This window comes from Staurois parvus, unplaced genomic scaffold, assembly GCF_062004578.1.
Source record: "Staurois parvus isolate SC_StPar_1 unplaced genomic scaffold, SC_StPar_1.0 ptg000553l, whole genome shotgun sequence".
Classification (NCBI taxonomy): Eukaryota; Metazoa; Chordata; class Amphibia; order Anura; family Ranidae; genus Staurois; species Staurois parvus.
In genome coordinates, this window is record NW_028318349.1 from 311,814 (window position 1) to 455,992 (window position 144,179).

At 40.5% G+C, this 144,179-nt stretch overlaps 2 protein-coding genes, 1 long non-coding RNA gene and 1 pseudogene across 7 annotated transcripts in view; 3 read left to right on the forward strand and 1 right to left on the reverse strand.

Annotated features, from left to right (window-relative positions):
- Nucleotides 1-23,871: 23,871 nt before the first annotated feature.
- Nucleotides 23,872-109,486, forward strand: COCH (cochlin). The gene is made up of 12 exons (XM_089691177.1): nt 23,872-24,009; nt 28,457-28,510; nt 33,871-33,915; nt 68,775-68,931; nt 72,283-72,416; nt 82,863-82,916; nt 84,834-84,878; nt 85,188-85,335; nt 85,453-85,556; nt 95,090-95,316; nt 96,569-97,085; nt 108,912-109,486. Exons 2-12 carry the CDS (start codon nt 28,477-28,479, stop codon nt 109,085-109,087), a joined length of 1,641 nt encoding a protein of 546 aa, XP_089547303.1. The 5' UTR covers nt 23,872-24,009; nt 28,457-28,476; the 3' UTR covers nt 109,088-109,486.
- On the forward strand, nt 76,325-78,763 carry LOC149450983 (uncharacterized; annotated as a pseudogene).
- A 10,409-nt stretch (nt 109,487-119,895) lies between the features above and the next one.
- LOC149450984 (uncharacterized) lies at nt 119,896-141,745 on the forward strand. Of its 2 annotated transcripts, XR_016315174.1 has the most exons (3): nt 119,896-119,996; nt 141,270-141,357; nt 141,437-141,745. It is a non-coding gene; the product is annotated as an uncharacterized LOC149450984 (long non-coding RNA). The 2 variants fall into 2 exon arrangements; XR_016315173.1 differs by lacking the exon at nt 119,896-119,996 and having other exon boundaries at nt 141,087-141,357.
- STRN3 (striatin 3) overlaps nt 130,570-144,179 on the reverse strand; it is a 113,941-nt gene continuing 100,331 nt past the window's right edge. For all 4 annotated transcript variants that reach the window (XM_089691179.1, XM_089691178.1, XM_089691181.1 and 1 more), the window contains one exon: nt 130,570-132,625. In XM_089691179.1, coding sequence (XP_089547305.1) covers nt 132,456-132,625 — 170 coding nt within the window. In that variant the 3' untranslated portion in view covers nt 130,570-132,455. The remainder of the gene's footprint in view (nt 132,626-144,179) is intronic.

Here is a 144,179-nt window from a genome sequence, read left to right on the forward strand (position 1 = left end):
GAGAGAGAAAGGAAGAACAGGGAGAGAAAAGAGATGGCCAGAGGGCCAGAAGCCAGAAGGGAGGAGGGGGACAAGGACTCGGGAGCAACGGGACTGCCCGTAAAAGTAGGCTGAAGCTGGCTTGAAGGAGAGTGGGAAAGGCATACGTGAGCCACAGTTCCCAGATTTTGAGAAACTTAGCCTGAGAGTAATTTCGGATACTAGACATTTCTTCGTTGAGCATCAGTGCAGTCAAACGGTCCCTCATCCCCCTAAAAAGGGACAGACATTTTTTTCCAGGCTTGGGCCTGGTCGCTGACAGAAAAAGGTAGGGCATGAGTTTCTGCTGATGAGCAAACAAACCCGGTATGGGGCAGCGTAATAAGGCAAACTTGGCCTCTCTACATATACGTAGGTGGAACAAAGTGAAGAGAAGGCCAAATACGCGGGACCAAAACCAAGTCAATTTAGGGCATGTCCACCACGTATGCAAAACATCATACCCCCTACTTTTTGTAAAACAAAAACATTTAATGCCCCCTCCCCATTACAAACAATACCAGTTCAGTCTACAATTACAGTGGTTAGAAGGCCTGCACACATCCAGACACAGCTCATGTATCTGTCAAAATGGGTTTGTGAGCTTTTCTTAAAGAGATGCATTCACCAACCTAAAAACATTGTAGGTAAATACACATACAGATCAAGTATCTTAACTGCTCACTATCAGTGCTTTTCTGTTCCAGACATTTTTTTTCTTTACTTGCCTCTCAACTTACCAGAACATTTGACTTCTCCAGAAAGGTTGATTCTCTAGCACAGCACTCTCTTTCCTTACATGTCACTTACTTTTCTGTAAGTGTCCAATTACTGTGTGTGCTGGCACCACTCCTCTAACTTTAGGTCCCCTAAATTTTTATGTAGCTGCCAGGGGAGGAACAAAGGGTTATGTGTCACATGAGTGACAAGTCTGAGTCTCTGGGGCTACTAACATCACATCCAAGAAGGGAAACTTTGTGGAATTTTTATGGCTTTTGGATATTTCCTGAAGGAGAGCTTTTAAGGCTGGTTCATATCAGATGTGGTGGGACTGCACTGGGCAGCTATTCCAGTGCAGTCCCACCACATGGACAAGGCAAAAAGACTTGCCTCCTATGTGCCCTGTTCACACCACGGCATTGCGGTGGTGGGGGGGCACAGTGCACTGATATAAAGTACTACATGCAGTACCTTTTATCAGACCAACGTGGTGAGAGGCAATCCACTGCCTCATACCACATGGCCATCAACTGAACTTTTTGAGATTAATTATTACATCCCAATAGAGTTTGTTTAAAAAAAAAAAACATAAAGAGAACAGTGCGATCCACCAAGCCCAGTGCATCATCGTACTTAGCTGATCCAGATCTCACTGCACACCAGTAGCTGCACTGCAATGCCGCAGTTGGTGTGAACCAGCCCTTACAGGTAAATACATCTAAAAATACATTAACCTCCCTAGCGGTATGATTATTTCAGATTTTTGGTGCTGAAAGCGGTACCATTATTTTGCATGGAAATATGTTGTTTTTCTATTGTAGGCTGTAATTTTTAGAAATAAGTCACTGAAATCTGTCCGAACCAGAGTCTAGTAAACATTCCGGATATGATAAAACTTGAAACCCGAAATCATAAAGTATAATTTAATAAATAATCATAAAAAATAATAATATAATAAATTTAATTCAATAATATAATCAAACCAAAAACACTGAAATTTGAAATATAGCGCCAAGTTCGCAAAGTCGCAGAATTGTTTTCAGTGTCTGATGACGAATTTCCCCACAAATCATTATCACTCAATTCTGCAAGTAGTTCTGATTTACTATCGCTGTTCTCTAGCTGGTCTAAAACCGATTTTGACCTAAAGGGCTGCTTTTTGGACGCCATGGACTTTTCTAAGTTTCCAGGCAGAAAGAACAGTCAAAATGCAGGCAGGGAACAGGACAAAGCAGTAGGGACAAAATGTATGTGAAATGCTTTGAAACAGCAATGTTTTACTATGTAATAATCGTTTTTAAAAAAATGTCATTTTTTTAAATTTTCAAATTTGCTGCCGATTCCGGCGCCCGTACGTCCTGGCGTCACAGGAACAGGAACACGGAAGCCGGATGCCGGCATCGGCCGGAGGAGATGGCCGGGGACGCTGCAGGGGACACATCGCGAGAGCGAAGGACAAGGTAAGCGCTGCAGTGAATCCCTGAGCAACGCCGCATGGTAAGCCCGAGTGTAGCTAGGGGTTATCGCTTTTGGTACTGAAATTTTACCCCGAGCTACACTCGGGAATACCGCCAGGGAGGTTAAGTGCACACTATGCAGTTCTAGAGTCCAGTGGCAGTGTCCTTTACACCCCTGCATCTGACGTTTTGCATTGCACGTGGTGATGTGAGGCTTGGATGCAGCTGCTCGGCCATGGAAACCCATTCCATGAAGCTCTCTATGCACTGTTGTTGTGCTAATCCGAAGGCAACACAAAGTTTGGAGGTCTTTAGCTATTGACTCTGCAGACAGTTGGTGACTTCTGCGCACTGTGCGCTTCAGCATGCGCTGACCCCGCTCTGTAATCTTACCTGGCCTACCACTTCATGGCTGAGTTGCTGTTGTTCCCAGTTGCTTCCACTTTGTTATAATATCACTAACAGTTGACCGTGGAATATTTAGTAGGAAGGAAATTTCATGCATGGACTTATTGCACAGGTGGCAACCACGGCACAACGCTTGAATTCACTGAGCTCCTGAAAGCGACCCATGCTTTCACAAATGTTTGTAGAAGCAGTCTGCATGCTTATGTGCTTGATTTTTTACACCTGTGGCCATGGAGGTGATTGAAACACCTGAATCCAATGATTTGGAGGGGCGACCCAATACTTATGGCAATATGGTGTATATATATATATATATACAGTACCTTATGGGAACATATTGTTAAAGTAAATTTCTTAAAACATGTTGAACTGTCCTAAATGCATTATTTTGCTTATAGCCTGAGAAACACATACTTCACTTCTCCCAAAACAAATACTTGAAAATCCATACAAAAATATCTTAATCACTAATACACTTCAAACTTTCCTACACATTTTATTGAAATCCCCAAAGAGTAGTTCTTACTTGAAAAGCTGCAGATGCACACTGGCTCTCAGCAGCGCAACGTGTTTCACCTTCCATAATGGTGGCCATACACATAGCACTAGGATCAAACAATTCTTTACAGAATTGAATAATAAGATAGAATCTATGAATTATCAAAGACACATACTGTGTCGTCCATCTATTTCATTGAATTCTGATCAATCTGGAAGATAAATCCAATTGTAAGAAAATAGGTAGATTGATATGATCATTACAGGGTCTATGTATAAAATTTTCACTTTGTGAATGTCTCAACATTCTCATGAAAGTCATGAATGTTATTTGTAATGTCTGTGAAATGTCGGTTTCCATTGCCTTTCACAGGGTGGATGTAATATTCCTAACATTCATTTATAAGAGAAATAAAAAGCCTTAAAAAAATTTGACCAATAGAGAAAATAACCTAACACTATAGGCTAAGAACATTCAAAAATTAAGAAAAATAAATAAATAAAGAAAACTAATTTATTACATTTTTGTGTTTAGGTTTAATATAATTTTAAAGCCTAACAGAAATCACAGACATAGTTATTCTAATACACAGACATTGTAATAGCACACTCTAAAAATAACAAATTTCCCAGCATACATAACAACTGGCCACTTTAAAAAACAAATTACACTAACATTTTGAAATAAAACTAAAATAAAATATTTAAAAATATATGTGAAAGCCGCACTACCTCTTCAAGGTCCAACAGTATAGTGCAGCTCTAATTCTAATCTATGACCGCCTCCATATTGGAGCATATGTAAAGCAATGGATACATTAACAGTAGGTATGCCTAAAGGCAGCCCATTACACCTTAAAGGTGCAGGGAAACACTAGAAGCCCAACAAAATAAAATGGCATCTGAAGGCTAGCAATCTTAGCAATCTTCATTTTCATAGTTTTGCTTACACTTCCTTTTATAGCAGCTGCACTGTTTTTAAATATGAATGCAGAGTCCAATAGACACCAGAGTAAGACCATTCTACTTGGTGAACTTGGTAGAATGACCTAGTCAAGACCTACTACAAGTTTCCACGAGGACCCTTGTGATGAGGGATGAAGCTATTACTCATCAATTGGTGAAAGGAGCGCCCAAGTAGGAGGACAGAAAGCAGATTTCTACAAAGAGAAATAGATATTTGAAGATATTTCCAAGTGAACATTAATTAAAAATCATACCACGCACTCGTACAGGACTAAAAAGAGTATACAAATGTTTTAAACTTCATTTGGGCTTTGAGATGCAAGTATTCTGCTCTTCTCACTGCTGTAACCAGTCCAGGGTCCAGCTGTGTTTATGGCCTGCTGCATTCCAGTTTAGTATTGCAATGATGCAAAGAATAATGGCCACCATGGGTATAAGTGCCAAACTTATGATGGTGGCTTGTATTTTTTCCTATACCTTTTCTTGTTTTTAAATTGAAAATGTAGGTGTATTGGCAGAACTTCTGACTCAGAACTGATCTTGGACCTGAGATGAGAAAAAAACCAGGTAAACTTTGCTTTTGGCTTAAAACAGGGCTGGTAATGTTAGAGATCCACAGAAGCAACTAACCAACAGACACTTTCAGAGAAAGATATCCTTGCCAATATGTCCAGGACTGGCATAGACTACCAAGTGCAGGAGGGGAGATATTTATATTATGTGATAAGGTAACAATGAAATAGAAAAACATATCTTCAACCTTTCTGTAGGGTCCCAATACGTACAACAGAAGCATGAGTCTCCTAATGCGGGACAATGGGAGATAACTGTTGTAATTGTTGTGATAATGATATGCTTCTGTCCTGGAAGTAAATTAAATCTATTAACATTTGTCATACGTTCTTCATGTATATTATAACAAACACAGGGGATTTACCATGATGAATGAAAGGGGGGGTGGAGGGTGGACAAGCAATTATTAGAAATAGACGGATGGTCAGATCTAAGAGTCCATGAATAAATCAGAGCAGAGCTATTCCCTGAATAACATCAGGAGATAATTTTCTACTTTAACTCCCCAAAAAAACATCCGCTGAGAAAGAAAGATCTCAGATCAAACACATGCTGAGATGCAATATATTTATTTATAAGGATGAGACTACAGAAATAAGCACAAGGATGCAACAGAAAAGACCAAATTTTAATCCCTTGTATATGAAAATGTTCTATACATTGTTCTGCTATGTAAAATAGGCCACACTGCTGTGGAAACATCGAGAGCTGTAAATTGAAGCCATCTGTTGCTATTATATCTATTGGGTGGAAAGAACTTAGGGGTGAGGGGGTGGCGGAGATATTTGAACATTTTTATATATCAATAATGGTGCAGGTGATGACATCAGGACAATTCTTTTATAAAACAAATCTTTCATAATCCTAAGAAATTATAAAAAATATACATGCACTGAAGGTGACACTATTACAATGTACTCTGGCTGTATTGGATGTTTGGGAGCATCTATAAAGTAGGCGAACATTCATTGACTTTCAACTCTTACAAGTGCTAGTGTGTAACAAAATGTTGCCAACAGACATATTTATATGTCACTTCATAGCTTTGCTGTGTTTTTTAGAGCAAAATATACCGAATTATATGTAAAAGGACAATGCGTAATGGCTTAATTTCTCAAAGTGGTTCCTTCTGGTTCCTGGCATCTGGGTACAGCAGGATTTTGGAACAAGATGACTTGCGGCTTCCGGTACAAGAGGCTGTGAGTAATTGGTCACAATTACTCACAATAACCAATCGGATTATAGCTATTATTTTTCTGGTATTTCTTAGAAAAATAAAACGGACACCTAAATGGTTGCTTTGGACAAAAAAAAACATTCATCCCTTTCCTCCAAAGAAAAAAGCCTTGCAATCTCTGCTCTATCCACCACTGCTCTCTGTTGGGGTGGCATTTATACACAGACGCTCATCATTGTTGCTGTACACATAGCACAGGTGCACAGTAGCAAAGAAAAGACATTTATTTATAATGATATGTCTATAGTGGTTTCTCTGAAATGGAAAGCGATTCTAGGAAACCCTCTTGGGTATGTATCCTTATTAAATTGTTTTCTTAGCATTTATGTTAGCTCTGGTTTTGTTTTACAGATTGTAGTTTTGAGATGGCAATAATGTTATGTTTCATTAAATATTCTACTTGTTTCCTCTGCAAGTTTCATAAGAATTTAAATAACTCTCTAAGGATAAGTCTTGACTTGTTGAAGAACTTCTATAAATTGGTCCCCTGGATGGTCTCTCTGTCATTCTTCTTGGCTCACTCAGCAAAGCAAATTTCAGTTCATTGGGGCGGAGTAGGACTGTTTCTATTTCTGTTTTCCTATTATAAAATGACTGCAAACTGCAAAGCCAATATACAAGCACCCGGCCCTGTGCAGCCTGATGACAAGTATAGTTAGTGCAGGTAAAAATCATAGCAGCCAATTTCAAAGCAAACTGTGCTCATTTTCTTTTGCAGTATTCTTCTACATCAATAGGGTAAAGGATACAACAGGCAAGTCAAAATAGTTTTTTTGGGCTACATGTGACCCTTTTACTCCCTCTTTGCAGCCCTTAATGGTTTAAGATAAAATAAATAAATAAACAAATGCACCCTAGTTGTCCTTCAGTTAGGATACATTTTCAGAAAAGTTGCACTTCCTTACATAATTTTGCAGCTAAAAACTTAAAAAAGAACTCTGTGCAAATTTTTTATTTTCCCATTCAGTGGTGCTGTGCGCACAGTGCATGGTTTAACTGCTCGTTTTGTCCAAGGAAAAGCTACACTTACCCAATCCTTTGATCCCCTGGAAAACAGTGCTCCCCCACATCCAGTGGTGGACTGTTCCTGCCATTCTAACATCTGGAGCCGGTCTAAGGGTGTGATGATGGATGGCAGTCCATTGACAAGACTGCTAGCATTTTGGCTCTTTTTTCAGTATTACATATTGTAAAGTGTAATCTTTAATGTTAAGCTTCCAAGTGGTAAAATCTTCTGGAATTTAGTAGGTGCAGCTCTTAGCAGGCATAATGTGGCCCCCTCAAAGATTTAGTTCTTTATGCTTGGATCACTGTTTCATCTGATTTTAATATGCCTGGGGTAAAGGAAGCAAAATTTGTCATTGTGAACACTAAAAAAATGTAAAACTAAATCCAAAAAGTTATTTTTATGGGACTCATACCCCAAGCTTCCTAATAATCCATATAGCTAAATCTTAAACACTGAGGCTTTTTGGGTTTAGACAATAGTCATATGCAGTGCATTGGTAGCAACACTGAGTTTGCCCATGTTTGAATATTGCTATAGTTGTGTTTACAGTGACCCTGTCACCAATTTAAATATTGCATAAAATCACAGAATAATCAAGTATTTAAATGATTAATAGTGTTTTTTTCTTTCCATAAATTATTTTTTATTCACTTGCAATGAATGTGCTTTAAAAATCTAACTTCTCCAGGAGAGTCAATTCTATGGCTAGATCAGGATTTGTTATACAGTAAGCAAGTGTCAGGGTCAGTGTTAGAGTCAGTGTCAGGTTTAGGTTTAAAGGCTTCTTTCAAATGGGACAGACTCCATCAAGTGGATGCGCCTGGTCAGCGGGGGGATCTCTCCACTGATCTGAGCAAGCAGATGACAGGTCCGCAGGGGCGGACAGACCATTTGGAAACTCGGGCACTGCCCGAGGGCCCGGGGTCAGTAGGGGGCCCCATGAGATGCCCCTGGTACCTTTTTCTTTGGCTTTTTTGAGTTTGGGCAAAGACACAGGGGCCCCATGATCCTCTATTGCCCGGGGGCCCCATGAGTTGTCAGTCCACCCCTGCAGGTCCGTGTCTGCTCCGCTTTGCAGAGCAGACACAGCCTGCTGTTTTCTTTGGGGCAGTCAGATGGAAACAGACCTCCTGTCCATTTCCATTCGATTGTCATCCAATCCGCCGGACTGATGGGGAAAGGATCCCCATCTTACTGTTTTTAGTGGACAGGATCGGATTTCAGTGGGTGTCAGCGGACACATGTCCATTTACACCCACTGCTCCATGGAGAGTTATGCATGGTCCAATTGTCAGTTTTTCAGGCGGACCCGATCGGACCATCAGTGTGAAAGGATCCTTAAGGTCAGGGTTAGTGTGTTTTAGGTAGGATGAAGTAAGCAAAACATGCATTATTGTTTCTGGGCCATATGAATACAAGCAACAAACATTTTACACAAATGTGGTATTGCTGTGATCACTAGGAGTAGGATAAGATAATTTATTTGGGTTTTTATTTGATGAAGGGTTATGGCAAAGTAAAAAAAATATATACAGCTAATTAATTTTTTTTATATATATATTTTGGGACAGTTTTTTATTTAAAAAAGTCAGGAGATAACCATTAACATTTGCCAGCAAATGAAGCAATAATTTTTCCTGAGCAAGGTATAATTCACCAGGATACATTAAGTTGTTGCAAAGATATGTACAGATTTACTAATACATGCCTAGTTGCAAGAACTAGTTTCAGGTGTTAATATTTGTTTGGACCTTCTTCTATAAGGGGCTAAAATTGGTAATTAAATGCAGACTCCTAAACAGGATACAGCAATACATTTCATATTCACACCACAGATAATATTTCAGTGTGGACTACCCTTTCCCCACCAATGCTAAGATTTACAAATATCTCAGATTTCTACAAAGTTGTTATAATAATTCACAAATGGGTGGTAGTAGATCCTTGATGAGTTTCATAAATATTCTGAGATCTGCCTCATAGTCAGAAGTCGCTGGTAAAGTATCTGGAGATAGCATCAAACATTGCATTAGGCATCCATCTTTGAGGGAAAAACCTCCAACATTCAACATTAAGATACTATTTTTGCCATAAGTACTTACATATGATGCTATGTGACAGCAAGGTTGCATGACCAAGGGGAGACTGCAGGGGATAAGAAAATTGCAGAACAATTCCGTCCAACCAAACTGTAATCCTATAATATAGACAATATAGCCTAGTCAAAATATGCCCCAACCTTACATATACTACTTATAAAGTCTAAATAACCCATTGAAATGAAGGTTTTTTAGACTTGAGGGTATCACAGGGATAGTATATGTCTCCGATTGGGACAGAAAAGGCAACAAAAGCACATTTATTCAGTAGACTGAGGAGGGGTTGGAACATCTGTAAAATTTTTCTTCTCTCTGTGTCTTCAGTTTCAGTGTTACCTGCACCATCTTTATTTCTCATCCTGACGCCACCAGAACAGGAAATGAGTAGAAATCTCATCAACACAACCAGCAATAAAAGATTGACCCTGACCCATTTAATTGAAAAATAAAATGATTTTGGCTGGATTTGGGATTTAAGAACTTTTGGTTTGAGCGGGGTCTTAATTGTTAAGGGCTCATTGTAATGGTTAGGAAAAATGGAAGATTGATACTTTCCAAAATGGTGGCCACCTACAGAAGATTTACATGAAAAACTACCAGTGCCAGGCTCCTGATGCTAAGAAGAAAGGTATTGATGGTCGCTAGTCTGTCTTGTGTGAAATCTGCATTTGCTAATGCTTAGTTTAGAGGCGAAGACCAAGTGTAAAACATAAAATGTAATTTTTCATGCTCTTTGCTATAGAGGTTTTGCTAAAGTTGATTTTTCTTCTTTGCATATTTCTGGTTACATAAAAAATTGGTACATTAGTTAAATAATGGTATACAAAAAACTTAGATTAAATATGAGAAGTTAAATAATTATCCATTGTTATACAGTGTACAGTTCTGCATTAAAACAGACTTACTTTCACTGAGTCCCAGACCAAACGTACTTCGCAGTGCTATCATATTCTAAAGCCACAGCATCAGGATAGGGGAAAATGGAAATCTCTTCACTGTAGGAGAAGTGTGCTGCACGTCAGGTTGCCAAAGTAAGGAAAATGATAAAATTGTATTAGTATCAAAGCAGAGTGAGAAAACGTTTTAGACAAATAAACATGACTTAGTCATGGAAGCCCTGAAAAGGGAAGATTAAATTATTTACTATAGCAACTATTTTTGTGCTATGTTATATGTGCAAATTCTTGTAGGACAGAATAAAAATTCAGAAGTGATGTCATGTAATGTAATGTATTTGTATTGTATTTTTGGATGAAAACTGTACTAGTTAAATGAAAAATTGTATGATCTGGTATCGTACGAGAAAGATTTTTGTGCTTGTCCCTTCAAATATTTTTGGATGAAAGGTTCAAGATACCCTTTTACCCAGGTACTACTAAAGAATTAGAATATTATGGCTGCAATGGTTAACTCAAATGACCCCACCTTCCCTGAAACACCCTTATATACAGTGCACAGCATAAATTAGTACACCCCTTTTGAAAAGTCAGATTTTAATATCTCAATGAACACAAGAACAATTTCCAAAATTTGGCCAAAACTAAGCTTTATAGAACATTTGTTTAGCTTATTACATGAAAGTAAGGTTATTAATATAACGTAGGTTACAAAATCTTCAGTTTTACTCAAATTAGTTGATGCAAAAATGAATACACCCCACAACAAAAGCTATTACATTTAGTATTTTGTATGACCTCCATGATTTGTAAGGATAGCACCTAATCTTCTAGGTATGGAATGAATATCTTTTTCCATTCTTCAAGAACAACCTCTTTTAGAGCCTGGATGGAGAGTGATGCTCAACTTGTCTCTTCAGAATTCCCCATAGGTGTTCGATTAGGTTCAGATCAGGAGACATACTTGGTCACTGAATCACTTTCACCCTTTTCTTCTTCAGAAATGCAACAATGGCCTTAGATGTGTGTTTTCGATCATTGTCATGTTGAATGACCAAGGGCACGGAGTGATGGTAGCATCTTCTCTTTCAATACAGAGCAGTACATCTGTGAATTCATGATACCATCAATGAAATGCAGCTCCCCGACATCAGCAGCACTTATGCAGAGCTACAAAAGGACACCATGTTTCACTGTAGGCACTATGCATTTTTCTTTGTACTTCTCACCTTTACGACATCATACAGTTTTGAAGCCATCAGTTCCAAGAACATGTATCTCGGTCTCATCACTCCAGACTACAGAGTCCAAGTAGTCTACTTCTTTTTCAGCATGGGCTCTGGCCAAATTCTAGGCAGGCATGGGCTTTAGGAGATGCTTCCTTTGTGGACAACATCCATGCATGCTATTCTTCTGCAGTGTACACCGTATTGTATCATAGGAAACAATCACCCCAGTTTGGCTTTCTACTTCTTTTGCTAACTGCAGTGAACTTGCATGGTGATTTTCTTCAACCCTTCTAATCAGAAGACGCTCCTGTTTTTGGTGTTAACTTCTGTGGATGGCCTGGACATCTCTATGAGATAGTTCAATCTTTGTTAAAATTTTTTATCACTTTTGTTACAGTATTCTGACTGATAAGTAAAGCTTTGCTGATCTTCTTGTAACCTTCACCTTTCTTGTGTAAAGAAATTATTTCCTTTCTCAGACCTTGTGACATTTCTCTTCCATGTGATGCCATTGCTGACAGCATGACATGGGAATGGGTTTTCTTTAAGTAATGTGCTTTTAAAATCAACGGTCTGCTGGACACCTGTTTAATAAATAATTAGACTCGCCTGTGGTTGAATTCTTGTTAATTAGGATTTTGTTGTCTAAAATGTAGCTTTGCTTCTAAGACTTTCATTGTACATTACACATTTCAGTGTATTCTTTTTTGCAACATGGTCTTGAATGAATTTGTTAGAAAAAATACTTTTTTTGTGTGTGCAAATTAACAAATCTGGTTTGCAATCAATGGCCCACATTTGTGGCAGTATTTTGTAGTATAGTGTCCCATAGAAAATGTTCATTCTGAAAGGAAAGTAAAGGTTTTCTGACAAATCTGTTGGGGTGTACTCAATTATGCTGGGCACTGTAAGTCCCAAAAAAGCAAAGGAGCTTTTGCATGATCCTACCTTCCTTTGTGTGTTTCAGCACCCTATAATTTAAAATACATATAAAATTCAACAAGACAGTGAGAACCCCTCATAATCACCACAGCTGTTGTGTAAGACACCAATATCAACGATCTCACAAGAGATATAAGGAATTGTCATTTGGTTTTACTCGCCAGCATCTACAAAAAACGAAAATGTTTTAGGTGAATTGACCCTTTACAACTTTGCCTCGTTCTGCTGTTACATAGTAATTACACTGAGAAAGCACCTGTTTCTACAGCTTCCTATGTAAGAGGGGGTATAGACATTATAAACAGTGCTGATTCTCCTCAGTGCTGCTATGATGGTGAGGTCTACATTGAATGACAAGCCAACAGCTTCTTGACTGCAAGGATTAGCAACTTTTCACAATCTCCTTCCTAACTAACTGCTACTGCACACAAGCAAGAACATGGTTAAACATGGAGGACATAACATGGGCAGGGGGCACAGTGCAGCTATCGGGGGATATCCATATTATGGAAGTTCATTTCATATAAAATTATGAAATTGAAGTTAAAACAATGGTCTAATAATAATATAAGTTTCAACTATGAATCCTTCATTTTGTGATACACAGTCATTTTTCCCCACCCCGTAGAAACTCTCCTGTACACAGTCAAGCCAAGAGGCTTCTTGTGGGCTGGTTCACACCTTATTCACACAGCAACACGGTCCGCATTCCTGTGCGATTCAGTATGGTGCAATTTTGAGCCCAGTTGAATGGTTTGAAATCGCACTGGATGACACAAAAATTACAGCATGCTCTTATTTTGAAAAATGCACTGCACCAAATCGTATGATACTGCAGTACCATACAATCTGGTGCAGGCAACCACACTGTGTTTGTGATCTGTGTATAGAGTGTCATTAAGAATATATTGACACCTGCAGCAGATTTCACACCCAGTGCGTTTTGAATGCAGTATGGGAAACGCGAATGGAACATGCCTTTGCTGCACCAAGTTCTGGTGTGAACCAGCCCTTAGACAGGGCAGTCTACCATTTTGTTTCTGAGATCAATGCAGTCTTTACAACCGTAGTAAATAAAATATTAATATTTATAAAATATTATTTAAATAAAAGCATTTGGACACCTATGCTTTAGTTGTATTGGGCCTTCTAAATTGTTAAATGATACATATACATTTTATTAGGGAAATATGGTGTATTTCTCCTAATGCTTTTCTTTTATGAAAACTTCAAAAACCTTTCTTTGAATATACAGTTGGACACTATTTATAATGACAGTAGAGAATGACCAATGTGCTTTAGACCCAGTAACCTTTAAGAGGCACCATGCCTGCAAGAGTTTAGTGTAGTAACACTTTTTAGTGAGTCCATGCCAGCCAGGAACTAAGTTTCTATTCTTGATGGCCCATTTTTATTTTAAAAAAAACAAAAGTTCTACAGAAATAAAGGTTACCCTTGCACGGGTTTCCACCATCACTTCAAAACATGAAAAAAAATGATAATCACCCTGCTGGTATATGGCAAGACCCAGATACAAGATCAGAGAATTCTTCCCCCCAAAGCTCTTTGAAGCCTAGGAACTCCAGATCCTGATCCAGGAGTTACAAAATCCAGAGAAAGCTGTGAAATCAACTTTCCCTGCTTTGCACAGACACTCTGGAGCCCTTCATTCTGCATTTGTGAGAAACTGTGTCATTTTGTACCATTTTTACACAGTGGAAAAGCATCACACGGTCACAGTACACAAGGGTTGACTAGGTTAGAAGCCATTAAACTTACTAGAATGTTTTTAGGGTGAGAATAAAAGTGCAAGCATCTGAAAAATCCACCTCAAGCAAAAAGAAACATACAACCTCCAGAAAGACTTATTGATAGAAATAAAACCTTAGTATCCCAGTACTGAAAGGCTTCATTATAGCCCTGTTTCCCTGCTGATCACAAATATTACCTTTTTTTACTTTCAAATGTCAGAAGAGTGAGGTTGACTAAAAATATTGTGTAGCATGGTCTCAAAATGTTATGTAACGCCCTCCAGGTTAGTCAGATAGCAGTTTGTTGTTTTATTCTTCTAGACAGAGGGTGAGTAGCAGCCTGGAATGAGTCAGCCTGTGAGTGAAGCAGGAGTTCACCTCAGGACAGGCTAGGGAGGTTCTGAAGGTCAGAGCTTCTGGAGCCCTCCCACCTCTCCATAAAAATGAGAGCTTTCTGGAGCAGGGATGGAGAAGGGGATGAAGCTATAATCTGCATACTTGAGGGACTTTGGCCAATCCCCTAGCAGGAGGCTGGGCATGGTGACCGTTAAGTATTGCAGAGCCTTGGAGAAAGGGGGCAGTGAGTCTCGGGTAGAAGAGCGAGTGAGAGGCTGGAGTATGGAGCCTGGAAGTTGGCCCAGGGAAGAGGCCTACCTGCAGGCAGATGCTGGAGAAGAGGATCTCCATTGTACCACCGTCTCCAAGGGAGGATATCTTGAGCAGCAGGGAAGGAGCCAGCCCAGCAAAAGGCCTGAAGGCAGCCACTAATCCATTAAGTTATCTGGAGAGGACAGGAGAGTACTCTTACATGCCCTGGGCCGGATAAGGGGAGAGGGAAGTTAGGTGGAGAATCCATCTAGCTTCTCATCCAATGCTGCTGTGCTAAATTGGCAGTTTCTGGGCCCCCTTGCCCAAGGCATGCCTTTAGGCAGCTGGGTAAAAAGAAGAATTTATCTGGGGTCTGAATAGGTCCAGCAGAGAGCTGGAATGCTCCACATCTGTATACAGTTGATAAGGAGTTTATCCCCAAGTTTGCAGTTTCCTTGTGCATCCCATATACCCCCCAACCCCATCCAAGTTCTAAACCCCTTAATAAAATCACAAATACAAGCTCAAGGAGTGCAAAGTGTAGAAGAAAAAGCTTGTTGCCTGGCTGTGCAGAGCTTTAGGGCATCCGAAACTCAATGACTCTGAAGGGGTTAGTGCTATAGTTCCATATGGTAAATGTATGGCACAGCAATTTGTTTAACCGCTTTATTCCCATATAACACTCCTTAATGCCCAGACTGAATTTTGCAGCTTTGACATGTGTTAGTAAAACTGTATATATGATTGCAGATACTTTGTGTATCCAGATTAATTATACCTTGTTTTTATTTTCAGGGCAAATTGGGCTATCTTCTGACTTTTTTTTTATTATAAAAGGAAAACTGGCCCAAAATAGAACAAAAAAAAATAATTTTTCAATTTAGCTGTATATTTCCATAACTTACCACCAAACAACAACTCAAAATAAATTCCCCTGTTCCTGGCGATTGCAGTGGCGATTACCACATAAACATATAATATTTGTTGTATGTACCCATAAAACACACTGACACTAACTGATATCAATTTTAAAAAATGCCTTTTTTACCCCACCCAAAAGATACTGACTCTGACCTTTGACCTCAACCATTGCTCCTGACCTTTGATCCTTACCTTCACCCTGACACTGGCCTAGATCAAACCTTGATCTAGCTATTTGTTTATTTCTTCTTTTTTTTCCACACACGTTTGTGTGTTTATATTTTTCTCCCCTGGCAAGGGAGAAAAATACGGTGCATCTTTTTCTCCATTCAGAGGAGAAAAAACAACCCAGGGGTGGGCTGCAAAGAGACTGATCACTATGATAGTCAATCAGAGGCTATTACAGCGATCAGGTGATTGGGAAACAGAACTCCTGGTTCCAGACTGTTAGTAGGAGACCCAGGGCTCTCATTGAGAGCCTGGCCCCTGTGCTCTGAGTGCACGATAAAGCATGCTCCCTGCACAAAAAGGAACACACACTGTATGTTCAGTGCCCAGGTATAAAGCCCACCACCTGGATGGCAAATATATGTGTTCCTGTGCTATAAAGAGATTAATTAAAAAAAGAGATTGGTGTAATTTAGTTGCTTATTGCGTGAATTTGTGTAAGTATCCTGATACAAGTAAAAGGTCAGTCTAACCAAAATAATATTACATTTTTTTTGCCAGATTCTGGAAAATTAAACTTTCTAACAGTTTCTCTTAGAGTGTCTCTGTCCTCAGTCATTAAAAGAGGGTCCTCCTTTCCCTGATAAGTGTTAAGAATTTTTTTATAGTGTACATATTGCTATAGGATTACCCTGCTAAATGTACCTTTTGTCTTGAATTGCATTATGAAAAGTAACTGACCGTTTTCTGTGCCTTTAGACTCATAGCTGTAAATCTGCAGTGTAGGACTCTAAGGCATTGTGCCATGATTGCTAGTCTCACTAAATTTGGAGTGAGATATGGTGATGTCTTTGCTTTGCGCTTCTCCTTGCTGGAGTGAATGCTATACTGTTAAAAACTCCCTGTCTCTGCTTCTTCCCTTCTGTAAATTTATCATTTCTACACATCTCCTGTTGCTGCTTGATTTTTCTTCCATCAGCTATCAGACCAGTCATCAGTAGATCAAATTGTATGCTAAATAAATGGTAGAAGAGACACACAAATATTCTGGTTTACAAGCATTGTACAGCCACAAATTCCCTGTTTTGCACTGGGTGTAGTATTAGATCATGTTCAGTTAACACAAAAAATGTATTCTTCCATGATGGCCACTTCCACACAGACATAGGCAATAATGAAAAAAAAAAAGATGCAGGGAAACCACGGGTAACTTAAGTGTCTTAAAGAGTTTGCAACCCAGATGAAAGTACGGTACCTTCACTGCTATATTAGGACAAAGTTTGCAACGGGGTGAAAGTACTATCATCCAGGTTGCATTAGGCATTCACAACTCTGGACGTATTTTGCCAGTTTCTCCCCAGTTTGCTCAAAGTCAGAATTGTTTAGTCTTTTCCATTGCTGCATGCTATCTCGCCTTTTGCTAGTTTTCCATAAGTGATAGTCTTTCCATCTGTACTGTGACCGGATGTCCAATGAGAATGGAATTACCCGGTTACATGCCCTAATCATGTTGCTTCTTTGTAAGTATAATTTATGGTTGTTTTATTTATTAAAAGGTGTTTTTTCTGCATTATCCAATGCACTCTGGTTTGTTTCACAGCTATGGAATATGTATTTTAGCTTCAGAACATACAGTGCCTTGAAAAAGTATTCATACCCCTTGAAATTTTCCACATTTTGTCATGTATGTATTATATGTGATAGACTAACACGAAGTGGCACATAATTGTGAAGTGGAAGGAAACTGATAAATGGTTTTCAAAATGTTTTACAAATAAATATCTGAAAAGTGTGGCGACCATTTGCATTCAGCCCCCTTTACTCTGATACCCCTAACTAACATCTAGTGGAACCAATTGCCTTCAGAAGTCGCCTAATTAGTAACCTCTGTGTAATTTAATCTCAGTATAAATATAGCTGTTCTGTGAAGCCCTCAGAGGTTTGTTAGAGAACATTAATGAACAAACAGCATAATGAAGGCCAAGGAACACACCAGACAGGTCATGGATAAATTTGTGGAGAAGTTTAAAGCAGGTTTAGGTTATAAAAAAATATCCTAAGCTTTGAACATCTCACGTGGCACTGTTCAATTCATCATCCAAAAATGGAAGGAGTATGGCACAACTGCAAACCTACCAAGACAAGGTCGTCCACCTAAACTGACCAGCCAGGCCAAGGAGAGCATTAATCAGAGAAGCAGCCAAGAGGCCCATGGTAACTCTGGAAGATCTGCAGAGATCCACAACTCAGGTGGGAGAATCTGTCCACAGAACAACTATTAGTCGTGCACTCCACAAATCTGGTCTTTATGGAAGAATGGCAAGAAGAAAGCGATTGTTGAAAGAAAGCCATAAGAAGCCCTGTTTGCAGTTTACAAGAAGCCATGGGGGGACACAACAAACATGTGGAAGAAGGTGCTCTGGTCAGATGAGACCAAAATTGAACTGTGTGGTGGAAAACTAACGCTGCACATAACCCTGAACATACAATCCCCACTGTGAAACATGGTGGCGGCAGCATCATGTTGTAGGGCTACTTTTTTTCAGCAGAGACAGGGAAGCTGGTCAGAGTTGATGGGAAGATGGATGGAGCCAAATACAGGGCAATCGTAGAAGAAAACCTTTTAGAATCTGCAAAAGACTTGAGACTGGGGTCTGAGTTTCACCTTCCAGCAGGACAACGACCCTAACCTTACAGCCAGAGCTACAATGGAATGGTTTAGATCAAAGCATATTCATGTGTTAGAATGGCCCAGTCAACATCCAGACCTAAATCCAATTGAGAATCTGTGGCAAGACTTGAAAGCTGCTGTTCCATCCAATCTGACAGAGCTTGAGCTATTTTGCAAAGAATAGGCAAAAATTTCACTCTCTAGATGTGCAAAGCTGGTAGAGACATCCCCAAAAAGACTTGCAGCTGTAATTGCAGCGAAAGGCGGTTCTACAAAGTATTGACTCAGGGGGGCTGAATACAAATGCTTGCTACACTTTTCAGATATTTATTTGTAAAAAATTTTGAAAAGCATTTATCATTTCCACTTCACAATTATGTGTGACTTTGTGTTGATCTTTTGGTTTGGTTATAACATGAAAAAAGGAAGTTTTTGGTTGTAACATGTGGAAACTATCAAGGGGTATGAATACTTGTTCAAGGCACTGTATAGAGATACACTGTGGTTTACCTAAAACAAAAATTTAATTTTCTCTGTTTTTAAGTCTATTTGTTAGCATTTTTAGTAGCACAAACTATATAGGGTAAAACTGCATTGAATGTACACAACATTCATTAAAAGCCTGTAAAAACTATAATTAAAAAAATCCCCAGTGATCTTTTCATGGACAGGTTTGGTTTGACCCAAGCATACTCACTGGGTAAACCAGTAGTTCTGAGCCTTCGCATCACATAAACCTACAGGATCAATAAAAAATAAATACATACAACCAAATGTACATAGGAAACTAACACTTTGACTAAGCCTACCTTGAAGAATTACTTCATTTTAAAAGTTCCAAACAATACAGCAACAAGCAACTGTTGAAAATATAAACATTTGGTCAGGATTTTGTACTAGTGTAAAGAGGGTGGGGGTCACAAGTGTTGATTTACTAAAACTGGAGAGTGCAAAATCTGGTGCAGCTCCGCACAGAAACCAATCAGCATGTAACTTCAGCTTGTTCAATTAAGTTTTGACAATAAAACCTGGAAGCTGATTGGCTTCTCTGCAGAGCTGCACCAGATTTTGCACTCTCCAGTTTTAGTAAATCAACCCCAGAGTGTAGCAGTCAGGATACTGCAATGTACAACATAGTGTACAACTGCAGGAGTAAGGAATATTGTAGCATAGGGCCCCTTACATTGCTGTTTAGTAGAAATACCAAATGTCCCTGTGTCAGTTGTGGGCAAAAATGGCATTCAGTCAGTGAGGGGAGAGTGAGCGATACCCTAAAATCAGTGGTCACTGGAAGGAAAAAATGCCCATTGTTGGTGGTCAGGGGATGAAAAGATGCCTGATGTAATGGGAGGAAAATGGCCATTGCCATTGGTCAGTAGAAGGCAAAAATGCTTGGAGACAGTTGTCATTTGGAGGAAACAAAATGGCTGGTGTTAGTTTCTGGGACAGTAGGAATGTCTTGCACAATCCAGGACTGTTGTGAGGTATGCATGGTCTAATTTATGCAAGAATACAGCCTGCTCCTCTGTGTACACAGCCCACTTGTCTAGACACACAGTTTACTTCCACAAGAACACAGTCTAATTTCCCCAGGGACAAAGCTTAATTTCTTCGGGCACAAGCCTACTAGACCTGGGCGCCAGTTCAGAGACCTCTAAACAGTTAAGCCTAGTTGACACTACTGCGCTGTGATTTTGATCCAATTTTATGTGTGCTTATATAGTGCGACTTGCTTGTGACTTGATGTGAATTTTAAGTGATTTAGATGCAACTTTAATACAACTTTCATGTCTTGCTGTCTATATGTTTTGCTCTCTGTACTGAGGCTGTGAAAGTGTTCCAGTCCTCACAGTATATGTGGACAATCTCCAGCCAGGCTCTGCACAGCTTGATGTGGTTCTTGTAGTTAGAGTTCCAGATCATAAATCAGTGCCTGCTCAGGAACAAGGCGTATGATCTCCTCATTATCAAGAACATCTCTCCTGCATCTTCCCTCCAGTCCTGCAGTTTGAAAAGCATATTTGACTGGGAGGAGCAAGGATAGGCTTAGAGTTGAGGGAGCAAGGATGTACCGGGGATATTGCTTATTTTATTGAATATATTATGGGTACATAACAAAAGTACATAGAAAAATATCAAAAATGTACAACTGCCTTCCAACAGCTTTGGATCTACATATGCAATTCAATAGTACATTCACAATGGAGAAAAAAAATATCCATGGGGATCAAAGATTATAGAAAAAAAGTTGACTATAATAGCAGCAAAGTGCTTTATGTAAGGTTCTGAATAGTAAACAGATAAAGATTTGATGATATCCTGTTTGACAACGAATGGATGGTAGGCACAATAAGTTCCAACAAAAATAGATAGAATAAAAAAATTAAACAGGCAGCAACAAACAAATCGAAGAAGCAAAAAAAAGAAGGTAGAGGGGGCAATGAGAAAAGTGAAAAAAGGAAAGAGTAAGGGTAGGGATGGAGGGGAGGGTACCCATCTCTTTCATGACCCCACTGTGAACACTAGTCTAGGTGCAAGTCATATCCCGGCACTCCTGAGAGCTATGAATAGTGTTTATCCAATCTATCAGGCCACCAACAGGTCCTCCAGATCCTTAGTAGTATCTAATTTTAGCGCCCATTCATGAATGATTGCAATCTCCAATCATTGGATCTCCAATGGCAAAGGTTGACAGCTCTAGCAGCTGTCAAAAAATGATGGAGGACATCTTGTTTGGCCAAATTGATAGAGCTGGGTATCATGGATAAATGAAGGACTGGAGAGCTAGGCGATATGTGAGTACATGTTGCTTTGTGATGGGTAGTTAGTATAGTCCTCCAGAATCCTTTAATGGGGGGGGGGGGGGGGCATGTGGCCCTAGTATGGGTCATAGTACCCACTGATCTGTGACATCTCAAGCAAACATTTGGGAGACACAAGTAGATATGATGAAGGAGATACGAGCATTGATACAAACAAGAAAGAATTTAAAATTTGTATAAAAAAGAAATAGGAATTCTTAATTAAATAAATCATTGAAGCTCCTTCTGTTGCATATTATGAGCCTAACACTCATCGAAATTTGTGGGTACATGGTGTGTTACTTTTATTTTATTTTACTTGGTGTGATAGGTGATGCACTAGGCTAGTGCTCCTTTTTTGCATTTTGTATAAATGTTTTCTTATTTGCTTAAACTATTAAGCTGAAGTTTAGCATTTTTTTAAATACAGCCTTAAGCACATTAGTTATGTGTAATGGTTTGTATCCCATTACCTGACACATCTGCTTCTGTTAAACATCTTCCCTGCTCTCCCTACAGCTGCTGAATACTGCCTGTGCAGCCAGGGGCGGACTGACAACTCATGGGGCCCCGGGCAATAGGGGATCATGGGGCCCCTGTGTCCTTGCCCACACTCATAAAAGCCTATAAAAAAGGTACCAGGGGCATTTCATGGGGCCCCCTACTGACCCCAGGCCCTCGGGCAGTGCCCGAGTGCTCGAATGGTCAGTCCGCCCCTGTGTGCAGCTATATTTCGGCTAGTGAGAGTTACCAGCAGACGCAGCTACTAAGAAAAGTTCCTCCACTCACCCGTTCTTTCCTGCCTTCTCTGCCATTTACAGAACTTCTACTATTATTGCCCCACAATGCATTGCATTCTTTGAATAGAGATGAAGCAGATGAATGGCAGGATCTCCCCTTACCATTCACAGAAAGTGTTGATGAATGGTGGAGAGGGCAGAAGGGGGTAGGCGAGCGGCACAACTTTTCTCACTTAACAGTTACAACACCAGAAGACAGCAGCCTAGGAGAGTCTCTGGTGATTCTGAAGCAGGCACAGCAGGGAAGAATTTTAATAAAAGCAACTGCCTGAGGTAATGGGATGTACACCATTATAAATGATTAATGTGTATGGTGGTGTATCCAACAAAAAGTACTAAACTTCAGCTTTAATCTTAAAATTAAATCCCTTTATTCCCCATGTAATGGAGATGATGAGGTAAAGACATGTTTAAAGTCTAGCTGTGGTAACAACCAACATGACTTCCACTATAGATTAATACACGAGTGAACATAGACACCACAGGATCCAAGCTGCAAAGGCAGCAATATGGAGGTACACATACCCATGATGTGCCGCAATGTTTTGCATCGCAACATGGCAAAAATAATCCTCCCTGTTGCAATCGTCATGCAGTAACACCCACCAAATGCAACCCATTCAGATTAATGGGACTGCACAGCAGGTGCTTCACAATCATGGCATGGAGGCCATTTAGGGGTTAAAACAGGTGGTGACATAATGGATCCACACCACCTGTTAAACACCTTCTGAGAAGTGATCCGCCATGGTTTGCTCTTTTGAGGACTACTGTGTGTAAACAAGCCCATACAGCCACCTCATGTATGAACTTGTGAGCAGCAATACATTCCATTTTTGTTGAGTTTGGATACATTTTAAAGTGGCTGTAAAGGCTCAAGGTTTGTTACCTTCCTTTTATGCATGAAGGTAAAAATCCTTCTGTGTGCAGCAGCCCCCCAATACTTACCTGAGCCCCATCACAATCCAGCAATGTGCACAAGAGCAGCGGTTCCCTGGGAATTCTCCCTCCTTATTGGCTGAGCCATTGGCTCCTGCCAATCACAGCCAGTGAACCAATGAGGAGAGAGCAGGGGTCAGGCTGAGTCACGCTCTGTGTGTGAATGGATACGGAAAGCAGTGGCTCATCAGTGAGCACGCTTGGGTGCCCCCATAACAAGCTGCTTGCTCTGGGGGCAATCAGCAAGAGGGAGGGGCCAGGAGCACAAGCAGGGGGCCCAAGAAGAAGAGGACTGGGGCTGCTCTGTGCAAAACCACTGCACAGAGCAGGTAAGTATAACATGTTTGTTATTTTTTTAAAAATGCCTTTAATATCACTTTAAGTCTATTTTCAGACCTATCTTGCTATCAAAGGCACAACGTTTTTTTCTAAATTGGATAAACAACAAGAAGTAAGGTGTGATTTTTAATGTCAATATAATAAATTAAGGTGTCTTTGATAAATGTCTTATTCATACTTGAATTGGAGGTGGGAACATTTTTTTTATCAAATGTAGATGTTTCTGTTACCACTGTAAATATAATTGGAGGATTCCTTAATAATAATGATTTCATTTACAATTTAATATTTTTGTACTTAAAGCAAATTATTTCTAATGGTAACTCAAAATATACAATATATCCATTTTCATACACATTCTATATAAACATAAAAACATTATTTATTATTTGACTGTTTTAAACCAAAAAGGTTTTAAACCATGTTTCTGGAGAGGGTGTTATTGTTGTGGTTAACCTTATTACAATGATTTAAATAATACCATTTAAATTTAAAAACATAAAATAAAATTAACATTAAATTAATTGAAAAAAAAACATTCACAAAAAAAAAATTAATTGAGTACACCTCTCTATGAACCCGAAATGACGTCTTATTCATGCTTTTATTATGCTTCATTAAAATATTGCACTAATATCAAGGCATTACTATTTCTGTATGATTATGTAGATATATACAGTTCACTCTACTTGAATTGTAAATGCAGGATTTCTAAGTTATAGCGGCCAGGTTTCAGGCCAGACCACACTTTGGGATGAGGCTTTATAAATGATTTTAGGGGGATGCTCTGCACCTTCCTCACCTCCGCCCCATTATAATGCCTCCTCCTTCCCAGCCCTCCTCACTGTGGTCCTGATGTTCTTATAAGTAGCACATTTACAGAACACATACTACACATTAAAAGAAGAGACAGATCAGAGCAGACAGTGTATACTCTATACAGACCCTATACAGACATCAGCCGCAGTGAGTAACACAGGTGAGTGCCTTGCATGAAGCTTACTATGGTGCAGAGCTCACTTAAATAAAGGTAACATAAGGACAGAACCCACTTTGTGTCTCTGTGGACACTACAGTTAAATCTTTTTTTTTTTTTTTTTTTGTAGGGAATGAAAATCTGTATGTCATTTACTGAATTGGTCATAGTATTGTGTGGCATTATTATTCTGTCCTGTATTTATTTATTGCGTTCTGCTCAACAATATGTTACGCTTGTAATATCCAGGAGCTCAGGTGCATGTGAGTTCATGTGCCCAGGTTTACAATATGAGCTCAGGTCATATATTTTCAATATTCCCATTCCCAATATCGGCAGGTTTACTGTAAGTGTATGGTTGCTGGGTATAGGAATGTGTCAAACAAAAAGGAATGAGTTGGGATGGCAAGCATGTGATACTAAATGCTGAAATGGAACATATTATATTCTTGCTAGAATGTAAGATTTATAGAAGTGTATCTTGTAAGACTATTAGTGGTTGCATATGCTAATACCTGTCATGTAGATTTATATATCGGGGGAGAGTGTTAGTGGGTGGAAGAAATATTTCTGCAGAAATAGTGACTATAAGCATGACAATGTTATTTATGTGACAATATTAGAAGGAATGCAGTGTGATGCAGCTTATTCTTGTAGCTATATAGTGTTGTGTGGGGACTTACCTGGTTGGCTGCATGGACTGTGTCTGACTACCGCAGGTGCTGACTGCCTCTTTACATATAGTATTGTGTGGGGACTTACCTGGTTGGCTGCATGGACTGTCTCTGACTACCGCAGGTGCTGACTGCCTCTTTACATATAGTATTGTGTGGGGACTTACCTGGTTGGCTGCATGGACTGTCTCTGACTACCGCAGGTGCTGACTGCCTCTTTACATATAGTATTGTGTGGGGACTTACTTGGTTGGGTTATGGACTGCCTCTGATTACCGCAGGTTCTGACTGCCTCTTTACATATAGTATTGTGTGGGGACTTACCTGATTGGGTGCATGGACTATCTCTGACTACTGCAGGTTCTGACTGCCTCTTTACATATAGTATTGTGTGGGGACTTACCTGGTTGGCTGCATGGAATGTCTCTGACTATCGCAGGTGCTGACTGCCTCTTTACATATAGTATTGTGTGGGGACTTACCTGGTTGGGTGCATGGACTGTCTCTGACTACTGTAGGTTCTTACTGCCTCTTTAGATATAGTATTGTGTGGGGACTTACCTGTTTGGGTTATGGACTGTCTCTGATTACCGCAGGTTCTGACTGCCTCTTTACATATAGTATTGTGTGGGGACTTACCTGGTTGGCTGCATGGACTATCTCTGACTACTGCAGGTTCTGACTGCCTCTTTACATATAGTATTGTGTGGGGACTTACCTGTTTGGGTTATGGACTGTCTCTGATTACCGCAGGTTCTGACTGCCTCTTTACATATAGTATTGTGTGGGGACTTACCTGGTTGGCTGCATGGAATGTCTCTGACTATCGCAGGTGCTGACTGCCTCTTTACATATAGTATTGTGTGGGGACTTACCTGTTTGGGTTATGGACTGTCTCTGATTACCGCAGGTGCTGACTGCCTCTTTACATATAGTATTGTGTGGGGACTTACCTGGTTGGCTGCATGGACTGTCTCTGACTACCGCAGGTGCTGACTGCCTCTTTACATATAGTATTGTGTGGGGACTTACCTGGTTGGGTTATGGACTGCCTCTGATTACCGCAGGTTCTGACTGCCTCTTTACATATAGTATTGTGTGGGGACTTACCTGATTGGGTGCATGGACTATCTCTGACTACTGCAGGTTCTGACTGCCTCTTTAGATATAGTATTGTGTGGGGACTTACCTGGTTGGCTGCATGGAATGTCTCTGACTATCGCAGGTGCTGACTGCCTCTTTACATATAGTATTGTGTGGGGACTTACCTGGTTGGATGCATGGACTGTCTCTGACTACCGCAGGTGCTGACTGCCTCTTTACATATAGTATTGTGTGGGGACTTACCTGGTTGGATGCATGGACTGTCTCTGACTACCGCAGGTGCTGACTGCCTCTTTACATATAGTATTGTGTGGGGACTTACCTGGTTGGGTGCATGGACTGTCTCTGACTACCGCAGGTGCTGACTGCCTCTTTACATATAGTATTGTGTGGGGACTTACCTGTTTGGGTGCATGGACTGTCTCTGACTACTGCAGGTGCTGACTGCCTCTTTACATATAGTATTGTGTGGGGACTTACCTGGTTGGGTGCATGGACTGTCTGTGACTACCGCAGGTGCTGACTGCCTCTTTACATATAGTATTGTGTGGGGACTTACCTGTTTGGGTGCATGGACTGTCTGTGACTACCGCAGGTTCTGACTGTCTCTTTACATATAGTATTGTGTGGAGATTTATCTGGTTGCATGCTTAGACTATCTCTGACAATCTCTGGTGCTGGCCATCTTTGCACATACAGTATATGTAGATATAAAATTGTGTTGCATGTCTAGCAGTATAGGATGAGTAAATATGAAATAAGATATACATATAAGATATAGGTGTAGAATATTTATGATAAACCAAGGTGTGTTCTCCTAGACAAAAGTAATGAGTGTCTGGTATAAATGGATATAGATAACATACATATTTAAGGCATAGTTACTAGGAATACAAATGTATGTCTCGTATTATCTAATATGAATAGTATTAGGTTCATGATATTAGCGGGAATACAGACCCCAGTATTGGTGTGGTATTAGTGGCTACAGATAAGATTCTATTAAGCGAGTAATTAGATTAATTTTTTCATAAATTGAAAAGCCAATTGAAAAAGTCATATAGCAAATGATATTTATAAATGGGATTCATTTCTGACTTAAATTTTTGGCTGTGAACTGCAGTGATGTGATGTTTGGATTTTACTTTTTGCTGCTATTCATGGCTGAAACTTAAAAAAAAAACAGCTGCATGAATCAGATCTACACCTTATGCTATATGGAGTATGAAAAGAAAGTTAATAAAAAGCGTGCATGTCAAAATCTGCGCAGATACTTGATATATTCAAATATTAACTGCTTTTTGTGGAAAATGATAGATAGATAGATAGATAGATAGATAGATAGATAGATAGATAGATAGATAGATAGATAGATAGATACTATTTCAAGTTGTAGAGATAAGAAACATGTTAATTCTGCATTTACTATAATTTTTGGGTATAAAGTGAATTGTGCTTTTGACATTATCCGCATGGAAGAAAAATATATTTGAAATATATTTCACAAATATTCTTCACAAATATATTGCCATATATTTGAAATGCTACAATTTTGGCCATATTCAATATATTTCAAAATATATTGAAATAAATATATATATATATATATATATATATATATATATATATATATATATATATATATACATGCATGTTGAAAAGCGTTTTTATTACAAAATATATAAAAAATATTTTTATAAATACATTTCAAATATGCTGTATGTTTTTAAAAATACATCTACATTTTTGGAATGCATTTACAAATATATGTATAAATATATGGTAAACTAATTTTTTATATGTTAAAAAAAATCTGAAGGATATATTTAAAAATTATTTTTAAATATATTCTTCAGATTTTTTTTAACATATAAAAAAGTCATTTTAACATATATGTTTCCATATATTTTTAAATGCATTCCAAAAATGTAGATTTGTATTTTTAAAGACATATAGTATATTTGAAATGTATTTTTAAAAATATTTTTCATACATTTTGCAATAAAAATGCGTTTCAACATGCAGAATATATATATATATATATATATTTATTTCAATATATTTTTATATATAATGAATATGGCCAAATTGTAGCATTTCAAATATATGGCAATATATTTGGGAAGAATATTTTTACAATATATTTCAAATATATTTTTCTTCCATATGGGTACCTAAAATTCCTACTCTGTTATGTAACAAGATGCTGCATAACAACAACTGTACAGTATTTTGACAGTTTCAATACAATTATCAGAGTGGTCTTTACTATCTGCAAAAAAAAAGAAAAACTACATACCAGTTTGAACTGCAGGGTGAACTTTTCTAATATTTTTCTGTGTTCTAAATGTATCATATATAGAACAAGTTTGTTTGTTTGTTGCTTGCATGTAAATGAAGTTGAAAATCACCCAGGGAAAATATTTCTGCAGGTGGTCTTAATACTATATATACTGTCAATAATGTTCTGTTTGAACAAATCATACACAGTACAGTTGTACTAACTGGATTGGAGATCCCCTGGATTTATGTCATTACAAAATTAACATCTAATTTTCACATATATTTTTGCATTGTAATTTTCTTACATTTCTTTTCATTACATTAATAAGTTTCATTTTACTGCTTACAAAAATATTAACCTTTTATTGTATAATCCTGTGTTCCTGCAGGTTATATCCACTGTTACACAATGCTTTCACTCCACGCTATATTTGTGATTTTAGGTAAGTTCATTTGAGATATATATTATACATATGGTAAGTACAGTTACAGTTAAGAGATTCTGTTCTATGCCATGTCCATGTTATAAAAGCCACCTAAAATGCAAGGTCCGCTGTTTGTTTGCTCCCTCTACCTTGCTGAACCACTGATAAAAAGCCCAATAAATTTTGTAAGGGTAAAAAAGTTAACTAGTATACACACCCTGTTCCCAGCACTTAGGCGAGAGTGATGTCATCTACCCTTTGACAAAATCTGGGGAATATATAGAACGACAACTTTCACTGAGAAGACACTCCCAGCATGGCGCTGAAGTGCTTTGACACATAATTTGGAGTGCTCAGTATTCCCCAGGATCTCTTTGGAGGATGATGAAATTTTTCAGGGATTGTCTAAAAGCAAACCGAGTTGCATGTGGTTTTCAAATCTTAAAACGTGCATCCAACCAAAATTTCTTTTGGTTTCGGATGGAGTGGGGAAGAGTTCAAATTTCTGTTAGGTTTTTATATGTGCCTGTGATCCCACTGGGGAGTAATTCTCTATAGGACAGGGAGACCCCCAGCAGAATAAAAACATCATCAGATGTTCTAACCTTTCACTACCCTACTAAATATGTGTTTTGTTTTTGTCCTCCTTAAATAAATGTTTCATGATTTGAGTGTATATTTTGTCAATAGGGACATGAATAAAATAAAAATCCATTATATATTCTAACTATTCCCTGCTCTATCCAAATCTAAGTAAAATAGTTTTTACTGGAAATGGGTTTTAATGGTAAAAAATAAAAGTTTAAAACACTGGCTTCAAACATTATTGAACAAAAAAATACAAAAGAGCCAGTTAATTAAATTAGGATCTACTAATACTGTTTGCAGTAGTAATGACTGAATTGAAAAGCTGCAAATAAAAATCTCAAGTGAATAGCTAAATGTGTGGTTCTTGGTTCTTCTTGAACTGGGCTGGCAACTGGGCCATTTATTTAAGTGCAAGTGGTATAGCTTGGCTATTCCTACCTGAAATTAATACAGGAAAATGCACCCCTGGGTAATTTATTTATTATAAGTGAGTTAGAAAGAAGAAACCAGGAGGAAAATTGATAGCTCAGAAGAGAAATCAGGTTATTATGACCTGAGATCCACAAAACAATGCTCCCTTTACAGCCCTTACAAGAATGCTTACAAAATGCTTAGAGAAGTATGCTTATTGGAACACTAAACCCGTGAAAATAAAATAATAGAACATGAAAGGTCAAGAAGAATGTTCTCTGTTCATTTTCAAAACTAGCATATTTAAAATGGCAGATCTTTCACCAGTAGGCAAGAAAAAAAGAACCACTTCATGTTCAGGTGAAAGACTGATGAGGATAAGTATGATTGAAGTGATTCTTACAAATATTAAAAATCAAAATATTGGACATCATCAGAAGCATCTTAGTATCGGACTATCACCATAGATAGAGGAACCCCATGAAAACATTTAAGAGCAGTGGTATATAAATAAGGACCTAATTTAAAAAGAGTTTTTTTCTCAGGTACTGCTCTTAAAGAGGAGTTATACTGTAGCTGCTGAATTTTAATATTAGGGTATCAAGTGGTGTCCTCATCCGAGATGATCCTTTAATCAGCTATCGGGTGCTAGAGCTGCCATCTTGAATAAGGGGAACTGGCAGTGAAGCCTTGCAGCTAACCAACTGGTTTCCTACAGCACATGCGCCCTGTGCTTTCTGAATGGGCTGCAGACTTCTGGGACCTGTGAAGTGTCCTAGAAAGCTACAGGTGAAGGGAGGGCTGAACATCTGGGCCAGTTCGCAAATGCGAACTGAGCCGGAAGTGGGAGTGCGTACCTGTCAAAACCAGACAAGCGGAGCTTCCTCTTTTGGGTGGAACTTTGCTTTAAGAAGGTTCCAGTTTTAGGATTTTTTTTCCAAACTGCCACTTGTCTTTACTAACATATTAAGAAAGACATACCTTTCACTAGTAGGCAACTAAAAAGAATTACTTCATGTTTAGATGGAATACTAATCAGGATAAGTATGGTTGAAGTGATTCTTACAACCTTTAAAAATTAAAATATTGTCCATCATTACAAGTGTCATAATAAAAATTAGACCCAACAATATCACCATGGATAGAGGAACCCCATGAAGACATTCAAGAACAGTAGTATATTAGAAAGGACTTAACCAAAAGAAGATTTTTTCCCAGGTACTGCTCTTAAGAAGGTTCCAGATTTAGGATTTTTAAGAAATAATGTTTGAATAATGTGGATATTATGTTACAGTGAACACAAGAGGCAACACCCTCATCAAACCCATGGAAGGAAATGTAAAATGTTCAGTTACAGGAAGAGTATGTTCTATATTTCTGTCCAATATGCAAAGAAAAATTCTTCCTCTAGTTCCAATACAGTATATTAGGAGCTCCCAGTGGACATTGTAATTGCTAATGAGCAACCCATTGGCCTTCTATTACTTTGAAAGTGAGGGCAATGTTCTAAATGGTGATAATCTTCATATTCTTGTCAATGTTTACAGCTCAGGATGCTGTTGCAAAAACAGTAAGTAACCTAAAACTGTCTAGATCAAATGAGTCTACTCAAAAGCTTTGTACATGCTGTACTGAGGATGCCAAACCAGGCTTCATAATACGTTTCCTTTCTCACACCATGGACTTGAATAATAAGGCCTTTCAAGAGAAATTGATTTACATAAGTAAACACTGTCTCTATTTTCTCCTTAAGAATGGCACTCTTTAGAGGATAAAGATCACACTGCTGTGCAGATGAGTACTATTTGATAACCTTGAGAACAGACTGTATGTACTAATACATCTGTGACGGACCGCCGTTCAGCAAACATCTGGAAACAAAGAATGTTCCCTTTTGGAATTATCCTACAGGGAGGCTTTATGCTTTATTGGGATATCTAACAATTATGTATCTTCATGTGTAAAAAAAGATGCCCCTAAAAAGGCAAAATATACAAGAGGTACAGACTTTAGAAGATGTATTTATTAACCACTTTCCCTCCAGAAAATTGACCCCCCCCCCCCCACTACCTGACCAGGCCATTATTTTTGCGATAGGGTGCTACATTACTTTAACTGACAATTGCACAGTCCTGCAACACTGTACCCAAATGTCTTTTTTTTCCACAAATAGAGATTTCTTGTGGTGGTATTTGATCACCTCTGTGGGTTTTACTTTTAATAAAAAAAGTAATAAAACTTTTAATAACTTTTAACAAATAAAGACCAACAATTTTGAAAAAAAAACAATCTTTCTTTTTTTCTACTTTAAAACACATTGAATAAAAAAAAAATGTCTTTATAAATTTAGGACAAAATGTATTCTGCTACATATTTTTTGGTAAAAAAATCCCAATAAGCGTATATTGATTAGTTTGCGCAAAAGTTATGGCATCTACAAACTATGGGACATATACTGGAATTTTTTTTTTTTTTTTTTATGCTAGCAATTGCGGCGATCAGCGACATATCAGGACTGCGATATTGCTACAGAGATTTTTACACTAACTGATATTGGAACCAGTGACACTAATACAGTGATCAGTGCTGAAAATATACACTATACTGTAATAATGACACTGGTTGGTAAGGGGTTAACATCTAGGGTGATCAAAGGGTTAAGTGTGTGCCTAGCTATGTGCTTGCTGTACACTAGATGACCCTGGTACAAGCTCTGCTCTGACACACAATTCATCACTTTCCCCAATCACAACAGAACAGAGCCTATGTAAACATAGGCACAGCTCTGTTCTTCTTCTCTGCCCAACGATCTGCGGGTGCCGGCGAAGATCTGTTCGCTGGGACTCGCAGATGGGCTTCTGCTGTGACAGTTCACATCAGAAGCAATCCGCCAGTGGTGTGCCCCGTGAGGCTGAAGTGCAAAATCAGGTGTATATATACGTGATTTTGCACAGGAGAGCCACCCTTCAGCAGTAAAACTGCTATAGGGTGGAGTTAAAGCAGTTAAAGAGAATGTTTCCTGAGCTTAGTGGCCCAGAACATCTGGAGGCCACAAAAAAAAGAAGTTTTAGGAGACACTGATTTGGCCACCAGATGTTCTGGGCCACTAAGCTCAGGAAACATCCTCTTTAACAGCTTTAACTCCGCCCTATAGCAGTTTTACTGCTGCAAGGTGGCTCTCCTGTGCAAAATCACGTGTGTGTGTGTGTGTATATATATATATATATATATATATATATATATATACGTGATTTTGCACTTCAGCCTCACGGGGCACACCACCGGTGGTGCAAAATCACGTGCATATATACGTGATTTTGCACTTCAGCCTCACGGGGCACACCATCGGCGGATCGCTTTTGCTGTGAACTGTCACAGCAGAAGCCCATCTGTGAGTCCCGGCGAACAGATCTTTGCCGGTGGTGCGCCCCATGAGGCTGAAGTGCAAAATCACGTATATATAAGTGATTTTGCACAGGAGCCACCCTTCAGCAGTAAAACTGCTATAGGGCGGAGTTAAAGCAGGTACAGAGGATGTTTCCTGAGCTTAATGGCCCAGAACATCTGGTGGCCACAAAAAAAAATAAGTTTTAGGAGACACTGATTTGTAACCGAATGAAGTGTATATTACATAATATTAAAAAAAAGCTAATTTTTTTTCCACATAAAACAAAGGAAAAATTTTAAATTCAGTTACCAACCATTACAGCAATAGAAAGCTGACATAAGTTGCAGGAAAAAGATGCAACATCTTAGAACACTTCTGCATTTCTTAATAAAGTCAGAATAAACAATGAATAAAGTCTTGTTTATAAAATAATACACACATAAAAAAGAAAATTAATATAAATGGTTTAAAAATCAAGTGAACCTTGAGGTTGCTGGGATTTAGGCAATCAATGAATCAATCAATGAATCAGGTGCTGCAGTCAGTTTTAGATTGGGTTGAGCTTTTCTGACATACAAATAATCATACAACTGTAGTCATCTGCTCTTCACAGCAAAATTCTGATGAAGTGCAATGTGATACAATCAAAAGAGATTCAGAGAACCTCTGAAGAATATTTATTGAAGCTCATAAGACTGACAGGGGTGGTAAAATGATTTCTAAAGGCCTGGTTATTCTACGAGATAAAAAAGAATATAAGGTAAGCTTCAAAGACAGATCAGAGATGATTAAATGTAGAAGTCCTAAAGAACAATAGTAGTGTCTGTTTTTGAATGTTCTGACTGGTCATCCAGACACTCATAATAATCTATTTCTCTCTTCACACCTTGATGATTATCATAATTTGAATTAGTACCGGGACAATTGAAAGATACATTTTTATTATCAAGTGTATTATTTTTAATTGGGCAAATCTGTCTTCTTTTCCCAGGAATTATTGTACAGTCAGCATCAGGAGATCCTGGGGCTGGAGAATGTGAGTGAGTCAAGCATATTATCCTTGTTTGCCAAAATGTTATTGTATTAGCCTATTGTAAAATACTGTGCAGACCCCAACCCTAACCAAAACCATAACTGAGCTGCTGTGTAGTATAAAAAATGGACCTAGGTATACTCTCCTAGCTCACTTACCTAACTTTATATAAATCAGCAAAAAAGTGCCACATATATAAATCTAAAGGGATCTAAGGGACGGAGAAGTGTAGATGTGTATCCAAGATATGCTTTGTAGCAGGGCTGCTGCTAGAAACCACGGGGCCCCATGCAGCCAACCTGACAGGGCCCCCTCCCCCCCAAAAACACAGTTTACTATGCTTTAGTTATGAATGAACACAGTGAGTGATCAGTACTGATCACTCATTGCGTTCATTCAGGAAAGGAAGGGGCTGGTAAATGTGACATATTTACTGGACGCTTCCCCCACTGTCCATCCTGAAGGATCCAAATGTGGGCTTGCAGCTAGTAGTGGGAAGGAGAAGAGGGAAACCGGAAGCACTGAGGGGGTGGGGGCACACAGGGGGGCTTGGGCAGCGGGGAGAAACATATGGTGCACAGGGTGGGGTTTGGTTGCGGGGGGGATATATGGAACCAGAGCACATGTATGGTTCTCTCTGCAGCAGCTAAAAACCAGTAGGAGGGAGAAGAGGAGAAGCCAGCTTTCTGCTGCAGAGAGGGGATTGGTTTCAGTAATAGCCCCAATGCCAGAGCCATCGCCCTCCCTGCCCACATCCGATTCACTCAGCTGTCTTGGACCCATACAAGAGGACTGGTGGTACCCCCTTATCCACAGCCCTGCTTGGTAGTAAAAACATTTACTTTTTTTTTTTTTAGATAAAAGTCACATGTATCTGGTGAGTTCACCTAGTCCATCGGCACGTTAAGGTGGAATAGCACTGGGAGTTAGCAACAAGATTGATATTCGTTAGAGCAAAAACATGATTAGCATGAGATACTACAGATGAACTTTTTGCACAATCATTGGACTGCACGTTAGCACTTTATTATACACATTTACTTCAATATTGGTTGGACCTTTGATGGACCTTTGATGGACACTTCTATGTGGTTGTGTTTATTGATGGACATGTTCGTTGGTTTACACTATTACCTGATTATGCACATTACTATATGTATTGTAGATTGTGTTTTTGCACATTATTTTTAATATTTTGTATGATATATTGATTGTTTCTATATACTGACTTTTTTTATATATGACACTTAGGGATACTTATTTGTTGATGATAATGGAGTAGAAGGATTTTGAACACATAGTGCCTTACACTAGGAGAAAATTATAAAACACTGCAGATGAAGTCCAAGATAATGAAAGAGAGTGGTTTCTTTATTCTGAGATGTACCTTGTAAAAACCAAAGCATGTTATCTTCACACAGAACAGATAAAACTGAGTTCAAGTCATCATTTCTATGTGAATTTCTGTTCATTCAATAAAAATTCCACACACAGCACTTTTCTGTGTGTGTTGTTCTCTGTTGGGATTTTGTAATGGGAAAGACTAAATCATATAGAAAGAATCCCATAATGAACTGAAATTGGATTTACCAGCAGTCCCTGTTATTTTCAACTAACAAATACACATAGTCCTGTGTGAAAGACTGTTAGATAGATAAAAGTTAGACAAACATGAGATCAGGTCTTGATAAGTACTTTGTGATTTCAAAAAGTAATGCCATTAGCCACGCCAAGAGGTTTACTAAGTCCAGCTGCAGCTCACCTCGAAGATTAATGATTCCTTCCACGTATTTATCTATGTCTGGCTAATATGAATAATATTAACAATTTCAGCTTCTGGAGACATTAATAGGAATGAAAATGTTCAGTTTGTTGCATTAAAAGCAAAAGCTGTAACAGACATCCTCAGCAGTCGTGAATGAATACATCTTGGCATTTTTAAGCATAGTTCTATGTGTTTCATGGCCTGCAGATGTCAAAGAGCTTGAGTGGCTCTGGGCTGTTAGGCACCAGAAAATGTAACTTTGCAGAATATGAGGTTTCCATGAAGATCTTTTAAAAGCAGACATATTTTTTACAGTCACAATGACTCAACTGCGTAATAAAGATAAAAAGCATTTTTTTTTCAGCATACAAGAAAACTCTTCTGAACTATTTACTTTAAAGGGCACCTGTCATCAGAAACCTCACATAACATCAATGTTTGATCTAGCCAGGTCTAGAATTATAGAAGGATTACATATTGTAGATAAAAGTCTAGCACAGAAAAATATTTCCATCTCTTATGTAACTGATCTGTTACAACGTTAATGCTGAACTGTGAGCAAACAACTAGTTACACAGAGTGAATATATATCTGGGATCTGTCAAAGCATTTGTATTTCTGTCCATCCATTCCAGAGATATACACAGCTCAGCCACACAGCATAGCCTTTCTGACAGGTCAAGAGAGTTGTTTTTTCCCTGTTGTTCTTCAAACAAGGTCTGCTTGTTTAGTAATGGCCACCTATGCTTGCTAAAACACTTCACTAAATTGGGAAAAACCTTTGAAAGTCCAAGTAGTCCAAATCTTTTGAGATAATGCTCCAACACAGAGCTGGACGATGTTCCTGCAAGATTTGGGCTACTCAGTTTAATAAAGGAACTTAGAGAAGGATGGTGACGTCATCTTTGCCTGGGTTCTGTGGGCAGTGTAGTGTATGGAGCAGTGTGGAGCAGCATGTTATCAAGGAGGAGGAGGCCCTTACTAAATAAGGAGACCTTTCAATTTAAATGTAAGGTCCACTCTAAGGTCCTACAGGTTTTGTTCGTCCCCCCCCCCCCCCCCCCCCGCCTGTGACTGGACAACAAAAGGAGACACCACAGAGTTATTATACTCATCAGCATGTTTGTTGTAAACACATTAGTGCTGCTTCTCTCTCTTCATTTGAGCTCAGCTATAAAGGAATTAAAGGAGGTTGACACAAAGGTCAAATTCAGATGCTTGCACTTGAGAAATAGATGTAATGCTGTATTAATGAGCTTCAATAAACTTTAGCACATCTTGTGGGTTTTAAATGTTATCTGTGACCCTACTTTACCCTCTGTGGTTGTAAGCATGGTTTAGAGGGGTGGGGGTTTCATGTAAGATCAGCCCCCTACCCCCTGCAACCATTATATCTCCATGCTTTAGCAGCACCTGGGTAGCAGGGGATCTTAAGCGTCTGCTAAGTGGGAGTTTAAAAATTAGCATCCTGTTGTATTTAAATATTTGGTGTCTCAACCCTGATGGGCCCAAGCTCGTAAGAGGGATTCCCTTCCAGGGAATCTTGTCCAAAGTGTGTATCACTTAAGATGGCCATAGATGGGTAGAAAATCACTTAAACATTTGTTTGCATTCGAATGAGTATGCAACTGGGTCATCATTGATTTGTTTTTCCGCCACTTGATGACATATTGTCATTCGTTTACAACATAAAAGGTAAAATTTTGTTTTATCAATTTCACATGCTCATACGCAGTAAACTTTTTCATGCTATTCCCGATTGATTCCACTACTCGTGCTTCGAAAATTGTTTGTTGGCACTGCAAAATTCTGACATGCCAGTTTGTTTTTTTGCCATAAATCTGCATTTTGAAATTAGCCCACTAACATTTAGCAAGTCGAACAATCTAGCATTTCAAATGATTTTTCAAACTACTTTTTTCCCCATTTATGGCCCGCTTTACATACTCTTGAATGCAGTTTTCAATGCTTTACTTGAATTTGGTAGGTAGAGCTGGAGAACCAAAGAGGTGGAATATTCAAAACTCACACAGGGCTCCTACAACAACTTGGTTAGCAGTCAATAGGTGAGTCATAGTATTCAGAACCACCATGCAGAATTTCTTCTGGTGGACATAGCCACACAAAGCAAGAAGCTGAGGTGTTACTCTGTTCCAGTGATGAATCTAGGAACAAATATCTTGTTGGACCTACATGGCCTGCCTCCATGATGAGCTTCTTTCTCCCTATGAAGGATGATTGATAGAAGACTCAGAAGGGGAGGAAAACAAAAATGACACTCTCTTGCCAAAAGGCTAACTGTGCCTTTATTTTCTGGTACTGGGCATGCTATACACCCAGAATCCAGGGAGGAGGTGGAGTGGCACTCCAAGCATGAATCCTCCTCCTTCTCCTCCTCCTGTCTCCCAGGCTCAAAGTAACTTGAAGTCATCAACAGCACCCTGTTCTGCCACCTCCCCTATAGCTATTCCAACCATTACTCCTCCAAATGGTACAGAGGAGTTGGCTGAATTATTTGAGAACAGTATCAGCCACTTTCTGCAACAGGATGCACAACAATTCATTGAATCTGAGGTTGGAGAGGACAGCAATGGGATCATAGAGGGAGGTGAAAACAGGCAGGGAGAACCAATTGACACAGATGTTCCTGTAACAAGAGGGATGAAAGTCTTTTAAGGGGTATCCAGGGTTTACATTCTGGCTCTTCCAGCAAGGAAGAGGGTGAATATAGTGCTATGCCTAGTAGTTGTATCCTTTGCTGATTCTGCCAACTTCACCCTGCCATCTCCAGCTGTAGCAATCAGTATTCAAGCCCCAGTTGCTGAAACAGGTGTAGAAGTATTCCCCCAGCCAACCTTATGCTCAGCAACTCAATGCTGGCTTTACAACTCTAGTCATTCCAGCTGGTGGATTTAGCTCCCTTCCATGAATCTGCAACCTGCACTGTACCGCAGTGCTAGGTTCTTGGCTATCATTTCTTCTCCTATAAAACCATCCCTCCCTACATCATCATGTGCAAGGTAATATTTCAATGTCGCTGGACCATGCAGTCAGCTGACGGATACACCAGACCACAAAGAGTTGGTCCAGAAAGTATGTGCAGGGATGGTTTATATCTTTTACAGCCTCCTGTGTAACTCTGCTGGCAACCAGGAAGGATGTAAGATGGAGTTGGTTGTGCTACCCTATGTCCTTAAAGCTTGAGATGGTGACAATGCAATCACCTCCATCTCCTCCTCAATGCCCTCTTTGGGTAAGTCATCCTCTGATCCACCAGTACCTTGCAAGCATTCAAGAGGCTATAAAACTGCTCAGGCAAAATCATGCCATGCAGTATTGCATCTGGTACTCCTGGGGGACTACAGTTACACTCGGGTACAAATTCTGTCAGCTCTGCAGGTTCAAGCTCAGAGGTTCTTCATTACATGCCATCTTGTACCAGGAAAGATTCTGTGACAACCCCAGACTGCTGTCTGCCTGTAGGCACGGAACAATCACACATGCCTGGCACCCATCCTCAACTTAGTGGTGCAGTGCTTCCTGGATAGATACCCTGCCTTACAGGAGCCATTTTAGGCAGTCATACCCAGCCTTTGTGTAGCTAGGTGAAATTCAGTTGGAACTCCATTTGACTGCACACCAGCTGTAAAGTGACATGCCCACCTGATGAAACTGAACATTAGTCATGCTGCAGTGGCTGCACATGCTTCAGCAGACCTTTAATGAATACCTGTGTGATATGGCATGAGGGCAAGATCAAAGGAACTCAGGTTCTTCAGAACACATGGAACCTCTTATCACCAATTGAAGAGGCAACCAGAATGGTGAGCTGTGACAATGCGGGCATGGCAATGCGGTACAATTCATGTAGTCTTCCTGTTGGAGCAGACACTGCATGGAATTATAGATGGGCCACTGAAGGCACAGCAGCAGAAGGAAGAGAAGAACTTCCAGGTGTCTCAGGGCTCCCTATATCCAGACACCATCCCTGTGAGGGCTCAGCAGATACAGGAGGACTATTAAGACAAGGAGGAGTATGTTTGCTGTGGTGGCATTTAATTGAAAGACATAGCGCACGCTTTCAGGGATGAGTTTCATCCCTCACAAACACCTGGAATTGTACATGGCTGGGGGGCATCTTCATCAAACTTGAGGACTGGGGTTCCTTGGTCATTGGTAGCTTGTGGGTTCGTTCATGCTCCAGAGCCTGTGAAGGACACTAGGATTCATGACATCAAGGAGAGGGACCAATACTGCTTGGCAACTCTCCTGGATCCTTGTTACAAGGGGAAAGTCACAGAGTTCATACTACCCTCACAGAGGAAAAAAAGATGAAACATCTGGAGGACAACCTGCAGAGGAACCTCTTCACCTCTTTTTCAGGGCCTGGAATTATATTGTTTTGCAGACAATGTGGCTTGGAGCCTGCTGTAGTTTAAAGAAGAAGCAGTAGTGAGGGTGGCTGTCTAAATTTCTCTACCCAGTGCCCACAGCTGTCTGCTGCCAGCAGCTATCAGTAGCAACTGCATCATATGGTGAAGGAATACATGGGGTCAAGATATTGACACCCTTCCACAGACTATCCCCTTTACATTGGTGTAACAAGAATGGACCACTCGCAGAGATTTAATAGTTTACAATCAAGCTGCTGGGCTTCCCTGCAGTCAGCATAGTTTCTATACATACATACATACAGTATATTGCTGCATTGTGATAGAAAAAAAGAGTCCAAGTTTTTGGCCAGGTAACGTCCTATGCTCTGCACTATTATTTCATAGAGTTTTAGCATTGCTAGCATTCCAAACTCAATTTTTTGGCAGCTGTTTCACCATTGCAAAGAATTACATTTTGTTGGCCAGGTATCATCCTGTGCTCTACAGACATGCATTATGTTGTAAGATTACAGTGTATTTGCCCCACTAACACCCCAAACCCAATTTTCCTACAGCTGTGTAGTGCAACCACGTAGGAGCCACTAGTTTGATAAGCTATCTGAAACTGGTTTCTTTCCCAATTGATTTAATTGCCACCTCTACCAATCTTACACAGCCCCTTCAATAAGGTTAACAACACTAGAACAAACTGACACTATGGGGGGATTTACTAAAGTTGGTGCATTCAGAAGCTGGTGCATCTGTGCATGGTAGCCAATTAGCTTCTAACTTTAGCTTGTTCAATCAACCTTTGGCAATAAAACCTGGAAGCTGATTGTTTTTTCTGAGTTGCATCAGCACTCCCCAGTTTTAGTAAATAACCACTTATGTATATTAGAAAATGGACTGGTCCAATAGAAGCAAGGTAATACAGTGACCAAAATGTAACCATACTGTGTCTATACAGAGTGATTATATGCCAAAAGTGCATACAGAAATCAGCACTAGATGTAACTGGGCCCAGATTTCACCGTACACCCCGACTATACTGAAAAGAGGCACAGTGAACGCTTAGAGAGAGCTGCTACTTATAGGTCAACCAACCTAGTAAAGATGTGCAGAGAAATAGTGAAGCACTACAAAATAACAAAAAATCAACCAAAATTGATATGTAAATGAGCAATAAGTAAGTAATACTATATAGAACTCTTCACCAAAGGAGTAAAATTAAAGTGCTAGTGCAATACAATGCAGCAAATAATGGAATAATAAAGTGCTCATGTAAATGAAAATAACTAGACAAAAACATATATAACTATGGCATTCTAAAGAAATTAAAGTGAGACTAGTGCTAATATAACAGTCCAGAAAGTCCACAGAGGTAAAAAGATCTCCACTGTAGGTGTAGTTCAGCTAGATAGATTCCAATACACGAGACGATCTTCAATGTGATTCCTCCACCAATATGCACTCGCCGACAAGATAAAGTGTATGCAGCCTAAAAGCAATCAAGCAGTCTGGGCTTCCCCGGTCACTCCTCAATCCGGACCAAATCGCTAGGCCAAACGTCCCTAATGGGAGAATGCAGTCCTAAGATGCTGTGTCTGCATTAGATTTCCTTTTTAAGTCTAAGAGCATTTCCAGAAAGTTCAGAAATACCTGTTGATCAGTACTTATATTTGGCGGCTAAATTAGATTTAATTGAGATTTAATCTCCTAGATTGTAAGCTTGAAAGAGCAGGGCCCTCGATCCCCTCATGTTTTGCATTGTATTGGTATTGTTCTGTCACATGTTCTGTCCCCCTTTATAATGTACAGCGCTGAGCGAACTATTGGCGCTTTATAAATACTGTATAATAATAATAATAATAATAATTGTTCAGGCTGAAAACAGGTTCAGCAAATTCAGGAAACAACTGTTCATCGTGTCCTTGACACTTCCTGTGAGCTAAAGGAAGTCAGGCAGTTGATTCCATGCATCTTCTATCTTCATGCACACACCAATACCCTGTATATATACCCTGACCAACAAAAATTATAACAGAGTCACCAAGTGCAAAAGGCCAGTTTGACAATGGGTAGTAAAAACCTCCAGAGACTACACTGCCTCCAGAACCCCGGCGTGACCCCGCTACAGTGATTTGAAAAAGTATTCATACCCATTGCAATTTTCCATATTTTGTCATGTTACAACCAAAAATGTAAATGTATTTTATTGAGATTTTATGTAAAAGACCAACACAAAGTGGCACATAATTGTGAAGTGGAAGTAAATGATAAATGGTTTTCAACATTTTTTTACAAATAAATCTGTGAAAAGTGTGGTGTGCATTTGTATTCAGCCCCCCGAGTCAAAACTTCGTAGAACCACCTTTTGCTGCTGCAAGTCCTTTTGGATATGTCTCTACTAGCTTTGCACATCTAGAGAGGGACATTTTTGCCCATTCTTCTTTGCAGAATAGCTCAAGCTCTGTCAGATTGGACAGAGAGCATCTGAACAGCAATTTTCAAGTCTTGCCACAGATTCTCAATTGGATTTAGGTCTGGACTTGGACTGGGCCATTCTAACATGAATATGCTTTGATTTAAACCATTCCATTGTAGTTCTGGCTGTATGTTTAGGGTTGTTTCTCTGCTGGAAGGTGAACCTCTGCCCCAGTCTCAAGTCTTTTGCATACTCCAACAGATTTTCTTCTAAGATTGCCCTGTATTTGGCTCCATCCATCTTCCCATCAACTCTGACCAACTTCCCTTTCCCTGCTGAAGAAAAGCATCCCCACAATATAATGCTGCCACCACCATGATTCACAGTGGGGAAGGAATGTTCAGGGTGATGTGCAGTGTTAGTTTTCCACCACACATAGTGTTTTGCTTTTAGGCCAAAAAGTTCAATTTTGGTCTCATCTGACCAGAGCACCTTCTTCCACATGTTTGTTGTGTCCCCCACGTGGCTTCTTTCAAAATGCAAATGGGTCTTCTTAGTCTGTCAGTTTAGGTGGACGGCCATGTCTTGGTAGTTTTGCAGTTGTGCCATACTCTTTCCATTTTTGGATGATGGATTGACCAGTGCTCCGTGAGATGTTCAATGCTTGGGTTATTTTTTATAACCTAATCCTGCTTTAAACTTCTCCACAACTTTATCCCTGGCCTGTCTGATGTGTTCCATGGCCTTCATGATGCTGTTTGTTCACTAATTTATTTATTTATTTATTTATTTATTTATCGAGTTTATATAGCGCCAAAGGGTTTGCTCAGCGCTGTACAATAGAGGGGGGACAATACATGAAACAGTACAGTAACTAATATTCTTTAACAAACCTCTGAGGGCTTCACAGAACAGCTGTATTTATACTGAGATTAAATTGGCAAGGTCTATATAGATTGCTGTGAGACAGAATGGGGCAGTCTTAGGATGGTTAATTCTGCCGAATTTTGTTGGGGCCCTTACAGTGGTGCACAGCTGGAAATGGCTGGTGGCTTCCGTCTGCTTTCAATTCAAAAGAATAAATTATAGGGGAGGTGTTAATGAAGTTAGTCTGCAGAAGAACTTAACCATAGCAAGAAATGGAATAGGTTAAAAAAGTAGAGGTAATTCTATGTCAATGGGGCAATCCTTGATGGATACTATGAAAGTGTTCTATGGTAGACTAAACAGGCATGGCAATGCCCAGAGAGCAGGAGGATGAGGCTGTGTTGAGCTAAAGTTTCCATTCCTGTTGTACAGTGTAAGGAATGAGTTAATAACCCTCTCACCAATCCAGTGATTCAGTGCTTCAGCAGTGGACGTCGGTGGCAGAAGGGCCCCTCATAGGTTGATGGCTTGAACTCCAAAGAACCTGCTCTGGAATACTGGGGATCCAGCAAAGATGCACTGCGACACTGTGAATGCAGAATATGAAATGCGAACCTGCACTGGAACACTGTGGATACAGAATATGGCCAATGAACCCGCATGGAACACTGTAGCCACTGCTGCTTAGGTTGCACTGGTGGGCAAGTTCCTGGATGGCACATCACTCTATCCTGGACGTCTGTTCTCTTCCTCATTTCTGGCGCCAAGAGCCCTGGATTCTCCCTGAGCAGTTCACTAAGAATGTCTCCACTGCTTCCTGGGAATTGTAGTTTTTCCAGCTGTGGAGTAGTGCTGCCTGTGCATAGTGGAACTACACCTCCCACAATCCTTGTCTTAACAGTGTCTCCTCCTCCACATTCTAATGTCATCCAATCAATGGAGTGCATACTGTGCTAATGGAAACATAGTGAATGGGCATGCCAGGACTTGTTGTCCCACCACAGTAATCTGCAAAGTTGACCTTTCTTTTTACAATAAATTGGCCCATGTGCCAGCACCTGGCTACAGCTGTTTCAAAGTTTCAAAGAATTTATACGTTTTGGGCAAGTAACATTCTGTGCTCTGCAAGAATATTTGTATTGCTTTACAATATGCTGGCACCAATAAAACTCAAAACATAATTTTTAGGCCGCTAATTCCCAAAGATAATTATATTTAAATATTTTTTGTCTGGGTAGCTACTGTACTGTTTTGACCATTAATGTTTGCATTTCATTATGGTGCATTGTTCAAAAAAATGGACAACAGTTTATGTTTTTGCATTATTCTACTCAGTTTGGAAATTTTGTTAGTTTTCATGCAGGCTATATCATCCTGTTTGTATAGATCTTTTGACCATACTACAGTACACTGCCACAATTCAGAATTATTTTGGATACATATGCTCTTTTAGGTGGTGTTGTTCAACAGGCATTCTTTAAATAGAAGCTGAAATATTACTCTCTACTTCCAAAATGTTATCATATTTGAAAGGATGATATTTTGTGCATTAAAATCTTTAAATCTATAAAATATATTAGATGTGTAATTTTATTTTTCTTCATGCTCCTGAAATTCCCTTCACTATAAAAGATTTGATTCCCTGCTTAACATCTATTCAATTTATAATATTTTCAGTTTATATATTTTTGCCTGATAAATGCCTATTAACAGCCTGCCTCCCAGATCACATCCTATTAAGTTGAATGAGATTCTGTGCCTCAAATGTATACAATGTTTATAAAGTGTTTGTAAAGTTTGATTTAATATTTCTGGTTGTGTTCAAACTAACTTTAGCTTCACAAGCACAGGAAAAGAACTATGAATTTAAGATTAAAAGGTATCGCTGCCCGACCATGCTACAGGTGAAACTCAAAGAATTAGAATATCGTGCAAAAGTTCATTTATTTCAGTAATGCAACTTAAAAGGTGAAATTAATGCATGAGATAGACTCATTACATGCAAAGCAAGATAGTTCAAGCCGTGATTTGTCATAATTGTGATGATTATGGCTTACAGCTGATGAAAACCCCAAATCCACAATCTCAGAAAATTAGAATATTACATGCAATCAATAAAACAAGGATTGTACATAGAACAATATCGGACCTTTGAAAAGTATAAGCATGCATATGTACTCAGTACTTGGTTTGGGCCCCTTTTGCAGCAATTACTGCCTCAATGCTGCGTGGCATGGAAGCTATCAGCCTGCGGCACTGCTGAGGTGTTATGGAAGACCAAGATGCTTCAATAGCGGCCTTCAGCTCTTCTGCATTGTTCGGTCTCATGTCTCTCATCTTTCTCTTGGCAATGCCCCATAGATTCTCTATGGGGTTCAGGTCAGGTGAGTTTGCTGGCCAATCAAGCACAGTAATCCCACGGTCATTGAACCAGATTTTGGTGCTTTTGGCAGTGTGGGCAGGTGCCAAGCCCTGCTGGAAAATGAAGTCAGCATCCCTATAAAACTCGTCTGTGGAAGGAAGCATGAAGTGCTCCAAAATCTCCTGGTAGACCCTGGACTTAATGAAGCACAGTGGATCAACATCAGCAGAGGACATGGCTCCCCAAATCAGCACAGACTTTGGACCACTGAGCAACAGACCAGGTCTGTTTTTCTTTAGCCCAGGTAAGACGCTTCTGACGTTGTTTGTTGTTCAGGAGCGGCTTGACAAGAGGAATACGACATTTAAACCCCATGTCCAGGATCCGTCTGTGTGTGGTGGCTCTTGATGCACTGACTCCAGCCTCAGTCCACTCCTTGTGAAAGTCCCCAACACATTTGAATAGCCTTTTCCTGACAATCCTCTCCAGGCTGCGGTCATCCCTGCTGCTTGTGCACCTTTTTCTTCCACACTTTTACCTTCCACATAACTTTCTATTAATGTACTTTGATACAGCACTTTGGAACATCCAACTTCTTTTGCAATTACCTTTTGAGGCTTTCCCTCCTTATGGAGGGTGTCAATGATGGTTTTCTGCACAACTGTCAGGTCAGCAGTCTTTTCCATGATTGTGATTCCTACTGAACCAGACTGAGAGACCATTTAAAGGCTCAGGATCCCTTTGCAGGTGTTATGGCCTAATTAGCTGATTAGAGTGGGACACTTTGAGCCTAGAATATTGCACCTTTTCACAACATTCTAATTTTCTGAGATTGTGGATTTGGGGTTTTCATGAGCTGTAAGTCATAATCATCACAATTATGACAAATCACGGCTTGAACTATCTTGCTTTGCATGTAATGAGTCTATCTCATATATTAGTTTAACCTTATAAGTTGCATTACTGAAATAAATTAACTTTTTCAAAATATTCAAATTTTTTGTTTCACCTGTATATAAGATCATTCAATCTATACCAGACCAATGTTAGAGAAGTGGAGAGCCAGGTGGTACACATCTCCATCTATGGTGGTCTTCCTCTAAACTCAAACTTCACTGGGCAGCTATGTTTGAGCTAAGCCGTCTAACTACGGGTAAGTCATGGAGACACAAGAAGTTACTCTCTTTTCCATGATCCCTGGATCAATTAAAAACACATTAAAAGGGGAATTTTTAGATTCCTGCTTATGGCAGGCAGTGCTTTGATCCACAGACATTCAAAGTCCCCCACGATACCTACTATACGGGAATGGGTTACAGAATTAAACTATATCATGGACATGGAGGAACTATTCCATATGACCAATGAAAATGTCTCTAAATTTAAGGACTTGTGGTGTCCATGGATAGAATTTGTGGTGTCTATAGATACCGGCACTTGTGGTGTCCATAGATACCAGCACGTATTTCCTGGGAATATGTTGGGTTGATCCCTCTCCCCCATCGGACACCCTTCCCCCATCGGACATCCCCGTCTCCAGTCTTCTTTCGCCTCCATTCCCTATTTCTCTATTTTCTTCCTAATCTCTTCCATATTCCCCCATATTTCCTTGAAAATTAAGCCCTGACGGTAACTTTATATCAAACACAACTTTTGTTGGTGTCTTATTCCCACGAAATCTCGCTTTCCCTTTAGAATCTGCCATGTCCACTTTGGACTGCTTTTTTCCATCCCCTAATAGAACCTAATTAGCTCTGTCAATCAAGTGGACATTTTAGTTCACAACTGTTGGGAGATTGTAGGCTCTATTTTGTCCTTTCCTCATACTTGAGTCATACTTGTGCTGATTGTCATATTTTGGTGATGATGGGCTCAGGCATTAAATGTATTAGTACCATTATAGTATACTACTTAAGTGCCTTGCCCTGTTTTTATTACTGTTAGTGTCCCACATCTTTCAATAAAACTTTATTCCTTAAAAAAAATATTTCTGGGTGAAATATGCCTACTCTCTGCCTCCATATCCCCAACAATCCTGCCTCCAAACCTTATAACATCCTGCCTCCAAACCCCATCAATTTGCCCATTAATAAGGATGAGATTCTCTGGACCAAATCTGCTCAATATTTATATCATGTCTGTGCAAAGAATCCATGTAATTTTATATTTATTGATGAAATTTTCCTACTTTCTCCCTCAGAAATAGCAGATCATCCAAACAGGCTTAAAAGTTCTACTTGAAATCATTTACATTTTTCTGTTTTAAATTTCAAATAAAATCAGAATAAATTCTCTAGATGCAATTTGCCTGCTCTCTACTTGACCCCTTTGGCCCATGCAAAAGTGTTTAAAAGTTGTGTTGTGATTCATTATATTGTTTCTCTCTACTGTCTGGGATAATAACCCCAATTTTTGGTAGATGCAACCTGCTTGTTGTATGGCTGACATGTAGCAGCCTAGACATGTACTAGTTTGATTTATTCTTGAAAAAAGACAGTAATTGCTTATTTCTAGCTGCAATTTACTTGCTCTTTCCTTCACAAAGAATGGCCCACTTGAAAAGTTTAGCAGCAAGTCTTTCAAGTTTTTTTTCAGTCTCTAGAAAAAAATTTTTGTTTGCAGGTGCAAAATGCTCTCTCCCTCAGAAAATAGGCCCATTCACAGTATGTCGTCTCAAATCACGGGCAGAATTGCGGCAATTCTGCCCTTGATTTCAAAATACTTTGCTAAACTAACAATCTGCACAACAGTGTGTTCAGGTGCCATCCATTTTTATGGCACCTAAAAACGTGGTGCGGTTCTGCCGTGATAAATCTCACTGCAATTGCAGCAAACCTCACTGCATGAAGTGTGTTGCTCAAAAGAAGCTCCTAAATCTCTTTTGAAAATCCAAGGAGTACCTTTGGGATTTCAAGGTGCATAAATTAAGCATTATCTAAAATGATCTAATTTCCTGACTACCTAACACATTTTTGAGGCCCTGGAGCACAAGGATAGTAGAAACACCTACAAAATTGCCAGCATTTTGGAAAGCAAACACTCCAAGGTATTTTCTGAAAGGCATAACGAGTCTTTTGAAAATTTTATTTTTTTGCCTAAAGTTTTTAGAAAATTCAGAAAAGAAAATGAACATGTATTCTATCATGTGTGTTAGAAATATCTTAATAATTGAGTACTTGGGCTAAAAAAAAAACAGACCTGGTCTGTTGCTCAGTGGTCCAAAGTCCTCTTTTCTGATGAGAGTAACTTTTGCATCACATTTGGAAACCAAGGATCCAGAGTATGGAGGTAGAATGGAGAGGCACACACTGCAAGATGCTTGAAGTCCAGTGTGAAGTTTCCACAGTCTGTGTTGATTTGGGGAGCCATGTCATCTGCTGGTGTTGGTCCACTGTGCTTCATTAAGTCCCGGGTCAACGCAGCCATCTACCAGGAGATTTTGGAGCACTTCATGCTTCCTTCTGCAGAAAAGCTTTATGGGGATGCTGACTTCATTTTCCAGCAGGGCTTGGCACTTGCCCACACTGCCAAAAGCACCAAAACCTGGTTGAATGACCGTGGGATTACTGTGCTTGATTGGCCAGCAAACTCGCCTGACCTGAACCCCATAGAGAATCTATGGGGCATTGCCAAGAGAAAGATGAGAGACATGAGAACGGACAATGCAGAAGAGCTGAAGGCCGCTATTGAAGCATCCTGGTCTTCCATAACACCTCAGCAGTGCCACAGGCTGATAGCTTCCATGCCACGCCGCATTGAGGCAGTAATTGCTGCAAAAGGGGTCCAAACCAAGTACTGTGTACATATGCATGCTTATAATTTTCAGAGGTCCGATATTGTTCTATGTACAATCCTTGTTTTATTGATTGCATGTAATATTCTAATTTTCTGAGATTGTGGATTTGGGGTTTTCATGAGCTGTAAGCCATATAATCATCGCAATTATGACAAATCACGGCTTGAACTATCTTGCTTTGCATGTAATGAGTCTATCTCATATATTAGTTTCACCTTTTAAGTTGCATTACTGAAATAAATGAACTTTTGCACGATATTCTAATTTTTTGAGTTTCACCTGTATGTAATTGATGGATTTTTTTGGCAAAAAGGGTGATTGTGTATATTAATTCATTTTAAGGTTTTAGCACTGTCAGTTTTGTTTACACATTTTGTTTATCGTTTAATATATTTTTACAGCAGTTATTAGGTTGTCTTTTTAGTCTAGCACAGAATGTTGTAGTTTATATTGATATCTGTGATTCAAGTCTCTACCTTTTCCCATCTTCAGTCTCTGAAACAAGACACTCATTCACTTCCAGATGCAATGTGCTTGCTATCTCTGCTCATAAACTGTGGTCTACCACTATTTTTTTTCTTTTAAATTTGAAGCAAATAGAAACTATTTTTTTGGTTTCAGATACGATATTAATTATTTTTTCAGGTACTTATATAGCGCCGTCAGTTTACACAGCGCTTTACATCTATATATTGTACATTCACATCAGTCCCTAACCCTCAAGGGGCGTACAATCTAAGGTCCCTAACTCACATTCATACATACACATACTAGCGCCAATTTAGACAGGAGCTAATTCACCTACCAGCATGTCTTTGGAGTGTGGGAGGAAACTGGAGGTCCCAGAGGAAACCCACACATGCACAGGGAGAACATGCAAACTCCAGGCAGGAGGTGCTGTGGCTGGGATACAAACCAACGACCCTAGTACTGCCAGGCGGAAGTGCTAACCATTTAGCCACTGTGCTGCCCATATGTCTGCTTAATCCCTAAGAGACTGTGGCCTGTCCAAAAAAGCTTATTAGCTGTAATGCCTAACTGTACATTTTTCACTCTTCAGTCTCTGAATCAAGACACAATTTTTTTATTTCCAGATGCAATATACCCACTCAGTCCCTCAAAAATTGTAGCTTATCCATACAGGCTTACGATCTATGATATAATCACATTCTTCCATCTTCAATTTCTTTAAAAGTATACTAACCACTTACCCTCCGGAAGATTTACCCCTCTTCCTGACCAGGCCATTTTTTGCAATACGGAGCTGCATTACTTTATCTGACAATTGCGCGGTCATGCAATGCAATGAAATAAAATTGATATACCCAAATGTCTTTTTTTCCCACAAATAGAGCTTTCTGCTGGTGGTATTTGATCAGCTCTGCGGTTTTTACTTTCTGCTCTATAAACAAAAAATACTGACAATTTTGAAAAAAAAATATATATTTTTTTCTGCTATAAAACATATCCAATAAAAAAAATGTAACAATCAAATTTCTTCATAAATTTAGACCAATATGTATTCTGCTACATATTTTTTGGTAAAAAAAATCCCAGTAATTGTATATTGATTAGCTTGTGCAAATGTTATAGCATCTACAAACTATGGTACATATAGTGGATTTTTTTTAGTTTTTTTTTTATACTAGTAATGACGGTAATCAGCGACTTATAGTGGGAATGCGATATTGCGGCGGACATTTTTACACTAACTGACACTTTCTGGGAACCAGTGACACTAATACAGTGATAAGTGCTAAAAATATGCACTGATCACTGTACTAATGACACTGGTTAGGAAGGGGTTAACATCTAAGGGTTAAGTGTATGCCTAGCTATGTGCTTGGTGTACACTAGGTGGTGCTTTTACTAGGGGAAGTGATGGATTGTGTTCTCCGCTCTGCAGAGAGGCACGATTCATGACTTTCTCCTGGCAAAATAGAACTGTGTCTATGTAATCATAGATACAGCTTCTGTTCTTTCATGATCAATGATCTACAGGTGCCAACAAACAACTGCTTGCCAGGGCTTGTAGATTGTTTTGTGCTGTGACAGTTCACAGCTAAAGATTTCCTCCAGCGGCGCGCATCTGCCCCTGTGTGCCGGAAGTGCAAAATGACATTTATTTATGTGCTTTTGCACAGGAATGCCGCCCTGTAGCAGTAAAACTGCTATAGGGCAGAAGGAAAGTGGTTAATTGTTTATTTCTAGATGTAATGTGCTTGCTCTCTCCCTCCAAAATTGTGGCTCATCCAAGAAAGGCTTACAAAGTGTACTGCAAATCTGGGCATTTTTTTTCTTTTAAATTTGATACAACCACTAAGTTTTCATTCATTTTTATTGACAAATCTGTTGGGGGCATACTCATTTATGCTGAGCACTGTATATAGATGGAGCGGGGGTTCTTATTGCATGACATTGTTTTTCATTTATAATTATTATTTTTTTATGTTTCATTTTATTAAATCATTTCTGGATTTTTCATTTATATTTATTTTTAATATGAATATATTTTTTATGTTTTTGGATGCATTTACATTTCTAACATATCCTGTAAAAAGGAAACATTGCAAAAGGTTGTAGCAGGTTGGTTCTATTGAATTACCATTATGGGAAAGGAGTTTGCAATTATACATACCATCATATGATTGCTTCTCTAATTTATTTACACTATTGGAGCATTTAGATTTTGTACATGTGGTTTATTGGGCCTATCCATATACAGGTGAAAGTCAAAAAATTAGAATACTGTGCAAAAGTTCATTTATTTCAGTAATGCAACTTCAAGCCGTGATTTGTCATAATTGTGATGATTATGGCTTACAGTTTATGAAAACCCCAAATCCACAATCTCAGAAAATTAGAATATTACATGCAATCAATAAAGCAAGGATTGTACATAGATCAATATCGGACATCTGAAAAGTATAAGCATGCATATGTACTCGGTACTTGGTTTGGGCCCCTTTTGCACCAATTACTGCCTCAATGCGGCGTGGCATGGAAGCTATCAGCCTGTGGCACTGCTGAGGTGTTATGGAAGACCAGGATGCTTCAATAGCGGCCTTCAGCTCTTCTGCATTGTTCGGTTTCATGTCTCTCATCTTTCTCTTGGCAATGCCCCATAGATTCTCTATGGGGTTCAGGGCAGGCGAGTTTGCTGGCCAATCAAGCATAGTAATCCCACGGTCATTCAACCAGGTTTTGGTGCTTTTGGCAGTGTGGGCAGGTGCCAAGTCCTGCTGGAAAATGAAGTCAGCATCTCCATAAAGCTTGTCTGCGGAAGGAAACATGAAGTGCTCCAAAATCTCCTGGTAGACGGCTGCATTGACCCTGGACTTAATGAAGCACAGTGGACCAACACCAGCAGATGACATGGCTCCCCAAATCAACACAGACTGTAGAAACTTCACACTGGACTTCAAGCATCTTGCGGTGTGTGCCTCTCTATTCTTCCTCCATACTTTGGGTCCCTGGTTTCCAAATGAGATGCAAAAGTTGCTCTCATCAGAAAAGAGGACTTTGGACCACTGAGCAACAGACCAGGTCTGTTTTTCTTTAGCCCAGGTAAGATGCTTCTGACGTTGTTTGTTGTTCAAGAACAGCTTGACAAGAGGAATACGACATTTGAAGCCCATGTCCAGGATCCGTCTGTGTGTGGTGGCTCTTGATGAAAGTCCCCAACACTTTTGAATGGCCTTTTCCTGACAATCCTCTCCAAGCTGCGGTCATCCCTGCTGCTTGTGCACCTTTTTCTTCCACACTTTTACCTTCCACATAACTTTCTATTAATGGGCTTTGATACAGCACTTTGGGAACATCCAACTTCTTTTGCAATTACCTTTTGAGGCTTTTCTTACTTATGGAGGGTGTCAATGATGGTTTTCTGCACAACTGTCAGGTCAGCAGTCTTTCCCATGATTGTGATTCCTACTGAACCAGACTGAGAGACCATTTAAAGGTTCAGGAACCCTTTGCAGGTATTATGGTTTAATTAGCTGATTAGAGTGGGACACTTTGAGCCGAGAATATTGCACCTTTTCACAATGTTCTAATTTTCTGAGATTGTGGATTTGGGGTTTTCATGAGCTGTAAGCCATAATCCTCACAATTATGACAAATCACGGCTAGAACTATCTTGCTTTGCATGTAATGAGTCTATCTCATATACCGTATTTGCCGGCGTATAAGACGACTGGGCGTATAAGACGACCCCCTACTTTTCCTGTTAAAATATAGGGTTTGAGCTATACTCGCCGTATAAGACTACCCCTCTTCCAACACACACCAAATAAAAATGAAAAAACATCAGATTTGATTTCAATATGGTATGGTATTTCAGTATGGTATTCCAATGATGGGGTGCTATTCCTCCCACTGACACCAATGATGGGGCATGATTCCTCCCACTGATACCAATGATGAGGCACTACTCCTCCCACTGACACTAATGGTGCCCCATCAGTAGTGTCAGTGTGTGAGGAATAGTGTCCCATCATTAGTGTCAGTGGGAGGAATAGTGCCCCATCATTGGTGTCAGTGGATGAAATAGTGCCCCATCATTAGTGTCAGTGGGAGGAGTAGTGCCTCATCATTGGTATCAGTGGGAGGAATCATGCCCCATCATTGGTGTCAGTGGGAGGAATAGCACCCCATCATTGGTATCAGTGGGAGGAATAGTGCCCCATCATTAGTCAGTGGGAGGAATAGTGCCCCATCGTTGGTGTCAGTGGGAAGGAGGAATAGTGCCCCATCTTTGGTGTCAGTGGGGAGGAGGAATAGTGCCCCATGGTTGGTGTCAGTGGGAGAGGAATAGTGCCCCATCATTGGTGTCAGTGGGGAGAATAGTGCCCCATCATTGGTATCAGTGGGGAGAAAAGTGCCCTATCATTGGTGTCAGTGGGGGAGGAATGGTGCCCCATCATTGGTGTCAGTGGGGGAGGAATAGTGCCCCATCATTGGTGTCAGTGGGGGAGGAATAGTGCCGCATCATTGGTGTCAGTGGGGGAGGAATAGTGCCCCATCATTGGTGTCAGTGGGGGAGGAATAGTGCCCCATCATTGGTGTCAGTGGGGGAGGAATAGTGCCGCATCATTGGTGTCAGTGGGGGAGGAATAGTGCCCCATCATTGGTGTCAGTGGGGAGAATAGTGCCCCATCATTGGTGCCAGTGGGGAGGAGGAATAGTGCCCCATCGTTGGTGTCAGTGGGGGAGGAATAGTGCCCCATCGTTGGTGTCAGTGGGGGAGGAATAGTGCCCCATCATTGGTGTCAGTGGGGGAGGAATAGTGCCCCATCATTGGTGTCAGTGGGGAGGAGGAATAGTGCCCCATCGTTGGTGTCAGTGGGGGGAGAAATAGTGCCTCATCGTTGGTGTCAGTGTGGAGGAGGAATAGTGCCCCATCGTTGGTGTCAGTGGGGAGAATAGTGCCCCATCATTGGTGTCAGTGGGAGGAATAGTGCCCCATCATTGGTGTCAGTGGGAGGAATAGTGCCCCATCATTGGTGTCAGTGTGGAGGAGGAATAGTGCCCCATCGTTGGTGTCAGTGGGGAGAATAGTGCCCCATCGTTGGTGTCAGTAGAGAGAATAGTGCCCCATCATTGGTGTCAGTGTGGAGGAGGAATAGTGCCCCATCGTTGGTGTCAGTGGGGAGAATAGTGCCCCATCATTGGTATCAGTGTGGAGGAGGAATAGTGCCCCATCGTTGGTGTCAGTGGGGAGAATAGTGCCCCATCGTTGGTGTCAGTGGGGGAGAGGAGCGGCTGCTCCTTCTTTCAGTTCGGCAGCTTGATTTTCGCGGGGCCGTTCGGCTCCGCCTCCTCGCCGGTGATTGGTCGCCTGTGTGCGCTGGCGCCCAATCACCGGTGAGGAGGCGGAGCCGAGCGGCCGCGCGACCATCGTGCGGCCGAACTGAAAGAAGGAGCAGCCGCGCTTCCTGGACCGGATCATCGTGGGACCGGGACCGGAGCCAGGTAAGGTACAGCAGCCCCTCTGCCCACCCCTGTACTTAGGACACCGCCCCTGGAAAAAGTGCTGCCCTGACACCGGCTCACCGTATACCGGCGTATAAGACGACCCCCGACTTTTCAGAAGATTTTCAGGGGTTGAAAAGTCGTCTTATACGCCGGCAAATACGGTATTAGTTTCACCTTTTAAGTTGCATTACTGAAATAAATGAACTTTTGCACGATATTCTAATTTTTTGAGTTTCACCTGTATATGGGAGATGATCCAATAGGAGGATACCTATCTGTTGGTGATTGGTGGATTGATATACAAAACCTTTTGTTGACTTCTCTCACGAGGGTCACAATACTTCTGGTAAGCCTCAGAGTGGATGGAGAATTACACGTGGTGGTTTATATTCAGACAATGAACTGGTGAAGAGGATTGCTTCTCTTTCACTTTCATGCACTTGGTGGAAGTTATTTATAGGAAATTTGGTCTTTCATTTTATTTACTTCTATTTATGCTATTCATGTATTTTTTTATTCATGTCATTGCATGTATTTTTTCACTTTTACATTTAGCGCTGCACAAGGTAGTTTAACAATTTGTTTGATATAGTGTACCCTATATATGAAGCTGGCGGCTTTTTTACAGACACTTTTAGTGCAGCTTTCTTTTATATAACCACTTTAAATGCAGTGTTGAAAATCTGTAACATATTTTTATCTTCAGCTTCCAAAAGTACATTGATTTTTTATATTCAGTTGCAATGTGTTTGCTCTCTGTCTCAGAAATTGTGGCCAATCCAAGAAAGGCTGCAGTGTGCTGCAAATCTCTCCAATTTTTCAGTCTTTCATCCTAGGAAAAAGACAATAATTTTTTTCTTATACAAAATATAACTGCTTTCTCCTTCAAAAATAGCAGACTATCAAAAAGGCTTTTAAAAATGTGCTGCAAATATGTACTGTTTTTAGGTCACCAGTCTCAAAAAATATTAAACATATATGGTATTTGTTTAATCAAGATAAAATCTGCATGCTCTCTCTCTCACTCTCTCTCTCTCTCTCTCTCTCTCTCTCTCTCTCTCTCTCTCTGACATACTGTAGCATCTTAGCTAGAAATGAGTACATAGTGCCTAACACACTACATCAGTTGTTTTTCAAAATAACATATGTCTCATCTCTTTCTCTTACATAGTGGCCATTTACAAATGCTTGCATCTTGTACAGCAAGCCTATACAATATTTAAGATTGCTGGCTTTATAATATCATACTACCGTATGTTTTTTCTTTAGAACTTATTCCTCCCTCTCATATCCCTGGGACCCAATCAAACTGCTTACATAGTTTCTAACCACTGTGCTACTGTATATGTATATGTTTGTTGTCTCTGAAACATGACACTGTATTGTTTTATTTCACCTTAACAAATGCCTCATCTCAGTGAATTCAAGCGTGGTACCATAATAGGTTGCCACCTGTGCAATCAGTCCATCTGTGAATTTTCTGTACTACTAAATATTCCAACTGTTAGTGAGATTATAACAAACTGAAAGCAACTGGGAACAACAGCAACTCAGCCATGAAGTGGTAGGCCACATAATATGACAGAGCACACAGTGCGCAGAAGTCACCAACTGTCTGCAGAGTCTATAGCTGAAGACCTCCAAACTTTGTGTGGCCTTCAGATTAGCACAACAACAGTGCATAGAGAACTTCATGGAATGGGTTGCAGCTGCATCCAAGGCTTACATTATCAAGTGAAGTGGATGTAGTGGTGTAAAACATGCCACCACTGGGCTCTAGAGGAGTTCTCTGGAGTGACGAACCACGCTTCTCTATCTGGCAATCCAATGGACATGTCTGGGTTTGATGGTTGCCAGGAAAACTTGCTTGACTGCATTGTGCCAGGTGTAAAGTTTGGTGGAGAAGGGATTAGGATGTGGGTTGATTTTCAGGGGTTGGGCTTTGCCCCTTAGTTCCAGTAAAGGGAACTCTTAAGGCATCAGCATACAAGACATTTTGGACAATTTTAAGCTCCCAACTTTGTGGGAAGAGTTTGGGGATGGGCCCTTCTTGTTCCAACATGACTGTGCGCCAGTGCACAAAGCAAGGTCCATAAAGACATGGATGAGGAGTTTGGAGTCCTGACCTCAACCCGATAGAACATCTTTGGGATGAATTAGAGAGGAAACTGTGAGCCAGGCCTTATCGTCCGACATCAGTGCCTGACCTCACAAATGCGCTTCTGGAAGAATAGTCAAACATTCCCATAAACACACTCCTAAATCTTGTGGAAAGCCTTCCCAGAAGAGTTGACGCTGTTATAGCTGCAAAGGGTGGGCCAACTCAATATTGAATCCTACGGCCGAGGACTGGGATGCCATTAAAGTTCATGTGCGTGGAAAGGCAAGCGCCCAATACTGTTGGCAATATAGTGTATGATATTTGTCTCTGCTACTTCAGGCACTCAATTATGGTCTATCAATGCTTCACCAAACAATCGTTGTCTTTGAAAAAAATTCCCTAATAAAGCCCTTTTCTTTTGAAAAGCAACCATATTGGGCTGTTGCTGCTGTATGTAGGACAATAAATAATGTAAAATAAATGGAATTATTACACATGCAATTTATGCGATGCCACAATACTTTGTCACTGGCTCCTTAAATCATATATTTCTGTGAAATCACATACAGCTACAAGGCAATCCTTAAACATGTAATTTGAAGATTTTTTGTATTTTCAATGTTGCCCTCTAATCTTCCTAAAAGACCGTCTCCTCGCTGAACGGTTAAATTTTTTTCTCTTTCAATTGTTTCTCTGAGAAAGCTACTCAGTGGGACATAGACTTCAAAACATCTTGACAGGAGTTTTAACCATTCATTACACTTTCCTTTTCATAATTTGAAAGTATATTGTGTGGGTTAATTAGCTACATTCTGTTATATATACTAAACTGCTAAAAAATAAAGCTATTATGTTACCTTCTATGACTGAAATACATCCTTCAGTGCTGGTGGAACAGAATTCTTATTTCCACAGTACAATGTGCAGTAATTCTATCTAGGGTATTTTTTATAGACAAAGTGGAATTTATAAATACAGAAAACAGGGCCATGGTATTTTTTTTGCCAAGAGCTTCCAATGTAGAGGAAGAGAGAATGTTTCAGGAGACCTTTTTTTTTTAAATCAACATCACATGAGATGGTATTAAAAACTGTTTGAATTTGCTACCCAGAAAGGACACGCAACTGCATAATCTCAACTGCGCTTGAAGAAAATACCAACATGTGTTTACTCATGCAGACCCCTTTCTACCATAGCCCTTAGTATACTTGCAACCTAGTGCTACTAGCAGTCTTGCAGGGATGGTTTCATTGTTAAGGTTAAAAAAAGAAAGGAAATAATATCTTCTCTGATCCCTAAATCAGATACTGCCTGGATCAACATTCTACAATATTATTCTTGGCAAACAGAAATTGCCTAAATCTAGACTCTACAATATTATTCCTTACAAATGTAGCGGTACTCCCATAGCAGCTGCTGGGATTCTGTCCAGGTCCTCCCCAAATACTTTGCCCCTCAGCCAGGCTCATTCACTCATTTCTCCAATTATCAGTCTAGGGGTATTGTTTTTGTGGGTTTTGTTTTCTTTTTTTTTTAAGAATGGGGATAGAGATGAGGGAGATGAGTTGGATACTCCAGATTTGAAACTATGTACACTGAGGACTTTGTCTAATCATCAGAACAAACTATATCCGAGTCCGTGCTTGAATCAAACAGTGGATTTCAGCTTTAAGCAACATGCAGCAGCAGCCAGTAACCTTTCTAGAGCCCAGAGCAATGTCCCTTTAAGTAGTAGTGGACAGATGGACAAAGCTCCTCAGAAAACCAGCTGGTATTCCCTTTTGCTTAACCCAATGGCTTACTTCATAGCACCAGAGGGAGTTAAACAGCACACAGTCTCTAAGGTCCTTATGGATGTCTGTATTCACAAGGCCCAGAAGCAAGAGGAAGCCTTCCTTCATGATACCAGACCAGATCTTCTACCTAGGAGGGTGCTACACAAATATATGCAGCCATTTACATTTTGTGGACCTAGAAACACGTCCAGCTATATTTGTCTAAATAAAATAAAGTCATCTAAACCAATACCTGTAGATTATCACCTACTCTCCTCTCCTTTAGGCGCACCCTGAAAACCCATCTCTTCAGGGAAGCCTACCCCACCCCCTGCTAACTTGCCGACCTCCTCCACTCTTCCTACCACTCCATCCCCCACAGCTATCTCCTCCTGTGCCACCACCCCCTCCCTCCTAGATTGTAAGCTCGAAAGAGCAGGGCCCTTGATCCCCTCATGTTTTGCATTGTATTGGTATTGTTCTGTCACATGTTCTGTCTACCTTTGTAATGTACAGCGCTGAGCGAACTATTGGCGCTTTATAAATACTGTATAATAATAATAATAATGCCACATACAACTATTACAACAAAGAACTCTTTTGTTTAAACCTCTCTCCTCCAGTCATAATAAGTGTCTTCACTGCCTTTTAGGCGTTCCACTGAGTTGAGTATATGAACCACTTTTGCTTTCTTATCAAGGATAAATAAATTCAGTTAATTGACTCTTACCTATGCACCTTTGTAATTTTGTTTGCTGAATTCTTTGTAGTTTTACAACCTCTTTTTTGAACTGATATCTAAGAGTGATACTTTCCTGGAGAAATTGCTGTTTAGGCTTTCTTTGGTGCTATTCGCAAATGTGAAGGCCTAGGAATTTGAGCTCATGATCTATGGTAAAAGGGAGGGATCATTCAGTCTGATTTTTTTCTTCAGCAGAAATTATTTGACAAAGTGCATTATACATGTGGACAGTATAAGAGGGAAACCTGGAGCAGCATTTTCTCCAGGAATGGTAGGGATTTCAATCTTCTTTTTCTATCCTCAGCATGATTGTGTTACCAATCCCTTGAAAACTGAGCCTCTGCCTGGGGTTTCAGGATGACATGTACAAATAGGTGTTTGCATACTTTTAATCACAAGTGTGTTCATACTTTGTGCATTCTGTAGAAAGAATTCATGAAAAGGTCACTGTGACTTATTGTATTTTTAAATTACATTTCTATGTACATTTCTATGTATTGCTTTAATTATATAATTTATAATCTTTTTAAACACAAATATTCTTTTGTAAAATTTTTCATTTAACTGTTTTAAATTTGTCAGCGAGATTCTGTGTACCTGTTGCCATATTTCTATATTGCTGTGTGCATGAGCTCCTAGGGCTCTTTCCCACAGGTGTTCTATTTGTCCATTTTTCATCTATTTTTTTTCAGATGAAAAGCAGAAGCCATTAATTTCTATGGGGTTGCAGATGTAAACAGATGATTACACGTTTACAACTGCCTACATCAGTGTCCGTTCGGGTCCAGTTTTGTAAATGGAGCAAGGCTGCATCCTTTTCAGTTGATGAATCTGAACAGATGTAAACAGATGTTTCCTGTTTATGTCTGTTCCTTTTATGTCCGTTTTTAGGTAAAAAACATTTTTGTTTATACTTTTGTTACCTATGATTGGTTTCTGCAATGGCTAAAAACAGATGCAAAAACAGATGTACACTAATGTAAAATGAACTGAACTGCAAACTGATGCAAATTGTGTTGAATTGAAGATGGAAGTGCAAACTGATGTTTACTGCAGCAACCCGAATCATTTTTTGCAAAAACGTGACTGAACTGATGTGCCCATGTGAAAAGACCATTGTTATCTTAAGTTATGACAAAATTATCACCAAGTAAGCAGGCTCATGGCAGAAATGTAAAATTGTTCTAATCCGTAGGAGGGATAAAGGTATGAGAGGTGAAGTGGTTAAGAGGGCGAAAGACAGGTAATCTTACCTTTACTAAGGCTTTGCTTGGAGTAGTTCCATCTGCTTGCTGTGTGTCCTTGTTCACCTCCACTTCTGTAATCAGTGCATATTTCTTTGACCCATGACCCATGAGAATAGTTTGGGATGCTACAAACTTATAAACCACAGCACATGCCACATTAATATACATAAATTATGAGTCCAATTGCCCAGTGTTTCGTGCTTGTAACTTTCAATACAGTGTCTCTATGCTCAAAACAATTCAAAACTTGTGCTTGGTATCCCCTACCCCTTTGCACTTCTAACTCATCAGATAAGTTGGACTCTTAGCTTTTTGAGCTCAAGAGTCAAGATCGCTTTTCTCTGGTGTGGTGTGTTCTCGAGTATTTCCTTCACATTAGTTAGCTGAATCCACAGCTGCTATGTAAAACGGGTCAGCTTACCGATGGATCCCACTGCTAGAGTCTGGACTGTCCAGATATCAAACAGCAAGGTCACTTCGAGAAAGCAAAATTTGAGAAAGCAAAATGCATCTGTATGGCAACCAGCCTGTCTGTCACACTCATCTGTACTGATCTATCAACTGACTGAGAGCCACCCTACATTCTGGGAGGAGCGAAGTGTGGGCAGAAGTGCTGCACTGGGAATGCTGTGAAGGCGCTTCCACACTTCCGCTCTGATTGATTCAAACTTATTTAAATTCATTCAGATCACATTGCTGGTGCACTCTTGGGAGTCTGGCTAGCTAGCTGTCAATACAGAAATATTACTATGGTAAGCTTAATATTTATGTAGACCCAGCAAATCCCTGGGTGGTCTGGCCTAGAGGATTCTGGGAGAATGCATAAATACCCTAGAGCAGAGAGCAGCCTCATCTTTTTCCAGAGGGAGAGATCATCACCTAAGGGGTTTGCTCTTTCTGAGCATTATGCCATGGGCTTGTCAAGTGGAAACCCCAGCTGGGAGGCTGGAGGGCCTGGAGCTACTGTCTGCTGCTGAAGGCCGGCTGAGGGGCTGTCGTCTGAGGATCTAGACTGGTACCACTGGGAGAACCTGCCTGCAGGATACTGGCAGGAGGCCACCATGTATTCAGAAGCATTCTGTGAGCACAGGTGGGGGGGAGAGATCCTAGAGACTGAGTGCCATCACCCCTTTTGCATGCTAGAAGGTCAGCCATGTGTTTTCTAAGAAGTTTTGTCCTGAAGAGCAAAATCATTCAATTTCTTGTGAAGGGGATGTTGCTTGGACTGTTCACTGAGGAAGGCTCAACCTCCTCAATGCGGTTACTGCAGAGCTTGTCCACTATCTGCTACACAGGGACAGTGTTCAGAGTTTCAAGAAGCAAGTTTAGTGTTCTCAAGTTTTTTGTATGAAGTTATTGGGGTATCCTACTTTCCCCAATCCCCATCCAAGTTCAACCTTTTATTAAAACATTGAACCAACAATCTTAGACTGTTTCTTGAGTCAAGAGAGTGACAGTGTATGTGTGTCTGGCTTCGGGGCAGGGGCGGACTGAAAACTCATGGGGCCCCTGGACAATAGGGGATCATGGGGCTCCTTTGTCCTCGCCCACACTCAAACCACTCCCAAAAAAACCTATGAAAGGTACCAGGGGCATCTCATGGGGCCCCCTACTGACCCCGGGCCCTCGGGCGGTGCCTGAGTGTCCGAATGGTCAGTCTGCCCCTGCTTCAGAGTAACTACTGGGAAAAGGAACCTGGGCATATTACCTGGGGCTCCTCTGTGGGTAGCGCTACAATAGTTTCAATATAGTAAGGGTGGGTGAGAACCTCCATCATGTTTTTAGATCTTTCCTGTAATTCCCTGTTACGTGTCTAGGGTAGGTGAGAGGAAACCTCCCCAGCAATAGCTGGTCAATAGCTAAGCACTCTAAATATAGTTCTGTCAACAAAATAAAAAATGTATCTGGATCTGTTGTTTTAACCACCATCAAAACTTAATCAGAAAAACTCATTTTGGATAACCTTTAATAAAACATTTAAGCCTGAAAAACAGCAGGCGGCACTGAATGGAAAAAAAGAATAACAGTTTTAACACGTGCTCATAGAAAACCTTCCTTCAATAGACAAAAATAACAAAGTAATAGGCATTTCCATTTTGCCATAAACTACATTTTCTAAAGTCTTGAAGGGGTTGTAATTCTTTTTTTGCTAAGCAACTCTGCATATTTTCATCCATCTGCTTTTGTATTCCATAAAGGGAGCTGGAATACGCAAGTGTCCATTTGTCCAACGCAATCTACCAGGAAACACTGTCACGTTAATGGGATGCTGGGGAGTTTTGGAACCTTACAGATCTTTGCTAAATATAGCTAACAAAAGACCAAGTGAATTGCAGCGTAAGCCCTTTTTCACGCATGGTTCATACTCATCAAACCAAACAGCTATTGGATGAAAGTAGTTGACAGGGCTTGGATTTTGGCTGTACCTTATGTAGCACTACCCCTTTAGGAGTTATTGAAGATTTGGGTCTCCCTATAGTCCTTCACAGCCAGGCAACACGTATTTTCACATCCACTTGCATTCAGGAGTCAGTGAGCAGTCCTTGAGTTTGTTTTGAAGTTTAATTAGGGGATTTAGAACTTGGATGGGGTAAGGGATATATGGGATTCTCAAGGGAACTGAGAAACTGAGGACAACTTCCTGGACTATGTAAAAGTCTTTACATTAAGATCCTCTTCGTGTAGAGCTAGCCAGCATCTCCTGTTGTACCACCCTAGATGTTCCTCTATCCAGCTGCCTGGAGGAATCCCTGAGCAGGGGATCCAGTGCCTATCACTTTAAGTGATAAGACAGTCCCGGGTGGTTGCTAATCTGGTATCCCACCAAAGTGCTTCCTTACCCTATCTAACCCAGGGGGTGCAGGCCTACTCACTCTGTCCTTCTCCTGTGTTGCTGATGGGTTGGTGGTTGCTACCAGGCCTTTTAGCTGGGCCGGTCTTTTCCTGCCTCATTGGTGGCCCTCTTAGGGGGCTGGTGAAGTCCTGAGATTTCCTCCTTCCATGGTCCTCTGCCTGTAGGTGAGACCCTCTCCATCTGGGCCCCCTCCCAGGATCCTGCTCCTCAGCCTCACATCTTCCTCTTCCACCCGAACTCTCCTGCAACTCTTCTGCTGGTGAGCAGGCTCAGTTACTCCTAAAGGTTGCCCTGGCCCCTTGCCATGCCTCTTGTTGGGGATTGGCCAGAATCCTCTAAGAGTACAGACTAACCACTCCTCAGACCCACCCACTGCTTCTAGATCTTTCTCCAACGTCCTAGAGCAGGGGGAAATTCCAGAGGGCTGGTCTTCAGAGCCTCTCAGCTCTGACCACAATTTGACTCCTGCTAGTTATCATACCTAGGCTGTTATTCAGCCCTAACTAACAATTAGAGTCTAGCTTCCCCTAGCTGACAAGAAGTGCTCTACACCTAGATTTGGCTTCTACATAACTACGTGTAAGTTAATGATTTTATTCCTTCTTATAAATACCTGGGTCCAGTGACAGTTACAGTGCTCAATACTGAATACACTTTCTGTCTTTAATTGCATATACATAGTTAGCAAGACACATCTGCTATTTCTGTGGCAAACAATAAAAAAAACCCTTAGAACCCCTTAGCATGCGAGCCAAACCTTTGCAAATTCTAAATATTCCAAAGGCAATAAAATCACTAAACTTTTATGTCAAATATATTCTTTGATTCCAAGTTAAATGTAATAAAATCACAACACTGTTACATCAATTATTTATTTTTTTTAGAGTTAAGTCCAGAAATTGGAATTTACAATTTTAAACAATAAAAAACAGGATGAAGTAGAAACTAAAGATGACAAAAATTAACGCATTAGTACAATATCCTACAAATATCACTGAAGAGGTAACAAACAATTCTTAGAATAAAAAAGTTCCCAGGTTCCTCATTCTACTATTCCCAAGCCAAGCTAATAAAAAATGCACATAAAATAGGTAATGGTGCAAAGGAATTATACTATAAAATATATAACCATTCCATGCAATCTAAAATCAGGCCACCCAATCTAAATTGGGCTCAGTCATGTATCTTTTGCAGATGTGACCATGAAGCATGACTAGACAACGTTTGGAAGTCAGGCCAAACTTCTGGATTGTTTGAGAGGCAAACAAGTAACTCATTCAATAGCAGATGTGCTCATCCAAGTCCAAACATATATAGATTTGTTATGGGTGCTGGCTGTCTATCATACACTAACCGATCATCTCAGATTAGGCTGTTTGGGAACTCTTACCGCTACTGTTGATAAAGCACTAGTCCTATCTTATCTTCTATCATAAAAATTGATCTTGCAAAAGCTATTTCCAATTTTAACACAAATGGATTCTGTCGGAAGTTTGCCCCCACTCACCTGTGTGATTCTCAGCAGTCTCTCGCTTCTGCAGGGTTTTATTTTTTATTTGCTTTAAAAAGGTTTAAAGCAGGCCAAATGCAGGTCAAAAGGAAGTGAAATGCACCTGTCAATATATTCTGAATAATCTTAGAAGCATCTCAAAATTATATCAAACACAAAGCCAACGTCCAATTATAGAGGCTGTTATAATTTACAATTATAAAATATATCGGCATTAGTTATTATGCACACATTAATTCATGTAATACAATTCTCTACACATCACAACAGAGTGCCAATCAATTGACTATTTCATTGCCACTCAGCAGATTTATAAAGCTGCAAAAAACAGCTGAATTTAAAAAATAAGGCACATTTTGTAAGTGGAGTGATTAAAGTAAATCTTGGCACCTTGCAAGCTTTGCAATTCTCTCTCATTTTTTTTTTAATTAGCAGTAAAATGCAAAGCATAGTGTGGAGCAGGATTTCTCAACCAGGGTTCCTTGAGCAACCCCTGGTTCCTCCAAAGGTTGCCAGGGGTTCCTTGAGCAATGAGCAATTTTTGCCTCTCAGGTAAGTTCCCACTGACACCATTGGTCTTTTTAGCTATCTGTAAGGGGGCAATTCTTCCCAATGACCACAAGTGGAAGGAGCATTCTTACCTCTGACTATCACACTAATGTATCATGAATTGTAGATAAAGTCCTCCATGCTCAGTTTTCCTACCATCTGTATGCGATTTTGCTGATTATCCTTGGCCTTTGCCTACTAGCTCATTGGTCACTACTTGATCTCTGTTAATGCAATTTATAAGGTTTCATTCCATCTATTTATATATTGTGTTTATGTACTCCTTTTCTCTCCACTTTAATACTGCAATGCATTTGTTATGTCCCTCCTCAGAAGAATTGTACACCTTATTCTTTTGTGTCAATGATCTTGATTTTGACTGTTTCTTTGTTGTTGAGCTGTCTTAATAAAATTCATTGTAAAAGAATTGTAGATAAAGTCATTTTTAGCAGAGGTTAACTGAGACCGGAAAGTTATGTCAAGTGTTCCTCTGCATTGAAAAGGTTGAGAAAGACTGGTGTGGAGTAAACACTATTATGTCTGTCAGAGACCAGAGACTCATTTTAGGCAAACAGGCAGCTTCTCGGCTTCTTACCTAGCTAGTTTAACACTGGTTCTTAGGGTTGCCACCTCATGGCTTTAAAACACATATTAATTACACAGGTTCTGTTGTTGATTAAGGTGGTAATTAAACTCACTTAGTGCCTTACCTGCATTAAATTATCCTCAGAACCTGTGTAATTAATATGTATTTGGTTTTAAAGGGATGAGGTGGCAACCCCACTGGTACTGCTGTTCACAGTTATGTGGTGGACTAATTTTATCCATGTCAACAGGAGCGGACTGACCATTTGGGAACTCGGGCACTGACCGAGGGCTCAGGTTCAGTAGGGGGCCCCATGAGATGCCATTGGTACCTTTCATAGGCTTTTTTTGGGTGTGGTTTAAGTGTGGGTGAGGACACAGGGGCCCCATGATCCCCTATTGCCCGGGGGCCCCATGAGTTGTCAGTCCGCCCCTGCATGTCAATTCATTAACTTTAATAGGAGCTATTGATATGAAGTATCTTTTATGTTAGCTATCAACAAGTGCTGCACTATACAAGAAGTTTTATGTCTTAGCCACTAATGTGCTGAGTGGATATTTGATTGTGACACCCTGTGCTTTACTCCAAAGAAAACCAACTATCAGGGTTCAAACTGAATTTAAATTATTAGGGTCCCTTTTCTGCTTATTCAAATGTCATTGGCAGATAAAATCACCAATGTGCTCCTGTATAAGAGTAGTTTTGGGCTGCTCAACTATTTGCCAAGTAAAAACACGTATTTACTGTGTATCGATTGACAGCTAGATCAGGGTAAGCAGTGCACAAGCATACGTGCAAGTGGGAGGAGGGTCCCAGCATCCACTAAGCCCACATCTTGTATAAATGGATCTCTTAAGCTGGCCATAGATGGGTACAATTGTGAACAAAATTTCTCAGGAAAAGAAGGTTCTAAGAAAGTTTAAGTTTGTTCACTTTTTTATTTAATAGTGGGTCAAATTGAAGTTTGTTTTTACCTGCAATGATGAGAAAATTCGAAGGTGCAGAACAGAAAATTGTTCTCAAACAAACAAATTTCTAATAGTCTAGGTGGTTTTTTGTTTGGTAAAGTCCATCTCTTTCAAAATAAAATGTTAAAACCAATGGAAATCTTTTCAACGACAAAGAGAATTGAAAAGATTTGAATTTTCGTACAAATTTCCCTAAGACTTTCCTAAGAATTTTCTTACAAAACTATCCATCTATGGCCATCCTGTCTCAGCAGGCCCTTGTGCAGCTGAACAGGCTACACAAATAGAATAGAAAGGTGTTGGACGCTGGATCTCTTAAAGTACAAGGTGTTTTCAGTCAGGTCTTCACCAGTGTAGATGGAATGATCATTAGGCAGCTGTTTCAAAGGTCAGCTCTCTGCTTGAGTAGGGACTGGATATGGTAAGCAGAAAGCACCAAAAAATATAGCGTTAAGCTCTGGCTTAACCAGCATTCAAAGAAATCATAGCAATTACAGTCAGAAACACTCCAGTTTTCAGTCCAGTATATGCTTCCTTTAACAGTAACAAACCTTGGTAAAGGGGGGGGGGGGAGCCTTTGAACCCCGAACATGCTTTGGCTATTTATGATACAGGAGTCTAAATTCAAAGACAAAAAATTAAATGTGGACTTTGTTTCTGTTTTTGGTGCTTTTCCTCCTTGTATACCCAGTCCTTGCACAAACAGTACTATGTCCACTCCTGAAGCCCTCAAATATAAGACATCAATGGAGATCAATGAGTATGTACAATGTGGATATACATATACAGTATATATACATAGATAGATATATAATATAGATATTTATATATATATATATATATATATTTGCAGTCCATTATCTTCATATTATCATATACACATCATATTAATTAATATTAAAATATGGCTTTTAACTGTAAATTGTACCTACCTGATTTATCAACATGCATGTATATTACATACAGCTCCTGTTCCTATAACCTGCTCCATGAGAGGAATGGATTTGAAAAAAGAGTCTGCTCAAGTACTATGTCCCCCAGGATGCAACACCCAACAGCTCTCTGTCTATGGAGATGGCGTATATGCAGGCGTGTCCAGTGTGTGTGGTGCTGCACATCACCGGTATGTCTGATTTATTAATATGTATTACTAAAATGGTTAATATCATATTAAATGAGAGTATAGGGATCACTGGTAATATCAGCAGATACAACAATGCATGTCTTATTAGGTATTGAATATATCATTTTATGAAAGAAAAAAAAAGGGTACTTTGCAATTACACTGGGGTTTTATCAAAAGGTCTTGGATACAGTCCCAAAGTCATTCAGTGTCACTATGACATATGTATATAATTTCTACCATATTCAGCACCATCCAACTCAAAAGTAACATGTTTTTAGAAAATATGTAGAATGCCATTGCCTTTCTCTTTTAAAAATGCTAGTTTACTGGCTGTGAGTTTCTGACCTTTAGCAAGTATGCATAAATTATGACTTTCCTATGACTTCACTAGTGACATGCTTGTTATGGGTAAGTGGTTCAGAAAGTGCCACAGACTGTCAGAAAACTAATATTTTCAGAAGAAAGCCATTCATTGCAGCCTCCATATTTATTTTAGTGCAGGATGAGTGGCTGAGCTCCCCTCCAGCAGATCAAGTCCCTCCTCCACACCCCATTTGCACACAACGCATGTCCTCTTTCTATCTGTATGCCATTGTTACTTTCTTGTTTAGCGTGTTCCCATCATCTGCCTCCTAAATTGAACATACCTATATTTTCCAGCAGGTATAATGAATACTCTTATTAATAAACAAAAGCTTTTTTGTGTAGTTTTGGGCCTTGGATGGTAGGTAATACCAGGTGTACCAAAGGCATTACTCAACATTAGAGCCTAGGTTCAGACTAATTAATAGTTATATAAATAGTTTGTTCTGCAAATGTCTCAGCATTAGCACAAAAGTCACAGATTCCCGTAATATTCATAATGTGTGAACAACAGAGTTCTGTCTATGCAACATTGTATCAATTTTGTATAGCGGTTCCAGCCCTGCAGTAGCTGATCCATTACACTGGCGATGGTGAGCACAGGAATTTCCATACACTTTGTACACAACATAGAGGTCTCCCTCATATTATTTCCTCTTCTGGTCAAATCTTTTTTAGCCTATACCGTTAGACTTTTTTCTATTGGTCAAATGTGCTTGAGGCTTTATTTTATTAGGATCAAATGTTAGGGACTGTAAATTCACCCTGCAAAAATAGCAATAAATAGAACCTGACATTTCACTCATATTGCAAACATTACATATATTATTTGTGACTTTTGCACAAATTCTGAGACATTCGCAAAGCAAATTTTTTTACTTAACAGGCCCTTTAATGTCATATTCTATTTAATATAACATGTTTGATCCTCTCCCTCTCTCCATGGTACTTTTCTGGGTGCTTGACTGGCCGTTCAACAAATTTCAGGGATGTCAAAGAAGAGGAATAGGGATGAGTCAATTGCTACCCATACCTGGTATTTCTCTTTTCTCCCAGTGATCAAAAGTAGTGGAGGGGAGCAAAGTTAAGGTGTGTAGCTAGAAGGGTGACTGATAAAGGGACCCTTTCCTTTGTCCATTCAGGTCAAAAGGGTTGTTTTATTCCCTTCTCCCCAGTATCATATTCTCACCTTTTCTCCCCAGCCACTACACTCATCCACTGGTATGAGAAACATGTGACTCACTTTTCCCCCGGCATATAGCAGCACTTGATGCTTCAAAATTGGTCTAGTGTAGGGAGGGAGTTTATAGCCCAGTGTGAGCTCTGTTTGTAGTTTTCCAAAGAAGTTTTTTTTTCTCTCATATCAGCAATTGAACAGAGAAAGAAAGGATCAAATATATACTGTTGTGGTTTGGAAAAGTGAAGTGGTCATTTATTTTTCCCTGCACTGGGATATTGTAAGTTAAAGTCGAAGTACAGCCAAAGTTCTTTTGCCCGTATTTCTCCTGTGGATCACATGAGTGCACTTCGTTCTGCACTCCTGAGACCCGTTTTCAGCTGACAGCGGGCTGAAGTTCACTGTCAGCTGACATCACTCAGCCAGTCAAGGCTGGGGAAAGATCTTGACCTCAAAGTTGGGATCAACCTCAGTGTCTGGAGTGGCACCTGGCTCAGCCTCTCAGCAAGCCACTGAGAGCCTGAAGCAGCCAATCCCTCCCCCTCCACAGCATAGCCCTCCAGTGAGCAAGGGGGGTGGGCAGAGCAGAGAGCGGTGACTGACAGTCACAGCTCTCTGCTCAGAGCAGCTATGAGAACTGATCACTGAGTTCTCACCCTTAGAGCCAGTAGGAGACAGATGCAGAATCGGACCGACACCGCATCCACCTAGGAATGAATAATTGAGGGAAAGAAAGCCCATACTACTCTTTTAATTATAAATTGTAAAACACACACTGCTGCATCCCTTCTACTCAAAATACATACTGTATACAAAACCTCCATACTAACAAATTATGCAGTGCAATACACGTGAATAAATCATATTCAAAATATTATTTTAATATGTATGTTTTTTCCACAGGATCTCATGGAGTACTAATAGCCATGGGTTCAGACTATTATCTTTTTGAATACACTTTGAAGTGGTTGTAGAGGCAAACCTTTTAATACAGCTAGACCAGGAAAACACTGGACCTTCTGTCAAGTTTTATCGCTGTCTGTGTCCCCTTTGGGGTGATTCACTCTTTGTTTTTGTCACCAGAACCAAAAATTGTATCTGGGAAGAGGTAAGGCTAAATTTTCAAAGGGGACACCTGTTCCAGCTGTTGACAGCTGCCTAAGTCCCCGGTCACATCGGGTGTGACTTGGCATACGATTTGCATGCTATGCGATTTGCAAATCGCATGCCAAGTTACACCCTACTGTCCGCAATTACAGCGGTCATATCGATGCGGGTTCCAGCTTGGTCGGAGCCGCACCTATTTCTACAGTAGTACATGTACTACTTTTGGTACGATTTGCATAGACATCTGATGTCTGACAAATCGCACCTGAAATCAGCAGTCCCCCGACTTTGAAATCGTGCAACTTTACTGTAAGTCGCACAACTTCAAAGTTGGGCTTGATGTGACCGGGGTGTAAGAGGGAATTTCTTTCACTCTAGGAGATTTTCTTCTAATTTTTCTATGTTCTTGTTGCACCTCAGAACAGGATGTGAAGGAAAATGTCCCCAACTGTACACAGACAGCAAAAAGAAAAAAAAAACCCACAAAATCTTTCATGGATTTTAGTCCATTCTTAATCTATTTTTAAAAAATAAGTTTTGGCTATAATACATTTTAGCTTAATTTGTTCTATTGCCTACATGGGTAAAGTAAAGGGTTACGTTTATCAATACAGATATTTTATCTATTTGATGTCAGAAATGTAAGAGCGCTATGATTGTCCAGATAGTTAGCAGCAATTTCTTTTTTGCTTTTTTGCTAGTGGGGTGATTTCCAGCAATGGTGGACCTGTGTCACTACGTAGACTTCCTGGTAAACAAAATTACCAAGCTGTCTTAGCAAATGGAATCCAATCACAGCCACTGAGCAAATGGTCATTATCTTTCTCTGTATCCAGTAAGTAAATGTATTTATTTATTTTCTACATGTAGTGCACCTGTGGGTGTTGGTTTTAATAAATATGTGAGTACAACTCCTACCTGAATCTGGTGACACCCTTGAAATCCTGTGGCACAATGAGAAACACAGTTGTAAAAATGTGTACTTGTATTCAGTGGCTGCTGCAAACTAAAAAATGGTTAGTACTGAGCAGCAAGTCCAATAATTAAAAGTGGAGTCACAGTATTGACATTAAAACATCAACAGATGCAATATAGCAGGGGTATTGAATTCAAATTCACAGATGTCCAGTCAGTAAAATTTTCTTCCAGCAGAGGTACGCCTATTTCATTCTTAACGGCACCTTGGAGCATCTGCAAATGGATGGCACAATCTGGCACAATTTTAAAAATAACTTTTTTTTACATTTCTGCATATAAGAAAGCCCATTGAAATAAATGGGTTGCCTATATGCAGAACACAGGTCTCAAAGATGTAAATCCTAATCTCAGATACTTCACATTACAATCCTGTTATTACAACAGTGTTCTCAGTCCCCCAGTACATCACAGCCCCCCCTTCCCATCAAAATCCCCTCTTTACATCACAGTCCACCCTTCACACTAGTGTTCTCAGTCCCCCTTTACATCACCACCCCTTCTTTAACAGCAGTGTCATCAACCCTCTTCACTTCACTCCCACTTTACATTCCTGTCCTTGGCCCCTTCTTCATATCACTCCCCTTGCTACTCCTGTCCTCAACATTCCCTTTATATCTCCCCCCTCCTCCTTCACATTCCTGTTCTCACCCCCTCCTTCACAATCCTGTCCTAAGCTCCCCTTCCTATCATCCACCCTTCACATACCTGTCCTCAACCTCCGTTCATATCACCCCCCTTTACATCACTGTCCTCAACTCCCCTTCATATCACCCCTTTCACATTCCTGTCCTTGCCCTCTACACCCCCCACACCTTTGTATCACCCCCTCCAACTTCACATTCCTGTCCTAGCCCTCTCTTTATATTCCTGTCCTCAGCCTCTCCTTTATATTCCTGTCCCCAGCCCTCTTTTTTTTTTATCTTTAAACTATACCCTCCCAACTCCATATCCCTCCTCCCTCCCCTACCTCTCCCACCCGCTCTGATCCCTTTTTCTCTCTCAATGTTTCCTTATCCCTGTCTTCTTCTTATTTCTTATTTATTCTCCTTCTTTATATAATTTCCTATAAATTTCCCATTTCTTCCACCTTTCCTGAAATCTCTCTATTTTATCCTCCACTAAATGCCGGAGTTCTTCCATCCTGTAAACGTAATCCATCCTACTTATCCAATCTTTATTTTCGGTACTTCTTGTTTTTGCCAAAATTTTGGAATCAATCCTTTTGCCGCGTTTATAAGATGGAATTCCATCGAGTTTTTATATTTCTCTACTGTATTGTCTGTTTTATGGAATAAACATGTCCCAGGTTCTTTCGCTATGCTCTTCCCAGTGATCTCCTGTATTTGGTATATTATCTCCTCCCAGTATTTCTGTATTTTACAACATTCCCACCAAATATGTGTCATAGTGCCCTCTTCCCCACATCCCCTCCAACATTTAGGTGAATTTTCTACTCGTTGCTTATGTGCAATACTCGGTGTAACATACCAGCGTGCTAAACATTTATAATTCATTTCAACTACTTTCATGTCTATAGCTCCTTGTGCCAATCTATATATTTTCTTTCTATGTTGTTCATCTAGTGCTATTCCCAATTCCCTTTCCCATTTTATCATATACGAGGGGTGGAGTGACTTCTACACTTGTGATAAGAATTTTATATATTCGAGAAGTGCCGTGTTTCTGTAACCCATTTCAACTGAGCAATTGCTCAAAGGGGTTAAAATCTTTAACTGTCCTTAAAGGCTTGGGGAGCTTTGAAACAAAATGTTTAAGTTGTAAATATCGCCACTCATCTAAACTGACAAACAAATTCTTATTTTTTAATTCTTAAAAAGAGCATATTACTTCTCCCTCCATTATATTCCTTAACTTAACGTCCTCTTTTCGTATCCACTTCCCTGAAATATTTTCCGTCCCTGGCGGAAAAATTTTAAACTCCTAACGGCATTAATATTTATTTATTTATTTATTTATTTATCGAGTTTATATAGCGCCAAAGGGTTTGCTCAGCGCTGTACAATAGATAAAGAATTAAACTCCCATTTTTTCTGCTTGTGAATAATATCCCAAACCCTAATTACATTTAGTGTATATGTGCTTGTGCTTTCTGATAAATTACGATATTGATGCGGTAACCAAATTATTCTATTCAACTGTACCCCACTTAAAGTCCTTTCAATGTGTACCCAACTTTTCTTTAGTGCATTATATGTCCAATCAAATATACGTGACAGTAATACTGAGTAATAATATTTCCTAAAATCAGGTACACTTAACCCTCCATTATCTTTATCTCTACATAATACATCGTAGCTTATTCTAGGTCTTTTATTTTTCCAGATAAACCTCAGTATCAGTTTTTTAATTATATTGAAATAGGTATAGGGAGCTGTATAGGTATCATATGGAACTTATAAAGACTTTTCGAGACAATTACCATTTTTAATAAGTTTATCCATCCTATCCATGTTCTAGGTCCTACTGCTAATTTCCTCAACTCTTACCTAATCTCATTTATTAGTGGAATATAGTTTGCTTTATATATATTCTTTATGGAGGAGGTGAGTTTTATCCCCAAGTATTTTAACTCTTTTTCTCTCCATATGAATGGGAATTCTCCAGATAATGCTTTCTTTTCTATTAATGGAACACTGACATTTAAAATCTCAGATTTAACAGGGTTTATTTTTAAGTTTGACAATTCTCCATAGTATTTCATTATTTTCATCAGGTTGAGTAATGTCATTCTAGGATTAACCACATAAAATAGCATATTATCCGCATATGCTGCTACCTTATGTTCTGTTTTCCCTATCTTTATCCCCTTTATATCAATGCTGTTCCTAATTGTTGCTAGGAGAGACTTCAAGGACAATACAAAAAGCAGTGGCGAAAGAGGACACCCTTGTCTCGTCCCATTTTTCATCTTAAAAAACCCTGACACTGAGCCATTGACCTTCACTGCTGCTGATGGATAACTATTTAATTTTCCTATCCATTCTTTCATCCTGGGCCCAACTCCCAAAACTTCCAATGTATCTAACATGAAATCCCAATCTACCCTGTCAAAGGCTTTCTCTGCATCTACTGATAATATCATAACAGGGTATTTTTCCTTTTTCCTTTTTTGTATTAGGAGTCATGTTCTCAGCCCATTATCTCTTCCTTCCCTCCCTGGGACAAAGCCCACCTGATCTAGGTGGACCCAGTCAATATAGCATTTCACTTTCCACATCTGGAAACTCTAATTCCCAAATTTGTCCATTATTGCACTCCCAAATCTGGGCTGGGCCTCTGAACAACCACATGGTAACAACCTTTCCTGGTCATCTTCCCATCAGCACACAATGGGGTTAACCCATTGTGCTTACATGAGGACAGACCAGGAAAGGAAAATTACGTGTTTGATAACAATTTTCCATTTTTCTGGTTGTCCTCCTGCCAGCACACAATGGGTTAACCCCTCCCTTTGGCTCCTCAAGACCACCTTTTCCAGCTTAATAAAAAAAAAGGCTTTTCCCTCCCTTCCTGTTCTCTTTTTTTGATCGCTCCAGGCCACCTGAAGGTACAAGCAACCAGCATTCCCAGAAAAAAAAGAGAACAGGAGACGCCAGTCTAAGTGCAGTAATTAGATGCTGCATTTAATAATATAGGATTAAAAACACTCAAAAGAGGCAAGAGAATAACAAGCTCATCTTTGTAGGGGGATGTGGCCACTCCTCTAAGTCCTGCAGGTACCGCTGGTCATACACCTAGGGTACCATGGATGTAAGCTGGGACAGTGTGGAACTGTGTATGCTTGTTGGGAGACCACCCAGATGTCAAGGGGTGCAGCAGAGCAGGTCCAACTCCATCTGGACCTGGAAGAGTCCACGCTGACCAGCATGGAAAGATCTGGCGGACATGACATCACTGGAAGAGGCGGAGGGCCGGATGTAGAACACAGAAGATACCAGGAACACAGGCAAAGGACACAGGCTAAATGCTTCTAGCTCCTTCTACAGGACTCTATTAATTTATTTAACCTGTGCCTGTCTCCAGCACGGAGTTATACTTTCAAAAGGTACATATACATACGTCATTTGCCTTGCAGACACCTGACATTTTGTTTATAATCCATACTGTATTATATTGGAATAACCTAACCTCTGTGCGCCAGAATTTCTCCTTTATTGTCAACCAGTATTCCCCCCTACCGAATCTTTTCCCCCCCAGGTTCAGCCAGAGAGAGCAAAAAAAAGAAAAAAGGGAAAGATGCAGAAGGAGGAGTGGATTTGGAAGGGGGGCTTACTCATACATTTGATTCAAACTATTATTATTTATTTGTTCCACAGCCACAACAGGCACGAATATCTGTGGAAAGGTAGGAGGGGCTTCGGGGGACTATGGTGAAAAGAGTGCTGCTCAAGAAACTAACATGATGCGCGTTGTTTGTAGGAGCAGGAGCTCACGGAAAGAGAAGTCCCGCCATCGGTCAATATCTCTGAGATCCGATTCTCACTTCAAAAACAAGTTTCACTTGCCCTTCATTCCAGGCTGCAGTAGAAGTCCAGTCACGGATTCAAGGCAGACAAGCTGGCAATCAGATGGCCTATGTTGGGTCCCATCAGCTCTCCATCAGCTCTCAAGAAACTGTTGTGCACCGAATGTATGAGATGTGGCCACAGACAGGAAGCGGAGGCCCATAGTGTAAAGGATAATATACATGAGGCAGTAGCCGAAGAGCGTACATCTAGTCTCCAAAGCAAGCAGTTCAGAACATGAACCTAAATTAAAGAGTCCACAGGACAAAGAACAAAAACCTCCAGTCCTGGAAATTTGTTCAGGGTCTTCTTCTGAGTCAAAGGACTTGCTCGATCATTTATTTGATTTCAGTCTAATAGATTCATATATTACAGCCATAAAGGAGACCATAGACTGGAGTCAGAATTAGCAGCCTCCGGAGAAGGTGAAGAGATTTTTTCCTAACCTCAAAAGACAAGTGTCTCCTTCCCCTTGTTTGATAGTTTGAGGAGATCCTTTAATTATGTAGGATGAATGGGAAAAACCAAAGACGAAAGTCAGCCTCCAGAATCAGTTTGCAAAATTGTATCCAGGAGACAGCGCCAGGAGTGGAAGCAGCTCTATAGCACCTCGCAAGGCATTTGTGTCTCCCATTGGAGGACTCAACCACCTTAAGAGATCTGATGGATAGACGGGAAGATGCTGACCTTAAAAGGATCTATTCGGTTGCAGGAGCAGCCTGTCGCCCAGCCATAGCCCTAACATCCATCTCAAGGGCCTTAAAGGTCTGGGTCTTGAATGTGAAGATGGCATTAAATTCAGGGATTGAGGCAGCAAGGATCATTCCGGCCCTTGAAGAGTTCAACCTGACAGCAACCTACTTTGCGGAGTCTTCCATAGATTTGGTGAAGCTGTTAGCAAGACTTATGGCACATTCAGGTGACGGTGAAAAGGGTTCTCTGGTTGCAGCATTGGACCGCGAACAGAGCTTCAAAACAGGCCTTGTGTAACATCCAACACAACGGCAAGATGTTGTTTGGGAGAACCCTTGAGGAAGCAATTAGGTGGGTCACAAGGGGCAAATCAGGCCTGTTACCTCAGATGTCAAGGAAGAGACAGCAACCCTTCTGGTCAGGGCAGTTTGAGTTCAGAAGAGGCCGGAAAGCTAGATCATACAGACCAGGCCAGGAATACGCTAAGCCACAATGGAGAGGGACACAAAGTTCCTTCCTGCGGGGTGTGAATTCGAGAGTAGGTCAGGCTGTGAAGAAGACCGAAAAATCTTTTGACGGTCAATTCGTCCAGCCCCTCCAGGTGGGAGCCAGGCTGGAGTCACTCTGGAGGGTATGGACGGTGAGGACTGGGAACTGTTGGGTCCAGAAGACGGTGAAACTCGGATACAAGATAGCCTTCCAGGAAAAAACACCAAATATGTTTGTCCAAACAGACTGGTTGCAGAAGAAATTGAAATTCTTACAAGAATACATGACAGAATTATTGCATAAGCAAGCCATCACACCGGTTGTGCCAGGACAACAGGGGAAAGGGGTGAATTCCCCTATTTTCCTGGTGCCCAAAGCCTCTAAGGAGCTCAGACTAGTGTTAGACTTGAGATCCTTGAACAATTTCATCAACCTGAAAAGATTCAAGATGGAGTTAGTATACACAATGATATATGTAGTTCAACTAGGAGATTGACTGATTTCAATCGGGGGAAGAGCACTATCAGTTCAGATGTTTGCAGTTTGGAATCAACACTACACCCAGAGTGTTTTCCAAGAGCCTAATGGCAACCACAGCTTTTATTCATATGCAAAAAATAAAGATCTATCACTATCTGGACGATATCCTGGTGCTGGCCGGTTCAAGCGAAGAGCTAATGCTACAACGCGACAAAGTATTAGGGATCTTGTCTACTTTTGGATGGCTTATAAATAGCCAGCAGAGCCACCAAGTACTGACGTAGGAGATGGAGTACCTGGGTATAGTTTTCAACATAGGATTGGGAGAAATCTTCCTGCCCTACCACAAAAGAGTCAAACTAAAGGCATGTGTCTCCAGAATAATGGAATCGCTGGCACTGTCAGCAAAAGACTGTATGATATTCGCCACAGCCTCTCTGGCGGTACCTTGGATGAAGTTCCATATGAGAACTTTCCAAATGTCCTTCCTATGCCAATAGAATGGCTGGTCGATGGACCAGGAGATCTGTGTGCCAGTGTGGATTCGACAGCCTAGTCTGGTGGAGAGCACCAGGAACCTTCTCACAAGGTATTCCTCTCAGTTCAGGAGACTGGATCATTGTAACCTTGGATGCCAGTCTTCGGGGCTGGATGGCTCACTGTCTCGGGAGACAAGCTCAGGACAGATGGCATGCTACAGAGGCCAGGCACTCAAACCTCCTGGAACTGCAGGCAGCATACCGGGCCCTATAGGCTTATTCAGGGAGCCAGGGTCAAGTTAATATTAGATAATCAGATGGCAGTAGCCTACATAGTCCAACAGGGTGAAACCAAGAGCCTGCCATTGCTCCAGTTGTTGGCCAAGATCTTGCTCTGAGCTAAGATTCATGTGGAAGCCCTAACAGCAGCATACATTCCAACCAAGCACAACCAGATAGCGGACTAACTAAGTCGGAAGTTCCCTGCCAATGGCAAGTGGTCAATCAACAAACGCTACCTGCAACCAATCTTCGCTAATGGGGAACAGCCACTGCAGACCTGGTGGCGACACAAGAGAATGCATAACTACCGAAATTTGTGACGAGGTTCGCATGCAAAAAGGCATTAGTGCAGGATGCCTTCTCAATTCCTTGGCAGTTCCCTCTAGTGTATCTGTTCCCTCCGCTTCCTCTAATCATGAGGACCCTGCTAAAGATTGTGAGGGGGAGAGTCCATGCCATCCTAATCCTTCCTTTCTGGCATTAGAGGCCATGGTTTCCTCTACTCCTGGAGATAACGGTGGCCCCGCCAGTACCTCTACCTATCTGGAATAATTTGTTACAGCGAGAGAATTGGGTTCATCCCAACACGGGGAGATATCAACTGATGGCTTGGCTGTTGAAATGGCTAGATGACATTCACAAGGCCTCTCGGAGAAGGTAATTTCAACACTATTAAAAGCAAGGAAAGCTACAACAAACACAATGTATTCTAGAATATAGAAGAAATTTGTAACTTTTGCGTCACAGTATAACTTCTCCTTGCTGGCTCCAAGCATCGCAAGTAAGCTTCCTGCAGTCAGCACTGAATATGGGCTTGACATATAGCTCAATCAAGGTGCAAGTCTCAGCACTGTCTTCCTTCACAGGACACAAATGTACGGATGAACCTTTTTTTAAACAGCTCTTCAGGGTAGCAATAAGAATGTGGCCTCCTAAAAAGGACTTCTTCCCAGCCTGGGACTTAGGCACTTAGGCACTGTACTAAAGGCTCTACTACAGCCCCCATTTGGGCCTTCTGAATCATGCTCATTGTGGTTTCTGACAATTAAACCTTACAGCTATCACAACAGCGAGAAGGGTGTCTGAATTAGCAGCCTTGTCCTGACAAGATCCATTCTGCATCATTCGCCTGGATAAGGTGATTCTGAGTCTTTCATCTGCCCTAGCTTCCAAGGTAGTTTCAAGGTTCCATGTAAACTGGGAGGTGGAACTACCCAGCTTCACGCAACCACTGGAGCAGGTGAACCGTTTGGACCTTAGATCACTAGACATGGTAAGTCTGTTGTCAGCGCACCTGCACCGTACGTAACATGTACGTAAGACCGATAACTTATTCATCATCCCATTCAGGCCTAGGAAAGGGAGGCTGCATCACCAAGAATATTAGCCACTTGGATCACAGGAATGATCAACTTAGCATACAGTCAACAGGGCCTTGCTCCTCCGCAGAGTGTAAGAACTCATTCCACCAGAGGCATGGCAGCCTCACGGGCATCCGTTGCGTAAGTACCAGTGGAAGACATATGCAGAGCCGCTAGCAGGAGTTCATGGGAGACCTGTAATATCCCACCCTAGATTAGCTATGGTATGTCCCATTGTGTGTTGATGGGAGGACAACCAGGAAAACAGAAAATTGTTATCAATTACTTACCGTCATTTTCCTTTCCTGGTCTTTCCTCATGTTAGTACAATTTTCTTCCTTCCCTAAGTGGCCTGTTGCCGCTATGTAATAGAACAGGAAGGGAGGGGAAAGACTTTTTTATTAAGCTGGAAAAGGTGGTCCTGAGGATACAAATGGAGGGGTTAACCCATTGTATGCTGACGGGAGGACGACCAGCAAAACGGAAAATTTTTATCACATACAGTAATTTTCCTTTCCTGGTCTATCCTCACATCAGCACACAATTGGGTTAATCCATTGTGCTGAGGACAGACCAGGAATGGAAAATTATGGGGGGAGAGAGGTCGACAGGGGTTGACAATTATCCTGGAGTGTGGCTTCATTTTTGTTGTTATTATTTCTTATACATAAATATCATTCCTTTTGAATAAAGTAATAGAATTGATATTTACTTTGTCTCTCACTTTTATAGATATTTCGAATAAGGATGTTACTGATATCAATATTTCCCTATTTTGCTCCAAAAAACATTAACTTATTATCAATAGCATTAGAAAAATCAATATTTTCTTAATTACTGATAGAAGGTCGAATATGTAAATCCCTCACTGAATCCACTGAGTGCTTTTGAAAACAATCTAAAGATCCACCGTGCTTCTGTTTGTAGGATTTTACCAGATCACCTTTTCAGAGGCCCAATTTCTTGTATTGAATCACACACAAGGTTAGACAATCTAGGTTTCCCTCATATTCTGGCCTTACATGATTTGATATAGTCTTTTCTCTTTTCAATAAGATGTCATTCACATGCTCTAAAACTGTTCTTTTAAACTGTCTTCACTTTTTCCTGTATATAATTTTGAACAAGGACATTTTGTTTTATACATTACATTGTCGTGTTACAATTATAAAATGATTGTATGTCTATCTTCCCACCATGTTTAGGATTTTTAAATACTTTATCATTTAAATACTTTATCATATATCTGCATGCCTTGCAGTGCCTGCATGGAAAGAATCCATTTCTCTACCTCTTTAGTAAATTAACCCCAATAAATCCAATAAGTATCCCAACCCTAAAAAAGAAGAAACCCGTATGCTGGCATCCATCCAGACATGCAATACTCTTGGGAGGATGCCCACCAAACAAAACTTGTTCCAGCAAACATAATGATAGTTCTGACATTGCCTGACATTTGAACTCAAGCCCTCTGCGGGCATCAGAAAAGCAACGAGCCAATGACCAAACAAAGATTCAGTTTGCTGGGGATGTTCTGTAAACAAATAGGTTTAAGGGCCTATTCACAATGACTGGCACTAAAATGTATGGATGTACATTTCCATCCATTTTAGTCGTACAATAATGTCCGTTAGTCTGGTAGACTCAGAATCTGATGCACCTGTGCATGGTAGCCAATCCGCTTCTAACTTGTTCAATTAAGCTTTGGCAATAAAACCTAAAAGCTGATAGGTTTCTATGCAGAGTTGCACCAGATTTTGCACTCTCCAGTTTTAGTAAATAACCCCAATAGTGTTCAGGCAGTGGTTTATGTAGCAATCATACAGGTTATATCAATGTGTTAGTGAAAGTGAAGTTTATCTTCAATGCCGTGGATTGATTGTATTGTACAGTGGGCTGCGTATCTCTTTAGAGGACAGCCTGCATTTTTGGTGACTCTTTTGTACCCTATGAGTATATAGTAAACATGAAAATGCTCTTTACTTTCTTTTAGAACTTAAGAGTCGTGGATTGGAGGTCTCTGGAAAACCGGTGACTTCTAGTGCAAGTGAGCAACAGTATTCTTCTTGTATGCAATTTATTTGAAGAAAAGTAATATATGTATTTTATACACAGAGGACACTTAGAAAGCTCACGTGTGTAAGGATTAGTCATTTGAAAATAGGTCCACTTAGGGATCTGACATCCTGCATGGCACCCCAACCACCCTCCCCCCATGCGCCTCTCGCTCATTGATTGCAATACTAAAGAGATGTTCTGCTTCTTTAATACTGTATCTCAGAGGATGCATCAGTCTGTTAAAGGAACCCTCTTTTGTCAGAGATTCAGGGGCTGCCAATAATAGCATTCTGTTGAAAATCATAGATGACTGAGTTTGGATACCGTTTTGAAACATTTGAAACTGCGCTAAGCCAAGCAGTTGCTGTCCCTGTGCTATTTTAAAATGACGCATGAATGAAGTAAAGCAAGTGTAAACTAACAAAATAAATAAAAAAAAAAAGATTTTTGCTTGCACATGACTGGATGATTGAAATCAATATAACTTCTCCTCTTTTACTGCTAAGTGGAAATAGATTTTGCAAAGAGAAAATTAACTAAGCTTAGTGAATCAAGTAAGCTTGTGCTGACTGCAATCATCCAATCATGTGCAAGCAAAGTATTTTCCCCTTGCTTATAACTGAATATATATATATATATATATATATGCTATATATATATATATATATATATATACACTATATTGCCAGACTTATTGGGACACCCCCCAAATCATTGGATTCAAGTGTTCCAATCACCTCTATGGCCACAGGTGTATAAAATGTATAAAAACTCTCACTGACACACAAGTTCAGTCTGTGAAAACTTCTGCTTTTATTGGAATGAGGAAGTGAGCTTATATATGCAAAATGATGCAAGAGTCCTGTGAGCATAGTGTTACTAGGCTACGTATAAGCTGCTGATTGGTCATGTCCATAAAAGGAAAACTTCCTTCAGGGCTCGTGATCTTCTTCTAGGCGTATCTGGAAAGAAATATTTCCTTTGTTCTTAAACTTTCACTCGATGGGAGGGGCTACTGAGCAGCCATTTTTGAGTGAGGCGTACCACAAAGACCAGCAGGAATAAGATATACACACAACACATATATACATACAAAGCATTTAGAAATATAAAAATATAAAAGTAGAAATGTATATATTCAACAGGAAACCAAATACATTTTGGCCAATTTCATGCTTCCAACTTTGTAGGAACACTTTAGGGATGGCCCCTTCCTGTTTCAACATGACTGCACACACAAAGCAAGGTCCATAAAGACATGGATGAGCAAGTTTTGGGTGGAGGAGCTTGACTTGCCTGCACAGAGTCCTGACCTCAACCTGATAGAACATCTTTGTGATAAATTAGAGCGGAGACTGTGAGCCAGGCCTTCTCATCCGTCATTGGTGGCTGACCTCACAAATGTGCTTCTGGAAGAATGGTCAAACATTCCCATAGACACACTCCTAAACCTTATGGACAGCCTTCCCAGAAGAGTTGAAGCCGTAATAGCTGGAAAGGGTGGGCCAGCTCAATGTTGGCAATATAGTGTGTATATATATATATATATATATATATATATATATATATATATATATATATATTTTTTTTTTTTTTTTTTTTTTTTTTAAATATCATAAGTGAAAATTCACTTTGAAAATGAACGATGCTTCACTTCTTTCATAAATCACCCCACTGTGAGGTTCTGAAGTTATGTATAGATTTATGGTTTGCTTGGACTACGTTGTATGCATTACCTTGTATGTATTTGTGGTTGCATAGAGAGGATTGGATCACTGGGTGAATATTACAAGCAGATTATACATAGAGACCCTTCCCTTTTGTAAGTAAACGATACATGCAAATCATAAGTTACACAAGGAGGATCTCAGGATTCATGACATCTGCATTTGTCTCATTCTTGCAGCTAGACGCCAGAAGAAAACACCAGAGAAGTCAACTGGAAATAAAGGTATAAAGTAACTGATGAGTAAGGCATGAAGGATAGTATGGGGCTGATTTACTAAAACTGGAGTATGCAAAATCTGGTCCAACTGTGCATGGTAGCCAATCAGCTTCTAACTTCAGCTTGTTCAGTTGAACTTTGATGAAGAAATCTGGTTTCTATGCAGAGCTGCACCAGATTTTGCACACTCCAGTTTTAGTATACCTCCCCCTATGTGTACTGGCACCAACCACACTCTTTATTTTTACAACCAGGATTCTCTAATTGTCTAATGTATTTACTATCCTTGCTTTGTGTTCCCCTCTCCACCTTTAGACTGTAAAGCTGAAATAGCCTTCTTGATTGATGGCAGTAACAACATTGGACAGCGCCGGTTCAACCTGCAGAAGAATTTTGTGGCTAAAGTGGCTCTCATGCTGGGAATTGGCACCGATGGGCCTCACATGGGAGTAGTGCAAGCCAGGTAATATGTTTTGCAGATTACACAAGAAGAAGTCCACTGGATGCAATTTAGCATAATGATTGTGAAAGATGACAGACAGACCTTTTGCACTGCTTGTGTCTCATTTTCTTTTAACAGCGAACTGCCAAAGACAGAGTTCTTTCTGAAAAATTTCACCTCTGCAAAGGATGTCATGTTTGCGGTGAAAGAGATCAACTTCAAAGGAGGAAATTCCAACATAGGTTAGAAATAATAATGTTGAAAACAGAAAGTATGTAAAAAACTGTTTCATATTCAGGTTGCTTGAGGTGATTGTAGCCGTATTAGTGCATTTGTGACAGAAACAATTGAGTACTGTGCGTGATACTTTTTTTATTTGCACTAACATACAATTTTGAGGACAAGCTTTCGGGGAATGTCCCCTCCTTCAGGTCAAAGCAGTACTGATGAAAGTTTTAGCAGAATGTTAGAAGAGATGTAGGGGATGTAAAAAAAAAGAGAACAGAGATAAGACACAGCAAAAGCAAAGTCTGGGGGGGGGAGACAACACTCACAGAGGCAGTCATGCTTGAGGTGATAGTCATAAAACTGTTGGATAATGGTTGAGGAATCCCATGTCCAAATTCAGCCCGTTATCTCTTGTGTCAAATAGAATTATCATTCTTAGTTCAAAGGTTTTCTTTCCTGAATGGATTTAGAATCTCCTTTAAGAACTAAAATATTGAGGTCTCCAAAGTGTAGCCTGGTTGTGCAAAATGGTGTCCCACAGGTGTGCAAAAGGCAAAAGTCAATTCTATGTGACACAAGAGATAACGGTGTCACGTACCTGATGGGAGACTGAAATGACGAGGTCAGCCTCACTTGCGTCACTAGCCCTGACCCCCACTGGAGTTGGAACAGAGGAAGTCTAGGACCCAGGGGAACAAGAGCACCATTAGTTGTTGTTTGCAGCTCTTGCAGATGATGACCTTGGAAGACCGATGATCTTCTAATCCAGGCACAGTAGTAACAAGCAGAGCAGGTCTTGTAGATTGCCAGGCATGCACCAGAGCAAGGCAGGTAGTGAGGGTAAGAGACAGGAGCAGTGTCATAGGAATAGCCAGGGTCATCAACAGTCGGGCAGCACGGTACAGAATCAGAAGGAAAGCCAGGGTCAGGAGCAGAGCCGAAGTCAGGAACCAGTATCAATCAGGAGAGCAATCAGAGTCAGGTGAGGAACAAGCCAGGTCAGCAACAAAGGAATCATACAGGAACAAGCAAGACACGGGGGAGCTGAAGACCAGTCAGCACTCAGCACATGCAGAGGCACTTCTTAAATAGTCCATCTGGTGCCAATCTTCACAATGCGTGTGCGTGATCGTGCATTTCTGTGCACATGCGCACGTCTAGTCACCAGCCGTCTCATGGGAATTCCCTTACAAACGGCCTGAATTTGGACATGGGATTTCTCAATCATTATCCAACAGTTTTATGACTATCACCTCAAGCATGACTGCCTCTGTGAGTGTTGTCTCCCCCCCCCCAGCCTTTGCTTTTGCTCTGTCTTATCTCTGTACTTTTTTTTTTTCATCCCCTACATCTCTTCTAACATTCTGCTAAAACTTTGATCAGTACTGCTTGGATCTGAAGAAGGGGACATTCCCTGAAAGCTTGTCCTCAAAATTATATGTTAGTGCAAATAAAAAAAGTATCACGGACAGTACTCAATTTGTTCAGGGTGCAACATGTAACATTTACGATCTGACCGGCTCCGCACCCCCCTCCCTCCACGATGCCTGATGTGACAGCTACTGGGGGAAAAAAAAGTGAATTTGTGTGACTTGCGAGCCAAATGCAGTTCTCTCTAGTGGATCGCCAACATAAAACACATAACTTCAACTGTGTACATAAAATATTTCACCATTATATGTTGCGCTCCTAAATAACAAAAACATTTTTTTGATTCCCCTTAAAAAACAATATTATAAATATATAACCAATTTAAAAAATTAGTGAATCATCAAATCAATTTAGTATAATTAATAGTCCCATCAATAAAAATAAAAGTCCAATAATAGTGACTTGGTGATAATTGCTCTTCAATTTGTGACTTTTTGTGAATCCTCCAATTAGTGAAGATGTATACCTAAAATGTAATGGTAAATGATGATATTTATAACCGATGCTATAAATATCATCATTTACCATTACATTTTAGGTTGCATCATGATCAAAAAGTAGAAAAAATAGAGTTTTGGGGTATAGTTAGACATAATCCACATTGGAGAGGTGACAACTTAATTCGTGAAATAAGTAAAAAATAATCATTTTGGATTTTTGAGTTATGAAGTTTGGCACCAGGAGGTTTGAATAAGGATTTTGATTTATCATGTTTTATTAGTGATATTTAGAATACAGTATTTTAATTGTTCATGGCTTCATGATTTCTGGAGCTTGTCATATGTGAGGAATTCTTCATTTTAAGGAATAGGGCTTGATGTTGTTTGAGGTGAAAACATTTTCACATATTTTTTATATTTTAATTTCTATATATATTTTTTTATTATATTATTTTTTTGTTTTATTTTCATTTTGCATTTATTTTATTTTTTATTTATTATTTTTTATTTTTATTGTCATTTTTATTTTTAAATATAAAAAAAATTGTAATATTATTTTGTTTAATTTTTATTATTTTTGTTTATTATTTTTATTATTATTATATTTTTTATTTTTATATTTATTTATATTTATTCTTATTTTTATTTATTTATTTTTATTTATATTTTTTATTTTTATTTTTGATTATTTTTCATTTATTTTATTTTTATATTTATTTTTATATGTTTATAAATTTATTTGTATTTTTATTTCCATTCAATCACTACGTTAATGATTTAATATTATTTTTATGTTAATATATATTTTTATATATATATATGTATAAACATGATATTTTTATATATATAATAAAATATGTAAGAATCCATAGTATTTAGGAAGGATCGTTCAGGCCTTTGTAGTCCGCGGAGTCATGATACAATTTATTCTTCCGAGATGAGTATAATTAAAATTGCAACATATGTGTCAATAGAGAGGAGAGATTATGCGCTCCTTGACCCCAAAAGTATGGCCGCCTCCTATCTATCTTCAGGAAAATGGCGGAGGTAACATATATAAGCTAGTATTAGAGGAGTGACTGTCCTATCACAACCCCCTGATGAAGCCACGTGACCGGTGGCGTAACGCGTAGGGGTGGGGCTACGACGTCACTCGGAAGGAATCGGATCATTCGGCAGACGGCAAGTACATGACTCGGCGGCCGGCAAGAGGCTTTATGATTTAAGAGTGCAATTTTTGATGATTTTAAATGTTAGTGCAATACCCGGATGGTGGGAATAAAAATGTTTTAAAGGATAAAGCACTATGTCATTATTTTCCTTTTACATGCGGAGAAACGTCTAAAGAGGATAAATAGGTGGTTTATCACAGCTGAAGGAGGGATGAATCCCTGCAGGGATAGCTAACCCATAGAGGATATCTGCATTTATCTAAAGGGAAGGACCCTTCAAATCTACCCATTTAGAGCTAAATTCTGGCAGGTTCCAAGGAAGGTGAATCACAAGCGTGTATAGCCTAATTGTAGGCAACAAAGGAGGTGAGTATACATCTTCACTAATTGGAGGATTCACAAAAAGTCACAAATTGAAGAGCAATTATATCCAAGTCACTATTATTGGACTTTTATTTTTATTGATGGGACTATTAATTATACTAAATTGATTTGATGATTCACTAATTTTTTTAATTGGTTATATATTTATAATATTGTTTTTAAGTGGAATCAAAAAATTTTTTTTGTTATTTAGGTGAAATATTTTAGCTACTGGGGGATCTTCTCCCCTCTCGCTAGCTGTCACAATTTAAACAAAATGTGGCTGCGTGGGGCTCCGCCCGCCTTGCTGCATCATTCATTCACAGCGTTCTGTGAATGGGAAAACTACAAGTCCCAGCAGCCTTGCAGCTGTTGGCTTGTAGTTTTCAATGAACTAACACAGCGCTCCACAGCAACGTGTAGTTCTTTGAGCCTTCCTGTTAGTAAGTATTCACTTGCCCATATGGGATGTACGAGCAATCAGATATACTGACAGGTCAAGGGGAGACCTGCATGGCACCAGTGATCTACAGATCACTGCTGCAATGCTTTAGATCAGGGGTGTCAAACTGGTGACCCTCCAGCTGTTGCGAAACTACAAGTCCCATGATACATCTACCTTTGGGAGTCATGCTTGTAATTGTCAATCTTGCAATGCCTCATGGGACTTGTAGTTTGGCAACAGCTGGAGGGCCACCAGTTTTACACCCGTGCTATAGAGACTGCATAAACAAAAAATACTAAATGCAAATTTTTTTACTTGCAAAAAAAATGTGCATTTATTATATTTTGTTAAAAGGCGAACTTATCCTTTAAAGTGACATTAAATGATATCCTTATTCTCCAAAAAGAATCCATATATATTCACACCATAATGGCCAGGTAATTTATTTTTCATGAAGTTATTGCTTAATGTGTTTTTCTGCCTACATATAATATCTTCCCTGAGCTCCTGTTTGTTTTGGAATGAGCAGTGCAGGTTAGTTGTGGTCATGTCCACTGTTCTATGCACGGTGCACATCCCATAATCCATAGTCCCTAGTCCAATTTCGGAGCGAGCAGGAGAGGGTGGCTATGTTCCTACAAACAGTGGGACCATGAAGTACAAATGTATCCACCTTCTAACACCAAGTCAGATCACAGCAGCGAAAAAAAAAAAAGAAAGAATTTTGAGATAGTTGAGAGCAATAGAAGGTACTTTTTTGAGTTAAGAATAAATACTTGAATAGAATTTTTTTTTTTAAATCAAAGTTTATTATCACTGATCTCCAGCAAACAGCTAAATGCAGAGCTGACATACATATACAGGAGATGTCAAAGAATTTACACAAGCAGAGCAAAGCTGGAGACCTAAACATACTCCTCTGCAGTTAAAGTGTTACTAAACCCACAACTGTGAAATCAGTCTGTATATGCAGTAAAGAATGGTTGTTATACTCACTGTGGAACCTAAGGGGTTAATCCTCTGCATTGTGTAAAAAGGATCTCTGATCCTCCCCATATTCTACTGTCCCCAATCCATCTGCTGATAGAACAGAGCCTTGGGGGCAATCTGCACATGTTCAGTTGGGTGTGTAATGCTAGAGAGTTTTCTTTCTTGGGAGTGCATCTGATCAGAACAGGGCCAATCAGCACTGTCCAGACAGAGGATCAGGAGTTCTGCAGCCTTTTAGGACAATCAGGAAAGAATGAAAACTCCTACAAGTTTTAACCAATGCTCTGTTGGATACTGATAGAAGTCACAAGACTGCTTTAACTGCTGATGAGAAAAGGTATTTAGCAGTTTATATTTACTAAAATAATTGCATTTCCATGTTGTGTGTACTGTGGGAGATCAGATATAGTGAATGCAGGGTCCTGGGAGACCAGATATAGTGAATGCAGGGTCTGGGGGAGTCCAGATATAGTGAATGCAGGGTCCTGGGAGACCAGATATAGTGAATGCAGGGTCCTGGGAGACCAGATATAGTGAATGCAGGGTCCTGGGAACCCAGATATAGTGAATGCAGCGTCCGGGGAGACCAGATATAGTGAATGCAGGGTCCAGGGAGACCAGATATAGTGAATGCAGGGTCCTGGGAGACCAGATATAGTGAATGCAGGGTCAGGAGGAGACCAGATATAGTGAATGCAGGGTCAGGAGGAGACCAGATATAGTGAATGCAGGGTCCTGGGAGACCAGATATAGTGAATGCAGGGTCCTGGGAGACCAGATATAGTGAATGCAGGGTCCTGGGAGACAGATATAGTGAATGCAGGGTCCTGGGAGACCAGATATAGTGAATGCAGGGTCCTGGGAGACCAGATATAGTGAATGCAGGGTCCTGGGAGACCAGATATAGTGAATGCAGGGCCCTGGGAGACCAGATATAGTGAATGCAGGGCCCGGGGAGACCAGATATAGTGAATGCAGGGTCCGGGGAGACCAGATATAGTGAATGCAGGGCCCTGGGAGACCAGATATAGTGAATGCAGGGCCCTGGGAGACCAGATATAGTGAATGCAGGGCCCTGGGAGACCAGATATAGTGAATGCAGGACCCTGGGAGACCAGATATAGTGAATGCAGGGCCCTGGGAGACCAGATATAGTGAATGCAGGGCCCTGGGAGACCAGATATAGTGAATGCAGGGCCCTGGGAGACCAGATATAGTGAATGCAGGGTCCTGGGAGACCAGATATAGTGAATGCAGGGTCCTGGGAGACCAGATATAGTGAATGCAGGGCCCTGGGAGACCAGATATAGTGAATGCAGGGCCCGGGGAGACCAGATATAGTGAATGCAGGGCCCGGGGAGACCAGATATAGTGAATGCAGGGCCCTGGGAGACCAGATATAGTGAATGCAGGGCCCTGGGAGACCAGATATAGTGAATGCAGGGCCCTGGGAGACCAGATATAGTGAATGCAGGGCCCTGGGAGACCAGATATAGTGAATGCAGGGCCCTGGGAGACCAGATATAGTGAATGCAGGGCCCTGGGAGACCAGATATAGTGAATGCAGGGTCAGGAGGAGACCAGATATAGTGAATGCAGGGTCAGGAGGAGACCAGATATAGTGAATGCAGGGTCCGGGGAGACCAGATATAGTGAATGCAGGGTCCGGGGAGACCAGATATAGTGAATGCAGGGTCCGGGGAGACCAGATATAGTGAATGCAGGGTCCGGGGAGACCAGATATAGTGAATGCAGGGTCCTGGGTTTAGTAACACTTTAAGCCAAACAGCAGGTAACACCTCTACTCCCGGATTGCTCACTGGGCAGTGAGTGAACAGCAGCAAACTGATGAGTCCTCTCCATGCTCAGTGTGCTGCTTCCTATCACACTGAAAAACTGCACACCCGATTGGCAGGGAGTTACAAAAGGCTGCTATTAAATCAAATTCAAGTATACACTAACTGAATGAAGAATATGTTTCACTATCTTAAATTCACACATGACTAAATTAGTTGCTGTTTCCATGATATCTTTCTAGACTTCAGCTTGAAAGTACATGTGACATGATAGACGCATGAGTCATAAGTATGCTGCAAAGTTGAGGAAAAGTCAGAATTCCTCATCTTTATACTTGTTATACATCAGTCACTTTATGTACTAAAGCTGTAGTATGATAGCCAGGAAATTAACATTCTTAGAAATAGAGGTTAGCTGTAATTTTCGATATGACTTTTGCTATTGGGATGCTATTTTCCCAATGTTGCTCTTCTTGCAATCGTATTAACCACCTCCTGACCACGCCATGGCTGAATGATGGCCACAGAATGGATTTCTAGTTCTGTGAGGGCTTGCTCAGTGACTGCTGTGTCCTTAGGACACAGCTGATCACAGATTGAGGTAAAGGGCCAAACACAGCGGCCCTTTACTATGTGATCAGCTGTGTCAAATCACAGCCGATCCTATGTAAAGAAATGCTGGCTATCGGCATTTCCTTTCCTCAACGCAGCCACTGTGTGAGGAAAGGAAAACCAGCAATCCCGTGACAGCACAAATTTATCATGATAATCAGGGCACAGATCATCAGTGCCCTGATTATCAGTGCAGACCCATCCATGCCAATTAGTGTCCATCCGTGCAGCATATTAGTGTCCATCCGTGCAGCATATTAGTGTCCATCCGTGCAGCCTCATCAGTGTTCATCAGTGCAGCCTCATCAGTGCCCATCAATTCAATCTCATCAGTGCCCATCAGTGCAGCCTCATCACCACACATCAAAAGAAGAAAATGTACTTATTTGCAAAAGTTTAGAACAGAAACTAAGAAAAATAGTTTTTTTTCCCAAACTTTTGGGATTTTTTTCATACCACCAAAACAAATCTCTACCTGTCTAAAAAAAAAAAGATACAAATTTGACATGGATACAGTGTTTCATGACCGCGCAATTGTCATTCAAAGTGCAACAGCTCTGAAAGCTAAAAATTGGCCTGGGCAGGAAGGGGGGTGAAAGTGCCCAGTATTGAAGTGGTCAGTACAGAGGTTTGTAGTCACTAGAAGTAGAGCTAATTGAATAGAAGCAGGATTTGTGTATGTAATACATTTTGCTGTCCTGTGTACAGTACAAATACTGTACAATGGCAAATTAGATTAAAACTTATGAAAAAATTATTTACATCAAATTGATTTAAATACTGATAATGTGCACACACATTGATCCGGCCCTATTGCTGTTCTGAGAAAATACAGACATCTTCTTTCTGCAATTGAGGAAGATGAACACTTGCCTCTCTTGCATTCAGCAGTCTTGATGAGCTCCAAGGCACTGCTGCTTTTGGACACTTCTGGACATGTGTTCCCTGCTGGGCGCGACCCCATGGTTTTGTCTGCGAGTCTGGCACCTTTATCTGGCTAATCTTTGGATTTACAGATGCTTCTGACATGCCATTTTCCACCTAGTACTCCCTCTGCTTATGTTTCTTTTCAGCTTATACTCAGAATGTAAAATTCCCAGATTTATAGCAGCACAGAAATAGCAAAGAAAAGGCAACTCTAAGGCTCCATGTACACGAGCCTACCCTGACCGTAGGCCACGGGAAAACGCAAATCATGGGAAAACCACGGCAAAACGCAACTACGGTACCGCGATTTTGCGTTTTCCCACGGTCGGTGGTCAAAACATTCCTGTCCTGAACACGATTCTTCACCTAAACATGGCAGCTCCTAAACTCTGCTAAAAGCCTATGTGTATATGGACACATAGGCTTTTATGGAGTTGAGTTTAGGAGCTTTGCCAAAAAAATGCCAAAAGCTCCTAAACTCGTTTAGGAGATGCTCGTGTACATGAAGCTTAAGAGTATCAGAAGCAAATGCATGATCTTATTAGCAATCCAAAAAACATGCTCCCCTGAAATTATATCTCATCACTTTCCTCTGTTGCTGCATCTTTGCTTTTCTGTTGTGTGAAAAAGTGTATCTTCCTACAAATTTGATCTGTTGATAGAAGGGTGTACTCCTCTAAGCGTATCTTGATGGATCTCTGAAGGTCCACAATAATAGAAGGATTCACCTGATAACGTTGCCAGGCTATATAGATGTACCACAACAAATGATGTACTTAGAGCCCACACTTAGAAGTATTTGGTCTAAGGTGGTGCTATATCCAAAGAACCTCATCAACCTTGACGATGTGGAGAACTGTTGCGTTTAGTGGTACTGATATAGCAGTTAGGCTGCTTCCAAACCAGGGGTTCCCTCTATTCAGTGGGGGGCCTTGGGTGAAAATTTGAGGAGAAGATGAAAAAGAGCACCAAGAGAATAAACTGATAAGGTGGTTAGATGCAAATAACCATGCCAACATATTTCTTCGGTGCCAAAATCTGCCTATAGGGTTTGGATTAATGAGTGATTGGCTCAGCAGTAGAAAGAACAGATACTTTAGCAAACTTTTAGTGCATATCTCTAATTTTGTTAATATTGTCTCAAACAAGTGAAATGTCAAGGCAGCAATCCAGTGCATAGAATCTTTTAGATCCTGATCAATAAAGTAAAATTGACGTTACTATGTAAACAACAACCACTTTTATTTCTCATCTCCTCTTCCTTCATGAGATTTCTCAATTTGTAGCCACAGGCATCTATATTATATTTTATTTTATATATATATATTTATATATACTCTTCTAATTCATCTCCAACCTGTTATATTTTAGGTAAAGCTATAAGACACACAGCTCAGACTTTCTTTAGTATTGCTAATGGGGTGCGAAAAGGAATCCCGAAAGTCATGGTGGTATTTATAGATGGATGGCCCTCTGACAACATCGAAGAAGCTGGTATAATAGCTCGGGAATATGGCATCAATGTCTTCATTGTGTCAGTGGCACCTCCCAGCCCCGAAGAACTTGGAATGGTGCAGGATGTGGCATTCATAGACAAAGTGAGTAGTAGAGCTCTCAAAAGCAGAAATAACGTTCTAACACAATAATTTACACACCTACTTATATGTACATTACAAAGGTCACTTTGCAGTAAAGCAAGGAAGCTTAGAAACCTCTTTAGTGTATTAATGTTCTTTCACTAAACAAGTTGCTGCACATACAAACTATTACAATTATAGGAATATAGTACAAGGCTGACAGATATTACAAAATATGCCTATAGCATGCACAAGCTATCCATCCTTCCCAACAACTAAGCATGTACATTGACTCCCTCAAGAGTTGGTTCTGGCCAGCTTAGTGGATTGCTTCAAAAGAGGCCTGGATTGTTTCTTAGATGCACAGAATATAACTGGATACTAACATTTATAGGTAAAGTTGATCCAGGGAATATCTGATTGCCTCTCGGGGGATCAGGAATTTTTTCCCTGCAGGAGCAAATTGGATCGTGCTTTGCTGGGTTTTTGTCAGGTGTGGTAGGTGAATAGCCCGCCGAATGCCCTTACTGTTCATGTGTTCGGTGAACACACAAAGGACCGATGTTTGAGTTGAACTAACGTTTGACTCAAACATACAGTCCATCACTACAGAACAGACAGGGCTCTCTGCATCTACCCCAACACAAGGCTCTGGTGCTATCTCAACAAAGAGACTAGAAAGGGATATGATACAAATTATTGCTCGGTGTAGTGCTCTGAGAAAGAATGTGCAGAAAGTGAAAATGCACATGCATGTAGACAGGAAGTGGCTGCAAAGAAGCTGGAAGAGATCAGTTTTGCTGATGTGCAACAAAAGATACTAAAAGGGGAAAATTGTATCCTACTGAAAGGCAAAAGAAATTGTTTCTGATGTACAGTCCTGGCTACTTTCTACCAATTGCCCTGATCCCTATGTAATGGAGTTGAGATACTGACATGTTTGTAGTCCATATCAGGAAGGCAGCCTAGGGTGACTACTATGCTTCCTTAGACACAATTAGGAGTGACATAGCTACCCAGGGACAGGAAATGTGTTATCTGCGGGATAGGTAGGTGAAAATTAAAGCAAAAGAAACGTGAAAAATGCAGCAATGAATAGTAAGCTGTAATATATATTTTTGGTTTTGGATTTAGATACTCTATAGGCAAAGTAAATTTTATTTGGTGAGGGTTTACTGGGTTTGCTTTAGATATACTATAAAACAAATTTGGTATAGTATCATGCAAGTTTGGACTTTTATGTAAAAAGATCGCCTTATGTTTTTTATTTCAGGCTGTCTGCAAGAACAACAGCTTTTTCTCCTTCCACATGCCGAGCTGGTTTGGCACCACTAAGTACACAAAGCCTCTGGTACAAAAGCTATGTACACACGAGCAGCTTCTCTGCAGCAAGACCTGCTACAACTCAGTCAACATTGCATTCCTGATTGACGGCTCCAGTAGTATCGGGGATCAAAACTTCCGAATCATGCTGGATTTCATAACCAACGTTGTGCGAGCATTTGAAGTGTCTGATGTTGGTGCAAAAGTAGCTGCTGTACAGTTCACCTATGATCAGCGTTTAGAGTTTGGCCTGAATGACTATGCCACCAAGGAGGATGTCCTGCGTGCCATTTACAACATCCCTTATATGAGTGGTGGCACTGCTACCGGAGATGCCATCAATTTTGTTTTGCGCAGTGTTTTCCAACCAACCAGGGATGGGCACAACAAAAACTTCCTAGTCCTCATCACCGATGGTCAGTCTTATGATGATGTCAGGGGGCCAGCTCTTGCAGCACACAGAGAAGGTAAAGAAAATGTATATTGTGATTATTCCTGGACATTTATTGAAAGCAGAGGTGCAGCTGTCAGGTATAACAGTGGGCAGTATGTGTAGAAGAGGCATGTGGAGGGTATGAGAGTGGGGAGCATGTATAAAGATGGAATGTGGAGGTTATGACAACACATAGTATGTACAAGAAAAAAAGTAAGAAGAGTATGACATTGGGCAATATGTACAGGAGATGAGTGAGGAGGGTATGACAGTGGGTAGTATGTACAGGAGAAGAGTGAGGAGGGTATGACAGTGGGCAGTATGTACAGGAGATGAGTGGGGAGGGTATGACAGTGAGCAGTATGTACAGGAGAAGAGTGAAGAGGGTATGACAGTGGGCAGTATGTACAGGAGAAGAGTGAAGAAGGTATGACAGTGGGCAGTATGTACAGGAGAAGAGTGAAGAAGGTATGACAGTGGGCAGTATGTACAGGAGAAGAGTGAAGAAGGTATGACAGTGGGCAGTATGTACAGGAGAAGAGTGAAGAAGGTATGACAGTGGGCAGTATGTACAGGAGAAGAGTGAAGAAGGTATGACAGTGGGCAGTATGTACAGGAGAAGAGTGAGGTGGGCATGACAGAGGGCAGTATGTACAGGAGAAGAGTGAGGAGGGTATGACAGTGGGCAATATGTACAGGAGAAGAGTGAGGAGGGTGTGACAGTGGGCAGTATGTACAGGAGAAGAGTGAGGAATGTATGACAGTGGGCAGTATGTACAGGAGAAGAGTGAGGAGGGTATGACAGTGGGCAGTATGTACAGGAGAAGAGTGAAGAGGGTATGACAGTGGGCAGTATGTAGAGGAGAAGAGTGAGGAAGGTATGACAGTGGGCAGTATGTACAGAAGAGTGAGGAGGGTATGATAGTTGGCAGTATGTACAGGAGAAGAGTGAAGACGGTACGTCAGTGGGCAGTATGTGCAGGAGAAGAGTGAAAAGGGTATGACAGTTGGCAGTATAAGCAGGAAAGGAATGAGGAGGGCATGACAGTGGGCACTATGTGCTGGAGAGGAGTGTAGAGGATGGGGAGAGTATGTTAGTGAGCAGTATGTTCAGGAAAGGAGTCTAGATGGTATGAGACTGGGAAGTATACACAGAGGAGAAGTGCAGGAGAGAGGTGAAGAGGGTATGATCGCAGGCTGTTTGTGTAGGAGAGTGCTGGGCAAGGACTGGAAAGCGTAGATAGGATACCTGTTTTAATTACTTTGTAATTTCAGAGGGGAGAAGACGGTAAACACAGCAACATGCAGAAACAAAGTGCATATGAGTGTGTTTCTGGTTTTAGCCAGCTTTTAATTTCAGAAGAAATTGGATAAAATAGAATAGACTAATGTTTACATAGATTAAGCGTAATTACAATTGGTTGGATCTCTGTAGCAAGGTTTAACTATTCCTCTGTGTGTCAAATTGGATGCCTATAACAAGCAACAACAAGAATATGTGTTTTAGCATTCGGGTAAAATAGAGAAAAATGCACTGTTTTTTGTACACCAATTCTTAACTGGTAAACTTCCCCAAAAACAGCAGATCAATCAGATGCAGTTTACTACTCCCATTCCTAATATAGGGTCAGTGATCATAAAAATTGTAAAAAGCTTCCCTGTCACATATCACCTACCACAATATCGGTAGAAAAAAAAAACAAAATAGAAAAAAAAATATTTATTACCGTAACCTAGGTGGTTTTGAATAATATAGTACAAAAAGCAGCACTGTACACCATGCAATAACAAACAGTTATACATCAGATCCTAATAGATCTTACAGCTCCAATTTCTTGATATATGATCAGTTATTATGGGAAGATGCTTATTTCTGATCATTGCAATGTGTTTGTAACAAGCCAAGTCTATTAATCTGCGTAGTATGAAATCACAGTCAGTTATGTCGTTAAAAGATCATTGAACATCAATCAGCGCATTTTATCTTTCTCTTTGCTTTCTAAGAATTTATAGCCTTAAAACATCAGGGTGTATGGATCCCCCTACTGGCTAAACCAGGAACAGAATGTGCTAGTGGGAATGTATTTTTTATTTGCATATTATTTCTTTGTGTGTTCTGTTAATATGGTAGTAAACTCGTTTTTTAAATTTTACCTACAGGTAAGCTTATAAAAAAGTTTACTTGTAGGTTAAATGAATATCTCCTAAACGTGCGCCATTTAGGAGATGTTCTCTTTTTTAAATCGGGCGCATGTGCTCTGAAGGAACAGCTCGGGCATGCCTTTCCTTCAGAGCTGTGTGCCGTGGCCTGGGACTCCCGTATGCATGTGTGGGACTGACATCATCGCGGCCTGACCTGTCAGATGGCCGGAGCTCGCGAACCCTGTAGGAAGACCAGGTGAAGATGGACGCCTCTGCAGCAGTGCCAGTGCGCCGCTGGAGGGCTTTGTTTTAAGGTAAGTTTTACATAATGTGCTAGTATGTGATGCATGACATTACTTTGCAGGGGACTTTTTTTTCCTGCGGTTTACTACGATTTTAAGGGTAAAAACAAAAGTTTAAAATTTCTTTATAGATAGGTAATCATGGCACATAAATAGTAAATATTTACAATTTCCAGCCAACAGGTTGTGCATTAGGATGGCCATACAGTATACAATTTTCTTACAATTTCTTCCCAATTTCCTTTAGATTGACCTTTAACTATGTAGTGCAAGGGCCTGTCTAATTGGATACAATTGAAAGTGTTGTTTAGGTTTGACCTCATATTATATGGTTATTGGTAAATCTAAAGCAAAAATCTCAAGAAAATGTTATAATGTAAGGTCAGCCTAAAGCTTTATTTATACAAGCATATTGATCTGTACACTCATTCAAAGGGCCATCTTGGCCTGCATGGGAAGCACAGGAGTCCCAGACAGCGTTCTGAACTGTGCATCAGATTTGCACCTGATGATCCATGCAGGTCCATGCAGTTGGCCACCTGTCATTGATTTGAACAGGCTGCCTGGAACAGCCGTGTGTATGCCTATGTGAATAAAGCCTTAGGCTGGTACTTCAGGAATTAAATTACCTGTTTACTGCTGGAACACACATCCACAAACACACACACATATACAGTCATGGCCGAAATTGTTGGCACCCTTGATATTTCTCCAGGAAATCATGTATTTCTCACGAAACGTATTGCATTAACACATGTTTTGCTATACACATGTTTATTCCCTTTGTGTGTATTGGGACAAAACAAAAAAAGGGAGGAAAGAAAGCAAATTCGACATAATGTCACACAAACCTCCAAAAATGGGCTGGACAAAAGTATTGGCACCCTTTCACAACTGCGGATAAATAAGAATGTTACAAGCATGTGATGCTCCTGTAAACTCACCTGGGGCAAGTAACAGGTGTGGGCAATATAGAAATCACACCTGAAAGCAGATAAAAAGGAGAGACGTTCACTTAACCTTTGCATTGTGTGTCTGTCTGTGCCACACTAAGCATGGACAACAGAAAGAGGAGACGAGAACTGTCTGAGGACCTGAGAACCAAAATTGTGGCAAAATATCAACAATCTCAAGGTTACAAGTCCATCTCCAGAGAACTAGATTTGCCTTTGTCCACAGTGCGCAACATTATCAAGAAGTTTGCAACCCATGGCACTGTAGCTAATCTCCCTGGTCGTGGACGGATGAGGAAAATTGATGAAAGATTGCAACGCAGAATAGTCCGGATGGTGGATAAGCAGCCCCAAACATGTTCCAAAGACATTCAAGCTGTCCTGCAGGCTCAGGGAGCATCAGTGTCAGCGCGAACTATCCGTCGACATTTAAATGAAATGAAACGCTATGGCAGGAGACCCAGGAGGACCCCACTGCTGACACAGAGACATAAAAAAGCAAGACTACAGTTTGCCAAAATGTACTTGAGTAAGCCAAAAGCCTTCTGGGAAAACGTCTTGTGGACAGATGAGACCAAGATAGAGCTTTTCGGTAAAGCACATCATTCTACTGTTTACCGAAAACGGAATGAGGCCTACAAAGAACAAAACACAGTACCTACGGTAAAATATGGTGGAGGTTCAATGATGTTTTGGGGTTGTTTTGCTGCCTCTGGCACTGGGTGCCTTGACTGTGTGCAAGGCATCATGAAATCTGAGGATTACCAAAGGATTTTGGGTCGCACTGTAGGGCCCAGTGTCAGAAAGCTGGGTTTGCGTCCAAGATCCTGGGTCTTCCAGCAGGACAATGACCCCAAACATACGTCAAAAAGCACTCAGAAATGGATGGCAAAGAAGCGCTGGAGAGTTCTGAAGTGGCCAGCAATGAGCCCAGATCTAAATCCCATTGAACACCTGTGGAGAGATCTTAAAATTGCTGTTGGGAAAAGGTGTCCTTCCAATAAGAGAGACCTGGAGCTGTTTGCAAAGGAAGAGTGGTCCAAAATTCCGGGTGAGAGGTGTCAGAAGCTTATTGATGGTTATAGGAAGCGACTGATTTCAGTTATGTTTTCCAAAGGGTGTGCAACCAAATATTAAGTTAAGGGTGCCAATACTTTTGTCCAGCCCATTTTTGGGGTTTTGTGTGACATTATGTCATATTTGCTTTTCTGCCTCTGTTTTATATTTGTTCCAATACATACAAAGGGAATAAACATGTGTATAGCAAAACATGTGTTAATGCAATACCTTTTTTGTGTGAAATACTTGATTTTCAGGAAAAATATCAAGGGTGCCAACAATTTCGGCCATGACTGTATACATACCTACCTCTTAGTGTAGATCAGCCAAAAAATGCTTAAAGCGGTGGTTTCCACCTTTCACAGTGGTTCTTCAGCCTCAGGTATGGTATATGGTTACTTACATTAATCCAAGCTGAACCAATGTAACCTGGAGTTCACCAAAGCCTTCCAGTTCGGTGGGGGTTAATAGAACTTAGGAATCAGTAATATACACCCATCAAGAGTGCTCACCCTTTCCAACCCCCTTCCATTCATAGGAACTGTACTATAGCTGCTATGACTGAAAAATAATCTATGAACGGAGGATGGGTGGATGATTGAAAGGTCTGCCTTCTCCATTCATAGAAGCTATAGTATGGCTTCTATAAATGAAGGAGGGGGAAGGAAAGGGCAGGCATAGTCGTCCCTCTTGATAAGTGCCTGTCACAGCTCCATTGTCTCTCAACCTCTGCCACACTGGAAGATTATAGTGGCCAGGGGCATCAGAGGAGGAAGAAGGAAGAATTCAACTAAAGCAGGGGCCTGTAGCACAAGGGGCACATCACATTCTTTTTAACTAAATCTAGGCTTTTAAATAATTTCCAGGCTTCTGCATTGGCGGGTGCTCTGGTGCATCTGACTATGCAGTCCTGCATATTGGGAGCCCATATCTCGGGAGTTCAGACTGAGGTTATGAGGCTAATCCACACCATTTGTATATCCACCCTATGGGCTATTGCCCTACACTGGAAATCTCTCACAGTACCATTGGCCTCTGTTCTGCATAGAGTTGATGCTGTGATGCTCATGGAGAGAATTCATTACACTTTACTGGACAAGATGCACTTATTTAATAGAAAATGGGAAATTTGGAGAACTCATAGACATTTACTACATGACTAAGGAACACCCATCTTTGGATTGATTGAATTACTCTGTCGGTAGCTGTATAATTCTGCCTACCTCTCTATATTGCTCATGTACTTAACTTCTTTTCTTTCTTTTTCTCTTCTCTTCTCTTTTTCTTTACTCTACATGATTGTACTTTCTGAAATGTACATTTCAGTTGTGCCTTGTTTCTGTTTTACATACTGTTTGAAGCTCTAATGTCACTTTACAGTCTATTTCTTAAAAAATAAAATCATTTGTAAACAAAAAAGAAAAAATAATTTCCGGGCACACATTTCTGAAGAGTTGCATAGAAGCAACTACAGCCTCGGGGACAATAAAAAAAATTATACTTTCTTTATGGTATGCATTATTGTTTAAAGTAGATCTCCCGCCAATAATAAGATAAAAATGAATAGCCTATTAAAGATTTTTTTTAAATCTGCTTTCCTTGCAATATTCATCACTGCTGACTCTGGTTCCTTCTTGCTCCTCTGACTGTGGGGCAGAAAAGCATGTGGTTGGTTGCTAAGGACGTTGGGCAACCAACCACTAGAACTGTCAGCAGTAGCGACGGGCAGGAGGTGGGCCGAACAGAGCAAGCAGTGATGATAAAAAATAAAATACATCTCCAGGCAGCAAGGACAGTGCCGGTAATGGACATTTACTGGCAGTTGACAACACTGCCCAGGCCGCATGCTGAACTATTACGAGCTGCATGCGCCCTTCGGGTCATGAGTTGGACACCCCTGCTCTATCCCTTCTCTACAGGGACTGAAGGAGGCTGGTACCAAGTCATCCTATGCCAACACTGCTTACATTTTCCAGTTATAATATCAGGACTATACAACAACTGGAATGCTAGATACATAGAAGTCACATCAAAAACCTTCCTTACTACCAGAAATGCACCTTTTTGATGGGTTTGCTACCTAGCTTTCTCCTGTATTTCCCCTGCTTCCTGTAACCGCTGTGAGCATTTTCAGCACCTTTCCCAAGGCTTCACATGATGCACATATGGCTTATTAGAACTACAGATGCCACGTTACCTTGTGGCAGTAATCAGTGTGCTTACTGACCGCTGTCAAATTTGGGATAGGAGAGGAGTGGATTTTTTAAATATTCCAAAAGTTTTTATTATAATTGAAATGGGCATAAAGCAACAATAGAGGAGGAGTTTTGATGTGAATGACAAACAAACAAAAAATAGATTTATTAGCAGAGTTTTGTTTGCAAAGTTTTTTATTACGTTTTCTGTGAACAAATAAAGCACGTTTAAAGTAGATAGAAAAGTACAAAAAGCCATCAACTGGTCAAAGTTTCAAACAAGTGTGTCATAACAGAACAATATACAGAAATAATAATAGTCACTGAGTGCTGAGTAGAGAGCCAATGTTGAGGTCCTTCCCAACTTAAACGGTTACTAAAGGCTAATTTTTTATTTATTTTTTTTTAATTAAAAGAACAAACATGTTATACTCACCTGCTCTGTGCAATAGTACTGCACAGAGCTGTCCCAATCCTCCTCTTCTTGTGTCCCCCACCAGCGATATTGGCTCCTCCTTTATTTAGTGTGTACCCATAGCAAGCTATTTGTTATGGAGGCACAGGGTGTCTGCTCGCTCCCTGCTCTGTGTCTGTGCAGCCATGCTCCATAGACTCACACAGTAGGGCTTAGTTCCACCCCCCACTTCCACCTCACTGCATTTAATTTAATAACCAATGGCTGCTGCTGACGCCCGAGTCCTGTATAAGGAGGAATAGAGGGGAGAGGAGATGCAGCCATGAACAGCTCTGGATCTCTCCTCCCCTCTCTTCCCCTTCACACAGGGAAGGGAGAGGACAGATAAATATGAAACATTGTTGACCTTAATGCAAGCAATGCATTAAGGCAAAAAAGGTTTTTAGCTTTAGTATCACATTAATTAGCTAACCCTGAGGGTCTGTTATCTCCAATATCATGCGGTCTAATACTCAGGAGGGTGACAAAACCTTTTCCAATGATAATGCAAAGTCTCAAACAACCATATGTAGGTCAAGGGGATTCCTCAAGTAAACTGGGATCAAAGAATCTATGGTAGAGAAAGAAAGGAAGAAGAGTAGAGGTAAGGGCAAGCATCCAGATGTTTCTAGTTCAGTTAGTTTTGTTCATCAAATATTGGATCCAAGGGTCCCTTTTTGAAGAATGTCAGTCTGTCATGTAAGAGCGCCAAAAGGTATTCATTGATCATGACCCAAGATATCTTTGTCTTTAATAATTCAAACTGAACTATTGGAGACTTCCACAATCTAGCAATAGTGATTCATGTCGCTTTGAATATAAATGTTATCAATCTCTTTGTGGGTTTCAGGGCTCCCTTTACTGGATGGCCCAATAGTGCTTGTCATGGGGATTTGGTGAAGTTAACGCCAGTAAGAGAGTTAATAAAATTATAAGTGCGGATCCAAAATCTTTTGACTTTTGGCCATGTCCATCAGACATGGTAGGCTTAACCTTCCTGACAGAAACCTCTGAAGCAGAGAAGGGAGGCACTTTGGACCCACAAGGCTATTCTAACCTAGTATTTTACCATAGATACACTTTAATGATTGCAGTGTTGCACTAATTTATATCTTTTATATCTAAGTTTTTTTAGCATTAAGTTACAGAATACACAACTTTCCACATAATAATGTAGCACTCCTACTCTCAGGGTGCTTAGGGATGACCCCCAAGATAGTGTGGCAGGCTAGAATTTAACTCTTAGGGCAGAATCCCAGGCTTATGGCGAGATAAAATAAAGTTTGTATGACTGGCCTTTAAATCTTTTTTTTTATATAGTTATATTTACAAAGTAAGTTCTTGAGGGCATAAAATATTCAAAAATGAACAAAATCACTCAGTTCTTCTAGTAGCAGTTAATACTGTTTTTGGCCCTCTAAGAACATCCAAGCAAATTGCAATGATCCTATGAGAGCAATCATGATTTGTGGTTAAAGTTCTAAAGATCAAGAGATCCTCCTTTCTCTAAGTAGATTCTATTCCCTTTGATCCTAATCGAGCAGTCACAGGAAACCTGAATTTGAAGTAATACGATCTTGTTGCATTGTCCACTGACAGCAGCTTCTCCCAAGTTTTCCAGGACACTGCAGCACAGCAAACTTCTCTAAAGATGCAGGCAGTCAGCCTCCTGCTTTTGAATGTACCCTTCAGCAGGACAATTAAAACTCCCTAGGCTTTAGCATAGGCCCTTGCCTGGGGTCAGGTCAGAAGTAAACAACTCTTCTCACTGTGGCATCCACAACAGACAGAAACAGGGGCGGACTGACAACTCATGGGGCCCCCGGGCAATAGGGGATCATGGGGCCCCTGTGTTCTTGACCAAACTCAAAAAAGCCTAAGAAAAAGGTACCATTGGCATCTCATGCAGCCCCCCACTGATCCCGGGCCCTCGGGCAGTGCCCGAGTTTCCAAATGGTCAGTCCGCCCCTGGACAGAAGCCTAGGAGGAAAGACACTTTTGGAAGGTTTGCACAAAATATTTATTACCTTTCTTTAGGTCACACCACTGGATCAAAACCCTCAATGACTGGCTTGGGCAATAAAAGATTTATAACTCATAGATTGTTACTTCTACAATGTATACTCTAACTATAGGAGAAAACGCAACTGTAGCAGGCAGGAATAATCAATGTCATGAGCTTAGGAGAAACCTAGCAAACACTGAAAATGGTTACAAAAAGGCTGATTGCAGCTAACTGCAAAAAAAAAAAAAACAACACTGGAGGGGCTCCCAGGTACCAGGGGGGACTGACCATTTGGAAATTTGGGCCCGGGGTCAGTAGGGGGCTCCATGAGATGCCCCTGGTACTTTTTTCATAGGCTTTTTTGAGTTTGGGCAAGGACACAGGGGCCCCATGATCCCCTATTGCCCGGGGGCCCCATGAGTTGTCAGTTCACCCCTGCAAGCTACAGATCGATGGCTTCTCTATTGGGATCTATAGAGAAAACTTGTACATGTGCAACATTCTGTGGTCCATGCCAGTTCAGGAACATGATTGTAAAAAAGGTTTAGACCATGGTGAGTGAAAGGGTTTGCTGGCTGAGCTGTAGTCTGTAGAAGGGGGCATGAGTGGGTGAGGAGGAGTAGGTTGGAAAAAACATTTTAAAAAGTAAAGTTACCCTTTCAGCACAAAATCAGAGATGTTTTCACAATTCCAACTTCCAGGAAATTTTCAGGAGAAAAATAATGTATGGTACTCATAAAACTAGTAAAGTGCTGAACATCTGGGAAAACAAAGACGGGGAACACACTGGAAAAACTCTGGGTAACAAAGTCAAAAGAACAATACACTGCACTTACTCATTGTATTGCCTTAGATACGGCCACATATACCAGTGGAGATCCCTTTGTGACTGCCTTCGCACAGTAGTTTGATGGTGTGGTATTCCACATGGGCAGCACTAATGTCCTTGGAAGCTGACTCTACCAGGGGACTATGTGAGATAATGAGTTTCAATTGAGAAGTGTTCCAGGCAGGAGGAGAAGTAGAACCGCAGCAAAAGTATGAAAATGAAACTTTCATGGAACCGGCTACAATAAAGCAGAAACTTCACTCTCTAAATCAGCATTGACTATTGAACCTTACACTACTAGCATTAGTAAATAGATAAGAAATTATATAATATTTACCTGTTTTAAACTTTTTTTTTAATATTTGCATCACTTCCTAGTTTCCAGGCCTAAGCCAAAATTAAGTTACATCCCAAGAGTCTCTAGGAGAGGAGGAGGGGTGTTCTCAACTAAGCACACGCTCCTGCTTACATGCCTATGGTAAGGGCAGATGGATTCCAGGAAGTAAATACTACATGAAGCATCTGCCTTACTCAAGATGGCCATGGCCAGAAATGCTACGGGGTGTTTTTCAAAGTGATTTCTCTGAAAAGTAAACCATGGAGACATGGATGGATGGGGGAGTTTGCTTTGAATATTAAAAATAAATTAAATAGCGTTTTTGGTTTGTGGTGTTCAGATACAGTGTAGTTCTGCTTTAAAGGATAATTTCACCTTATGTAACATGTTACATGTTACACCCATATTGAGGGTGTAACATGTTGAGAAAGGACAGGCCCTTGCTTCCCCCCCCCCGATCCCCCATTGTGACAGCTAGCTGTCACAATTTTTTAAAAACGTGGCCGTGCAGGGGTCTGCCCGAATGGCCGCATCACTCATTCACAGTATTCTGTGAATGGGAAAACTACAAGCTCTCACAGCCTTTGTGGCTATTGGCTTGTAGTTCTCAATGAACTGCCATGGCACTGTTGAGCACTGTGGAAGTTCATTGATTCTTCCTGTCAGGGTGTATCTGTTTGCCCCTCCAAGGTACGAGCACAAAGATACACTAACAGGTCTGCAGGCATCCTGATCACTGGTGCAATGTTTCTCCCAAAATAAAAAATAGTAAGTGCAGAATTTTTTACCAACAAAAAATGTGCATTTATTATTTTTCTTTAGCATCTTCACACCAGCGCCTCCTGGCCCTTTAAGGGGTTTCAGACGCCGGGAGGTGGGGCGGGGTTTTAGGGTCATGTGACTGCCGTGATTTGCTGTCACGGTGGTCACATGATCAGAAAAGGTCCCGATCGCAAGGGGAGATAGGGACCTTTCCGTGAGACAACAACATATGTGCTGGGAGCGCGCAGGGCACACACTCCCAGCACATATGTGTTTTCAAATGGTACGCAAATATGCGGCAGCTCTGCGTCAAGGCCCAGCCACTGGAAGATCGCATATTTGCATATGGTTGGCGTCAAGAGGTTAAAAGTGAACTTGCTCTTTAAGGGCCAAATCACAGTTTTGTGTTGTAGTAATATTGTTGGTGCAATGTGGTCCCATTCATTTTAAATGACATCCCAGCACACCTGCACTGTAGCAAAGAGCAACACATGGTAGTGCTTTGCCATACATTACAAAAAAAAGGGTCATGTCCAAAAGTGGATATGCTGGGTATTTTGGCAGCCAATTCTAAAAAAAGGGGTCTGTCTTAATACAATGGATAGTAAGCTCACTATGTTACTATGACATTGCACAAATGTTACTTTTTGGTTACTGAATACTGAACAAATTTAACAGTGGATCATAAAATGCTTCCTATAGCAGTTGCCAATATATTTTTTTCTCTTGTTGTGCTGCAATAAAAAAATTCTGAATACTTCTTACCAAACCTGGGGCTTTGGGAAAGGTCAGCTAACCATCATTGTATTTTTGTTTTTATAGGTGTAACAGTGTATTCCGTAGGTGTAGCTTGGGCACCTCTCGACGACCTGAAGGACATGGCATCTGAACCCAAAAACTCCCACACCTTCTTCAGCAGAGAATTCCCAGGCCTGGAGCAAATTGTTCCTAGCATAATCCGTGGAATCTGCAGAGATTACCTGGATTCACAGAAGTGAGGTCATCTGACAAAATATCCCCCAAGAGAGCACTGGCAAAGATGCAGTTTATAGATACTGGAGAAAATGGGGGGAAAGAAAGCAAACAAGCAATATGCAGTACCTATAGACTACAGAAACGCACTGCATTTTCTTCTTTGCTAAATGTGTAGAATATAATCTTTATTTTCATCCACTTTTCTGTTTTTTTTAAGAACATTGACACAGTCTTGTTCTACGTAAGGGAATATACAATCACAGGGAGCTCAGAATGTGTTCAATCCTATTTCCCTTAATGGCAAATAAAATTCCAAATTCAGATAGCTCCTGCTACAGTATGCTTTAATAATTGACATCATTCATCCAATAGGTCCTCCAAAAGCTAATGATCTGTACCATTAAAGCTTGAATAAAAACTTAGCAAGTGCACTTCTATTTTTTGGGGGGTTTCTCCATCATACAATTCTATTAAAAACGAAACCTTTTTGCAGAGCACAGGATTGTGGATGACCCTGCAGATGGTCCCACATTTTAAAGCGGAGTTCCACCCTTTTTTTAATGTCCCTCTGTTAATACAGTTCCTGTGGTGTCCTTCACGATTAGGATAATCATATATTGTTTTGAATTTTCCAAATACCTGTAAATAAAGTGCAAAGATGGCACTTCCAGTCCTGGCCACCTAGGCGATGACATACAGTTGCAAGAAAAAGTATGTGAACCCCTTGGGATTACGTGGAGTTTTGCATGAATTGGGCATAAAATGTGCTCTGAACGTCATCTAAGTCACAACAATAGAAGAACACAGTCTGCTGAACATAATACTACACAAACATTAGAAGTTGCCAAGGTTTAATTGCACATAACATGTAAACATTCTCAGTGCAGGGAGCAAAAAGTATGTGAACCTTTGCACTTAATAACTGGTTGACCCTCCTTTGGCAGCAATAACCTCAACCAAACGTTTCCTGTAGTTGCAGATCAGACCTGCACAATGATCTGGAGTAATTTTGGACCACTCCTCTTCACAAAACTGTTTCAGCGTAGCAATATTCTTGGGATGTCTGGTGTGAATCGCTCTCTTAAGGTCATGCCACAGCATTTCAATCGGGTTGAGGTCAGGACTCTGACTGGGCCACTCCAGAAGGCGTATTCTGTGCTGTTGCAGCCATTGTTTTGTTGAATTACTTGTATGCTTTGGGTCATTGTCCTGTTGCATCACCATCCTCTGCGGAGCTTCAGTTGGCGGACAGATGGTCGTACGTTTTTCTGCAAAATGTCTTGATAAACTCTGGAATTCATTTTCCCATCAATGACAACAATCCGTCCAGGCCCTGAGGCAGCAAAGCAGCCCCAAACCATGATGCTCCCTCCGCCATGTTTTACAGTGGGGATGAGGTTTTGATGTTGGTGTGCTGTGCCTTTTTTTCTCCACACATAGTGTTGTGTGTTCTTCCCAAACAACTCAATCTTGGTTTCATCTGTCCACAGTATATTTTGCCAGTAGTGCTGTGGAACATCCAGGTGCTCTTTTGCAAACTTCAAACGTGCTGCAATATTCTTTTTGGACAGCAATGGCTTCCTCCGTGGTGTCCTCCCATGTACTCCATTCTTGTTTAATGTTTTCCTTATTGTAGATGTGTCAACAAAAATGTTAGCATGTGCCAGAGATTTCTGTAGGTCTTTAGCTGACACTCTGGGATTCTTCTTTACCTCATGCAGCATTCTGCGCTGTGCTCTTGCAGTCATTTTTACAGGACGACCACGCCTAGGGAGAGTAGCAACAGTGCTAAACTTTCTCCATTTGTAGACAGTCTGTCTTACCGTGAAAACATGAACTTCAAGGCTTTTGGAGATACTTTTGTAACCCTTTCCAGCTTCATGCAAGTCAACAATTCTTGATCGTAGGTCTTCTGAGAGCTCTTTTCTGCGAGACATGGTTCACATCAGACAGTGCTTCTTGAAACCAGTAAACCCAATACAGGTGTGTGTTTTTTAAGGGCAGGACAGCTGTCAGCAACACATCCAATATCATCACACTGATTGGAGTCAAGGTTGGCTCACTCCTAGCTCCAATTAGCTCTGGGAGAAGTCATTAAGCTAGGGCCTCACATACTTTTTCCTGCCTGCACTGTGAATGTTTACATGTTATGTGCAATTAAACCATGGCAACATCTAATGTTTGTGTAGTATTATGTTCAGCAGACTGTGTTCTTCTATTGTTGTGACTTAGATGACGTTCAGAGCACATTTTATGCCCAATTCATGCAAAACTCCACGTAATCCCAAGGGGTTCACATACTTTTTCTTGCAACTGTATGTAGGCAATTTGCAATGTCTCCTGGGACGTCAGGTCCTGTATCCCAGGAGTCCTTTGGATCCCTAGTTGCTGACTATCGCATTAACTCAAAACCGGACATGATGCGAATGGGAGGAGTTTGGTGCCATTTTACCGGAGTCCTATCTGTGGGGAGGAAGTGCAACAGCTATGCTGCGGACTAAATATTTTCACTAAATCAAATTGTTAAATTAGTGTTGCGGGGCTTGCTCTTTTGGCAGACTGTAGTTGCCTTCCCCTGTGCTGTTTTTATGGACAGGTTGCCATAATGGGGTGGGAACTTCCACCGTCCCCACCATTGTTATGGCAACCTGTTGTATACAAATTGCGCCAAGCAGTATCATTACTGCGCAGGCGCAAGATTGAGAAGTGCATGTTGGGATAGCCTACTCCCGGAAATATAGACCTGCGGGCTTCAGATACCCACATCCATCATGGCGCCTGCCTGCTTCCGAGATCAAGGTAAACTACTACTTATTTACAACTAATAAGCAGGATATCACAAATAACTTTATTCACTTATTAATTTGAAAGATTAGACAGGGTCAGCTTTTAAAAAAAAATGTTATGGGGACTGGAGCTCCGCTTTAAGAACTGTAATGTTTTAGAGCAGCATACTTAAAGATGCCCATTAGGTGGCCAAATTGCACAAGTAAAGCTTCAAAAAAGTAAGATTACATTTTTACAACAGAGTTTAGTAACCTTGACAGATGAGCTACAAATTACCTTCATAATTAAGATAACAGACAAGAAAAGGTAAAATAATGTTTGTAATACAACTGATATTTTGGTAAGGTTAACATCCAGTAATAACTCATGTGATTGTTGATTTGTTTGTACAGAGTTGCTTTTCATTGTCATTCTCATAATTACATCAGTATCTACATATTGTTCTACTGTTTATGGGAAGCTGTACCTGTATAGTACATCAATGTGTGTGTATATATATTTATATATTTGATAACTGAAGATTGATGTATCAGACCAAAGCACACAATTTTACATCAAATAAATGCCTTGGCTTTAACATCCGATGTACTTCTTTAAAAATTGATATATGAGGACTTTTGTTAAAATGAAGCATATATGAAAGGTATTCAAACCAGACATTACATACCAGCCTCTGTGACCAAGCCCCCGAAGGGCAGGGCAAAATGCGTCAGGGTCTAGCCAGAGTGATGGTTGAGGCCAGCTAGAGCTTACATCGCTTTCCATTGGCTCCTGGGGATCGGTAGAGCGGCGCCCACCCCTCTTTATGTTCAGTATGTCTCTGATATGACTCGGTACGCTCCCCTCTCTCTGCTGGCGGGGTGATTATACATTCTGTCCAGCTTAGAGGGGTGCCACAAGCTTGCTACAAGGTCTATAACATCAAATTTTAAAAGTAAAGATCGTGGCTAAAAACAGATGTCACAAAATAACTGCTGTAATATGAAAGTAGAATTCCAGGATTCACATAACTTTCATTAAATAGTTCCTTTGGGTCAAGCTGGCCTAAATTAACTATTTACATAACTAAACAATGTGGCTACTCTGCATGCTATGATATACTCTGTGATTGCCAACAAAGGATTTACCACTAAGTACTAAGTCATGTTTTGTGAAGGGGATCAAATACTTACTTCCCTCATGAACATGCAAATCAGTGCGGAATTTGTTAGACATGCATTTCTTTTTAATTTTTGTTGCTATTCTATCTCTCAGTGTGACAATACACCTACCATTTGATTTTTATCTTTCAATAGTTTTATTGAAAAATTAGTATACACAGAAATAGAAACATTGCCCACCTACATGGTGAGTTTGGGTGAATAAATATATTCATAAAAAATATAGGCACGTGAGAAAACATTAGTCGATGATGTTGTAAACAGGAAACACCATCCACACAGGGTAGCAAATGTTCCATCAGTCAGTAAACATAGGCAGTTTCATATAGATATTTACCAACAATAAGAAAACCAAAAAAAAGATTAAAAATAGAAGAATCGAAAGGAAAGATCCAGGATAAGTCAGAAAAGAAGGGGGAGGAGGAGAGAGAAAAGAAAAAAAAAAAAGGGGGAAAGAAAAGGAAAAAAGGGAGTGAGGGTCAGCCGTAGTTCTATTAAGTAATAGAGATATATCTGATCCATGGTTCCCACATTACCTCAAATTTAGAAGTATCATTATTGACCATGTTCGAAAGTTTATCATTTATCATTATCCAATTAAGTTTTTGTTTAACCCCGTCTAGCGCAATTAATGATTGTCTCCAACATCTAGCTATGGTAATACGTGCCGCTAGTAAGAGGTAAAGAATTATTTTAGTCAATTTTTTGGGAATGTCAGCGGGCAGCAAATGAAATAAAGCTACTTCCGGTGATCTACGCATATTAATTCCTGTTACCGAGTAAATGAAGTTAAACATTCGGATCCAAAATCTATTCACTACCGGACATTTCCACTAGATATGGATCATAGTGCCCTCTTGTCTGCAGTGTCAAAAGCAATTAGGTGATACTGATGGATACATTTTAGCAAGGCGTGTAGGATCTAAATACCAGCAAAGTAGTGTTTTGTAATTGGATTCGATAAGAGCAGTATTAATCGAAATCTTTGATAGAGTATGGGCCGTATTCCACCAAAGGTCTAGATCTAGTGAGCTATTCAAATCCCTTTCCCATTGAGTCATATAAGATAATTTAGTGAGTGGATTGACAAGGGAAGCATAGATAATGGACAAACGGCCTTTCAGCATCCCAATAGCCCCACAGGAGATCTCTAGAGGAGTGAGTGTGCAAGGTTCTACGAGTAATTTGAGTTTACTAGTGATAAAAGAGGTTGATGGTAGCGGAACAATTCACTGGAGGGGATCTGATATTTGTCAAAAAGCATTGGAGAGAACAAGGACAAAGTCCATCCAGGAAGTCTCCATTACGCAGTAAACCCTTATTCATCCACCATTGAAATGCACATGGTGATAAGCCAGGAATAAACTCAGGGTTACAAAAAACTGGAGCTAATGGGGTATGTGGAGAGCAGAGAGGTTTGCGTGCCCACCATCTATCCCACACCGTTAACGAATAAGACAACGTAGGACATAGGATAGGAGGACGCAATCGACTAGGGAGCCACATAAGAGCGCCAATAGCGTAAGGATGGCAAGATAAGGCCGTGACGCCAACCCATTGAGGAACCATTCAATTTTTAGACTGATCATTTCTTTGTGAGTGGGCAAACATTCAAAACCAGCAGGGGATCGAATACTTATTTCCTTCACTGTATAGAGGTGCACACACCAGACCAAAAAGAGGGACAACTAAGACTACATGAGGGACAGGCCCTCCAAAATGAGGGACATTTGGGAGCTTTAATGTTTGTAATGGTTGATGTGTTCAATCAAAAGGGTGGATGTTGGCTGGTTGAATCAGCCACTAGGTTCTTGATGACTCTTGAAGATCTTCCAGCTGAGCTCCTGCCTTTGCTCCCCCTAACAAACAAATGAACAAATTTGTGAAAACACCTTGTAATATCTGCAGCAGGTGGTTTGATCTGGGAACAAAACATATCTGGATCTGAAAAATACCTGGGAGTGGTTAAATCCATCTTTTCTGCCTAACATTTACATTTTTATATGTGGAGGAATAGACTGTCCACACCTGCATCTACGTTTTAGGAGACAAGTGAAACTTTAAGGTAATAGGAACTCCAGATTCATCAAAATTTACCAAATGTGGCATACATATAAACCAATACATTTTCCTGACTATTCAGAACCAAATTAATTACAGGCACTGTGTGTAGATTGCAACTGATAAATCAATGCAAGAGCTGTGCATCAATCTCTCTACGCACAGAACCCACTAAGCCCTAAAACATAGCTTTTATTCATACGCAGCTAACAATAATGTATGTTGCCAAACATTTTAACATCATAAACCTGCAGGTGGATGCAGGGAATACAAATTCTGTTAGGGGTATTCAAACTGAGTTATCCATAAAGAGAAATATTCCCTTACTTATGTCCAAATACTGGTCATATTAATGAGTGCTTCCAATACCAGACTATTTTTCAGTGTTACCTTGCATTCCCTGCATCCACCTGCAGGTTTATGATTTTATCATTTTGTCAACATTATTTTTAACTGTGTATGAATAAAAGTCATGTTTTAGGGCTTAGTGGGTTCTGTCCAAAAAGATTGGTGCACAGCTCTCGTATTGATTTATCAAAAGTGACATACAGGTGAAGAGTGCTGTAGGGATTGTAAGGGATTTCCGGCAAGAAGAATCGCGATCGGGAACGCGCATTCGCGAAAGAGATCCCGCAGAAGAATTGCCGGTTGTGCGCAGGCGAGCAGGAATGCGCGATCGCGCACACGTGCACACGCACGGCGAAGATTGGTCTTCAGCTCCCCCCGTGTCCTGCTAGTTCCTGTGCGATTCCTTTGTTGCTGACCCGGCTTGTTCCTGACCCGACTCCGATAACTCTCCTGCTCCTGGTTCCTGACTTCGGCTCTGCTCCTGACTTTGGCTTTTCCTTCTGATTCTGTACCGCGCTGCCCGATTGTTAATGACCCCGGCTATCCTGTGACTCTGCTCCTGTCCTGTGTCCTGGCTACCTACCTTGCTCTGCTGCACATCGGGCAATCCACAGAACCTGCTCTGTCTATTATTATGGTGCCCAAATCAGAGGATACTCTGACTACCAAGGTCATCACCTGCAAGAGCCGCAAGCAACAACCACTGGTGCTCTTGTCCCCCTGGTCCCTAGACTCCCTCTGTTCCAACCTCAGCAGGGTCAGGGCTAGTGACACAAGTGAGGCCGACCTCGTCAATTCAGTCTCCCATCAGGTACGTGACAGGGATGCTGAATTCTTAATCATGACATGAAAAAACCCCTGGTAAAGAATTGCATGGGAAACAGGGGTTATTACTGTGACAAAAAATGTGACTGGGTTCACTATCATGAATAAAAAACATTTATTAAATTTATAGAAATTTTAATTTAGACAAAAATTACCACTATGTCAAAATGAAAATACCCAACTATATAGGAAACCACATTTTAGCAGGATGCACGACAAACATGCATAACAAACACACAAACTATAAACAGACACAAAACTAAAATTGTCCAGAATATCAATGCACACTGGGATATATCTTGCCAATATGCCACAATGATGAATTAAGACAATGTCTAATGACTATGATATTATCACCTGTGTGCATATTCCTTGAAAACTCGCACTGGGAACCTAGGATGGTAGTCCTACAAAACCTAATGATAACAGAGGCTCTATCAGGGGTATCCTTTGTAGCCACCAGTATTGAACAGAAAGGCTGGAAAACCCCCTAAAGGGAATAACCAAGGAGACCCATGGATATAGGTAATAGTAGGCCAGTCCTTATGTGGTGTTAGAGTAACATGACACTATACAGTTTCAGAGGATATCCTAATGAAGATCATCAATTAAGAAAGTCAAGACATGTAGGTCACAGCAGCATTCAAATATAGGTACTTGGGAGTCCAGACGATTTTAATTTTGTGTCTGTTTGTAGTTTGTTTGTTTGTTAGGCATGTTTGTTAGGCATGTTTGTGTCTGTTTGTAGTTTGTTTGTTTGTTAGGCATGTTTGTCCATTTAAATTGTGGTTTCCTATATAGTTTGGGTATTTTTATCTTTAATTTTTTATCAAAATTAAAATTACTATACACTTAATAAAGATTTTTTATTCATGAGTGGGACCCAGGCACATTTTTTGTCACAGTAATAAGCACTTTTTCCTAGGCAAACATTTTTGCCCATGTTCAAGCTCTGTCATATTGGATGTTGAGCATCTGTGAACAGTAATTGTCAAGTCTTGCCACAGATTCTCATTTGGATTTAGGCCTGGACTTTGACTGGGCCATTCTAACACATGAATATGCTTTGATCTAAACCATCCCATTGTACCTCTGGCTGTATGTTTAGGGTCGTTGTCCTGCTGGAAGGTAAACTTCAGGTTTTCTTCCAAGATTGCAGCGTGCGTTCCAGCCGGCTCTGAGGGAGGACATACACGCCGGCCGGTCTCACCGCTGTTCCCCTCCAGCCACCACGCTATTCCAGCCGAGAGCTGACCTCCCCACATCGCAGTAAGATGACAGCTCTTCACCCGGGTTACCACCCCACCGTTAACCACGGTTTTTAAGCTTATCATTACTTCACACATGTGAGTGTTTTTACATTTAGACTTGAATAAAAAGATTTATTGCACTTAGAGGCGCTTCTCTCCTTTTTCTCATCTAGAGAAGTTGCTACAGCTTATTTGGAAGCCTTGCCCTCAGTGCCACACGGAATCCTACGCTCTTCATACAGTAGCCACTAATACCACGATCACCCCATACTACCATTTCCCAGGACTTTGCAGTGTTTGCGCTGTTACAACCCTTCCTCGTGTTTTCTTTCTTCCAAGATTGCCCTGTATTTAGCTCCATCCATCTTCCCATCAACTCTGACCAGCTTCCCTGTCCCTGCTGAAGAAAAACATCCCAACAACATGATGCTTCCACCACATTTCATGGTGGGAATGGTGTGTTCAGGGTGATGTGCAGTGTTAGATTTCGGCCCCACATAGTGTTTTGCTTTTAGGCCATAAACTTACATTTTGGTCTCATCTGACCAGAACACCTTCTTCCACGTTTGATGTGTCCCCCACATGGCTTCTCGCAAATTGCAAACGGGACTTCTTATGACTTTCTATTAACAATGGCTTTCTTCTTGCCACTTTTCCATAAAGGACAGATCTGTTGAGTGCATGACTAATAGTTGTCCTGCGGACAGATTCTCCCACCTAAGCTGTGGATCTCTGCAGTGCCCAGTTACCATGGGCCTCTTGGCTACTTCTCTGATTAATGCTCTCCTTTCCCGGCCTGTCAGTTTAGGTGGACGGCCATGTCTTGGTAGGTTGGCGGTTGTGCCATGCTCTTTCCATTTTCAGATGATGGATTGAACAGTGCTCCATGAGATGTTCAAAGCTTGGGATATTTTTTTATAACCTAACCCTGCGGTAAAACTTATCCACAATTTTATCCCTGACCTGTCTGGTGTGTTCCTTGGCCTTCATGATGCTGTTTGTTCACTAATGTTCCCTAACAAACTTCTGAGGGCTTCACATAACAGCTGTACTTATACTGAGATTAAATAACACACATATGGACTCTATTTACTAATTAGGTGTCTTCTGAATGCAATTGGTTCCACTTGATTTTAGTTAGGGGTATCAGGGTAAAGAGGGCTGAATACAAATGCACACCACACTTTTCAACTATTTATTTGTAAACAATTTTGAAAACCATTTATCATTTTCCTTCCACTTGACAATTATGTGCCACTTCGTTTTGGTCTAGCACAAAAAATCCCAGTAAAATACATTTACGTTTTTGGTTGTAACATGACAAAATGTGGAAAATTTCAAGGGCTATGAATACTTTTCAAGGATCTGTATTTCCATGGGTATCCTTGGTTATTCCCTTCCCAGTGGATATATACAAACTGGAGTCGCGACACAAACATGCTCAGTCTCTGCCCTTGGAAAGGGATCTTTTGTGCATTTGCAAGAAGGTATCCAACTTGATCCCTCACATATCTTCTCCGAATAGGCAGAAGGCTACCCTTCCTAAACAGATTGCTCAAGCATTTGGTACCCTTTATTCCTCCCTTTATAATTTACAGTCAGCTTTTCCTACACAGGAACAAATAGAGGCCTATTTGACTGCGTCTTGTCTACCCAGACTAGCATCTCCTATATAGGAAGGCCATAAATATCCCGTTACTTTAGAAGAACTTCAAACTGCAGTGAATTATAAATTATTGTTCCACCTCCGAGGCCCCGACATGGTCAAAATATTTAATGCATTAAATTCCACAACCTCTTTTTTACCGGAAACTTTAAAAGCTCACATCTCTTTCCTTCCTAAAGACCCTTCTTCATGTGGCAGCTACAGGCCAATAACACTGCTGAATGTCAATTTGAAGCTGTTCACCAAACTTTTGGCCTCCCGTCTTCAAAAACATCTGCCTGATCTAATTCATCTTGATCAAGTTGGGTTCATTCTGACACGTGAGGCATGGGACAATACAAAGTTCTGAACTTGATCCACATAGGCAACCAAAATCACACTCCCTGTGTATTTCTGGGCACCGTGCCGAGACGGCTTTCGACCAGGTGAATTGCCAATTTATATAAACTGAAAAATGCAGCGCTAAGAATATATCTAGAATAACATGATACAAGAAATGGTGGAGCCAGAGCGTATGACGTCATCATCCACCAGAATGTGGCGGCCATCTTATTGGTTTGAAACAAACTGTGTTTATGGTGACATGCTGTTTTTATATCTGATTATGTACATGCAATACTATTTTTCTTATTAAATGATCACTATTTACTACACTATGAGGATTTTTTTTTTGCTTTGGAATATCAATGAGGTTACAAGAATTTCAGGTGTTTTCATCATGAGTTTCATTCTGCAGGATGGATTCTTATGAAGTACCGGTACATCTTGACAAGTGATTGTGTCTGGGAAACATACAGCGCTTATTGACCTTTCCTTTGGGTGTCAAAATCATCCGGTAAGAGACAAGTGGGTTTAGTGTTGGTGATAGAACCTTTTTCCCTCCAATGTTTCTCTGGACACATATTAAACGCATGCCATTTCCTTAACACTGGACTTTCTATAGTATATATGTGGAATTTCTTGTATCATGTTATTCTAGATATATTCTTAGCGCTGCATTTTTCAATTTTTATGGTTTGTGTATTGTAACCGGTAATACTGTGCTAGCTGCTAGTGCAGATTCCATTTGTAGATTTTATAATTGGTCTCAAGCGCAATTTTATGCATTTATATTTGGCAATTTATGTTTGCAGTTTTGCACCACATAGGACTAATTGGATATTGAATGTTTACTCCTCTGAGAGCATCAGTAAGGGCCAATGGAGTTCTATCAGACGCCTTCCCTTTCACCAACAATCGACAGGCAACTCTCCTCTTTGCGCTTACCCTGGAACCCTTCCATTGCAAGATCCACATAAACCCAGATATCACAGGCATTACCATAGGGGACCCAACATAAGATATCGGCATACACAAATGACATGTTGTTCTCCCTTAGCAAACCTGCAATATCGCTACCTAACCTTCCACGTGAATTTGAGCGCTATGGAACTTTATCCAATCCTAAAATTTATTTTACCAAATCAGAGGCAATACCACCTTCTGGTCTTCAGACTTTGCAGTCCAACTTCCGCTTTAAGTGCACAGACTTAGCTCTGAAATATCTTGGTACATTTATACCCTCCCATCTATCCCATACCTTTGACCTCAGTTTCCCCTTAGCTTTGGGCAGAGTTCGCACCATCTTGAGGATGTAGCATCATGGACTCCATCCATGGTTTGGGAGATGCAATATCATTAAAATGAGTATATTGCTGAAATTTCTGTACCTTTTCCAGGGCCTGGTCATCACTATACTTCTACGATACTTTAAACAAGTCCAATCACATTTAACTGAGTTCATCTGGGCCCACAAACGACCCCATATGCTCCATCACCTGTTGACACGGCCCAAACAACATGGGGGACTGGCCCTCCCAGATTTACATAAATATTACCTAGCAGTTCACTTTGGTTAGTTGACTGGTGTCAGCAACTTAAGTTGGGGGGGAGAAGACGCTGCACATCTTTTGGTCCTGCCCCAAATTACATCATTACTGGGAAGAGGTCCAGGACATTGTTAAAAAAAAAAAATGTACTGATTATACAGTACTGGAGGAACCGGTTCTCTTTCTTCATGTCTCCAACATACCTGCCAAAATCTACAAGATGTCTATACTTCACCATCTCAACGCAGCTAAATCATGCATTTCCCTTACCTGAAACCACATACAACTGACTGTTGGTCTCCGGTTTAGTAAGTTGATAGAACTGAATCTCATGGAAGATATGGTTCTCTCGTCCCAACACAAACGAGAGGTGTATGCTAAAACCTAGACACTGTGGAACAGGTTTGTCTACTCTAAAGAAGATAAGGCTCTTTTAGACACACACTCTGCTAGCTGAGGAAGTCTAAGATGGCCTCCCCTGCAACTTCATGGCTCCTCCTTCTCTTCCAATTAGGCCACCCCCCCTTTTTTTCTCATCTCTTGTCTATTTCCTCCATTTTTTTTCTTTCTCCATATCAAATATTAAAATTGAGGTAGTTGGACTATGGACTTTTCATATACACCAGTTTCGCTAATCTGGGTTTTAGGTACTTTATTAAACAGGATTTAGCTCTGGCCCACTTGGGATTTGTATTGTTATAAATGTGTTGCAACTATTTAGGTTTTGGTACTCATGCAGTTGTATTACCTTGCAGACCTTCTACCCCTGCTATATGGTGATTCCATGTCAACAGGTGTATTATTTATTTATTTTAAACAGGCGTACCTCGGTTAACGTAATTTTCGGTTTATGAATGAAAATCCTTTGAAAATAATGCCGCGGTTTACAATTTTTTTTCACAATACGGACAGATTAATTGGTTTCCAATGCATTTACAATTTTTTTTTCAATCATGTCCCTGTACCTTTGCCTTTATTTTATGCCTTTAAAATGCATTTTATAAAGAGTTTTGAACAGATCAGACTTTTGTTCTGACCTATGGAACGGATTAATTGGTTTTCAATGCATTTACAAATTTTTCTTTTGATCAAGTCCCTTTATGCCTTTAAAGTGCACTTTATAAAGAGTTTTGAACAATTACTTTGACTTTTTTCTGACCTCCGGAACAGATTAACTACCTGCCAACCGCAGATAGCCGAATGACAGCTGCACTGCGGCCGGCCAGTTCTGAGTGGACGTCATATGACATCCTCCCAGAACGCGCTCTCCTGCGCGCCCTAGGGGGCGCGCACCCGGCGATCTCCGTGATCGCTGTGTCCTACGGACACAGCTGATCACGTGATGTGGTAAAAGGCCAATCACAGCGGCCTTTTACCACGTGATCAGCGGTGTCCAATGACACGCTGATCAGAGGGAAATGCAAGTGCCGGTTCTCGGCTGCACTTTCCTCACGCTGTCAGATCGTGAGGAAAGTACTGCCGAGAACCGGCAGTTGTCAGAGCGGGGATCGGCACCGATCATCAGTGCCCTGATGATCAGTGCCCAGCAGTGCCACCCGCAAGTTCCGCCCACCTGTGCCCAGCAGTGCGCCCACTGGCTCCACCCACCTGTGCCCAGCAGTGCACCCACCTGTGCCACTCTGCAGTGTCACCTACCTGTGCCCAGAAGTGCCACCTACCTGTGCCCACCAGTGCCACCCACCTGTGCCCACCCACCAGTGCAGCCCAGCAGTGCCGCCAGTCAGTGCCCAGGGGTTGTGCCAGTCAGTGCCATCTATTAGTACCCATCATCAGTGTCACCTATCAGTGCTGCATATTAGTGCCGCCTATCCGTGACACCTCATTAGTGCTGCCTATCAGTGCCCTTCAGTGCTGCCTATCAGTGCCCATCAGTGCTGCCTCATCAACGCACATCAGTGAAGGAGAAAAAATACCTGTTTGAAAAATTTTATAATAGAAACAAAGAAACTTTTTTTTTCAAATTTTTTGCATTTTTTTTTATAGCGCAAAAAGTAAAGCGCCCAGTGGCGATTAAATACCACCAAAAGAAAGCTCTATTTGTGAGAAAAAAATGATCAAAATTTCATATGGGTACAATGTTGCATGACCGCGCAATTGTCAAAGTGCGGCAGCGCTGAAAGCTGAAAATTGGCCTGGTAAATAAGGGGGTATAAGTGCCTGGTAGGCAAGTGGTTAATTGGTTTTAAATGCATTTACAAATTAATTTTTAATCATGTCCCTGTACAGTAGTATTTATGCCTTTAAAGTGCACTTTATAAAGAGTTTAAAACAGATAGGACTTTTTTTTTTTCCTGACCTCCAGAACAGATTGTTTTTTTAATGCATTCCTATGGGAAACCACGTTTTGGTTTACAATTTTTTCGCAATACAAAGAGTCCCGCAGAACAATTTAAATTCGTAAACCAAGATATGCCTGTAGTGTCTTCTTTCAGTGCTGGAAACTTTTTTTTTTATTAAATTATCAAAAAAAGGAAAGTGGTTACCTTTTTGCATCCAAATATAAAGCAGGGGCTTTTTTTTTTTTTTTTTTTTTTTTACAGTGGAACTTTAGCTAAAAAAGTAAAAAAAAAAAAAAAAAAAAAAAAAAAAAGGGGAACAGGCAATAAATTTTAAACCACACAGTACAGTAAACCACACAGACGCAGCTCACTGTACAAATTCAGCAATGTCAAATCTGGCTGAACTCCTGGACATGCGCGGGAGTGATGTCATCCCCACCTGGCAAATGAAAGTGGCTGCCCAAAGATGGCAGTAGCAGGGCAAGGAGCGCTGGGGAGGCTGCATCGCCTGATCTAAGGTGAGTATAGTTCTGCCTTAATCTGAACATATAAAGAGTGCACAATGCTGTGTAAAGAGCAGAAGGGGTGATTGCTAAATCTACATTTTTTGTGACAATAGAATCACTGTGTGCAATTAAGTTCTGCTTAATGAATGAGAAAGGAAAGCGAATACACACTTCCTGGAATACTATGAATGCAAGTAGTTGCTCGGTGCTATACAGTAAGATCTATGTTTTGCTCCATGACCTATGTATGGCATGAATTTGACACTACTTTATGCGGGGCAGAATTCTCTAGTAATAGGGCACAAAATATTGGCTTACCATATTATGTAGGTCCTCTCCTCAAGGTCTTTATTAAATTGCTACATGATGAGATTCTGACTGGCAGTCATTTTGTTAATCTACTGTCTGAAAACAGTTCAATAATGCAGCCTTTCCTGTGTATTTAAATGCCATGCAGAGCAGCACCTGGGGCCTGTCCCCACAAGGACAGTATGGGGTTTATTTACTAAAGCTAGAGAGTCCAAAATCAGACTCCCTTCTGCATAGAAACCAATCAGCTTCTAACCTCAGCTTGTTAAATGAAGCTTTGGCAATGAAACCTGGAAGCTGATTGGTTTCTATGCAGAAGGGAGTCTGATTTTGGACTCTCCAGCTTTAGTAAATAAACCCCTGTGTGTCTCCAACAGCTTCTCCCAATCAACTGATTACTTATTACTGAAGGCACAACCTCCAGGCTTTCCTCATCTTTCACCTTTGACCTGAACAAGCATGTGCAAGGTTAGTGAATAAACTAATATGGGACACCCTGGTATACCTAAGCAGGGAAGCAAAATGAGGATGGCAGCTAAAGGAAAAAAAGACACCACCCTATGCTTTCAAAAATATATATTTTAATTTTTTTATTCTTATCAATTTACAAATGCAAAGAGAGAAAACAAGAAAAATCAAATATTTGGTGGGACTACTGTTTGGCGTCAAACCAGCATCAATTCTTTAACTAAATCAGGGATTTCGTAGGATTAGTCAGGTGTATGATTAATCAACTACACCAAGGAGGTGCTAACGATCATCAGTTTCATATGTAGGTTGAAACAATCATTAAAAGTGTTACTAAACCCACAACAGTAAAATCAGTCTGTATATGCAGTAAAGCATGCTTGTTATACTCACTATGGAACCTAACCAGTTAATCCTCTGCATGTGTAAAAAGGCTGTTTGATCCTGTCTTCTCTGTTCCTCCCCTTTTTTTTTTTCTTCAAGCAACCACCACTTATCTCCAGACTGAACCGCAGGCATGCACATGCCTAATTTGGTATATATTGCTAAAGAGGGTTTTTTTTTTTTTTTCTTGGGAGTGCATGTGATCAGCACAGGACCAAGCAGCACTACCTAGATAGAGGTCAGGAGATTTCCATCCTCCTAAAGCAAAGAAAACTCCTCCTACAAGCTTTAGCTAGTGCTGGTCTGGACACAGATAGAAGCCACAAGACTGCTCTAGCTGCTGAGGAGAAAAAGTATTTAGCAGTTTATATTTACTAAAATAATTGCATGTCCATGTACACTGGGAGACCAGATATAGTGAATACAGGGTCCTGGGTTTAGTAACGCTTGAACTAAAAAAGAAACAGCTGTGTAGAAGCCTTAAAACTGGGTGAACAGCCAAACTCTGCTACTAAGGTGAGGTTGTGGAGGACCTTTTCATGTCATACACCATAAGACTGAGCACAGTAACAAGACACAAGGTACAAGGTAGCCTATATGAGCAAGGTCTCTCCCAGGCAAAAAGTTCAAAGCAGACTGGGATTTAAAAATGTGCTGCTCCAGCTCTTTTGAAGAAGCAAAGAACCGTAGACACAGAGGATGGCCAAGGAAACAATGCAGCAGTTGAGACATCATGTATGTATCCCTTCAACATCGATAGATGTCCAGCACTGCACTCAGCACAGAAATAGCAGAAAACAGTAGGAGTCAGGTACATCCATCTACTGTTGGGAGAAATCTGGCCAGAAGTGGTCTTCATGGAACAATAGCGGCCAAAAAGTCATACCTCCAACATTAGAAACAATGCTAAGTGACTCAACCGTGCATGAAAACATAGGAACTGGGGTGAAGAAAAATGGCAGCAGGTGCTCTAGAGTCAAAACAGAGTTGGAGATTTGGTCAGGATCAATGGTGTCTTCAATACTGAGAAATACAACCAGATACTTATCCATCATGCCATACCATCAGGAAGGCATGTGATTGGCCCCAAATGTATTCTGCAGCAGGACAATGACCCCCAAACATGCAGCCAGTCATTAAGAACTACCTTCAGTGTAAAGAACAAGTAGGAGTCTTGGCAGTGATGGTTTGACCTCCACAGAGCCCTGACCTCAACATCATTGTGTCTGTTTGGGATTACATGAAAAGACATATCTTCTGTGGATGTAAGCTGCCTCAAATCCTTTTGTGGTTAGTTCTCCAAGACATTTGGAAAAACCAAGTTCCTTCAAAAACTGTGTACAAGTGTACCTAGAATTGATGCAAAGGGTAGTCACAACAAATGATTTGATTTGGAATTCTCTTCTGTTCATTTACTTTACATTTTGTTGATAAAAATCAGCGTGCGCATTGACAAATACCTCTCCCCAAATGTTCTTCATTTGTAGGCTTAACCCTATGTTTATGGTGAACACCTAAACACCAATTTGTTTGAAATTTTAGAGGGTACTGCCCTATTCAATGAAAAGAACAAAGCATCTGTAATGCTATTACTGAAAGCATTCTTAACTTACAGCATTTTTCATCCTTGCCTAAAACATTTGCACAGTAGTGTAGATAATCATATAGAATTTTGTTTTATTTAACCAAAGGCTCACACATGGATTTGCAACACAGTGAAATTAACATATTACATTGAATAGGGCAGTAGGTTAAGCCTACAAATGAACATTTGGGAAGGGGTAGTCATCAATGTGCAAGCCAATTTTCAGATATAGTGAGTGAATGTTAGAATGAGCATTGGGGTGGATGCTTTCAGGGAAGGGTGGTGGGTGGGGTTCCTCTGTCTCCCAGATCCCTCCCCCAAATGACAACCCACATCACTACTGAAACTGGGAAAATCATAGGGAAGAAGCAGGGCATAGGAAGGCTTCATATTCAGATGTTGAAGAGAATTTGGCAAATAAAATCAAGGTTTCCAAAATCTGTTAGGCGTCTTTGCCAGATGCGATGAGGTCCTCCCATTTACTTGATTTCTTTTACCTTGGCTATCGATACAGCGAGTGGCATGTGGTTGCTTTCACAGTTCTGAAATACAACACATGGCAGCAATAAGAAAATGATGCAGCACAGATCTTTCATTCCTCCTTGGGAAAGTATTATGGTGCAGTAAACAGAATGCAAACTCATCTGGGAGAACAGGATCTATACAATTTTGGGAGATGTGACCCACTTCTATCCAACAAGGGTCGTAAGAAGGAGCAAGGCCAGAAAAAAATGGATTAACCTGCAAAATCCTTTTCTTGGAGTATGTCACTATAAGAAAAAAAAAAACCCAAAAAACCAGCATGTTCCCTCCCAGGCATATCCCCCTCCCTGTTACGGACATCCTTTTTTTTTTGTAGCAAACCATTATCCACAAAAGGCAAAGGGGGTGGGATTTGTGTCCTATGATAGATAGATATCCATCTATCTATGAAGGATTTTACAGGTAACTCAATCTAATTTTAACTACTTGCCCTTCAGAAGATTTACCCCCAACCCCCCCCGACCAGGCAGTTTGCAATACAGCGCTGCGTTACTTTAACTGACAATTGCATGGTCATGCAACACTGCACCCAAATGAAATGTATGTCCTTTTTTTCCCCCACAAATAGAGCTTTCTTTCGGTGGTATTCCTTCACCTCTGAGTTTTTTTTTTTGCACTGTAAAGAAAAAAAAAACCCGACAATTTTGAGAAAAAAATAATATTTGACTTTTTGCTATTAAACATGTCCAGTAAAAAATTTTTTTTTAACAAATCAAACTGTCAAGTTTAGGCAAAAATGTATTCTGCTACGTCTTTGCTTAAAAAAAAAAAAAAAACCCAATACATGTAAATTAATTGGTTTATGTGAAAGTTGTTGCATCTACAAATAGTATAGATACTGTAATTTTTTTTTTTTTTTAATACTAGTAATGGCGGCGATCAGCGACTCAGACTGCGGCGGACATTCTGACACAGACACCAATACAGTGATCAGTGCTAATAAAAAGCACTGACACTGTAATAATGACACTTAGCAAGAATTAACATCTGGGGCTATCAAAGGGTTAACTGTGTGCTGTGCTTTACTGTGTAAGCACATTGCTTTGTATTGCTCTGCTATGCAGAGCAATACAAAGCAATGTGCAGGAGCTGACAGGGGAGAGATCTGTATTGTTTACATACAGGTCTCTCACCCATCGGGGATGCCGGCGGGGAATCACCGGCCGGGACCCAGTGATCGATAGGTGAGGCCACCAATGGCGGCATGGCCAAGAGCTGTCCCCTGAATGTCCAGAGCAGGGTTCGAGTGCCATTTCAATAGAAAAGCATTAGGAAAATGAATCTGAAAAGATCTAGTCTCTTATTATTAGATGGAACCGTTGAGAAAATGGCTACATTTTAGTGTAGACACTGCACAGATCTGACCATCACCCAAGACACTAGCAAAAAAAACTGAAGACTTGCCTAATGGTGAGGGGTTATCTCTGGGAGGGCACTATTTTTGCCAGTGCCTAATCACCTGAAGATGACAGTATAAACCTGTTGTAATGTAGATGAAGATACCCTGGTTTTAATAAATATATCCCTCAGAGAAACTCCACATCTCTAGTATTTGTCTGCAGTAGACTGGAACAACTATTGCACGGCCTGTGAAGTCCTATACCAGTATGTTAGGAGTTTAAAAACAAATCCTTGGAATTTTGTGTTGATTGAGGTTTTGTATGTAAAGAATTGATTCTCTCTCTCCTCCGGTGTCAGTTGTAAAAGCAGGTCTCTCTCCCATTTTGCTATGCACAGCTTGTGAGGTCGGTAAATTGTACACCAGAGAGTGTGTCTTGCTCATATTTCTTTTCAAATCAGGTAAGGGGAGAGTACATTTACCTGCAGGTGGTAGGGTCTTAATACAGTGTGATAACCATTCTCCAAAGACCTAGATGAATCGAGGGTTTCTTAAAGAGTAGGCCACTGTCTGAAGGCAAGAAAATCTAGGCCCTGTGGAACTTCTCTTGTACTAGCCTTCTAAACCCCGAACTAAGGGAAATAAGGGTTTCAAATAATCAGGACAAGTGGGAAATGGTATTGGGGAGATGTCCTCCCTTAAGCTGGCCATGAGTGGTTCGAATCTCAGCCAGTTCAGCAAGGACCAGCTGAGATTAAAATCATCTATGGGTAGACTGATTATACCCAATTTGATTGCTGTACAACTAGATACAACTAACCTGTTGGATTTTACATGCAATTACAGCTAGTGGCATTTATAGCACCTAGCAATAATCACCGTGTTCTCCCAGCGGGGATGGCTCCCTCCACCGGGAGAACACAATAGCTCCACGGGAGGAATTCCCACCATCAACACTGACTTTATGCTAGAATTGAGCATTCTTTTCTATAACCCATGGTTGCAAGAAAAGAAAAAACGCATCTTGTATGGCCTGCCCTAGTCAGAATTTCTTATGTATGGGCCACATAACGCCAATAGTCGGATGGGACGTTTTGAGAGATATAGATATATCTATCCATCTATCTCTCTATGTATATATATTCCATATTACAGTCAAGACTAACCCTGAACACTTTCTAACTATGTAAATATAAAATAGTGGATATGAATATTATGTCTGTTTCCATTAGATGGAACTTTAAGCTCATTTTGAAGTTTTTCTTCTTTGCCATCTACCCTGTGATGCAAAAAGCCCATTCAGGGTTCAGTAAAAGTTTTACACAGCCAAGTAATTTAGTAAGGAGTGGCCTGGCCTTTTTGGCGAGCTTTTTTGGCAATCAAAAGGAAACTGTTGTGCCTTCTTTTCATCTAAGCTACATTGCTCTGGAAATCCTTTGTCTAGGAAAGTCATCTGGTCAAACCATACCACTGAGAGGTCGAGCAGTCATCCTCTTCCCAAGCCCCAATGCCTGATAATTTAGTTTTTGTTTTTTTCTGGATACACATAACAAACTGAATCAAAGTTTTGTCTTGCTAGAAGATTAATGATATAACTATGAACATTTCTTTATCTGTGAAAAGAACTTGCATTCTAGAATTGCAGCTCTTTATAGATGTGAAATTCAGATGATTTTGTAAGGAGGAAAAAAATGACACAAAGGATTAGTAATACAATGGAGAGGAACAATTTACTGCCTAAACGTTAGACCAGAGAATTAGAGCAGATAAGTGAGAATGCACATTAAAACATTTTATTCCTTCTTCGATCCATTAAAAATGGGAAAGGTATTAGTAACTCTTAAGGAAAAAGGATTGAGGACTGTCATTACATGCAGGAATTTATTTCAAGAATAAAATAAAAATATAGAATTTATGTATAATTTCATCTATATAAAACAGAAAACTACGCTAGGCTACTTAAAGTTGTGTTACCATAAATACACAATTTTAATCGTCTCCCTAAAGAGACTATTCATATTAAACAAATATAGAAATTATTTACAAAAATATCTTGATACCTGTTATGATGTTAGTTGGACGTTTCAATCAATGCAAGTTAATGTATACAGGTACACCATTTAATATTTATTATATGCATTTTATATACATTATTTTTCAACAACTGTACTTCTGCATTTTTTGTGGTACAATCTTAAAAATTAGCCGATTTGCAGTCTGTAAAATGAAAACCTTACAAAACTTGCAAACTGATCAGATTTTTTTTTTCTTTGTGGAAGACTAGAAAAAATGTGAAATTATCTCAGTCATGCATAAAACAATGTAAAATCTTCCGTCAATAACAAACTAAATGTCTGAAAAAAAAATATGGGAAAAAAAGCGAACTCCAAAAAAGTATGAAAAAATGCAAAAAGAGCCCTGCAATCACACCACTATGAAGGCAGGTCCAGGGCATTAAATATATGGGGGAATAAGGGAGCAAGCCTTATAAGCTCCGTAATGGTCATGAAGCAAAATTTGTGCCTGCAAACAATCCTCTTTTACAGGCAGAGATTTTACCTCATTCCATGGCTGTCTTTCAATAGAAACAAATCCCCAATTTAAATCATACTATCTTATAACATTGTTATGTCCCTCAGATGTCCTCATTAAATTGTCTCAAAAATAATAAAATTCCTGTGTCACATGAAAAAAAGAATATAAAGCTGAAATAAATAACAATAAGCCACTGTAACTTACCTGGGAAACATTCGGATAAATTAACTCGTAAATAAAGTAAACATACAAAATATCACACAGTGATAGAATGCTGCAATTGTTAAAAAAGGGGTGGAGGTGCATTGGGCAGAGCATATGAAACCCCTCTTGCAGAAACAAAACAAAAAAAATTTAAAAAGCCAAAATAACTAGTTGTTAGTCTGTAGTCACTCAGATATGTTATCCTCTCTAACGCCAGGCTTCCTGGCAGCGTCACTGACTTCTGGCCTTATAAAGGGATGCAGGGTAAAACAGATGATGAATTCTTTGCAAGATAAATCCCCTTATACAGGTAGCGGGGCAGCACTATAAAAAAAAAAAAAAAAGCTGCAAAATGCATTCACTGTCAGACTTAACAGCCTGATAAAAACACTGCAATTATGTGACAAGTTTAAAAAAAAGATCTTGTGTACAGATTGTATTAATGCTAAAAATATATAGTTACACACTAGCGTCTGTTGCCAGGAAATAATAAATTAAAAAAGTGTCAAAAAATTAAAGTCCCTTCATTGGCCGCCAGGCACAGAGTCCTACATTGCCAGCTCTGTGAGTAAATACCTACACACAAATGAGAAAGAAAGCCAACAAGATTCTGTAGTTTACATAGGGTTTGCTTCGTGTGGAACTGGCTCATCACAAGTCCTTTAGCGTTCCATTAAAAATATGATTGTAAGTATTAAAACCGCTTGAGATTGCTATTGCATTGTAACTGTATCTGAACAGGCAAACCAATTAATTAAAGGGGTATGTTGAAAGGTTGATAAGCAGCTCCATATCCCCCATGTTAGTTGAGCTCCTGAGTCACAATTGTGCATCCAGAGCCTGAATTAAAATGGCGCAATGCCAAAATAATTAAAATAAAATTAAAAAGTTTGTTTTATTCTCTATGGACTGTAGAAGAAAGAACATATTTATATTATATATAATAAAGGACAGACACCCTATGCAGGGGCTGTGAATACTGGTTACTGTGGTAAGAGAAAGTATTAAATTACAGTAATTAAAGCCCTGCACAGAGCAATCCTGATAAATGAGAAGAAAGGGAGGGTAGTGCCTGCCGCTTTGTAACCAGTATCTTCCTGTCCTGCAGAGGGAGCTGTGTCTTGTAGTGTCAGCCCGAAAGCAAACTCCTCTTGGCAGTGATGTAAGAATTTGTTTAAAATACCGCAAGTGTCCAAATTTCGTCCAAGAATGCACTTGTGGCATTGTGTGAAGGAAAAGGGCAGGCAAGGGGGTCAAACAAAGACCTTGGCCAGAGCATCTGCTCCAGCACTGGCGATGAATGCTTTGGATGGGTGAAAGGCAACATCGTAAATGGACTCATCCAATTTCTTGCGATGGGCTGTAATCTCCTGCACACATGTCTTGCTGTCCAGATTCCACAAACGAATAGAACAATCATGGCCTGTAGGAAAAGATATCAGTCTTAGTGAATGCCATTCTAACTTTTTTTGGGGAAAACAAATTGACAAAATGTGTCAGATTAACAAACACAAAAAGCAAAGTACATTTAAACATTTTTAGAAAAGTATTTAAAAGCTAAACTATATACAGTATTTTATGAAAGCAGATGCCTTGTAGGATAAAATAGCAGTAACTAATTTTTCGTATTCCAAAATATGTTCAATAGCATTCAATATATTCCCATGTAAACTAATGAAATCTTCATGCTTCTTAATGACTTTCACTATTCTTCAAAGAAAATTCCTCCTTTTCCTTTTTTTACCTCAAAGAGATAAAATACACATAGTGCATTACCCTCAACACATAACTAAATCAAATTTTAATAGTGCGCTCACGTTATAGTGTTCAAAACGTGCCCCAAATAACCAAGTGTCCACCCAGTGGCCCTAATTCCCACTCTTACCCTCATTAGATGAATTTGCTTTGTACGAATTCTTGACTAGTGAGATCCTTCTTCAAAAATTCTTTCCAATAAAACCATACCCATCCAAGCGATGTAAATCAAATATAGTGTAATATTGTCAACACATAATCATCATATCATGTGAATCAGTGCTTTGACACTACATACCAGTGATCCAACACCTGTCAATCCATGCACCTTACCAGAATGACAGGAAACAGAAGCTTTGATCAAATAGACTCTTGCTCCAAACTCTGTGGCTTTAAATGCTCCAACGACAATGATTGTCTATTCTTTTTTGGGGCATATACTATCATTGTCGTTGGAGCATTAAAAGCTGCAGTGTTTGGATCACTCGGCTGTTTCACGGTTTTGTGATCACTGGTGTGGAGTACTGATTCACGATATGATGATTATGTGTTGACAATATTACACTACAGTTGCAAGAAAAAGTATGTGAACCCCTTGGGATTACGTGGAGTTTTGCACGAATTGGACTATAAAATGTGCTCTGAACGTCATCTAAGTCACAACAATAGAACACAGTCTGCTGAACATAATACTACACAAACATTAGATGTTGCCATGGTTTAATTGCAAATAACATGTAAACATTCACAGTGCAGGGAGGAAAAAGTATGTGAACCTTTGGACTTAATAACTGGTTGACCCTCCTTTGGCAGTAATAACCTCAACCAAACGTTTCCTGTAGTTGCAGATCAGACCTGCACAACGATCTGGAGTAATTTTGGACCACTCCTCTTCACAAAACTGTTTCAGTGTAGCAATATTCTTGGGGTGTCTGGTGTGAATCGCTCTCTTAAGGTCATGCCACAGAATTTCAATCGGGTTGAGGTCAGGACTCTGACTGGGCCACTCCAGAAGGTGTATTCTGTGCTGTTGCAGCCATTGTTTTGTTGAATTACTTGTATGCTTTGGGTCATTGTCCTGTTGCATCACCCATCCTCTGCGGAGCTTTAGTTGGCGGACAGATGGTCGTACGTTTTCCTGCAAAATGTCTTAATAAACTCTGGAATTCATTTTCCCATCAATGACAACAATCCGCCCAGGCCCTGAGGCAGCAAAGCAGCCCCAAACCATGATGCTCCCTCCGCCATGTTTTACAGTGGGGATGAGGTTTTGATGTTGGTGTGCTGTGTCTTTTTTTCTCCACACATAGTGTTGTGTGTTCTTCCCAAACAACTCAATCTTGGTTTCATCTGTCCACAGTATATGTTGCCAGTAGTGCTGTGGAACATCCAGGTGCTCTTTTGCAAACTTCAAACGTGCTGCAATATTCTTTGGACAGCAATGGCTTCCTCCGTGGTGTCCTCCCATGTACTCCATTCTTGTTTAATGTTTTCCTTATTGTAGATGTTAGCATGTGCCAGAGATTTCTGTAGGTCTTTAGCTGACACTCTGGGATTCTTCTTTACCTCATGCAGCATTCTGCACTGTGCTCTTGCAGTCATTTTTACAGAACGACCGCGCCTAGGGAGAGTAGCAACAGTTCTAAACTTTCTCCATTTGTAGACAGTCTGTCTTACCGTGGACACATGAACATCAAGGCTTTTGGAGATACTTTTGTAACCCTTTCTAGCTTCATGCAAGTCAACAATTCTTGATCGTAGGTCTTCTGAGAGCTCTTTTCTGCGAGGCATGGTTCACATCAGACAGTGCTTCTTGAAACCAGTAAACCCAAAACAGGTGTGTGTTTTTTAAAGGCAGGACAGCTGTCAGCAACACATCCAATATCATCACACTGATTGGAGTCAAGGTTGGCTCACTCCTGGCTCCAATTAGCTCTGGGAGAAGTCATTAAGCTAGGGCCTCACATACTTTTTCCTCCCTGCACTGTGAATGTTTACATGTTATGTGCAATTAAACCATGGCAACATCTAATGTTTGTGTAGTATTATGTTCAGCAGACTGTGTTCTTCTATTGTCATGACTTAGATGATGTTCAGAGCACATTTTATGCCCAATTCATGCAAAACTCCACGTAATCCCAAGGGGTTCACATACTTTTTCTTGCAACTGTATATTTGACTTACATCTCTTGGAGGGTATGGTTTTATTGGGAAGAATTTTTGAGGAAGGATCTCACTAGTCAAGAACTCGTACAAAGCAAGTTATTAATCTAATGAGGGTAAGAGTGGGAATTACGGTCACTGGATGGACACTTGGCTATTTGGGGCACATTTTGAATGCTATGATGTGAGCTCACTATTATAATTTCATTTAGTTATGTGTTGATGGTAATGCACTATGTATATTTTATCCTTGAGATAAAAAAAAGAGGAAAAGGAGGAATTTTCTTTGAAGAATACTGAAAGTCGGTAAGAAGCATGAAGATTTCATTAGTTTACATGGTAATATATTGAGACTTTGTTGGATGATATTGAACATATTTTTGATTTTGGACTTCCTGGATGGAAGGGTCATCTTAGCGGCCAAGGGGGCACCATTGATATTGAATAATTAATTGCAGGAGGGTGTGTGGTTCATTTACATAATTTTTCATATTGCACAAATTTTGCGCAATTGCTCATAAAATGCATATTTTCAGTAAATAACACAATTAACATTTCATGCACACAAACAATAGTACAAGAAAAAAAAAAAAAAAGATGGAGTTGCATTTAGTTTGTTGTGCATACTATCACATCACGGCATAAACCTCCTGGGAGCCCACTTATTTTAAAACAAATTTGATTTTTTTTTCTACATCCTTACCTGTAAAATGCCATCACGGAACACAGAGCAGGCTATTCATGACTATGAGGGTTTTATGCCACCTATAGGTGAACAAACATTGGCCAACCAATCAGAAAGGAGTCCTCCCTTATATAACCCCTTCTACACAGGAAGTACTCCAATTCTGTAGCAAGCAATGAAATACCAGAAAGAGGCGAAGGACCTCTGTGTTCCATGATGTACTCCAAGAAATGGATTTTACAGGCAAGTATGTATAAAAAAATCCAATTTTCTTTATCGTACATTACAGGACACAGAGCAGACTATTTATGACTATGTGGGATGTCCCAAAGCAATAAAGAAATTTTGAGGGGAGGGTGACACCATGATAGCCACCAACAATCCCACACAAAACCTACTCAGCCATATGCAAGATGCTGTGGCTAAAGACAGAGTCCTCTGCAGCTTACATCCACCTGGTAGATCCTTGTGAATGTGTGAACCAAAGCCCATGTAGCGACCTTGCAAATCTGAGTAACTGATGCCTGATGGTAGATCGGCAAAGATGCCCCACACTCCTGATAGTGTGCTCTTACCAAAAGACCAAGTTCAAATTCCACGGACGTAAAGGTAGCCTAACAGGCGGAGCTAAACACATTATAAAAAGGTACGAACTAGAGACTGAGATGCAATGGGTCTCTGAGAAAAAAAAAAAAATAGCAAACATTGAAACCAGGCTTTAATAGTACCAACGGCCAATTTCTTTTCCAGACTTCATTGAACAAACAGATTATACCAATCGAATATTTCCATGGATGCCATTTCTGGACCTCACACCAGGCAATGTAAGTCTTCCAAGTTGTGTAATATGTTCCTAGAAACGATCTTTCTAGCACTCAACATAATGGGAATAACAGAATTAGATACCCCCTGTCCTTTAGAATCTTGGTTTCAATGGCCATGCCGTCAAATTTAGCGACCATAAAACTGGGTGCAATATAGGGTCTTGAGACAGCAGGTATGGCCTGAACGGCAGGGAGCGAAACCTGTCTACTGCCAGTCTCACTATGTCCATGTACCAGGCCCTCCTGGGCCAGGCTGGGGTGATCAGAATAAACGGAACAGACTCCTCCCGAATCCTGCATAGGAGACGTGGCAACAGCTGAACCAGAGGAAAAGTGTATATTATGAAATCACTAAGGCATTCACCTCTGCTGCACGAGGGTACCTAACCTGGACACAAACAGGTCAATCTTGATGAATCTGGATGCCAACATATCTACATTTGGGCAACACCATCGCTGGCAGATTGCTGAGAAAACCTCAGGATGCAAAGCCCATTCCCCCGGAATCTACAGTCGGTGGCTGAGATAATCCGCCTGCCAATTCTCTATGTCCAGAATGAACACCGCTGACAGACTTGGAACATAACTTTCTGCCCAGGTCAGAATGTTAATCACCTCCTCTTGAGCCTTTCGGCTCTTGGTACTGCTCTGGTGGTTGATGTATGCCACTGCTGTGGCACTGTCGGACTGAATCCTTACAGGCTAGCCCCAAAGCCTGAATGTTCAGTACCTCAGAGCGAGCCTCACTGCCAAAGGTTCTGGGATATTGATGGGTAGAACTCTTTCTACTGGAAGCCATGTTCCCTGAACAGTCGCCTCCTCCAGGACAGCCCCCCAAACCTGAGAGGCTGACATCGGTGGTAACCACCTTCCACACCGCCGGCTGAAAGGATCTCCCTTTTTCCAAATCTAGCACTGGAATCTTCTTATTTCAAACAGTCAGAATATTATATTGCAGCGGTCTAGAGTGGAATTATGCACAATGTACCGCTTCAAATGAGGACACCAACTTCCCCAGCAATCTCATACATAAGCGAATCGAAGGATACCTCTTGGCCCTTAAACTGCGGACCTGGTCTCTCAGGGCGCAACATTTCCTTGAAGGCAGAAATACTTTTTCCTGAACCATTCCCAGGATCATCCCCAAATATTCCAGGCTCTGTACTGGCTCCAGGGCACACTTTTCGAAGTTGCACACCCATCTCAATTGTTCCAGGAACTGAACCGTAAGGGCCACATCCTGCTCCAGACTTGGCACCACCCGACTTCTGAGTGACAGATTGTTTAGATAACCAATGATTGATACCCCTCGAGTTCTAAGCAGTCCCAACATTCCTGTCAAAGACCGGTGGATCCGATGAACGAGATCTCTCCCACTACTTATTCACCTGAGAAACAGATGCAGTAATTCCTGCGATCTTATCTTTTAAACTCGCTAAGGCTGACGCAAGATCCTCCTTGGTTAAAAACACAGAAGCGGACGCACCAGTAGTAGCTACAATGCCAAACATAGCGGCTCAGATTGCCCAGAGGCTCCTGGCCTTTCAGGAGAGGTTAACATAGCAGAATTGCAACTAGGTTCTTCCAGACCTTACGGTGGTACACATGGTACTTTTCCTGCTGTACCTCCCCCACCCGCTTCCTGGAAGACATCCCTTCCTATAGCGCTCAATCTAAAATACAGATAGAAAAAAAAAAATAGAGACTCCAGGATACAGCTATGCCAGGTAGTGTGATCAAATACACTCACTGCAACTGCTGACTTCCATGGAACGTCCAAAAGGTACAGCCTTCTGTCTGAACTGGCCAATGTTTGCCCCCAGGGGAGTACTCACGTGCCCACTGAATAGCCTGCTCTGTGTCCTGGCCACCTCCAGCAGCAGCCCCACGAGTACCCAGGAATGCCGGATACATAAACATGGCCGACTTACTCTTCCAGCCGTTACTGTGCATGCGCCCTCGCAGCTGTTGCTGGCCGTTTGTGCACCAGGCTGCTCCTCCTAGAGGCACCAGGCAGGCTTAAGCAATGAAGCACTCCCCCTAGTGGCAAACATAGCCAACAACAAGAGAAAAAACACTATCTTTGTTTTTCCTCCATTTTTACTTTTCCCTTCTTTCATCACAAAAGAAAAAAAAGGAGGCACCTTACCCATTCCAGCCACAGGACTCAGCATTACACCAAGAATCCAACCTTCACCCATTACAGTGGGCCCTGTCACATAGACCCTCAAGGACTCGGTCCCCCTAAAGTGGAGCCATTGCCTCAGACCTGTATAGCACCCTGCTGGAAAACGCCTTGGTCAGATTCAAAACTGCACAAGTTTCCATTCACACAGGGTCCAGCGCCATACGGCTGCATTACAGGCAAAACCCAGAGGATTCTTCTCCTTAGCCAAAATGGATGGTATCCGAGCCTCATTGTAGAACAGCTTTCCGAATGGATCTGATTAAAGTCCATGATTCTCAAAGGAACTGTATTAGACCATAGGTATGCTCCAGGAGCACAAGCAACACTTTCAGTGACCATCTACCTTCCAGACACTGGCGGAAAAACTGAAGTACTTACTGTGAGGAAGGGTTATATAGCGGAGGAATCCTCTGATTGGTCGGCCAGTGTCCATTCACCTATAAATGGCGTATAAGCCACATGGTCATGAATAACCTGCTCTGTGTCTCGTTATGTATGATAAAGAAAAGTGGAGTTGCAGTGCCTCGCATGTCTGCTTACATACCTTACATTATGCTCCAGCGGCCACAAACACTGGGTTATCTCTTATGAAAATGGAAACTTCAGGGTCAATCCTCGCCATTTGTGCAAATCTTTATCACTAGACTTGATCATATGGTCATTGGCTCCACTACACTGTTAGGGTCGTAATTTACTCATACCCTACAGAAGATTTCTAATTACCACACTGGTGTTTTATTGACTGCACATGACTCACATCGATATATGCTTAAGGCATTGGCTGCATCTGGGCACACTTGTGTAATCATCATGCAGCTCACCAGACTATTATGTCCAGGTTGTGGGCTCTTTCAGCCTGTCCTATCTATCATCAGTACTCTATCATGTCAGTCCACAACCCCATATGAACAGGGGTATATAACCCTCATTGATGCCCTTTGCTTGACATGGACTTCCATATGCCTATATTGCCGAAGCCTGGCCCGCTGTGGCTATGTATCACTATACATTAGATTTTTGATGCATATGTTATATGCTTTTGATGTTGTTGCTGTTTCATACTGATCGGGCCACCTTTCTCAGACCAGAGTAACTACACCACTTTGAGTGTTAGCTGATTGGGTAGCATGTTAAGTCAGTTCACCGCTTACCAGCACCCACTGACTGCCAGTCTTGAGTTCATTGGCCTAATATGTTATGGCCTATATGAGACCGAGTTAATGCAATGCAGCATACGTGAGTGGATGAGCGGTGCCCAGGCTTTTATTTTAAGGTGATAACGTTATAGAACCTTATTTTAAATAGTGACTAAAGGATTGTTGGTCTCTTGGCCTAATTTTATTTAATTTTGATCTCAATAAAGTTGTTTGGTTACACCGAGGTTGGTTCTCCTTTAAACAAAAAATATTGAATGTGTCGCGCACCTCAAAAAAGTGTTTAGTGATATATGATATATAATTATGTATAAATAAAATAAATTTTATTTATTCACAACGCCACTGCCAGCGGAACGGCGAGTACTGTCTTTGTGCGAGGGCACACATTTTAACAAAACGCTCTGTATTGCTCTGTGGAATGTGAGTTTGCACTTGTCTGGAGACGCATTAAAATCTTTTTAAAAGGATATAAGCACCATGTGGGGATTTTTCTTCTTTTTCATGGCCTAAATTGGAGGAGTAAAAGGGGAGGAAGAGGAGATAGACCCCAAACTACAAGAGGGGAGATATCCATATCTATCCATCCAGCCCTCATAACTCGGAAGGAACTGGGAGGCCATCTAGTGGAAGGAAAGCAACACCACAGTCTACTTTAACAGCAATAGACTTTCCATATATTTGTACAGATTGGGACGTTCATATCTCATCTAAGCTAAGGAATAGAAATATATAGTCCTAATCACCGCTTCAGGTTGCACAAGTGGAGTGATTACAATACATTATTTTGCACAGTTTTTATTATTATTTATTTTTCCATATTTAATTGAGTACTGCACTATATCATATATATTTTTGCATTATCGTTTTGGGTAATATTTGCATTTTTGCACATGCACAATTTTTTCACATATATATTAGTGTGCAAGGAGGTTTTCTTTGCTCACTTGATTTGTGGCATATTATATATATTTTTTCACAACATTATATATATAATTTTAGTTATTTATAATTAAGTTAATTATAGCACTGGGAGTGTTTTAAATTTAATTTATTATTTAAGATTTATTTATTTAATTTATTTTATTTATACATAATTATATATCATATATCACTAAACACTTTTTTGAGGAGCGCGACACATTCAATATTTTGTTTATTTTCACACAGCATTTTGAGTATGTGTTTCATGTGTTGATGCACCATCACATTTAAATTAGTTAATTAATTATAAGCAATTTTATGCCACCATAGTAGCTCACAAGTATACACCCTTATAAGATTGGTTCTCCTTTAAGCCTCTTTCTAGGTGGCCTCTCTTAGTTCCGAACACATTTTTTCCTGACGTGACCCTGGCTTCGGAGGACCACACCTCTTAAATTTATGGTGAGTCAGCACTTTGAGATCTCCCCTTTATGGGTGAGGTAAAGCCTCGTGTTATTTTTTAGTTTTTTTTATTTTATAGTTTTTTAGCTCCCTAAAACCTCCTGAGGAAGTGGGGTTTCCCATGACATGCGTTGAGTTAGTTTACCCATATGGAAGATACCCCAAACGTGCGCAGAAGTCGCTGGACTCAACATTTCTACTGATCTGTTACCATCAGGGTCTATATACACCTACGGGTACTTGTTTAGGAAGGCTTTGTAATAACACAATTTTGTATGATTTTTATACATTTATAATATAAATATTTATAGAAATTATTATATAATGTTGTATTTTAAATTGCATGTTATACTGTTTGGTAAGCTTTAATAAAAATTGTCAATTTTTATTTTGTTTAGAGTCTGGCACCTTAAAAGTCCATCTTTTCTTTTTCCATTTCTGAATACATTACTAAGATGCTGGTGCCTACAACAACTATATAAAATGGTTGCAAACTTAGGTGTATCCAGCTCAGAAATAACTCCGATGTCAGCAATGAAACAAGCCTCATCCAGGATCTATGTAGCTATCCCTTTACATACGATTCCAAAAAGTATGCATCCATAGCAGAATCCACAGCAAACCATACTATACATGAAATCCCATCTCCAAGCTAAAGTTTGCACAAGCACCAGCTGCAAAACTGATTTACAGCTTGTCGTCCCATGGCCATCTACAAAAGAAGGAAAGCGCAAACTATAGCAATAAACCTTTTATTAAAACTGACCAAACAGCTTTTTTTTGCCAGTCTTTGAAAGTCTATGCCTCTGAAACATGTGTTATGATCTCGGCAACTTGCATGCTCCCCTTGCCAATCTTCTCCTCTAGTCCAGACACCTTTCAAATATAAGCTGCTGGTGTGACCGGCATTTTGCATCCCCTCTCCCTGCTCCTCTGTCATAGACTGGGACAGCCTTGCAAAGATATCATCATGTGTTCCAGCTGGCACACGAGCAAACTGCAGTTTGGAGATGGGCTTTCACACATCTTATGGTTTACTGTGGATTCTGTTATGGATGCATACCTTTTTGATATCATGTAAGTGCAACTCAAAGGTCTGTCCTAGAGAAGAGGACAAGACGGAGTTGTGAAAAATAACAGGTTACATGGTACCATCTAGTGGTCAAATGCAGCATTTACTGTATTAAAGCACGCTAGCCCAACATTTCATATTTCCGATTTGTGCCTGTGCAACCATATATCCTGTTCTCTTTGAATTGCTTTTTTGTGAAATGCCTGGTGATCCTGCTAGTCTTCCTGCTTTCCTATTTCAAAAAATTACCATGCCAGGGCATGGAAGCACATACATACCAGCATGGTCAGTTTCCTTCTTTGAATTTTATTTAAAAGCACAGCCTGAATTAATACATATCTCTCAAGATAGAATGACTACTTACGCAAAGCCCTGGGTATGCTGGTTACAATTTCAGACCACAGTTTCCTATAAGTAATGAATTAATTGTGGGCGGTACAAAAGAGCAGATGAATAGCCATGATCACCAGGTTGGGGGGTTGAGAGCCCTTGGTCAAAAATATAATCATGCTGCTGTGATGCATAGTCTGCTGTAGGTAACCAATGTGCACCTTGCTCCCACAGGGTATGTACACTTAAAATTAAAGAACACTTTGAAAACACATCAGATCTCAAATGGGGAAAAATATCATGCTGGATATCTATACTGATATGGACTTGGTAATGTGTTAGGAACATAAGGATGCCCCATCATTTGATGGAAATGAAATTCATCAACCTACAGAGGACTGAATTCAAAGATACCCCGAAAATCAAAGTGAAAAAATGATGCAGCAGGCTAGTCCATTTAGCGAAAATTTCATTGCAGCAACTCAAAAAGGTATTCAGTAGTTTGTATGGTCCCTACGTGCTTTTATGCATGCTTGACATTGAGGCATGCTCCTAATGAGACGACGGATGGTGTTCTGGGGAATTTCCTCCCAGATCTGGACAGGGCATTACTGAACTCCTGGACAGTCTGAGGAGCAACCTAGCAGCATCGGATGGACTGAAACAGGATATCCCAGAGATGTTCTATTGGATTTAGGTCAGGAGAGCATGGGGGCCATTCAATATCAATTCCTTCATCCTGCAGGTACTGTCTTGTCTGCATACTCTCACCACGAGGCCAGGCATTGTCATGCACCAAGAGGAACCCAGGACCCACTGCACCAGTCAGTGTAGGGTCTGACAATGGGTCCAAGGATTTCATCCCAATACCTAATGGCAGTCAGGATGCCATTGTCTAGCCTGTAGAGGCCTGTGCATCCAAGGAAGTGCCTTCCCCAGACCATCACTGTCTCACCACCAAAACAGTCATGCTGAACGATGTTACAGGCAGCGCAACGTTCTCAACGGATTCTCCAGACCCTTTCACGTCTGTCACATGTGATCTGGGTGAACCTGCTCTCATCTGTGAAAAGCACAGGGTGCCAGTGTTGGACCTATCAATTCTGGTGTTCAATGGCAAATCGAGCTCTATGGTGCCGGGCAGTGAGCATAGGGCCCACTAGAGGACATTGGGCCCTCAGGCCACCCTCATGAAGTCTGTTTCTGATTGCTTGGTCAGAGACAGTCACACCAGTGGCCTGCTGGAGATAATTTTGTAGGGCTCTGGCAGTGCTCATCCTGTTCCTCCTTGCACAAAGGAGCAGATACTGGTCCTGCTGATGGGTTAAGGACCTTCTATGGCCCTGTCCAGCTCTCCTAGAGTAACTGCCTATCTCCTGGAATCTCCGCCATGCTCTTGAGACTGTGCTGGGAGACACAG

What these genes read in the sequence shown, in the direction of transcription:
- COCH (XM_089691177.1), top strand. Translation starts at nt 28,477, where the DNA reads ATGCTTTCACTCCACGCTATATTTGTGATTTTAG. An exon ending in ATTATCTTTCTCTGTATCCA is followed by an intron (nt 72,417 to 82,862) that starts GTAAGTAAATGT and finishes ACTTTCTTTTAG; the next exon opens with AACTTAAGAGTCGTGGATTG. An exon ending in TCTTGCAGCACACAGAGAAG is followed by an intron (nt 97,086 to 108,911) that starts GTAAAGAAAATG and finishes TTGTTTTTATAG; the next exon opens with GTGTAACAGTGTATTCCGTA.